Raw genomic sequence first — 144,179 nt, forward strand, 5'->3', positions numbered from 1 at the left:
ACAAAGTGGGATTGACCTGAATAAATATAAATGGCTGTTGGTACAAAACACTGTATTTCCAAATATTACTTTTCTGACAAAAAATTGAAATGTTACAGAAAAAGGTTTTCATGTCAGAAAAATATTACGCAACACACCTGTATTAGAGGAATATTACAAAGGAAAAATGTTGGGTTTATGTTCTATTGGATTTTATACTGAAAAATCTTTTTATGGTGCACGGTATTGATTTAAAAAAAAAATCCAACAAAAATGTGTTATGAATGTCTTCACGGTAAATAACTATTTTAATTCTACATCAAACATCAAAAGGCTAGATTTATTTATTTGTATTATGTATGTAAATATATGCGTATTTAATTAGACAAGGCCTGATTTGCATAAATAAATGTCAAATTTTTGAAAAAGTTCCAGAACATTAAAAATAAAAATAAAAAACTTGTAAGAATATTAAGTCAACCAGCAGAGAGCAATTGTGATTTTATTTAATGACCTCCTCATTCGCCTCTTGTGTCTAGTCGAGTAAATATTTAATACCAAGGCCAAATTCTGAATCTCTAATAAACAAGTAATATTCTAAACACATGATTTTATTTATTATTTTGTACATGTACTGTTGCTGCTTTACAGATTTGTTAGTCACAAACACTGGTCATGTGTGCTGGCAGAAATAATCATAGCTGACTCCTCAGAGCTCAGACACTCAGAACCAGTGCTGTGTTGCCATAGTTTTTAATCTGGCTCCCCATCTTCCTGTATCTGTCAGCAGAGTAGCCACTCGCAGTTGAGGAGGCTACAAAGCAAGAGGATTTTTCCCATTTGTATTATATCTATGTTCCTATGGCAACAATAATGATGAACCAGTTTCTTTTCCATCTCTAATTCCTCTGGGCTTTATATTACACTAGCTATTATGTTGCTGTATTGTAATTTGCCCTCACTGTTTCTTTTTACTTGCATCGGTATGTATGCAGATCGATATCTTCAAACGGGAAGTAGACTAGGAAGGTAACGGACTGCTGTGACGACTCACAGGGATATATGCTCACTATGGGTTTATTTTTGTTTAGGAACACTGCACTGACACTGGACTCTATTACACAAATGTGTTGGAAGCACAACACAGATCTACAGCATCCAAGTGCTTTGTCAGATTTAGAATTTGTGAATGGGGAGGCCACTGAAGTACACAGAAGTCATTGTCACGTTTAGGTAACCCGTTTGAGATTACTTTGTGACATGGTGTGTTATCATGCTGGAGGAAGCCATTAGAAGATGGGTAAATGGTGGTCATAAAGGGATTAGCAACAATACTCAGAGAGGCTGTAGCATACAAATGATTGGTATTAAGGGGCCCAATGTATGCTGCAAAAATGTTCCTCATGCCATTACACACTTGGGTTCATGGATTAATGCTGTTGATGCCAAATTTACTTTACCATCTACAGTACATGTCACAGCAGATATGAGCAGAAACCAGATGAATTTCTCTTTTTCCTTCTGTTGTAGCACATTCAAATCAGGGTTCTGAGATGAGTTTCTGCAGTATTTCTGTCAGTTTTTCCATTCTTCTCTGACCTGATCTGCTGTTTTCTGGGTGTTTTTTTCTTCTTCATAAAACTCTAGAGAATAGAGTGCAATTCCCTGAAGATCAGCAGTTTCTAAAACAGCCAATCGAGTCCATCTGATACCAACACCCAAGCCACGGTCAAAGTCACTGAGATCACATTTTTTGACCCATTCTGATGTTTTATGTGAACAATACCAGAGGTTCTTGAACTGTATCTGCAAAACTGTGTGGTCTACTGAAAATACTGATAACTAGTTAGCATACTTTCAGCAGGAACTAGTGGATAAGGTGTTAAGCTACTGATCAGAAGGTTGAGTTCAAATCTCAAGTCCACCAAGCTGTCACTTTTGGGCCCCTGAGCAAGGCCCTTAGCCTTCAATTGCTCAGTTGTGTAAAGTGAGATAAAAATGTATGTTTTTCTGAATAATTGCATACACCATAAACGTAAAAAAAATTATATTCTAACTTCCTTGCAGTCCCACAAGTCAATGACACAAAACCACAAATCGTAACTTCGTAATTTAAAATTAGCATTTGCTAAAATGATGAACTGTAACAAACAAAGTAATATCAACAAAGCTTCTATAAATAATGATTTATTTTCACAACACAATTGACCCAACATTAATATTAGTTTCCTTATCTACACTACCTACCTAACAATGTCTAGCTAACATTTATCGCTAGCTAAGAAGATCCACATTGTCTAGCACTCAACATTAGCTAGCATTAGCTAACTGTCCCAAAACACCAACTTAACAGAAATAATCTAAGGAGTGACCGGAATAAAAAATTTTTAATTTACTTTTTAATTGCAACTATTTCATTTCTCTCCCCTCGGCATAATATATTTCACTTTCTTTTGCTATACACCTCTTAATTAGATTAGTTTATTCATATCTTTGAACGTTTATAAGATTTTTTTTATATTAAAGGAATGTACATACAGCACAAGAAGACCATTTCATGCCACTTACATAGAAAATAAAAAAGTCCCTGTGTGTTTGAAAATGTTTTTAGTTCATTAGTTCACAGAGGTCAAACCACACCCAAAAACACATGAAGCGGTTACTTCAAAGAAATTTTGGTCAAATCTCAAATGTGTCAAAAACTCAGCGCTGTCTCCCACCCCCTGCTGGTCAAAACACGAAAATGCAACCTGTCTATATTTATTAGAGATAAAATGCAATAAAATAGGATGCATGTTATACACTATATGAAATAAAATGTAAAATAAAACTCATAATGCCTTCAATATCTGTCAAATATAAACCCAATTTAAATGATCATTCCCACAATAAAAAACATACGAATTTACATACATTCACACAGATTTATTGAGACAAAGGCATAAAGCCGTGAACATCATTTCTCTTTCATGTCAACAGGTCTGAAATAATCATGACTGTCAGATACAACAGTTCTTGAGGTGAACATTTTCTCCATATACTTTATATATTAACGGTAGCATGTGAACTAGGTCCAGATAAAGACATATCTATACAATTATTTACTTGATTCACCTGAGATGCCTTTAACTGATGTGTGCCTGCATGCATATATGTGAACGTATACTTCATTATTTATTTATTTATTTATTTTTTACACAGACTGCTCTGGTTAATAGGTCCTGTGTGCAAAAATGCATGTTTAAAGAAAAACTCCAGCAATGTAACCTAATCACTATCTACCGCATCTGTACACATGTTCCATTGCCATGCACTGTTGAGAATTTCTGCGCTGTGAAAAGAGAAGAATCTGTTTACCTAAAGCCTACTTAGAATCACACAAAAATGTAAAATATGTAATATTTATAATGCATCACACTCTAGCAATAAAGGTTGTGGGATGAGAGATTAAAGGTCTTATTAAAAAAAACTTGTGTAATTTCATCCCACTATTTAACAACAAAATGTAATTTCACTTAAAGCTCCAGAACACAATGTAGATGCTGCTCAACCAGTTAGTGATGAGAGGATGTTTGTGATGACTGGGATGGTGGTATTGGCATTAAGGATGAAGTTTTGGAATCCGATCTCTTGAGATCTGGACAATCTAAAGGAATAAAACACTGCTGTAACACTAGAGATGAAGCAAGAGGTAAATCCTACTGACACCCCCCCCACACACACACACACAAAATTATTCGATTCCAAAATAAATCTTGACCCCACTGAAAATAATGCTAATTATAAAATGTTAATATGCAAGTATTTCAGACTCTATTCATTTTTTGGCCTGTTCTCATGTGTCTGTACTAATCAGTCATACGCTGCAGATCTGGTAGACAGATATTAGGTTAAAACATGCTGGAACATTTCTTTAAGAAACAGAGCATTTTTCTTGTTCAGTTATTCAGTTGGCCGGGTTGGTGTGCTGGGTTGGTTGAGCCCCATAGTTTTACACAACCAGCCTGCAAAGTCGACTTCTTCCACTTCTGAGCGTTTAATGAACGTGTGGTTCTGTGGAGAGACACAAACAGTGTTGGTGTTGCTCTGAAGAGGAAACTCTAAAAAGAGGCACATACTTACATTTAGGTCTCAATTACAGAAGAGGTGGTCAGTGCAAAGAAGTCCATCATACTCACCATTAGCATCTTCAGGTCTGCCCGATCGGCCGGATTTTTGATTAGACTAGAAAAAGACAACAGGCTTTTAAGAAAATACACTTTTCAAGCAGCACAAAGCAGAAATATTATGTTTTACCAAAACTACTATGTAAGCAAAGCTGGATATTCACCATTTGGTCACAAAGTCCTGGAAATCTGCAGTGAAGACTCCATGAGGCAGTTTAGGTGGAGGCTGTGCAGAAATGACAGAAACTTTAAAGAGATATTCACAACTCAGTAGGTGTATTCATGGAGAACCAAAAACACAGGTCAGCTTTTCTCACCTCATTGACGATGTAGTCCAGCAGCTCAAATATTGCCATGACAGGGCCATGTCCTGAATGACATAAAAGTAATTAGATTTTAAAAACTGGAAGCTATTAAGATAAAGATGAAATTTCAGGGAATCTGAAATACTGTGATCAAGATAGTTCAATATGTTTATTATTGTGTATTATACCACTGATGGGCCTTCCGGGAGGTCTGGGACGTGGGGAGGTGCTCTGTGTTTCTCCCTCTGCTACAGGTCGGCCAAAAAGGGCCTCCAGTTCCTTGGCATCAGGGGGAGGGATGGGGTAGCGCCCAATGGAAAGCTCCACCAGAGACAGTCCCATGCTCCACACATCTGACTGCACTGAGTAATGAGTCCCCTGAAGTCTCTCAGGCTTAACCAGAAACACAAACTGAGTTACTGAGGATTTTTAAAGAACATTTGCTCATTTTCATAATTTATTTACAGCAATAATAAAACCAATCCCGTATGAACCGCTTCTGTGTGAAATTCTTAAATAGTAGCGTTTTGTGCATCTTCATGATCATGACTCTTGGGAAAAGAAGGTTACACACTTACAGACATATATGACCTTGTGCCTACAAAAGAGTTGGCCATGGAGTCGATAAGCTGACCGCTGACTCCAAAATCACACAACTTGATCTCCCCTCTTGAGTTCACCAGTATGTTTGATGGCTTGACATCTGTAAAAGAAAAAAACAAAAAACAAAACAGATTTTGTCAAATGAATGCTGAATATAGCCAGCTAACTAAAGGACACAGAAGAATTGTGTTTTTCCAAGGAATACAACAGTAAAGGTTCAGTGAAGACTGGTTCTAAGCAAATAACTAAGATTGCCATATAATGACATACTATTATCATTGTTATTAATATTATGGTTACATAATGACAAGACAATTTTTTTTACCTCTGTGCATGATCTGATGTTTTTCTCGAAGGTAAGCAAGACCTCTTAACACCTAAAACCCCCCAAAATACAGAAAGAAAGCATGTGAGAACTTTATGGCTGAAAGCTGTGTTTCAGTATCTCAATATTACATCACAGATACTTACAGCTATACTGACTTTCCCTAGGATTTCTTCTGGAATTCTCCGAGCCTCTTTCAGTACCTGATCCAAAGAACCTCCATCCTGTAACAAAAAAACATAAAAGTTCACATGAAACGTTTATTCCTCCACCTACCCCCAATTCATATCACTGCTTCCTCCTGCCTCACAATCTCCTATCCCTCCATCCAAATCATTTCCTGATTCACTCGATCCAGCACCATTAACATCCATGTAATAAATATGCAAGGGAAGACTTCAGAGTAGTGCAGAGCGGTTGAGATCCTGTACCCAGAATCATCAGAAAATTACAAAGCATGATGGTTTTCAAACATACTAATAATGCACGATTACAAACACATACTCACCATGTGCTCCATACAGATACTGATCTCTCCATCGCTGTAGAATGCACCATAAAAGCCCACTATATAGGGAGAGTTGCATTCATGCAGGACTTGCAATTCTCTAATGATCTGGTTCCTGATTGCTGGTTTGATCTCAAGATGAATGAGCTAAACGGAACAAAGAAAATAAAATTTGAATCATGAAGCTTGTGCAAACTTGAGAAGAGGCTGTGGGAGGCAGAAAAAAATTGAGGTAAAAAAAAAAGTTAAACAATACTGGGCAAAGGAAAGATATGTCTTAATACAAATGTGTTGTGTGGCTGATTTTTCAGTATTCTTTGCTTGGCATCAAAATAAGGTCAAATATCTTTAGATGTTATTACTGGTCAAGATATATACTAAATACCAAAAAGCCTTAGAGATAGTGTACAAAGACAGCTGTTAAACAGCCTTGATTGTTCCGAATTAAAGCATCATGTAAAGCAACGTGAAGCTTTACAATATTCTTAGGATGTCATGTACATTTCAATCAATTCATAATACTGAAGTTTTGGCTCCAATCTCTGTTCACATAAACTAAAGGTGATTCCTGGAGTTTTGTTTACTCATCTTGCTAATGAGACAAGACCCATCTAGCTAAACTGTATTGCTTCAAATGAATCCCCAGTTAAAGAAAAAAAAATCTGTTTGTCTTCAGCTTTTGAGTTCACATCACCTTTCTTGCCATGATTAGTCGAGAGGGCTTGTGGCAGACTTTATTAACCACACCACCGTTTCCTGCTCCCAGCTCACATATATGCTGGAAGTCATCGTCCTTCAGCTCTCCGACTTTAGCTTTCTGTGTGAGAAAGGCCTCCAAGCGCTTCTTCTGCTGTTCGTCCAAGTCCAACTCCCCTAGTTTCTTCTGTAGGGTCTCAAGATAGGCCCTAATAAAATTGCAAACACAGAGATCAAGTATGGGCTATGAGTAATTGTAATAACAAATATAAAAACGAAGACTATGATAAGCATAAAATGAATAAGAAAGTAATGAAATAGAAGAAAAAGGAGATGAATAAAGAAAAGAGAACATAAGAAAAAGAACAGGAGTTATAATAATAATAATAATAATAATAATTATAATAACAATAACAACAACAACAAATGGGCAAATAAAAGGTAAGATATAAAAAATAAAACGAACTCTCAGAGAAAAAAAGAACAATATATTTTCACAAATTTTTTTTACTAGAAATACTAGGTTTTTTTTTTTTATTATGAAGAATAAATCCAAATGCACTTACTCTGAAGCAGCCCCTAAATTTGAAGCTGTGCTGTGAGCTTCTCCACTGCAGCTTATGATTAAAGGGACTGGTCTTTTTTTAGGAGCCATGTTCAACTTGACAATCTTTTCCAATTCTTACAAGCATCACCACTAGACACGCATGATCCTGTAAGCTCACGTTGCCTCAACTGTAATGACAGACCTGAGAAATGATTTGAAAAGCAGCAGGTCGTGTTAACAGGTGCCCCAGGAAGACGCCTGGTTCACCCGTGTGCTAGCTAGCTAACTGTTTTGCTTACAAGGCTAACGGCTAACTCAGGCAGACATAGGAAGCGTCTGGAGTAAATATTAACACACGATAGAGAGCTAAATCTGCAGCTGTTTCTTAATGTACACCAGAGTAACACGCACACACAACCGCGTTCGTCTCCTTTAACACTTCTGTCAAACTTGCTACAACAGCATTCCCCTCACTTGTACTAGCCATGTAAAGCCCACGTAAATCCGTTAGATTTAAACGAACTAGACTTTAGCAATTGTTTGAAATCAGCCAGCTAACGTTTGCTAACTATGTAGCACATCTCTGAAAACTCAATGAATACCGCGCACTTTTTAAGACTGTTACAGAACAGTTAGCTGTCGTCCTAAAACACATAAACGTTAGCCTTTATGGAAAATAACAATACCTTTAAAGGAAATAAATAATAATTAAATAACGAATCTCCCCGTGGATAAAAAAAAAACCTGTTAGTTACCGACCAAGTACAGTCTCTAAATAAGCTAAGAAAACAGTTTGGTTTTGCTATTTAGCTAACTAGCTAGCTAATTTGCTAGCTCCGTACAGGGCACTACCTGAGGAAACGTCTAGAATCTCGCGATAACTTTTCAATAAACGTTCGTGATTTCATTTACTGCTGCACAAAAAGCTTTACTGGGTTTATCTGGAATAAATGCATTTATTTCTTCAAAGAAAGCATGTGTTATTTAATTAAATAGAGGGAGAGAGTGGAGTATTCGAGTCTTTACATTTAAATGCCAAGTCAGGCTAATAAAAAAACATTGTCCTTGGATGAATGAAAGCATCTTTAATCTCAGGAGAAATTGTCGTAAAGTGGAGCGTTTATGGAAAACCTCTAAACTTGAAGTACACAGATTACATTTTAAGGAGCTGATCACAGCTCTTAATGTTATGATTAAACAGGCCAGATCTGATTATTTCACAAATCTTATTGTTGCAAATAAGAAAAAATCTGAAAGTCCTGTTTGACACCATTAAAAATATTGTTTCGCCCCCAGCTCCACAAGTATCTGTATACTCATCAGCTGACTGTAACAGATTTTTACATTTTTTTGTCAGTAAAATGCAGGACATTAGGGACAGTATTTCTCCTTCCTCGCACACCTATAATAGAGGTTCTTCTCTCCACTTTTGGGACTGTTTTTCCCCTGTCAGTCTACAGGACATTAAGGTTTTATTAAAAAAGATGAAACCTTCTTCTAGCCCTGCTGACATTGTCCCAACGACTCTTCAGTTAAATGCTACTGATACGCTTGCTCCCTGTCTGGTAAATATGATAAACTTGTCTCTTTCTACTGGCACGGTTCCCTCCTTTTTTAAACAAGCCGTAGTGAACCCTACTTTAAAAAAGCCAAACCTGGATCCTGCTGACCCTGTAAACTACCGGCCCATATCTAAATTGCCGTTTATTTCCAAAATTTTAGAAAAAGTGGTAGCTAATCAACTTTCCACTTATCTGCATTACCATCAAATTTTGGATAAGTTTTAATCAGGTTTCCGCAAAGTGCACTCAACTGAGACAGCACTTCTTAAAGTGTCAAGTGACATTTTGATGGCAGCAGATGCGGGCCAGTACACAGTGTTGGTTCTACTGGATCTAACCTCAGCGTTTGATACAGTTGACCCTAAAATTTTGCTAAATTGTTTGCAAATTGTTTTCTTCTTATCTTACTGATAGAACTTTTTCTGTGGTGATAAATCAGATCATGTCTGACACTGTGCCTCTCTCATGTGGAGTACCACAGGGATCAGTATTAGGTCCTTTGCTGTTTTTACTGTATATGACACCTCTTGCTCAGAAAATTCAGTGTTTTAAGCATGTGTCCTATCACTTATATGCTGATGATATTCAGTTATACTGTTCTTTCAGGGAGTCTGAGTTTCACTTGCTGTCTAGCTTGTTAGAGTGTCTGTCCTGTATTAAGGAGTGGTTTGGCAGTAACTACCTTCAACTAAATCCGAAAAAGACGGAAACTTTGATCATTGCCCCAGATAAGAAAATTTCACAGATCAGACAACATCTTGGTTCTTTGGGATCTTCTGTTCAGTCAAGCCTCAGGAACCTTGGTGTTGTATTTGATAAATCCATGTCTTTAGGTCAACATTCAGGAAAGTTGGTTAAAAGCTGTTTTTATCACTTACGGAATGTTTCTAAAATGAGGAAAATGTTGTCCAATGCAGATCTGGAGATGATTATACATGCTTTTATCTCTTCACGTTTGGACTATTGTAATTCACTTTTTTCCTATTCTGGCAAGAAGTCTTCAGATTGTTCAGAATTCAGCAGCGAGGCTTTTAACTGGAACCAGCAGAAGATCTCACATCACACCAGTTTTATACTCTCTTCACTGGTTACCAATCAAATATAGAATTGATTTTAAAATTTTGGTCCTCACTTATAGAGCCCTTCATGGGAATGCTCCTGGGTACATCACTGACCTGTTGACACCTTATGGCTCTTCGAGAGCATTGAGGTCATCAGGTCAAAATCTGCTTGTGGTCCCTAAAACCCATTTTAAAACTCGGGGGGATCTTTCTTTTCAGTCTGTGGCCCCCAGATTGTGGAATGCGTTGCCCCTGTCTCTGCATGTGGCTGATTCCTTTAAAAAAGCAACTGAAGACACTTATTTAGACAAGCTTTTAGCTGATTGGGCTTTTATGGTTTCATCTCTGTTGTAGTGTGTTTTTATTGTTTTATAATTGTAGTTTTATAATCTCTATAAATTTCTCTTTTTACTTTGTAAGATCTCTTTAATGGTAAAGGAAGAAACCTTGAGAGGAACCAGACTCAAAGGGGAACCTCACCCTCATATGGGTGACACCGGAGGGTGTGATTATAAATATACAGTCTGATGTTTTATTGAGAAAATTGTTGTCCTCAAAGACCACATGGAGTTGGCGTCTCCTAATAGCAAAGTCCAAATGGAGCTGGAACATCTCTTGATGTCTCAGGATCCTCAAAGAGTCGGCCTCATCTCAGTGGAGGTCTAAAATCTTACTGGCATGGAAGACAATCGGAGCTGGTATAATTTTGTTAGTAAATGAAGTCCTTAAGTTGAACAAGTCATGAATGATTCTTTAATGATATTTCTTCTTGAAGACACAAACGTCGAATATTTACATATTTATGGTAGTGGAGCGATGTCAACTGAGCCATATATGAATTAGTCAATAAAGTAAAAAAAAATCTCTTGATTTTTTTCTAGGCTATATTTGGCCTTGCATTTAAAAAAAAAAAAAGGAAAGCACAACTATTCTGGCAAGAAGTCAAGTTGACGAAGCTGGGTGTAAAGTAAACAATGAAACAACATTCTATGCACATCAAATAAAAATAGAAAAATATATATTCCTGAAATTTATTTAGTATCACTGACAGAAAAAGGAAAAATAAACAAACAAAAAAACAGATAAAACAATCTTTATTTCCCATGTCTGGCAGCTGGAGTACATAAAAAAGGAAACAAAAAGTACAGTATGAACAGAACATGAACAGTTTAAAATAAATATAATTTAAGAAATACAGAAATGCATAATTTGGCAGGTGTCACCGCTTCACATGCATGTTGCCTTTGGAGAAGCTCACTCTCTCGTTTTTTACGTGTGTCAAAACAATCTCTTCTGCCTGCATGGCACCACCACCATCATCACTGTCAGTTGAGCACTCGGTCAGATCCACGACATCTCGTACCACAAAATCGTTCTCTGTAGAGAAAGTTATTTCAGAGGCTGAGACAAACTTTGAAATATATCTAAGACTTTTCTTCTTATTCCACGTTTAGAATCTTAAAAAAGCAATCTGTAATTTTTACAGCTCTCTGCTATCTGGTGTGTCTGATGGAAAAAAGTACTGAGCTGTAAAAAAAAAAAACCATACAAAGAACATGCCAAAATAATGCAAAAGTGAAATGTTGTGTTTATTACAGGACTAGGAACAGTTTTACACATTACAAACTGCAACTTTAAGATGATGCAGGTCTTACTGTGGCTGAGAGAGGAGAGATCTGTAGTTTTGCTGCACTCTTTTTCCTTCCCCACTGCACTCCAAGATCCATTAGACAGGTACTCAATCTCCTTCACGGCCTCGTGTGCACACTGGAGTATGCCACTCAGCAAACTACACAACAACAACATCCATCTTCATCATCCTCTGCCACCGCCACTAACAATCAACACTGTGGTCAGCAAATTCGACACTTTGACTCACTCTGGTCGTGGTCATGTGCGTGCATGTATGTGTGTGTGTGTGTGTAAGGGAGCGCCATGTGTTTGACATCTCAGTTGTTACTCTGCATAGAAACTGGACCATTAAAAGTCCAACAATAGGAAACCGATATTTATGCATTACACACTCCTTTCTGCAGGTGTATGAAGCAAAAGGCACCTTGAATTGGCTAAAATATCTGTTTTCCTGTTTAAATAGCTGGTGTTGTCAGCCAAAACAAATGCCTCTAGAGTGCTCACCTGAATGGACTGCCACAACAAAAAAGTGTCTGTGGGGAGGACATTACCCATCGATCTGTAGAGTGTCAAAGAGGGCAGGCTTATGGCAGACAGGACAAGTCCACCTAGGCTTCCGCTCGTTCATCTGCAGGTAGAAGGCAGCATCAAAACACTGCAGGTGGGCGCACGTCTGTGCTCGACAAGGGGTTGACATGCGCATTTTTGACAGCTGTTAAGACAGATAGATGCTCTTAAAATCTCTGACAAGTTTCCAGTTTTCTGAAGTCAATATCAATACATCATTAGGAAACAAATGTGTGGTGGTCTGGGAAAAAAAGAACAACAACAACAACAAAAAAAACAGGGATATGTTACTAAAAGATTGCTAGCTAAGTGGGATTTCCTCACAAACTTTGTGCTGTAGCAAAATGGAGTTTATTTGCTGGATTTCCCTGAACTCATGTTGACGTGCAACTCACTTCATAGTCTAAAGGCAGATGTTAAATTCTAAATTCAAAGCTAAAAACACAGCAATGTAACACAAATTGAATTCCATAGCTGATACATTTGAACAGTAGATGTCTCAAAAAAAGACACCCAAGAAGTAAAAACTATTAAACTCTAAACCACTGAGGCAGGTATTCAGTCTTGCTGAAGGTTTTGTGCAATTTCTGGGTGCTCCGGTAGTTTAATTCATAATTGATACCTACTTAAAAATTAATTAATAAAAGCATTCTTTTGCATATATGTTTAATGAAGTCCCAACACCTGCCCATAGACTGTGAAAGTTTTTTAGTAGAACAATACAACAGGTTCATTTCTGTTTATGTTTGCAAATTGGCCATTTGTTTTAGCCTGGAAATAAAAAAGCCATTAACAAAATGTGTAAATCTTTTGAAAACCATATTAAAACAATCCCCCATCACCACTCAAGTTTTGGGAACATTTATAATACTTAGGTGCAAGATTTGCCTTCATTTTGAAGACTTACAGGACAGATAAGTGACACTTGCAGCCCTGTGGTGGTGATCTCATTCTCAGGATTACAGCGCAACTTCTCGCAGACTGCCAAACAGGAGTAAACTCATATTTAGCAAACAAATAATCATAAAAGAAATTTTATCTTGGAGAAATTACAGTGCCAGGAACAGGATGTGCTGATATGCTAAATTAATCAACAAGAGGGTAAATGTGATATGTCTCAATACAAAGCAATTTGTATTATCTTCCAATAGCAGCACATCCTGAAGCATTTTATTCTTTGAGCAATTTGTCAACTTAGGAGAAATTATGATTTTTAATTATGTTTAATGATGCCGAATGTCCAAGACAGCAGTGTAATTGTTCTTTATGCCACCAGCCTTCTATTCTATTCCCCTGCCCTTAAAAATGTCATCTGTCAGAAAACTTAAAGGTTCAGCTTTACCTCGGACTGTTTGGAAGCATTTACACTGTAGACAGCCTTGGAAACTTCACCAAAACATCAGTCAAGTTATTATTAACCTACTTATAGACCTGCGATATACATGTTTAAACTGTTACTATAGAAACTATAATGTGTGTCAAATGAGTGCATTCATGTGAACTGCAGCTGTAACGACGCTCCGAGCCTCTGTTACAGAACATTAAGCATCATTCAGTATTGTGAAGGGAAACTAATTAGACAGATTTTTTCATATGAATTCCGGCCACTCGCCTTTTTGTTTGCAGAGCTCCACACTCGCGACTCCATTTTTCTGGAGCTGTGCCAGCAAATCTGCTGAAGAGAAGACCTTCACCAGATATATAGCAGCAGAGTAAAACTAAAACACACACACACGCACAGAGAAAACGAGTGAGAGTGAGACTCATTTATCCAAGCTTTTAAGAGCAAAATACTTGAGTTATAATTTTTGTGAAAGTAACAGGACTAACATGATGAGAAATAGCAGTGTGTACCTTGCCATAGTTCTCCCAGGAGACAGCAACGTGATTCTCAGTGGCCTGTTTTACAAACGGTGTGAGATTGATTGGACGACAAGGATGAGAAGGCTCCAGTCCTTTTTTATTGGAAGAGTAGTGAGCCTGAACGTTACAAATGTATACATACAGTGTTTAGTATAAAAAGAATTGGTTATTACAAAGCAATTCATTTTTATTTTGTAACATTCTGCTAAAGTTATATACAAAAGCATAACCAGCAATCACTGGGGACCAAGGACAAGAAATCCATAAGGTAAAATGCAGAAAGGATACTAGCCAATGGCAGTCATGTATTTTATGAGGTGAATTTGCCTATATTCAGTCCCAAATGGGTCCCTTGTGCATGACCATTGTATTGTGTCTGAGGTTAGACACAAACAAACAAACAAACAAACAAACATAACCTAACCCTTTGTTTATGTTCCAGTCATTCTAATGCATCATTAATGTGTAGGTTATCATGTCACCTGTACAGGACAGTCATGGCCATTGATCAAAACAGCAATATTTGGTGGATACTGATCATCTTCAACACCAATACTCTCTGTGTAGCAACTTCTGAAAACACAAAACTTTGTGATTATTATGGACATCATTTTGGATCACTTTTTTTTTTTAAATAATAAAATCTAGTATTCTTGTTAATGTTGCTAAAGCACACTACTGACATTTTCAATCAATAGCAGCAGGTAAAATTTAATTCATAAGACGCCAGAATACAAACTCACCTGAGCACCACCTGAACAGATGCCACTCCAGTGTTGGCCCTTCTGAGTGATAAAGGGCCATCAGAAACAATTAGGATATTCATATGTAACTCAAAATATTCTTCACATTTAGCTTATAACAACAACTTTTTGCTATAGTCACTTTCCAACAAATATATGTACTTCCTTCAATGCTGGATGTTATTTTTAATAAATACAAGAATCAATTTCCTGATTTGAAGAGGTGTGAAACTTACTGACAGTTCATGATCTGAGCTGATTGTCTTGTAGTCAAACAAAAAGTTAAGCGGCTGATCTGTTGCTTAATTGCATATGAGGGCACTGGGAAAGAATAAAGTGAGAATCAGAAATAGAGAAATGAATTCATAATTTAGATGCAATTTAAATACTATATTCAAAAAGTATAAATAACGCTAGTTGCTCCAGGAAAACATGCAAGGTTTTTTTTTTTTAATGTTTTTTTTAAATACAACCAACATAAACCAAGTGATCAGGAAGACTGAGGGGTTTAATATGGTCAGATAGGCTGTCTAGCGAAGTTGCAATCTGAATAACTTCTGAGCTGTCATGGAATTTTGCTTCACTTTTAGCTTCCACTCATTTCTACTATTTATTCGGACATCATGACCAATGCGGTTTGTGTTCCAAATGACACACTTGCGCTCCCCGTTTAGCAGGTGTCAATGATCTTCTAGATACCACAATCTACCCCATTACAAACTACCCCAAAAAAGTGTTCTTTGTCATTTAAAATCCTAAATGAATGACATATTATAACTGCATGGCTTAAGGCATCATTTGGAACGATGCATACAATTGCTTGTTATGTGAATACTTTCAAAAACACTATAGAAGTCACTGATGCCATTTAGTGAGACAATTAACACAATTTAAATGTGTGTTACTTGGTAACTGGTCAACACATCAGATTTTTAAAACAATGGCTCAGTGAAGCTGCTGCTGTACCTAATGATACTGGAGCAACAACAGTCTCCAGAGTTTGATAAAATGGAAGCTTAATCATGTGCACTTCAGGTATATGAACAGGGCTTCCACAGGATTTCTTTGGGTAAACGGCCACAACCTCGACAGTAGTTGGCATGGTGATGACCTGGTATCGTCTGCGGTTGGCATTGCTACCGCAGTGACGGCGGTCATAGAGCTCTCGGATAGCAGAGAAAAGCTCCGGACGGAAGTTGTTATGGAGGAGCTCTATGACTCTCTGCACCAGATCCTTTTTCAGCCCTTTCTTGTCCTTTCCCATAGTGGTAAGGAGGGACCGCAGTTCGGCCACCCGCAAGCTCTCCACCATCACCTGCAGAGGTGTTGAGGTTGTCTCGGTTAGTAGTTAGCAAATGCCTTAACTACAAACTTCACAACTGCCATCAAGCGACGTTTTTTAAACAACCTCATAAACATTAGCTTTTCATGAAAATTGTAAAATTGTGTGGAAAATTGTCATTATGATTTCACATAATTCATGTTACATCACGTTTCCCTTGGTTTAACAACATTTAATCAGCTACCAGCTGCTTTTCTCTGAAAAAGGATGAACCAATCAAGATCTACAAGAAGACCAGATTGTTTTTTTAACATAAAGCTATTTTATGGCAACGTTATTAATCCAAGGTTTGGTTGAATGTAGATTGTGCCTTAAATGGCTAAATAAGTATTTTGTGCCATTACTGTGTCACACTTGTTCCCATTGGACAGATCATGCTATGATGTCATTTAGAAGGATATATTTTCTCATCCCCTACCATAACTAAGAATTAAATCATTGCAAATGTAATGATCTACTACTGAACGAAGTACTACAAACTACTTAAGTTTGTTCTTATATTAAAAAACACTATTAAAATTGTTAGCCATGTCAACCTGTGACGTCACCACGGCACACCTGTGCTAACTTCTAACAATACGGAAATCAATTAAAAATAACAAAAACAACATCTTTTCGCAATATTAGCTATTACCTCAGCAATATAAACAGATTTAACACCTGGAATTGACAAAGATCTCAGTGATTCAGCTTCAATGTGGCTGTCTTTTTTTTTTTTTTGGCCTTTATTTATTTATTTAGTTATTTATTTACTAAAAAACAAACAAATATCTGTTTAGACTCTTTTTTAACAACTTAAAGTGGTTTTCCGTCGCTTTTTTTTTTTTTTTTTAGCTTATAACTCTTTTGAGTAACAAATTCGTCACATTCAACAGCCTACAGCCTAAAAAACAGGTAAAAATATCGAAGTAAAAAAGTATAAATCCAAAACACAGATTTGTCGAAACGTACCGTCGCTTCCAACAGCTGGCCGGACATTATTATTAACTTTACTTTCACCAAAATTAGTTTAAATTACAATTAACCGATTATGCGCCAATACGCAGGCTTACACCAGTCATCAATACAACGCCAAGGAAGTCAAGACTGGCCAAATCCCAAAAGGCATTTTATTGGATAAATAGGTCACTACACAAGGTCTATAAGTTCATTATTTCATACTCTGACGCAGTGCACTTATATAGGGAGAAATGCGTATTTGGGATTTACCCAGGACCACATGATCAGAGCTTTCTGAGGTGGATGAGTTGGTTTTATTTAATAATTAAGATATTGTTTGACTTTGTGTCATCTATAAAAGTTTAAAAGTCATTGTTGACAAAGATTGTGATCATTGATCACTTGATCACTTGACGCACGATGTCATATCATATTAAATGAATCACAATTGTTTTTTTTTTCTTTTCTGTTGTGTATTTAATACTTTGTTAGGCAACATCAGGCGCCATGAAGACCCCATGTTTCACCAGCAGGTTGTGCTAAAGTCCTGTAAAACACTTCCAAATGGTGCTTCTAAGGGTCGTTGCCATGACTCCCACTGTCTCCTGGGGCAGCATTGTATCCATGGAGACAGGTCTGTCCGGTGCAGGGTCCAGCGATTGTTGACCTTAGAAAGTGACCCTTGACCCAAGGGTCAGCATAAGAGGTCAGCAGGTCAGCACTGGCCAGAGGGCACTGGGCACTTGGCTGATTGGCTATCTTCTTAACTCGCTGAAGCCTCATCTAAATGATTGGAACATTGACCAATTTGCCAAGCGGCAGAGAATAGGCTGTCTAAAATGGAAAAAAGCAAAAATGAGTAATTATACCACATATTCTTTAAATGCATGCATAAAGATCTAGGTCGAGTTCAGAGCTTTCAGAAGATTTCTCTCTCTACAAGAATATATTTAATAAGAAAAGAAATCATTAATTATTTAGTGTGTTTCTTACACCAAAGGTTGCTTTGACAGAAGACAAAGACAGTCAAACTGCAAACACCTTCCACTATCAAACAGAAAAATAGGAACTAATAAATCTATGCTAGGATGTAGATTGTGAACGCATTCATTCCTAACAGGCATTAAACACGATTCCTTAAGTGTATGTTTGCACACATGGACTTCCTATCATCAAACACACAGTCTGCCTGCCAAGCGCATTTCAAAATGGCACCTACAGTGAGTGGAGTGTCCATCCCTGAGGGGGTGTGTATATCATTATGGATGGTAAAAGTCACGTGACTGAAGCCTTCTTCCTTCCAATAATTTATGCCTGTGGCAGATGGCTTGTCAATATCAATATATTAATTTAAAGGCGGACCGTGCTCTGGAGAGAGCTGTGTGTTAGAGCTCAGAGATGGAGGAGGACGAGGGCAAAGAAAGGAGACGAAGAAATAATGCCATTTACGAGGTCCTATGCTAGAAGATGAAGTTTGAATGTTTTGTGTTTTGCGGTATGATTCAACAGTAAATTAATTATGCCTACGAAAAGGGGGGTCAATAGCCTAACAATTGAAGGGGTGGATTGAAGAATTTCTAGCAGCCTCTCATGACTAAACTGTCGTGTTTATATGCTTAGTAAGCTCAGCACTACACTCCAAGTGCCTGTGAGCTCATTATGGCAATTCATGATTGAATTCTTGATCTTTCTCACATAGTCAGTAAGCCAACATCAATATGGTCCTTGTGTTGCGGATAGGCCTGTACACTTGAGGGGACTCTCACTGTTTTTATGGTGCACTTCTTGAAAACGTGACAGAATTGTGAAATAGTGATTTGACAGTAAAATTTTAGGGCTGTATATCGAACATGTGTGATTTATAGGTAAGTACCCCGTTATTTAAAATAAGGGTTAATACTCCTTGAACCCTCTTGACCCCTGAGTAAAATGCTTCCTTTGAAGCGCTGGTAAACCATTTCCCACTTGTGACAGATCGTAAACATGGCCATCTAGCTCGATAGTGAGCGCTTACGTAATCCTCTTGCTGGACAATTTTACACAAGCGATGTACCTTTGACCACTTTTCTCTTTCAGCCCTGACCTCTGAACCTTGGGTCTGCAGGTCTATTTGAGGAGAGTTGGTGAAAGTGAGAGGGTCATCCTCTTCTCCAGCAAGAGTGATTGAAGTGCATCCTTACTGTTTTACAGAGTCGTGCAGCATCCCAAGTAGAGAATAGTAGGAGAAAGAAGATATTGAAAAAGGAGGGAATGGAGGGAAATCTTGATGGATGGGCAAATGTATAAATGTATGGAAGGACAGATGGATAGATGGATGGATGGATAGATGAACTGCTTAGAGACCTACACTGTAGTTTTGATCATATGTTATCCTCCTGTCAAGAAAGTGATAAATACCGGCAAGGAAGAAAAATGTCTCTTCGTTGTCGCTCCGATTTAATTTCCAGAGACACAGAGTTGCCTTTATGTTTAAAGTCTCATGAGAGGACTTAAAATAAAGTAATAGAAAATAAAATGAAATATGTCAGTCATAAAGGTAAAAAGATAGGCAATGCTTTTGTTTGGGCTACAATGTAAGTGCATCAGAAGGTCAAAGAGATGATCAGAGTGATGTGACTCAAAAGCCCCTGCCTTCTGACCTATGACCTCTGGCATATGGCCAGGACACTCACTATAAATGCAAACTGTAAAATTTGATGTTGGACACCCAAAGCCTACAAATGCTGATTATAAAGTGTTATATAATTTTTTACTGCATTTTTTTTAATCCGGCATGCCCTGTAAGGTTACTGCCTGATGACGCACACATTTATTTACAATCTTATGCGTCTACTCATTTTTCCTGTGTCTGTCTTTTCCTATCTGCCTTACATGTAAAGGAATGGACATCATTTCAAGTTATAGTCTTATACGTATAAAGAGAGAGAGATTATATTCTTTAAGAAGACATGATGGGCATAAAGAGTAGAAGTGATTTCCCATATTTTAATAGATGTTTCCCGAAACCTTACACATGACCTTTTGTCGAGCAGAAGTAATCAATGTGATAAGAAATCCACCTATTAATTAATGGCATATCAGGAGTACAGCTGTCAATATCCAAGTGCAGCTACAAGAATTCTGTAGTAAAGATAGAGAGCTGAAGTACAGCTGAAATCAGTGGACTGACAACATTAAAAATGCACTCCAACTGATTGCAATTTCACCAAAATTGACGACAATATCTTAAGAGCTAGGAAATGTTTTCACTCCTTAAGAAACAAATATAATTGAAGCTTTTGATTCTGTTGTTTACAAAAAAAAGCAGACTGTAAAAGAGAGACTAAAGCTTCCAAACAAGACTCAAGTTCCTATTGATGCTTGTGTCCTAAAGCAACGTGTCTGAATCAGAAAGGAGACGATGTCCCAGATCCGTTGTACATTAAAGCACAGAAAGATTAGGCCGTGCAATTCAAAGTGATCTAGCGGCTGTTTTACATTCAGAAATACGAAATACAAACTTCCATTTCATATTAACAAAAAAAATACTTCAAGGATTTTGACACAGTTTCTGTCTGCATTCGATTACATTTATTATTTGCGCTTTTCCTCACACTGAGAAAATAAGCAATAATTCAGGCAACTGGCAAAACAAAGATGACAGATACAGACAAAACAAGATGTCATGTGTAGTTAAAGGAACATGTACAGAAGAAGCATTATTTTTGATCTGTTGACTTTTCTAAACTGTAAACTGTTTCTTCACCAATAAGAATAAGAATAAGAATCCAACTTATCATCTTCCCAAGCAACTGGAAAGACTTCTATAAACTTACAGCTTTTACCTCTGTTACTTTTGCCTAAATACACTGACACTGGAGACTCCTTCCTAAAAAAAGGTTAAATAAACTTCTCTGTAGAGAACAACCTATCATATCAACTAAATGTATATGGTCCTGACATATTTTTCTGACAGATTATTGGGACCAAAACAGTTTGATTTCCCTGTAGATTTTTCAAAACAATCTATGCAAATTATTTTATTTTTGCTGGAAACGACTTGAATTGGTGAAACAACAAGCTTGGGATTATTCTTTTAAACACTTGCAAGTGAAGACACTTTTGTATTTACTTTCTATGATAGCTTAACTCAAGTTTTACGTACACGAATGAGCGTGTTTTGGCTGAAGGCGTGTCCTGGTGACCTAAATCTTGGCCACAATCTGCGGAAAAGTTTGAAAAATTGCAAGACTACTAGATTTTCAATTAACTTCTGTAATCATGAAATCATGCAGGTCCTAAATATATGTTTTATTTATGAGTTAACACGTATTTATAATTTGTTTCTTAGTAGGCTCTGATAATGTGTATTAAGTCCATGTGTATTGTGATACTATAGATACTACAGAACATTAATATAAACCTTTTGTCCAGAAATATTGTCAAAGCTGCTGTTTTAGAAAATTATGTGATATAAATGTTTATACAAAACGTATTTTTGTAGGAGGATTTTTCAATTTCTTCAGACAAAGATATTGGGAAATAGAATAAAGTAAAGTTGTTCTTTGTAGAGATGGGACTACATTTTGAATAGGGGGAAAATTTTAAAATGTTGTGGTTCTGTGGGAATATGTGATGAGAACTGTTAAGTGACATACTATAATCTCATAATCACTTATGAGTAACAAAAACAATTGTCCTCAGGCTTCCATACATATCTGAGTATTCATTTAATGATGCAATACTTGTGTGGCTTCAATCAAGTCTGGGTAATAAAACACTTTGCTGATTGAGCTGTTTATACATTTAAAAGCAAAATTGTTTACACTCACAGCCATGTTGGATTCTTCTGGCTGAAAAATCCAGCTGAGATCGGAGAGCTGTTGCGTGTGTCTAATCAAGGACAAGAGATCACACACAAAGAAACAAGCCATGCTGGCCTTATAACAGGAGACGTTTTCACACCCAAGTCAAGGATTTAAATCAATAATATTAACCATGCCTTTGCAGTCCTCATGAGGCTTCCTACCATTGTTAAGCAAGCTTCCTCTTGGCATTCTGGCCTCCTCTGGTGAATGAGGGCTCTTCAATCAGTTTAGAAAACCATCATCCACTGCAGATACTGATTACTAACAGTGTTTTGCTCAAGAACTCAGCAATGAGTCTGAGCACTGAGGGCAAAAGTTCATTCGTAGAGACAAACAAACGCCCTTTTGGCAACCCAAAAGGCGAGCTCTTTTTTTGAAATGCTATTTTAAATGGCTGGAGTGTAATGGATCATCATTTTATTGGGTTAAAAAAGACATTATAGGTGATTGATGACTTTGGCTTGCCATATTGAAGCAGTCAGTCTAGCACACGAGTCAGCCTCGCTGCTTTCTTTTTGTGGATGTTGAAAATAACATGTCTTCCTCTGAATGAAGAATTGTATGTGAGGGGTTTGTCGTTTATTTTACACAATACAGAGCACATAAACCCCCATCAGGAAGAGAAAGCTGCGGACTGCAGCCGCGCCATTTCAACGCCATCAGAGTCAACCAGAAGTATGAGTATTTTCCTGCTCCCTCTAATTCCAAAGATTATTTGTCATCTGCAGAGTAAAGGATTTTTAAAAGTCAACCTGCAGCCCACTGCCTCCCTCCCACCACCACCCCCCAATCCCCCTGACACTACCCGGCTTCGATCAATACCATATTGATCAACTCTCTCTATCGCTGGCCAGCCAGACTAATCACCTACACACAAGCTCAACACTCTCACTCTCATACTGTAAGAAAATAACACACACCCCATAAGTGCACACAATCACACAATATTTATGCATACGAACATATTATGAAAACGCAGAGATCAGGTTCTTTGTCTGTCCCTACATACTATTAATTAGCTATGTAATTAACAGCGCTTTAACTGAGTTTATTAGTAGATTCATTTCTGCATCCTTCAAATCCAATTCCACAGAAATTTGCCAATAAAATGAAATATCTGAGAGTAGAAAAAGTTTAATTTGCCATTCTGTGCATTGTGAAGCACCCTTCCTGGATGAAATGGCATGCTTTCCTCACCCAGCATTTCTGTTCCTCTCCATCTTCCTTTGTTCCCCCTCACAAAATCAATATGCCTGTGGAAAAAAAGGCAGCCATATTTCTCTTCCGGTTATAAGTGGAGATTTGAGAAGATACAGATGCTTGGAGGGTTAGAATTAGGCTATCTTTAAAATCTTAGAGGAGGGAATATTTGATTGCTTAATGTATATATTATTGTAGTTTTTAAGCATGTGTTTTTGCAAGCATGCGTGTTTGTTTACCAATACCCTGGATGCTGGTGTGATGTTAATATTACGTGATGATGCATACAGTATGTTCACTGAACGCTTGAAGGGATGCATTTTGTTTACATGGCCGTGAAGAAGGACAAGTGTGCTCAATTCAATTCCCATTGTCTTTGATTACTCCCGCACCAATGTATTTCTAATTGACTCACCACATCCAACAAGATCCCGCCTCCTCCGTGCTGTCCATCTTACCTACCTTTTCTCTAATTGGCCAGCATCATTCATCTTCTGACTCTCAGTTGGTCCGAGGTGCTGAGCAGGCGGGTCCATAATGTTTTATCTGCTGGTATTAGCAGATCTATTAATCCCCATTGTGAATGCCAGCAGTGATGGCCCTGTGTGTCTAATTGCATACGGCTTGTTTCTTTGCGATAAGAAGGAACGTGTGCTCCCTATGCTGACCAGCCAGGCAAAATCAAATAAATCCCTACGACCTCACTGGACATTCTGTGACCTCACCAGGTGCCTATGTCCTAAGGGCACCAGCTTTGAATGTTCACTCATAGAGGTCATTTGTACACACACACACACACACTGGGCACTGATAGCTTTGCTTGAGATGGATGTGAATAAAAAGCAATAAAAAAGGTTAATTATTGCAGGCACTACCCACACTACACCTTTTATCACTCCTACATCTCAAGCTATTGGACTTTGTCTGGCAGAAATTCCCATAAAGTAAATAGGAGGTATAGCCTGATGGCCATGTAGGTCATTAGTTTAACCTGTGAAAATTCAACAGCCAGAATGACGTAGTTGTCTAAATATTTACGAGAGAGCAAAGTGGGACATGTACAGGGGTTCTCCGCTCAGTCTCTGTTTCCATAGAGATTGTGGTTATTTCTGTCCTAATATAAATTTTGTACTCCATCTTTCGCTTCTTTTTCAGCGAAACTCATCCAGCACTGAACCTTCCTTTGAAACAGACATACGCACAGAAAAAGCGAGACAGAGAAACAGAACCAGGGAAAAGACTGAAAGAAGGAGGGTAGGAGTTTGACATTTAGTGTTACTGTAGCCCAGAAATACTATTGTGTGTGAAGAATAGAGATCAGATACAGCAGGCTATGAAAGAATGGAGCTGACTCCCAGTAGAGATCAATACTCATTCTCGATATGCACATGCATAACACCGTGTGAGTGTATGAGTGTCTGTGACTGCATGTGTGTTTGTATATGTGGGAGATGTTTTTATGTCTCATGTAGAAAAAGCAGATCTGTATACATGTAGGTTGAGAATAAAAAAGCATATGTGAATCAAAAAGTCAACAGCAAGTATGATCCTGTATCCTGTATAAACATGGTGGCCTTTAGTCACCACATACATGCAGACGATAAAACTTTCTGGCTCTAATTTATCATAATTTTTTTTATTTCTTATTGCACAACATCCACACGAGAGCATTTTTTTTATAGCAAAAACAGACTCACACAAACACACACAGACACACAAAAATACACAGAAACACACACACACCTCCCTGAAGAATTGATCGACTATTCCTTCTTAATCCATCTCTCCCTCTGTTTCTTAGCAACCAGAGCTCCAGTGAATTTAAAGGGTGGGCTGTTTTATTATTGTTTTTTTTCTTTTTACATTAAGATGCTCCTGCCGGCATGTTTTCTGCCCAATACAGTTTGAACATTAATGCAAATTCCGAAGGAGACATTGGGCAAAGTGCAGAATTCCAAATGCAGTTGGCTTTAAGCCCAAGAGACGACTTACTTACTGTACAATCTAAAGGAAGTCAATTGTGGTTTTTAATGCAATAACTATAATGAACAGGAATAAAACATTGAGTAGGGAGCTACAGCAAAAAGCCTGGAGAATGTCTGTCTATCCATGTGTGTGGAGTGAACTTGGACAACCTCACAACCAAGGAGCTTGAAATGAGTCTAGCCTTATAGGCTAAAGGTAATAACTGTGTTAATGGTTCAATTTCTAAAGACAAGTACATCACACTAGTTCTGAACAAACACGAGAGTCTAATTTTAAAATTGCAACTGAGTTTTGAAAAGATTTTCTTTCAATGATACTTTTCAAAGTATGGATCTGTCTGAGCCGGTAAACCAGTACATTAATTTAAAGTGCCTTGCCTCCATGTTAACATACTCTATAGCTTTTTATACCTTTATGTTGTGATTAAATCTCATCTTTAATTTTTTTATATAAAATATTAATCTTTAATTTTCATTTCAAATTGCAAACTAATTATCAACAAAACGAGGTGCTTTGCCTCCATTAACACTGTCACAAGCTTTATAAAAAGTTTTAAAAAATTTTTTAAACTAAACATCATAAATACAAGTCTGTAAATGTATGTAGTAAAAGCTTACATCACTGCACACTTAATTTTTTCATAAGAAGTTTAGAAGATTTAAAGTAACAAAAGCAAATCTGCGCACACATATATATGTAAACCTTTTGCATGTGCATAGACCTAAATGCATATGTACATCTACCTTATGCATAAGCAAAGAGAATTAGGAAAATAAATCTATTATACACACGCTATTGGAAAGAGAGGCAACAATCTATACATTTCCATGTCGCTGGGGTTTGATTTACAGGGTGCATTTACTTTAGGTATACCATTCCTTTTCCTGTATACCTTTAATTAGCTTTTATATATTATATATTTATTTATATTTTAACGTGAAAGGTACTTAATGGTACGATCCCAACAACAAGGAAAAACCTTTAATACTGAGAGTGTGCTTGTTAATGGTGTCATTTATCATGTACATGGAAAGGTAGCTGGGTTCTAAATGATTTTAACAAGACAAATCACAAATTTAATAATTATTTGGATTGGCACAACTGCGCTGGTATCAAAACACAATTAACATTGCTTTTACTTGCCAAAATTTTACAATGAATTTTTTTTATTAACATTTTAGTGAACACAAAAATGATTGAAAGACATGAATAAAATTCTTGGTAGATGTTTATGGGCTGAGTAAAAAAAAAAAAATAATACGTCATCTGAAGGGGAATAGAAATGACAGCTATACAAGACTGCTTACTTAATATTGACTATATATAATCCTTGATCAAGAGGCCCAATAACCACATGTTTTAATGGGCCCAACATTGGATATAGTGATGGATATTCTATCCGTGTATATCTCGAGCTTTAAGCTTACAAAATCCACATGAAAGTTTCACCAGACCTTTTTTTAAGTGATGTTTCACACATTTGCACACGTTCTTCACTTTTCATGCATGCAGTGCCTGTATTTAGATTTTACACGTGATTTTTATTTTGTTCACATTATTATTTTTTTTTAATTTAGAGTTTTTTTTATTTTACAGCATTTATTTTTATTTTTTCTTCTCGTTTTTTACATCCACATTTGAAGGCACGTGTTTATTTAAACGTGTTAACGTTTGATCACGTGTTGAAATGTATGTGATTTTATTATTAAAGTTCATTAACTTTAGCAATATCTCGGTATGAGTTTAATATGTGTCCCTTTTAAATCAAATGTAATGAACGCTTTTACAACTAAATAAAGCTGACTACTACATGACAAAATATAGTCTTAAATGCTCTGGAAATCCTAAACCGATATTTATCCACTGTCCTGTTGTTAATGGCAGAAAAGCACTTATTTAAAACGCTTATTTCACGCGCACTATTAAGACGCAAGGCTTAGGGTGTCTGCAAAATATCACGCAATCCGTCCAACCCGAGTTCATGACTCCAACCTTTGTCTTTTATTCTAACAGGACCGAGAGATTCAAATCCGCACAACTCCACTGAGTTAAAGGATATTGATTTCCGATCACATCGAAGCAGGAGAGGGAAGAGCGTCTTCATCTTACCACACACACACACACACACACACACACACACACACACACACACACACACACACACACACACACACACACACACACACACACACACACACACCATGGTTTTCCTCTCCATTTCATCACGACACTCTACATAAATTTCTCATTCAACTACTTGCAAATTTCCCTTACAAATAATAAAATAAACAAAACAAAACACACCACAAGTTGTTTCATAAAATGGCTACGTTTTTTTAACAGTCTCTTTTTTCAGGCGTAAAATGATTTGTAAATTAATAAATTCGTAAAGAAATTTAAATACAAAAAAAATCGATGTTAAATTAGACCAATAAATGCCAGATTCATTTGTTTCATTAAATCCAACTGTTTATTCGGCAGGTTTATAAGAAGCACATTTATTATAAAATAGCACTATTAAAAAATAATATCAACATTAAAGCATTAAATGGTGTATATACAACAACGACAACAACAACTAACAACAACAACAACAACACCAATAATAATAATAATAATAATAATAATAATAATAATAATAATAATAATAATAATAATAATAATAATAATAATAATAATCTGCTAAAACTCCACTTTTCACGTAGACATCTCCTCATATACACAGTATCTTAATACGTCCATATAGGAAAAGACATTGCTCACTGAAAAGACAAATTGTAACAATTACAAAAGTTAAAAAATATTGTTTCAATTAATTAATAAGTTACGGATTTCCATAAAAAAAACAACCCAAGAAATAGAGCAATCAGTCTATAAGTAACATGTATGCTGTGAAATTATTAGATGAATAATGCGAAGCCCGTCAGTCTTGGCTTTCTTCTCAGGGCATCAGTTTAGCTGATGATGTTCCTATAGGCTCTAATCAATAGTTCATCAATGCAACAGCTGCTCCACATTTCATCAATTCCTAAAAAGCATGAACAAATAAAAAATTAAGCTAGATTCAAATTTATCGGCCGTGAAAGCGAGCACGGAAAATTATAGAGTGCAAATGCTTTCGGGAATGCCAAGATTCCCTTGATTATATTTATATTAATAAACACTTTTTTCTCGGGCATTGCTAATGTTCTTCAGCTATACAGACTGGGATTAATACATAGTCTAACGAAATCATCCACCAAAATATCAGAAATTTGATTAGATAGCATTTCAAAACACTTGAAGCTTAAAGTTGAATAAACTGTAACTGAAGCTTGTCGTCCTAAAATTCGAAAATGTTTTGATTTATTATTGTCGAAAACAAAATACCAACTATTAATTAATCAGTGAATCTCTTTTACTCATGTAGCAATACAATTTATGCAGTATAATATGCACAAATGCTATCTCAGAATTTTATTATTTTTATCAAACCTACACCGACAAAAAAATTACGGGCAAAATAGACCTGCAATTATGCATATATCATTAACACAATCTGTGATAATGCAATTATATTATTAATGTAAAATTATGTTTCGGAGTTATTACGAAATAAACTTTACATAAACTGTTTGTGATGTGAATTGTACTTCTGTTTGGACTCAAAAAGATCAGACAGTTTGTTCAGGTTTATATAATAATTCAAATGAATGTAATGCAAATGATGCTAAAACGTCGTAAATGAAGCAGATAATTAAAACTATTATTAAAAGATGTATTATGATGCTTAAGAGTAAACTCTTGCACTGTATTCTTGCATATCGGTCATCTATGGAGTTCGTCTATTCTATAAACACTGTGTAAACATGCAGGCAATCTTGGGAAAAGACAAAGATTTTCTAAAGACATGGACAGACTTTAACTGACTTGATTTAGAGCAAATTCGAGTCATAGCCCCAGCAGGAAATTAGATAGCTGGATGTAAAAGAACACTGTTGCGTCTGTCAGTTTGGTGAGGCCTGTTCAATGTAAGGAAGAAAATATTAGCATGATAAATGTGCACCAGTTAATTGTAAAATATAGTTGTGCAAAATAAACCATGGTGTTGAATTAACACCTGCATTGTTTAATCAGATTTAAACTAATACGTTAAGTTCATTTGGACTTACCATAACTGCCAGTTTACTCCTTAGAAAGGAGATCAATAAAATTCTGTAGAGCTATAAACATGAACTTGGACATTTTAGAAAGTTCATCCACAGCCACGGATTAATAGGAGCTTTAAAAAAAGTTTTACTAACTTATTTTTAATGCAACAAAAAACATAAGGGCCTATGCAGTGCACAGACAGTCAAAACGCCCCCTCCACCCACCCGTTTAAATCTGAGAGAGTTTGTGTGTGCATAAGTGCAGGTGAATTAAAGGCGAGCGGGCGCGAACATCCATCACCTTGTGTAGTCAGAGCGCCGATGCCGGAGCTCGCGCTTCGCTGTGCCGTGCGGAGTTAACGGGAACCGTAATTTATTTCCGATAGAAGGCGCTCATCGATAGAGGGACATTAAAGCGAAAAGACACGGCGCTCATTTGTGTGCACCGTTCACTGAGACAGCTCTAAAGTGCGGCTATTACCTCTCCAGGCCGCTTACACCAACTTAGTGCACTTAAGTTCACTGCTAGAGATTATACTGGACAATGATAAATGTTTTGTTTGGCCAAACATTTTTTTTTTTAATATTTAGATTTATACTGTAATAATATTTACCCAAACATCAGCATCTTACATCATTGCTGACACTACAATTAGGCCTGGATGCTGCCTAAAATAGCCTTTGCACCTGCAAATAATTCAATAATTTTCCGGGTAAATCGTGTTGAACTGACACCAATACAGTTGTGTTACATATTCACAAACACTTAACAACATTATAGAACAGTGCCACAGAAATATATGTGGTGTCGGGTTTACCTTGGTTGTCCGCTTTGCCAAATCCTGTCCGTTTTTGCACTGCGCTCTCACTCCTTTCTCTGCTCCCAACTTTCTGACCTACACGATTGCTCCTCACCCCGGGTCAGAAAACATCATTAATCAGTGTCAGTCGATATATTGATCTGAATTATCGATGACCACGGAAAGCGAGAGCGCGTTCCTCGCGCCAAACAGGCCAAGCTTTCACACTCTTGCCGTTTAAGACACATTTCAGCATTTCTCCAAAAAGAAATATCAGGCTACGGAAAAGGATATTTCGTGGCTCCGATTTTAATTGCCAAATAAATGAATGAACGATCCGTTGTTAAATTCAGAATGTCATATTTGGTCTGTATATATGCCCTTTAATGATGTTTATCAAGAACATACGTACAGTACAGTGAAATAATTATTACAGTTTTAATGCATCCAATATTAATGTTCCTCACTGTTGAATTGGCCTGTATGGTATATAACCTACTAGACATAGGTGTAGGAATATGTATAGCCTAAGAGTTAGCTCAAAATTAGTTTGATTCATCAATAACAATTTTGCTGTCTTTCATATTCAGTATTATATGCATTTGGGCAGAATACTCACATTTTCGAAATTTCTGTGGGAAATATACTAAATTCATATATTTATGCACAAACGTGTGATATTTTAGGCAAAATATATTGACCGTGACAATACCTTTAAACAGAAAGTGAGAAGATTCACCAGATGCTGGTGCAGAACGCATATACATACAAATAATGCGATCGTTCACTGGATTGGTGGAAAAGGCGCGACTTCAGGACCACAGACAGCGTGCGCGTGACCGCGAGATTTACCGCGCTCGCGCTCGGACGCGGACACAGCGCCCAGCTCCAGTCTCTCGGTAGAAGCGCTGTTGCACAGTGAATGAGCCGCACGCGTACATCGTCCACTCCACATACACACGCGCGCGCGCGCATACACACAGACGCACAGACACATAGACACACACAGTGACCCTGCTGAAAGAGTGAAGGCGGCGAAGAAGGAGAGCGAGTGTTTACAGCATCATGCTCGACTGACTGATCGTCGACGCTCCGAAATCAATGGATTGGTTTTGAAATCGTTTTCCTGAAAAGAAGAAGTAGTAGAAGAAGAAGAAAACAAAAGAAGAAATCTGCTTCTGTGGGAGGTTTGTGGAGAGAGCGCGCTGTGCGGAGAGCGAGTGACAGAGCAAGAAAGGGAAAGAGAGAGATAGAGAGGGAGGGAGGGAGGCAGAAAGACAGTGTTTCCTCAATATGGAACTTACAATGGAGAACATCGGCAACATGCATGGCGTCTCGCACTCACAAGCGGGAGAATTGATGAACGCGTCGCACGGGAGACCGTCATCATCAGCGTCCCACCGGAACCTGGTGTCGCACGGGCGCTCAGCGATGGTCTCCAGCATGGCTTCTATTCTGGAGGGCACCGCCGGCGAGTACCGGCCAGAACCAGCACTATCGGGCCACCTGCACCCAGCGATGAGCATGTGTGAGTCAGGCATGAGCCTGTCCAACACTTACACGACACTCACTCCGCTCCAGCATCTTCCTCCGATCTCGACCGTGTCAGACAAGTTTCACCACCCGCACCCGCACGCGCACCATCACGCCGCGCACCAGCGTCTCGCCACGGGCAACGTGAGTGGAAGCTTCACGCTCATGCGAGATGACCGCGGCCTGGCCTCCGTCAGCAACCTGTACGGACACTATCCTAAAGACATGTCCGCTATAGCGCCGCCCTTGTCGCCGCTGTCCAACGGGCTCGGATCTCTGCACAACTCTCAGCAGGCTCTGTCCGCGTACGGGCCGAGCGCGCACCTCACCAACGACAAGATGCTCTCCGGTGGCTTCGATTCGCATGCGGCGATGCTTTCGCGTAGCGAGGAACACATAGCCCGCAGCCTGGGGGGCCACGGACACGGCATGATCTCCAACCTGAACGGTATGCACCCCCACGGACACCTGCACTCGCAGGCCAACGGATCCATGTTGAGCGAGCGCGAGAGGCACGCGGCCGCAGGCGGGCACGGCGTTGGCGGGAACGGTGGTGGCTCGGGCCAAGTGGAGGAGATCAACACGAAGGAAGTGGCTCAGCGCATCACGGCCGAGTTGAAGCGCTACAGCATCCCGCAGGCCATTTTCGCGCAGAGGATCTTGTGCCGATCGCAGGGCACCCTGTCGGACCTGCTGCGCAACCCGAAGCCCTGGAGTAAACTGAAATCCGGGCGCGAGACCTTCCGGAGGATGTGGAAGTGGTTACAGGAGCCCGAGTTTCAGAGGATGTCCGCGCTCAGGTTGGCCGGTGAGTGCGCGCTCACGTTTGTAAGTTTTGCAATTGTTTAATGACCACATTGTTAAAACGCCGAATGTGACAGAAATAATGTCACGATAGCATACCACGATAGCATATCTGCAGCGTTGCCAGATTATATCTCCTTCAAATTCTATACATGACATGTCAAATGTAAATTTAGAATTAAAAGGAACAAAAAATAGAATACCTTTTTTTCCCCAATCCAGTAGCTTTTCAGTTTAGCTAAAAAACTCACAAATCTGGCAACACTACATATCTGCTCACCATGTCACCGCTTATCTTATTTACATCCTCCAGTCCAGTGAATTCCGTATGTTATGTTTACACTTTAATCTTCAAGAGAGACAAGTGTTTACAACAAAACACGTTTTTTAAGCTATTAAATTCCAAAGAATTTATTAATTGTGGTAATACAAGTGAGCAAATTATTCAGGGTTTACTATATATACAGTATATATTCCTGTATTGATGTTCTATACTGTATAAGGCCGACAATAGGATATAGTGAGCCTATGTGTGTTTACTTGTTAAAACCTTCACTTGCTAAATGCTGATTAAATAAATTTCAGCACTTTTAAAAATCCCCAAAACAAACAAAAATAATAGGAAAAAGACAAAGACCACACATAAAGTAAAATTCCCAGTGTTGAATGACCACGTAGGTTTTCTGTGTTCACTTCAGCTGGACACACACAATAACGACTATTAGAATTCTATGCAACCGTTTGAGTTAATCTAACACTCAGGCGTTAATTCAGTGCTTAAGATTTTGCTGAGTGTGTAATTAAGCAGTTGCACATGACTGAGGCCTATTCGCGCTTTTTAAAGATTTAACACAGAAAAAGAGAAGCTCTGAATGAGTGCTAAACTGGATGGCCATCAGACATTTAAGAAACGATTTCCTGTCAGCGACTTGATGAGTGTGTACAGACCGCTCTCTCCCACAACAGATGGGGGATACTCTCTCTCTCTCTCTCTCTCTCTCTCTCTCTCTCTCTCTCTCTCTCTCTCTCTCTCTCTCTCTCTCTCTCTCTCTCTCTCTTTCTCTCTCCGAGGCCGTGCACAGTGGGCTTTCCTGCAAAGGTCACTTTTTGTGTTTTCGGCCATGTTAAACCGCATGCACCCCTTTCCAGTCAACCGGAAACGAACCCTCGTGAGGTCCTGTGTACAGTAAACTCCTTCACTTTATTAAGGGCCCTGAGCCACGCGTATCTCTCGATGTGTGCTTTCCTAAAAAGAGAGTGATTTCAAATGTAGCTATTGTTCTATCGTTATTATTAGAATAGTCAATATCTGGTCGTCAGATTATTGCATCTATTTACGTATTTACGTAAGACTATTTATTATAATCTCATTTATTGTCATTTGTTCTTTCTCTGCTCTCTCTGAGCTTTTCTTTTTGGTTATGCTACAAGGCATAGCGCTTATAATGTTAACATGCGTAATTTCTCAAAATGGAATATAATCCCAATATTAAAAGTCAGCTTCTTCTTCTTTATTTCTTCGTTTTTGAAACTATATTATCTATCTATCTATCTATCTATCTATCTATCTATCTATCTATCTATCTATCTATCTATCTATCTATCTATCTATCTATCTATCTATCTATCTATCTATCTATCTATCTATCTGTCTGTCTGTTTGTTTGTTTGTTTATTTATTTGTTTGTTTGTTTATTCAAGGAATAAGCAGTATATGCCTCATTTTGCTAATTCCTCCTTCCTCCTTTGTGATTTTCTTCTTATTAATAAAACACATTTACTTCAGAGTTCTTGAACGACCAGTGATTAGCTGTGTTTAAATGATGCATAAGCGCAGGATATCATGAAGCACCAGCTGACCTCCGATTATTTATTTCTCCCCTTTTACGCATGAAAGTTTTTGTTTTCTAACCCCAAATATTCTGCCAATGTTAGTGCATCCTATAGAGACAAAATAAACATCCCACCTCAGGCCTTTTGAGTGTTCGCCTCACGTTGGGATCCAGCGTGACCTCCAGCCGATCAGAGCCGCGTCCCTTTAAATGGAGCGCACAAATCAATACTCGATTGTGAAGTGGAAGAACAGATATAACCGCACTGCTGCTCTCCGGATCTAATTTAGTTTGCTATGGTTTTAACGCTTTCCTATTAAATCGTGACACGCTCATTTATGTATTTTATGACAAATGCTGGGATTTGGATTTTACTGCGCAGGGGCTGCCATTTTGACTTTTGCCGTACTTCAGTAAATCAAGCTATTATGCTATATATTAATATTAAACTACAATTTAACTAAAAAAAAATGATGTTTGCAGCTAGCCTGTGCCATATGACTCCAGAGACTAATAAGTGGAATTATACAAACTCAGACCTTTCCTTATGGAATCCTCAGGGGTATCTTTCACCTGAACAGGCACCTTTAAAGCTTAGCCCTAAAACGAATTACAGTCAATTTATACATCTAAAATCATTTTTATGGTAACGTAAAAATGGTACAAATGGTAGAAGTATGAAAGATACCCTTTAATCTTGCTGTGAAGATATTTTTCATATAGGCTTGGGAAGCCTAAAAAGTAAAAAGTAAAAAGTAGTGAATACAGGTTAATAAGATAAAGTTATAAACATAGTTTTGTTAAAACTAAATCTCAAAACGAAAAAAGGTTGATAGAGATGCCGTGCCATGAAACCATACGGAAATATTGCTTTCCAATAGGGCTATGGGAAATTCAATGACCGCTTAGATATCTCTACATCCATTTATCGGTCAAACAATGAATTCTGCAACTGCTAGAGAGTTAAAGCAAGCAAAACAATGTAAATGAGAAATATAAGAATTTGAATCAATGTTTGATACAATAAAAGTATACAATAAATTCAAAAAGCACTCCAAATTATGTCTATTTTTACAAGGTCACATTTGTCAGTGCCAGTGTGATTATGAAATAGCATAAGTAGGCAGAAAAGGTATGTAATAGCTTTTAAAATGCATGCCTCCACAGCCAATGTAGCTGAAATCCCATCTGTTTTACATCCCACTATTCCATCCACAGATGCATATTCATCTGACATTCTCTACTGAAATCAACTCGGAGTTATTAATCTACAATGCATGCTGTGGTGAAATACTTCACTCTATAGAGTTAGGGTTATAATATCAAATTTATTATGATCCCAATCGATGCAAGATTGGAATCTCTTTCTCTTAGGCTTGTGGAGGCGGTATGGATTGCCCATTCCTGGACCCTTGAGACAGGGTCTCGTGGTTAGGGAGGGCAGCATTAGTGACCTGCACGTGGACACACGTCCAATCTGGGCGCGTTTGAATGCCTAATGGATAGGGATGATTAATTGCTTCTCAGCACAGTCAAGACACACTCTCTCTTTCTTTCCCTCTCATCCATAATGATTAAATTATTCATTAACAGAAATAACAGATGTTTTAAGACCTAGGGAGAAATAATTGTTAAAGTATAGCAATCAAAGTAAAAAAAAAAAAAATTAGTTACAGTTTTGTGGATCTGATGCACTTTTGTGATGGACGTGATTGGATCTGATCTTATTTCTTGTAATGAAACATGCTACTGAACTATCTTCCAGTTATGGATACAAAGCTACAACCTGTGTAGTACAAATCAAGAGTGCACCAAATCAGACATCTGACTCCCTGCTGAACTTAAGATACTTCTACTAGAATTATACCTGTCTGCATGCTCTCCAGGCCACAAGTCTGAACAGGCTGAAGTGTGATGGTGTGAAATAGTAAAAGCCTGTTTGTGAAGACCCCATGCAGGATCTCAGTGGTTTGATTATAGTGTTTTATCACTCTGTGGCTTCAAGGTCGTGAAGATGACAGAAAATGACAGGGTTCGATCATCTAGGTGAGAACAAGTTAAAAAGTCGCTTGTTGTTAGGATACTTCACTTTCCAATAGTGTCTACACTATTGTTTTAAATTGGTCTAAAGTGGTCTGAATAATATTTAACATTACTTGTCATAGTGTGTAGTTAATCTTGTACAAGGTTTTTAGTGCAACCTCTTTAGTAATACTAAACTATTGCTCGTGTTTACTCACATTAGGTAAACTTTGTCTATCTGATTATGTTTTGTATAAAAGGGCCCACTAAATGAATTCATCAAGCCCTAGTTATTAGGTAAAGCATATTTGAGATCAAACTGTCAATGTGTGAGCAGTACTACAAACCCTTCAGCTTAAGCTCATGTGCTAATAGGCCCCTATTAGCTTTCATTCATTATAAGCAATGTTAGCATTATTGCATGTGTTAGCTATTCTTCTCAGAAGTCAATGTTGAAATTGCAGAAGAAAAAATAAAATGGCTTGGTAGAAAAGTACTTGGGTGAAGTCCAGCATTTCTGCACAATAAGCTATAGCTTAGAGAGATATTAGAGCTCTCCATACTCTCATAACAAGGCCTTCCTGAAGAGAGCCAACATCAAGTTGCGTGTAGGATTTAATTAAGACAGCCTCAGCACTACTTTTTGTCTTACAAGCAATTTCGCTGTAGATCAGAGAATATAATGTGAAACAGGGTTTAGGATTTGAGTCATTTAGACCGAGAACAAGGTGATGTGATAATCAGTAAACGGCCACTCGGAATCAGCAAAGCTTTCTGTATATTAAACAAATCTGGATATAATTAGACATAAGAAGATATACAGGTAAATAAATGCGGCCCTTACTTGCACACAATGTAGGAAGAAAACATTGACCTTTGTCTCAGCGTGCCCTGCATGTGTCAGGGTTTGAATGCGTATATCTGTATGCAGACATATGAATTTCTAATATAATTTCATCCCATAGTGTACTGTCTCGTTATGCAGCCTGGGGATGATTTAAAGTCAATCCAATTTAACATGCAATATCTGTGCCTTTTCTCCATGAATAACAAGCAGCAAGGTAACAGCTTTAGTGAAGCAAATACATCAAATTGCTCGTCTCAGGAAATATCATAATTAAATGTAAGTTGAATCCAAAAGTGAAAGTCAGCAGTTGGTGAGAATCGCTGGCAGTGACAGAATCAAAGACTCCATCGCTCCCGTTCTGCCCGGCCACATAGCGCCATTTAAGCTCATACTGCTCCTGCGGCTTTGTCATTCTCATATGTTTGCCTGGCTTTGCACGTATGAGAGATCAATAACATAGCTTCCCATCCCCCCTTTCTCCTCTCTTGCTTCTCTCTCTGCAGCACATCACAAAAAAATGGCCTGCCATCTATTACGAGTGCCACAGTAGCACTGAATATGATCTGTTGATTGAGTAGTTTTACTAATGCAGAAATATAACAAGAATGACACGACTGATATTGTACGATGCTGATGAAAGGTTTAGCCAGTGACACTGGACAGGCGAAATGTTCAGTAGGGAAAAATCCTGTCGAAAAAAAGAGGGCATTGAAAAGATTTCATGTCCATCCTAATCATGTGTGTATAAATATATATATATGTGTGTGTGCGATAGACAGAGCTATTAACGCAATATTTTTATATGATTCAAAGACATTCTATGATTGATAACCAAGTCTAGCATTTAAGTTTCACTTTTCTCAAAATCTGTCCATGTGATCCACTGCTTGAAAACACAAAACACACACGAAACATATTTTCATGGACATAAATGGATCATCACATATATTGGAGGCTTTGGAAATCTTCAGACATGTAATAGAAGCATTTAAATAACATCTGTGTTACAAGATTATGGAAATAAATCCATGGACATATTTTTTTTATTCTATTAATATTTTTTTTTACGGCAAAATCAAAAGCCCTGTTTCTAAAATTGTTCTTTAAATTATTGCACATTTTAAATATTCTCTCATCTGCACCTAAGCATATTATTTAGTTACTATATATTACAGCAGTTATACTATAAGGAAATGTGTACGTCTTAGTCTGGATCTTCAAGCATTTAAGTACTCATAATAGCCAAGAAACTCATCATCTAAAAGACTTAAATAGAAACAGACACCTTCCATTTGTGTAATGTATATCCAGATGTCTGTGTTTATAAGTAGAAATGCATTAAACACAAAAAGAGCCAGTCCCTGTTGGTCTAGTTTTAAAATAGCCTCATGTCAGGAGCCAGAATAAGATACAAACACACACACACACACACACACACACACACACACACACACACACACACACACACACACACACACACACACACACACACACACACACACACACACACACACACACAGCTTCTTTCAGTTCAAAAGAAAAAAAATCTGTTTGGTATCTCCTCTCATCTCCTCCAAACTGTGGAAATGAATGTAAATATGCTTCAAACTCCCCAAAACGTCGAATCGTACGCGAAGAAATGTGTGCTCGGCGAGATAAAAGCAGACGGCGGGGCACTGCGATTGATTGAGGGTGGGAGAGATTTGACTTTGTGAAAAGCAGCAGATCGAGGCGAGCTGCTGAAATGATCGATTCAGGCGTTAATAATTGATAAGCGTGAGGGGAAGGCGGGGAGGGAGGCGAGGGTTGTGGCTGCTGTAACCAAGTCAGTTCTCGGTAAGCAAAGTGGAACGTGCGGTGAATGTTTAGAGACAACATTAACGTTGCTAGAGATATATGGCAGGACAGGTCAAAATCTGAGAATCTGGGCCAAGCACTCTTGAATCGTAGGAGTATTTAGAGGGTGTGGTTGGGGGTGTGTGTGAGTGCGTGTGGAGGATGTGAATAGCCTCAGAGAGAGCATTCTCTCATTTACATGCTACACTCATTATCATTTTGTGTTCGTCAGCAAATACAGTACAGTGCCATCCAAGGTTGTAATCATTTGGTATTTGAAGGTTGGGGAGAGGCATGTATTGTGTTCAGGGTCATAGGGTGTGTGCGTTTGCATATCGAATGCATATGGATGCTCGTGTGTGATGTGCACACGGGTTTACTGTATGTCCTGAGATGTACTGTATGTCTGAGAGCAAGACAGGAGCACTCATGGGAGGCATTGTGTGTGCATGAGTGAATGTGTGTGTCTAAGTGTGTTGCTATGTTGTATTTTGAAAGTGCGTGTGTGGGCATGTGAACGCTACGTGTGTGTGTTTATGAGTGTGTATGTGATTGGGTTATAGAGTGTGCCTGTGCTATATATTGTTAAGGCTTATCTGACTTGAATCTCTGACTCTGAATCTGTATTGATTTCCTTTCCCCTGCTCTCTCTCTCCCTCCATCTCTGGGGCTCCCACCAGCAGCAGCTAGCCAAGCAGAGACACACACATACACACACGCACATACACACACACATACACACACACATACACACATAAGGAACAGCCAGCAGCAGCAACCAGTCAAGCAGGGGTCTTTGCTTACAATACTTTCCCACCAACAGATTTTTGGTTTCTACACACACACACACACACACACACACACACACACACACACACACACACACACACACACACACACACACACACACACACACACACACACACACACACACACAGAGACAGACAAAAGAGAAGATTCTATTTGAAAGATGGCAGAAAACATTCCCTCAGTTGAATACATTCAGCCACAGACATAGTGGTAAATATAATAAGGGCTTCCATTAATCATTGAACAGTCAAGTATAAATGTGTTTGCTAAGACATAAACAATATGAAATACACTTACACTCACTGAGCCTTTATTATATGTGTAGTGCTTTATTTTCCTCAATACAGAGTTTCTGTGTGATCTCAGGCATCACATCATGTAATTATTATATAATACAACTAACACGTTAACTATACAACAAGAGTTTTAAGAACAAAAATTGTTGTTCTATCTGCGTTTATTCTATAAAATAATGGGAGAATATGAATATGGAAAACCAAACTCAGTAACAACTAATAGAGGGACAAGAAGGACTGTAAGGACCAAGGACTCTTCACTTTCATAACAACTCACAGTAGTTACTGAATAATTCTTAGTTTGTTCATGAATAATATGTTAATAAGTAGTCAGTGGCCAAATGTGTACAGTAAACAGACTTTTATTCAAAACGTCTTGTTTCTCTGGAAATTTTGTGTATAATGCTCATCTACTTTTCACATTACATTATATTTAAACACCGGAGGTATTATATAATACTTCACATCAAGCTTGTGCCTGGTTCAACTTACACATTAGCACACAAGCATTAATTACTGTCTCACACGCTTCAGGATTGTGGCGTACTGGACTCAAATATACATCACTGGAATGGTACGTCTTACTTTCTTTCTATTCGTTTGTTTTTAGGATTCCTATTATCGCACTTCATCACTTAAGTGTACACTTGAGAGCAAAAACATATAGTAGACTTTGATTAATGATGTATCAATACTTCAAGAGTAAATGTGAAATTACCAAAATATATGAGTTAAACAAAAATGGCTTGATAAATTAAATACCTTACCTTGATTTTAATGAATAGACATAAACTCATTGATTTATTGACTTAGGTGTAATAACCTAGTAATAACAGAGCAAATAGGCTTCAATGACACACAGCAATTGACACACAGCAACAAAGCAAATGCTATGTAAAGTATAGGGAATATACACATATTCGCACCTAAGTCTCAGAAAGAATTTAAAGATATCATCACAGTCTGTTCAACAGAGGTGGTGGTAAAGGGCTCTAACAGTATAATGTGGGATTAATATAAGATCTGTTATAGATCTTTCACTTCTCGGCTTCCAGATCAATCCATCTGTCTATGAATGGCATTTAATTGAGCTGCTCGCGATAGATCTGGCTCGTCAGATGTTTGTCCACTGAGCAATTGATTTTGGTGAGCAGTTAGGAAACGGTGTGCACACAGAGGAACTGCCCCTGACCTGAAATATAGGAATGCTTGGTTTCTATTACACCGCTCTCTAAAGGCCAAACTTACTGTGTAATGTTCCCACACTGTCTCTTATCCAATTAGTGTGGAGATGTTAAGAAGAGGCCTTTCTCCTTAGATACGCCGAATAGGTGCCAGGCCTTACATCTCAGTTGCATCGAACTGAGCATTGAGGAAATGTGGAAGTTGATCATATTACAGAAAAGGAGAACTGTAGTGTATTCGCTTATAGTCAGAGAGTTTTAACTAGAAAAGCATGAATCAAATGGTTAAATCACTGCAAATGTATTGGGTTTATACATTGAAGTTTCCATCGGATGGACCTCATCATTACCAAATTCACTTTAGCATTAGGGTTAATGAATTTAAGTCTTCAAATGTAACTATTTTGCAGTTCATTGCTTTCTGTTTTGGTCATAATTTTAACCGCACCCATAAATTAAAAGGTGTCAGAAATCACTATCATTTACTAAGGCCTGAATTTTTTTAAGCAATCCAAACCTGCATTAACGGTTAATAAAGCGTTACATCATCTGCTATATGAGTTGTGTTGTTATGCACAGTGTAAGAAGCAACAACCTAGATATAATGGTTTGTTCATTACGGTTTTGTAAGTAAATTCATTTAAGTTATTTCATAGTTTGGCACTTTACAAGGCATTTTCAATGCTGTGTGTGTGTGTGAGTGTGTGTGTGTCTGTGTAAAATGTATGTATTTCTAGCAAAATAAGTTATTATTAGTATTACACCTTTATTTTCCAGCGGTCTGAGTGTTTTCATGGTGCTGTGTTTACCTAAATACTTTAAACTCACAGAAGACGAGTCAATCACAGCCCATATTAACTATAATAAAATATGCCTAACAAATATTAGCCACAGCTTCAAAATGTAATTTTATATATATATATATACACACACACACACACACAAACACACAAACATTTGTTTGCTTGTTTGTTTACTTATTTATTAGAAAATAAGTAATCTTAAGAAATCATACAATATTTAAATTACCTTATATATAATAATAAAATATAAGATATAGATATAGATTTATCCCTACATAAAGAATAATATGTTCGTATTTTATTTTATACAATTGACTATTACAAAACAAATTAAAGGTTTGAAAATATAATTGTTGTTATTGTTTTTCAATCTTTTGTTTTCACCAATAATAGTTGTAATAATGGCTTGTATATGAACAGTAATGTTATTAAACTATTGTATTCTGCTGTCATTTAAAACATACACACGTTTTTAATACTTCCTGTTTTGTGAAATCATCAGTTTCCCTTGTTTTATTCCACCGCTCTTATTTTGTCCAGTGTGCGGGTTATGAAGGATGACACGGTGCAAAATTCATCTTTTGATGGAAATGTGAGAATCGAATGGAAATAGCTTTTATTCCTGCTTGGTGTTGTATCTGAGAGGATCTGATCAATGTATTGACGAGCAAAATTGACTTAACGCTTAAATCACCCATAAAGTGGATGCAGTGCTTGGCCATGGAGACTTTCTCTAGCGTCTATCATCATTGCTGCACTTTTGGTGGAATTAAAAATTAACACATGTTCAGTAGTATTTTTACACAAATGAAACACATAACTGTGAATCATTCACAAGAACAGTGTAAAATTGCACCTTTGTAAAGTAAAGCCTTTGCTCTATTTCCCAACAAACTTTGTGTAACCTACTATTACTACTGCTCTGCAATTTAGCCAAATTTTACATTTATTATTGAAGTTACAGTGCAGTTAACTCTCTGGATAGCTTCTTTTCACCGCACCCCAAAAAACAAAAGATCGGTCCTGTGTATCGATTCTGAGCCGAGCGCTTATAGCTGCATGCTGCGGTTAGTTATTGATCGCGGCCTCGGTTCTCTCTCTCAAACCAACACTCAGAATGTGTCCCAAACTGAGAACTACACAGGCTACTACTCACTTATCTGCAAACACAACCTATAAACTGCTGTTCGGGGTTGGTTTACTTGGTACAGCATTCAAACCACATCAACACTGTCAATAAATAGAGTAAAAGACCACTCAAACTGTACTTATGCTTATAGATGGGGTCTCTGTACCTTTAATATGCAGTATTTCACATGGAAATTTTATATATGGTACATTAATGGACTGCAATGCCATTTTAGAGTAAATATTTAATGGTGAAATACACTATATAATGAATCAATCAATCCCAGAGTAAAAACTATGAAAAACACAAAATAGATATGGTTATTACAGAATAATATGATTTGTTTGTATTTTAGTTTTTTAAAAAAGAAAGTAAAACTTTAAAAGGTACGATATATGCACTTTTTAAGGTTAAAGATTCTATACATAATAAAAGGAGATACGATATACCATTCCATATTGTACAGTTTTTCTGAGATTATACCTCTAACCCTCTAAAGATTTCGGTTTTCCTTGTTTTACATCTACTCAAGTATCTTTTTAAATAAATAATAATAATAATAATAATAATAATAATAATAATAATAATAATAATAATAATAATAATAATAATAATAATAATAATAAAACACTTAACACCCTTATTTATTTTCTCAGTTTTTTTTCTCATGGTTTCTATATAGGCGAAACCATATGCGACCGGATATGCAGAATATAGTAGGCGTGTGGCTTCGGGGTGCATTAAATACACTACAAAGTAATTACTCTAGAGAACGATTGGTGTACTATTTTAAAAAAAAAAAAGTAAAAAAAAAAAAAGCGTCCTGACCTCGCATTTAAATACCTACACATTTGAAGTATGATGGAAAACGAGGATGAATTTCGTTCTATTTCACAGCCCTACACTAAACTGGTGAAAAAGAAAGCTGGTGACCCAAAAATATTTGTACACAAATATTTGTACAAATAAAGCTATGAAAATGGTTAAGAATTTGTAAGTGGGTGACTTAAAACGCACAGACTAGAAAGACATTGATTAGATTATTATAACCAACTCTAACTAACTAACTAACTAACTAACTAACTAACTAAATAAATAAATAAATAAATAAATAAATAAAAGGAAATTAAAAAAAATTCTAAACTTTATACTGCCCAATAATTCACTCTTTTATAGCATTTATTTATTTGTATTTAATAAATTAAATAATGTAACCTGTTTAATAATTTAAAATAATGTAACCTGTAACATCAAGGAAATTAGAATGATAGGAAATTAGAGAAATGTAAGCTTGTGCTAATATCTTAGCACAGTGCATTGTCCAAGACTCACAGCTGCCAGGTTCTCAGAATACTACTCATAAACAATATTGAGTTGGTCTAAGCCCTGTTCAGAGCACATCATCTGAGCTGTTGGCAGGGAAAGCAGCTATCTCTGTTTACCTTATAAAGTTCAATACACGAAAAATGCTATTACAGCAATCAAATAGCCTAAAAGTACAGCACAGTATTCAAGGGAACAGAATAAAATATTGCTTTCGGCTACAACCATAGAGAACTCCATCCATCTTAGTGATAACATACCAATAAGTGTGATTACCACTGGATTACGAAACTAAACAGTTTCGGGCAATTAAAATGTAGTTTGCAAACAGGCAAGAACAAAGTAGGCTTTCATTTGTGAATGTCTCCGGAAAGCATTCTGGGCTTCACACCCACACCCACACACACACACACACACACACACACACACACACACACACACACACACACACACACACACACACACACACACACACACACACACACACACACACACACACACACACACACACGGCGAGATGCCAACAGATTTATATTATTATATCCCCTTCTCAAGTGAATTCACTTTTCATATGAATATCATTTCATATTATAGAAATGTAATTCCTGCACGTTTATAAATCTTTTTATGTGCTTGATTTGTCAGATTTTTCATCAGAATCGTAACAAAATTATTTATTATATAATTATTATATATATTATTATTATTTATTCTCGGGCAAAGATGTAGTAAATAAATGGACTAAATAAATGTCATTTTTATTTCATTATAAAATGTAGTCACATTTACAATCTTTGTATAAAACAACAATAAGGCCATTGCTATAATAATAATAGTAATAATAATAATAATAATAATAATAATAATAACAATAATAATACATTATTATTGTTGTTGTTATTATTGTTATTATTATTAATATTATTATTATTAATTGTTATATTGCTATGCTGTGATTTTGAATTTTCTCTGCCAGAGCAAGTAGTCTCCTTAAAACACACACACACACACACACACACACACACACACACACACACACACACACACACACACACACACACACACACACACACACACACACACACACACACACGAAATTATTTATATATTCATTTATCTGTTTGTTTGTTTTGAATATCCTGCGTGAACTTATAGACTTTAGTAAACGCCCATATATTTAGAGAAAAATGGACATAAGGGAAGACAAATAAGCACATTTGTTCGTACTGTGGAAAACGCCTGAAAGTAAATGACTGGTTAAGGAAAACAGACATTATGTATTAAATTATCAGTATATTAGTGCCAACACTCGCTCATTACATTATAGAGTATTGAGTCAGTAGAGTCGGAGCCAGAGAAAGCTTGGCATGGCCTCGGGTGGGTGAAGACTGAATTAAAGAAATGCCCCATGAAATGGTCTTAAAGCGCAGCTCAATCGATATTAACGGACTATCGCTTCGTAAGAAAACTCGAACCGTCGACCGGAACGGATTTGCGCGTGGGCCACATATCCATACCTACCACTGCATAGAAATCCAGAACATTCTTACACTCTCTGTTGCATAAGAATAGCTATAGATATTGAATCTAATAGATATTGAATCTAATGCTTGGTTCACGCCTGGAGCAGTAAACAAACTTTCATTTTGAGCCCCACCTCCTTATTGATTACCAATCATTTGATTCTGATTGTTTATTTCTTTCTTATTATTTAGCTCCACTTGGATTAAATCCATTACTTTGCTGCCAGCTTTGATAAAAAAAAAAACGTTTTGCCGTTTTATTATTACTGAAAACGTAGTAAAGTTGATCCGTTTCACCTCTGAAATCCCACAATGCATTGTAGCGTATAGCGTGCATTGTGCGTCCAAATGACGTACCTGAGCAACCATAATGCAGTTTGCTGCTGCTGTTGTTGTTGTTGTTGTTGTTGTTGTTGTTGTTGTTGTTGTTGTTGTTGTTTAGGACGCCACTCTGACAGAAGTGAACAAGAGAACCTGAGTTTCATCAGTTGCATCTGGCTATTGCTTTTTCAATAGATGAAACATAATAACGAATAAACAAACAAATGTATATTAGATTATACATATACATTCTAAGAGGGCTGTGCATATTTTTTAGGCCTTCTCTATAACTGAGGAAGCTCGTTTTGTACAGATAGCAGACACCTAGGATATTTTGCATTGTTTCTTTATTTGAATGCAATCTGACAAAAAGAAAACACATTCTAAGGAACTTTAGGAGTGTTTATAGAGAGAGAATGACGTCATGCAGCTTGGACTGCATTGTTAAACGTCTGCATGCATCTCTAGAGAAATTCTTTATCACAGAATTGTAAAACAAATTACTGCTAATGTTTCTAGGACTTAACGTTTAAAAAGCTTTTAAAAAATAATTATTTTCCAAATACAAGCTACATTTCTTCGGCTCCTAGCCATTAACACAACTAGGCTGTAATATATTATGGCCTGTGTGATTTCCAGTGTTTATTTACAAATAAGAGGAAACCAATGAGAGCTTATAAATGTGGCTGATATCAAAATCAGGCTACAACATTTAGGCCTAGAAGGTTGAAGAAAAAGAAAGGGTTGGAACACTGATATTTAATGACTAATGTATTATTAATAATGACTTTAAATTTAATAGTAATCTGTAAATAACAAATTATGATGTACAGTAGCAACACGTTGTTTGTATTTATTTTATCACGTTGCTGGAGACTGAGTTTGTATGAAGCAACTGGACGGGTTATAATTTTTTTTTTTTTAATAAATAACTGCATGGTGTTGAATTAACGCGTGCTGTGTTAAATCTACAACAGTAGTGATCATCTGTGTCCATTTAAACAGGAGCACCACAGGTGTGCAGTCAATATGAGACAGTCAGTCCACTTTACACGTCCATTTATTAAGACAGTATGCGGTAGTTTTGAATGCACTGTATAGCACTGCAGAGCTTTTGCGGTAATTATGCATTGTGTAAATTAAGCAGGCAACTGCAACGCACCCGTTGAAAGCTGTGTGACTCTGGAGAATAGACTAGGTTATGCGTGAAATTGGACTATGGGGAGAATTTTATTGACAGGTACGCCTGTTATTTTGCATCAGTCTGCACATCATAGCCTACATCCATATTGGTCTTTATTCTACACTTAGCCATGAAACGGCCTCGTGGTGATCTTTTTTGTAAAAGAAAAATGGAAAAAAGGAAAAATAAAATGAAAGGCTATATGAAATGAAAGCCTGCACATCTGGATGTGGACTCGAGTTGCCGATTACGGCAGTATGTGTCCTCGGTGTTTTGAACACGTTGGATGGATTTTTTTTTCCTTTATGGAATTCACGACTATAGCTTCAGTTCTAATGTGTGAGGCAGAAATGCGCGTCTTTGCTTCTTTCAGTCTGCGCGCGGCTGTGGCCCTAAAAGCTGCAATGATCGATTTTCCCCCGTTTTCTCCTGCGCACGTGGTCCAGCAATCAGGGCCCCCTTCCCGCGCGATCGACCCGTATTGATCCCCCCGAGCCCAGCGCGCGCCCGCTCACGGTGAGGCGCGAGAACCGCACCGGAACGACTGACATCAAGAGGCAGAACGTGGGAACGAGCGAGAAGGTGCTAGTCTCGCGCTCAATAGCAAAAAGAACAGACAGAAAAATAGGTCGTACTTTTGATAGATTATGCATTTTGGGTAGAATTTGTAGGTGTGTAAGTTTGCAAAAATGAAAACATGAAATGCTTATTAAATATGTATGTGCATGCTAAGCTGTTAATTGCGTTAAAATTGAATAAACGTAGCTGAGCAAGCCTATGAATGTGTGGATGCAAATAAATGCTGTTTGTAATTTGATGTGCCTTTGAAGTGCATGCTGCAGAATTATACATCCTACAAACAAGAAGACAAATGCTATGTAGATGCACGAACCAAGTGTCTTGGAGTTTAGTAAATGAATGCTTGATGTACTGTTTTAATAACCGATGCATTTTTTCTGTCTGTAGTGCAGGTGGTTTAAGTATGCATTCCTGTGTGTACATGTGTTCCTGTGTGCGCGCGCGCGTGTGTGAAAGTGATGTGCAGTGGTATATGAAAATGATGGATGAGTGTGCTGTTGCTTTAGATGGCAGCAGTAAACTGATTTGACTGTGTAGGAGAGATCGATCGGCTCATGGCTCTCTGTAATTAGACATACAGCGCTAGGGCCTGGCTTTTCCACTCTCAGCACAATCTCACTGGGGGAACCCTCGCCGCAACACACACACACACACACACACACACACACACACACACACACACACACACACACACACACACACACACACACACACACACACACACACACACACACACACACACACACACACACACACACACACACACACACACACAGAATAAGAGGAAGCAAGAGACAGACAGACAGACAGACAGAAGGAAGAGAGCGTGCACGGGTAAGGGTGATGGATGCTTTCGAGAAAGAGATGAAAGTATACACCGAGCAAACTCGACGATCCTGTCAATACCATGCATGCACATTTTTAAATAATAATGCATGCAAAGCCACGCGCCGAGTTAGGAAAAAAAACCTAGCACATAAAACACAAATAAATAGCAAGTGCATTAAATGTTGCATTTGTACCTTTAATTGGCACTATACAAAACATGTATAAAATAATTTGGCTGTGTAGACAAATAACAGCGCCGTTAAAAAGCAAATGATCACAGTTTATTGCCATCTTCCACACATTACTCCTGGTTAATAAAGAGTCCTGTTGCCATATTGTCGGTCTCATCTGTAGAGTTAGAGAGGCTAAAAGGAAGCACTAGCTTACATATGAATGTAATTCCTCTGAATGAGTCCAAACAGCTTGCAGTAGGATAGTGGATTTTGCTCGAGGGTTCTCTGATATAAGTCCCCGAGGATGACAGCTTCCTATTAAACCTGTTCGCACACACACAGATACACATTTACATTTTACTCTCCATGCTTCAGGCAATCACCTCCGACGGAAAAAATCGAACATTAAAGGACTACTGAACTCAAAAACGGGATTTTAAAATGTGGATGGCTGTCTATATATAAAGAAAACAAAGAGAATAAAATATTTTCAGTTTTTTCCTTAAAAAAAATAGAAAGCGTAAAGGAGTGAGCTCAGGTTGTGATGTCACAAAGATGATGATGATGATGATGATGATGATGAGGATGATGTGGGATATGATGTGAAATACCAGTCCTAGATAATATTAGCAATAAACAACATATTTGTGATTATTACAGTGTATTTTTACAGATGTTAGCAGAATTGTCTTTACTCTTTACTATAGAGTATGGTGCTACTTGAAAATGGATTTTTAAATGAAGAATTCTATGAAATATTTTACTTCAAAGAAGGTTCACAAATGATATAACTAGGCCAAACCCACCAGGTCCTATAAAAAAATGTGCAGAAAAATGCATATCCCCCCTCCCCAACAAACAAACAAACAAACAAACAAACAAATAAATAATTAAATCACCAAAATATTTTAAATACTTAAAAACCCAAAGACATTTCCAACCAGCAATCAAATATTACTGTAATATTAAATCAACCCCAAACCTATACTTTTCTTAGAAATACAGGTACCCAACTGTACATTTCTTGGTTTTACTCTTTTGTATGTAACTTTTACCTGAAAAAAATGCATGTGGTGTATCTATAAAGACATATCAGTGTTTCTTAAGGTCCTGGAATAAAGATACAATATAAAGGTTCAAGAGTGTGCATATAGATTTGCTTTAAATGTTTTAAGGGCTACTTTGTCAAATTAACCTCTGATTCCACCTGCCTTCACTGCAGCATGGTTTCTATTTCATTTCTCGTTCCTCATCAGCTCTATGCACATGACCACACAGCAATCTATATTTTGATTTGTGGCTTTATTGGTATTTCTATTCAGTGTGTCTGTGACTCTCTTGTTCTTTGTGTTAGCCTGCAAAAGGAAGGAGCAGGAGCAGCACAAAGACCGCAACCTGGCGCCCAAAAAACAGCGGCTGGTCTTCACCGACCTGCAGCGCCGCACGCTCATTGCCATCTTCAAGGAGAACAAGCGGCCCAGCAAAGAGATGCAGCTCACCATTTCGCAACAGCTCGGACTGGAGCTCTCAACCGTGAGCAACTTCTTCATGAATGCCCGCCGTCGCTGCGTCGACCGCTGGCACGAAGAACCCAGCACCAGCCCTGGGCAGCCCGGCACCTCAGCCACCACCTTCTCCAAGGCTTGAACGTCCATCTAAACTCATACACTGAAACCTGCTTGGCTGGGCATGGCTGATACTGGATGCCCTGGTTGTTGGACACCAGACGCCCGTGATTGGTGATAGGAGTGTCTGCGGGCTCTGTCTTTTAGCCTGTGTGTTTTTATTTTAGAATCTAAAATTCACTTTAGGATGCAATGAATGGAAGTTATTTTCAATGACATTTCTCATTTTCATGTCATTTGTCCAAGAAGGCCAAAGGCCTGGTCTGAGGGGAGGCTTGATATTTAAGCCTCAAGCCTTCAGTTCTTTTCGCCCTTAATTTTTTTAGAGTTGCACCAGGTGAACCAGGATTTGTTTTTGTCTCTTAACTAGGTAGTAACAAATAAGGGAGAGATGGCAATAAGTGTCCTGGTGCGTGCCCCTATAGTTGTGATCAATCAGTAGTTCTGCTCAAAATCTTTAATCATATTCATTTTTTGTACAAATCTGATCTTTGATTATCAGAGTCGTGGGGACTGGCTGTGAGAATTTACACGAAAATGGAGTTTTGCGCGTTACAATCATGCCTCAGACGCGCCACTCGTCTAAATTCTCTTGCCACGTTTCCTGTCCCGATTTTCTCGATCGCGTCTCGGTTTTGTTCACTGCCAGCGTGGCGCCGTGCTCTTGCTTCAGCACAACGACAAAAGGGGATGGGGAAAGAATCAATCAGTCCTCTGAGCCGGCGCCTACAGAATCATTTTTTTTCACGCCAAGGGGCCGGGCAGAGCGGTCCACATGCACAGAGCAACGGCGCCATCTCCTGGACAACAGCCAACATCCACCTCCGAGTTTTCTTTTCCAACTCCTGCAGTCTGATAGTCTCACCTGTGTTATGGGGGCCAACCAAAGTTTCACAACGCCCAAATGCCAAATAATCTCCTTTTTTTTCGCATGAGTTTTGATATTTGTATCCAAGGGATTTTTTTTCCTCTTTGATTTACCAAAGATAAAAAAAGAAGAAACAATCATGAATCAGAGGGAGTAGGGTAGAGTTCAGCTGCTGCTTGCTTTTTTCTCTGCATGGAGGAAGGCAGTGTCTAGTGGCCAAACGTGAAGGTAAAATGTCACTGTATGATTGAGTGCCAATGACAGATGCCTTAATGATAATCACGGAAGATGGTGTGGCTCCGAGCCACTCTGTCTCCTCCCAAAAAAACCCCTCTCTTCCCTCCCTCCAGTCTCTAAAGTAACAGAGGAACCGACAAATCATGCAAGGCCGCTCATTCTCAACATGAAAATGTGTTGAATTAACGTCACAAGGTTAAAACCATACCAAAAATATGAAATGTAAATATCTTCTCTTCTTTCTTTCTGTCTTTCTTCCTTCCTTCCTTTTCCCCATCCCACTCTCCAACCTCCTTTACACCCTACATGTCTTCTTCTTTCTCTCCTTTCCTCTATAATAATGATGCGGGTATTTAGTACCATAGACACAAAGTTTCTATTAAATGTAACTCTTTGTGCTCTGTTGTGCATAAACTACAAGTGAAGAAGCACCTTGTTAATGAAGTTGCGGAACAAACAAACTCTGAGAAAGACAAACTGCCGATATCAGAGACAGAAAAAAGGGTTGTTGTGTATACCGGAACAGGACAATGTTTGTGAAAAAATGGACTCCTGAAACTGGAGCGACCTCTGAACTTCAACCTCTCTGAGATCAGATCTGTAACAGTGTCATGGCTACAGAAGGATAACTGCACGCCATCGGGCTGGATGCTGGATTACATTGAGTTCACAAGTGGCTGTCATCAACATACCTGAAATTTTCATTTTTAAAATTAGAGTGTGAATGTATTGTACGAAAAGGCCAAAGTTATATTTGTAGCATCAAACAGGAAAAGTTCACACACAAAAATCAAGATCAGTGACCAAGTCTAGAGCCAGCTAGAGCCAGAGAGGTTCAGAGGTTTTCTTTTCTTCTTCTTCTTCTTCTTCTTTCTTTTTTTCTTTTCTTTTCTTTCTTTCTTTTTCTTTTCTTTTTCTTCTTCTTCTTCTTTTTTTTCTTTTTCTTTTTAAAAAAAGCAAGGTTCTTAAACAATGTTGTTTCAAAGTCAAAATGTGAAAAAAAATCTGAACATACACACATCGTTTGTAGTGAGAACCAGTGCGGCTACCTCACAGAATAATAGTGGCACATGGGACACAGCCACTGATACCAAAGATATTTCAGCCTGCCAGTTCTACCAAACCACACTCATTATTGCTGTACTCCATTTCTCCATGTCATCACACACACACACACACACACACACACACACACACACACACACACACACACACACACACACACACACACACACACACACACACACACACAATATTAATGTAGCGACAAACAATATTTCGTTGTTATTACAATAGCACACAAACAGAATTTCTCTCATACACACACACACACACACACACACACACACACACACACACACACACACACACACACACACAATTGCATCATATTAATGTAGCGACAAACAATTTTTCTTTTTTATTACAATATAGCACACAAACAGAATCTCTCTCTCACACACACTTACACACAGAGCAGTCAGACTGCATTATGCCACGGTGAAGGAGGTGGCTCCTATGCAGTATACGTTGAGTGCCTTTTTCCTTCAACCACGGGTGGGATTGCTCTGGACACACACACACACACACACACACACACACACACACACACACACACACACACAGCATAATTCTTGTGTCCTATTAGGCCTATTAGAGGCCCCACTTTCCATTCTGATAAAGAAGCACTTTGTTTTAGTAGAAAATGTTAAACTGTATTGTTTGCTGTATTTATTTCATAATTGATTTATTTATTGACATATGTATGTGTATGTATGTATGTATTTATTTAAATGGGTGCTTTTTCTTACCATCCAAAAAGTGTTTGGATCACAGAGGAGCGATTTGCTAAGTGTGCAGTGTGATTTTGCTTCTAAGACACCAACCGAGCACACACACACACACACTCCCAATAGAGCTATTTTTGTGTGTCTTACAGTATTCCGGGAGTGTGTATATGTGTGCTGGTGGTGTTGTGATCAACTTAATCATATGCCTTTTTTTCCTAAAAAAAAAAAAAATCACAATCATAAGCATCTGGCCAAATCCCATCCGATTACTGATTAACTCTACGCCAATCACGTGTCCTTCGGCTGGTGGTACAACCTGGCAGGCATGTGTTGACAATGAAAATTCTGATATACCTCAAAAGCTTTAATGTAAAGGCTATGTAATGAAACAATAACAAGGATAGTACTGATAACTAAAGATGATGAATATTGCTAAATAATAGTTTTGGAAATATTGTGACTTGAAGCTTTATACTGTTCTGTAATCTCGTTTTTGCTTTGCCATTTATGATTTGGGTTTTATACCAGTAGCATGCTCCCTAAACTTCCACCTATTATTATTTTTTCCTTAATTTTTGTTAAAGGCAAGACTTCCTGAATGTTAGACCTGTAAATGTGTTGCAGAGTTACCTTTTCATGTCAGATAGAGCCTGGACAAAATGAATACATTTAAATGATACCAAAATAAAAAAAAAAGGTTTAGGTTTTAGGGTACAGGGAAGAAGGGAGCGTAGGTTGAAAGCAGAATCAAGCGCGGAAATGTGAAATGTTTCATGGAGAAAACCATCACTGAAAAATGTTATAAGCAAATCTGATTAAGTTTTTAGAATTTTTGGGTTGTACTTTGTTTTTGAATTCATATACGCAATTGCATTTCTGTTTAGATAATGTTACTTGTGTGTTGTTCCAGTGATTCTTATATTTAAAAAAAAAAAAAAAAAAAAAAAAAAGGAAGAAAGAAAAAAAAAGAGAAATCCAGAAACAGCAGCTCTGTTGTTAGGGAGATGCAGACCATTCTTTTATGCATGGATATTAAACTAAGTGTGTAGAAAAACTGCAGGATTATTTGTTCGTCTTGGCCAAGGAGAGGGGGAGGAATGAAGTCACATCAAACGGGGTGGGATAGATGTCCGTCAAAATGGATTCAAAGGCCATCTGAGGTTTATTTCTTGTGCATTTTTTTTAGTTGTTGCTTTGTTGATTTTTTTTTCTCTTGTTGAAACGCATGCGTTGTATTCTCTCCTCTCTTCTTCTCCGCCTCTCCTTCCTTACGTTGCATTTAAACTGTATATATGAATTGAAACGCTAAAGGTAATGGAGGGTCTCGGTCGCCCAGCTCTCTGTACCACGTTGCGCTGTGTTTTTTGTTTGTTTGTTTGTTTTTTTCCTTTCTTCACACTGCATTCCTGCATTTATGATTTCCTCTTTTGTCTATTGACCCCATAGTCTGTGTGCCAGGCGGCCGGCCCCCTCCTACCTGCCGTTGTCATCTTCTTGAGTCGGAGTGGAGCGTTGGAGGGCGTTTTTTCGAAGCCCCCAGTGGCCATGTTTCTCTCCCTCCTCTGGTCCCCGAAAATCAATCAGAAAACAAGTGTCTTTGTGATGGTAGAAGACAATCAATTTCCAATGAGGAGGAGAGAGAAAGACAGGAACCAAAATGAAAGAAATTAGAAGAAAGAAAGCTCGGAAAAGAAAAGGTAAAAGTCGCTGTCAAGCGGCTGAGATTTAAAGACCGGGAGAGAGAGATCCTCAGAGAGATGACAGAGTTCTCCTCTAAACACTGACCTTTAAATCCAATAAAAATCACAACATTCGGTTTTTAGGGACTGCTCTGAATCACCTCTGTAGCCTCTGATTCACACATAATGGGTCTGTCCACATTACCCTGTTTATTAAAGGTTTCAACGTAAGTGCTGATCTTCTTTTATTTCTCTGAGTGTGATTCCACTGATCAGCAATCTTAGTCTGAGACCTTGAATAAATACGAGTCATTAACACACCGCTCTCGCCATGACATTTCCCTTCACACTGATCTTTATAAAGACCTCCCACTTTACAATCCAACAGGACTATACTCACATCTGAGAAATGTAATGTTCCGTTCATATCGATCTGAATTACACAAACATCTTCGGTAGATACAATGTGAATAACATGACCAAATTTAACCCTTTAACCTTTTAATGCACTGAATAAATGTAATCATATCCTCAGAGGTAGAAGAGTAAAACATTAGAGTAGGTGCTTTGTAAATTTTGGCTACACACAACACAACATCATTCTTTTACATGATGATTTTTTAAATTTTTTGTACACAATTCCTTACATCAATATCTCTTATGTGTGATTTTTACACGACTCATTCATTTTCTCCTGATTTCTAGACAAATAGTTTATTTCCACATGTGGTTTTTAAACATTTTATTGATTCTTTTTTTTTTTTAAAACATGTATGATTTTTAAAATTCATTTTTCCAATACAATTTTTACACCTTAATTACTTTCTATAGATGATGTTCACATAATTGTACACAACCAATTTAGTTTTACGTTGGATTTTTTTTAAAAGTATAAATCCTCACACCCAGTCCATTTATTTTAATATTCAACCATCACATTTTTCACCTATGGTTTCATATGTTTCACCTTTCTAAACCTACAAAAACGTACATTGCAGCTTCCCAGCCTAGTGACACCCAAAATTTACAGTTCAGTGTCATTTTTCACAAGTTGTGCTATAAAGTGTGTGTTGCCTGGAGAAGAGAAAGAGGAGTGAAAAATCATTTTTGCACAGAGAGCTATGCAAACACCCCCCACCCCCTTTCTCTCTCTCTGTCATTCTCACACCCTACATCTGTCCATCGCCATTCCTTGACATCATCTTTCACTCAGGGTATTGGGATTAAATGCCTGGAGGAACAATCACAGCACAGTGTATTATCACGGGAACTCGCTCATAGCCGTCATGCTCTTTCCATATAGGACAGAAGATCAGCTTTATTTTCCAAAGAAGTGCCTATGCTACATGCACCAATGCTCATCCACACTATCAGGTTTCTCTCTGTTTCTCACACTAGGCGGCACCGTAGGCAAGGAATTACAGTATGACTTGCTGGGGCTGAGGCCCCACACACACACACACACACACACACACACACACACACACACACACACACACACACACACACACACACACACACAAATGAATGTGATTCAAACATAGATTTAGAGTCCTGTTACAGCATTGTAATTGGCATTATAATTTCAGAATTAAGCAAAAAAAAAGGCGAGAGAGAAAGAGAGAGAGAGAAAGTTAGAAAGAAGGAGAAATAAGGAGAGAGAAAGAGAGAGAGAGAGAGAGAGAGAGACTGGTAGATAGAATGATGAGACAATGTAAGATGGTCAGACACATGATCTTTGCACACATGATGATTTCTGCACTACGAGAGTGCCTGTGGGAACCAAAGATTGTAGGACTGACAATCTAAACTGACCTAACTCTCCATCTCTTCATTCATGCATATGACCCAGTGATGAATCTCTCACATACACAAGACACAGAGCATTGTCATTTCCTCGGATCTGTTCTCTCGGTTTTGATCTCATCGGTACAGAGGGCCTGTACAGTTCCTTATGTTCATGTGTCGTGTCCTTTAAAGAAGGCAAAAACTGAGTAATAACTGTTACAGAACATAAACGAACTAAAACGACTAGTATTGATACATAAATCGATTGTGTGTTTTTGGTTAATTAAATAAAGAAGCAATTGGAAAACAAAAGCCGGTGTCTCTGACTTTCACTTTCTCAGCACAGTGGCTCTGCAACATTGAAGCTCCAGTCGTTTAGGTGCTTCTAGTCCTACAATCAGACACGGGATTCAATTGTGCTTGACATCAATGTAACCTAATACATTATTGGGAATGGACATATAATATGTTGTATTTAATATGTATGTTTTTATAGATAGGGCATCTGGTTGAAACTAGAGATGTGCATCAGGAATGGGATCCAGATCATCCAAAAGATATCCAACAGGTATAAAGCTGACAGGACAAAGATACAGCTTATTAACAAAAATGTGCTTCAATGCATGATGAACATCAAACTTTCATTCATTCATCCTTAGTAAATGCCTGGTCAGCCTGGCACTGGTCAATGGTTTAAATGAGGCAACTACTTTGTTTAAGAAAAGAACCAAGACGTCAGTGTGTTATAAAATATAGCAGGAAGTTGCAAACAAAAAATAACTGTACAAACAGGAGTAAAAAATGCAGTTCTGTACACATCTCTAGTTGAGACAATTATGAACAGGAGTAATGCAGCTGAGGATGAGGAACTGTCAGAGGCAGAATTCACACATCATGCTGACAGTGCTGACATTTCTATTTTGAGTTTTTTTCTGGTGTGGCTTAGACAGGAAGGAATAATGAAAAAGAAAGAAAGACCCCGTTGGTTTAGGCCATGGGTTTAAATCTGAATACATACATAAATATAACTCTTTATATATAAACTGATGATGTCATTAATGCCTTAAGACAACTGTAATCCACAGATTCGCCATACAATTATGTCTCACTACTTTTCTCATTTTAGAATTCTGCTTTCCATTTTTACATCACTAAAATGAGTTTTTCCCAAAATACAGGTGGCTTTGCACCTTGCTCCTGAAAAGGAAGTCAAACAGGGCAGATGGCTTCGGCTGGTGAAATAGAAAAAAGGCTAGAACAATAACTTGTCGTCCACAACAATGTGTGAACTTGAATTAGGTGCATTAATATACAGTATGTGTATATATGTGCATGTCAGACTGAAGGGGTCATGAGAGCACACATTCACACAAACACACAGGACAAAATACAACAAAGAGACTGTCCACGGTGTACAACATGCTTTTATGAATGTAATGTGCTTTTTTTTTTTTAAAACAGTAGAAAACACACATATATGTTTAAAAAACCTGTTAACCAAGACTGGAACAAGCTGCCGTGGGGTTGGATGAAGTAGTTGTACAGATAAAACCATGATCTGTCCAAAATCTCTCTCTCTCTCTCTCTCTCTCTCTCTCTCTCTCTCTCTCTCTCACACACACACACACACACAAACACACACACACACACACACACACACACACACACACACACACACACAAACACACACAAAGTGCGTGCCATCTACATATTAACAGGTGACTATGTCTGTCTTAAGTAAATAAAATAAAATCTATTAAAAAAAATTGAAAATTAAAACAATCTAAACACAGGATACGTTATCTGACACACCTTTAATGTTTGAAGCTTCTTGTCTATATGTCAGCTGTGGCACTGTGGATTATGGATTTTTTTTCTTTATAAGCAGGCAGAGTGAAAAAAAAGATCAGAGACCAGAACAAAAGATATTATAAATTTTTGTGACATATTCTGTACAAAAAAAAAAAAGAAAAAGAAAACTCCAGTCATCACTGGATTTGTGCGTCAGAATTAAGACAGTATTAAGGCTTAAAAAAAAATAAAAAAACACTGTAATAAATAAATAAATAAATAAATAAACAAACAAATAAATTAATTAAATATCAGCAAACACATTAGTGCCTTGGAAGAGAAAAAAACTTTTGTAAATAATAGACCTAGTTTTGAAAATCACTTTTTTTTAATTAAAGCACATCACACCAGCAGGTAACCGTGCACACATATTTATGGCTCTTATTCATAAGGATTTAAATCCTGGATAATGTTTTTTGTTTTGTTTTGTTTTTTTTTAATCCAACCCCGCAGTATGCTTTAAAGACATGAAAAGAGATTTACACAAGAACAAATGTGTTTGGCAAGTTTTTAAGGAGAGGCATGCATAGATCACACAGATCTGCTAGTTCACAAGAAAGAAGTTTTTTCAACTGTATAATCCCTAATCTCTTAATAAGATTTATTGGTCATAAATACAAATAATTAACAAGAAATGTGTCACCAAAAAGCATGGCACTTTGAATATAGATCGTATGGCCTATCCAAATTCCAGTTGTCTTTAACAGTTTGAACAGATTTTTGTATTCTTTGAAAATAAAAAAAAATTGTTTCTATATTTAATCTTTTGTTACTTTCCTAAAATTGATTCCGAATGAGTTAAACCCTCTACTAAACGATTTTTTTAATACATCAGTGTTATTGTTATTTGAATTTTTCTTAATTTTTCTTAATCTAACAGTCACAATTTGCTCTATGTAAAATAATCTAGAGCATATGGCAGGTAATAAGCTTTATGTAAATTAATACAGTATAAGGGGAAAATATTCATGCGATTACATATAGTCGCCTGCAGATGGCGGCAGAGTCTCAGTTTTAATATCATGTTACAAATTTTTATATTAAACTAGTCTCAACAGTATTGTAGTTGTCACAGCTTGTATTTTGAAATTTAATTCATTCATCAACAAAATATAAATGTTTTTATACACTTTAAAGTAAAATGAGTCTCTTCAAAAACTAAAGACATCCACCACCCAGACACATATTGTGATAATCTGGCAGTAAAATTAGTATTGCCTGATTAAAAAATAGGTTCATTTTAGTGAATGATTTAATTGAATTAAAGGCCTACATATGGCTTCATGATGTTCTTATCCTTCATCGTGGTATTGTGACGTCACTACGTTAGTTAAACTCAAATCTCCCTTTGCATGGGCAAAATAAGTGACATGAAGCAGTGAGTATATAAAACCGTGGGGTCTTCTGTTTGTTGCCTGTGTATGTAACAGTTCAGACAAGAGCAGACTGGTGAGGGGGCGTGGGAGCATTAGACCTACTTTCTAAAGCTCAAAGAAGAAGAAGAAAAAAGAAACATTCTGTTCATAATATGTCTATTGCAAATTCATGAAAGATGAAATGATACTTCGCACAATTAACTAGTGCTACTTTATCTGGTTTAATAATATTCTGTGACCTTTAATGGGTCAAAGTTGGGCATTTCTGTGTGTAAGCTTTTGCAGGAAATTATTAAAATGCACAACTAAACAGTATCATATCAGGATATGCTTAAGTACTCTTACTATTTGTATAATATGAGAAAATATTTTAGTTTAATAGCTACTTCTCTTAGGCAATATTCCTTAGATTTACATTTTTTTTTTTTTACGTTATTGCTCCAAAGTGTGTGTCTGGGAGGCAGGTGTCAGAGCTCCAGTCCTCAGAGGCAGAGAGAAAAAGAGACAGAAAGAAAAATGAGTGTATCTGTCTGTCTATCATCCATACAGCTGATACACTCATCAGGGGGGCAGAACAGAGGCAGTGACAGAAGTGGAGCAGCTCCACTGAATGTATTTGATGAGATCTGAAAACTGTCAAACACTGGCAGGAAGATACTATTCCATCAGAAATGTCACGCTTTTCTCCTGCCCTTAGAATCTACATTTTTAAAAAGACCAAGCAGCTTTGTAGTTAAGTTTGTAGCTACTGAACAAATTCAAACCTGGCCACACGATAATAGAGCTTAAATGAATAAGATTATAGTACGTGGTATTTAAACATCACTTCAGAAGAGTGACTTAAGCATGCTAAAAATATTTCACCTTTTCTTCAATGCTGTTCCATTTACTAATAAACACTTTAGAATTTGACAGATCCCACTCACGCCCAGTCTGTCTGCATTTCACACTCTGTTCCTTAATCAGAAGTGTAAAACAGTAAATCAATGTTTTCATGACAGATGTAGAGTGTTCCAGCTGCTACGTGTGTCTGTGGATGCCGCTGGTCTTGTAAAGAGGAAAACTGGGTGGGGATATATGAGGTCACACGACGCCGGGAAAGCTTGGAGTCATATCCCCGGCTGAGCCTCCTTTCTCACCGTCCACCACCACACCACACCTAAACACAGTGACTGACTGCACGGCTAGTAGCTAACGCTAACAAAAAGCTAATAAACAAATCTGGTTGTACAACCGAACGAACGAACAACATCGAAACAGGTTACAGGCCAAAAGGACAACATCGACTGTACTGATGATGTACACACTTCATCCTACTGCATTGCTGCTGATGATGGTGAGGTCTGAGAACATTAAGCTACGTTACAGATTAGCAAAATATGGTAGAGAAATGAGGCGGAAAAAGAGTGATAAGTTTACCTAGAAGAAGCATTCTACTCATGGCTCTGGTTTGTTAATCTGTTCTCAACACCACATTTTAGGTAGACTGTCATTAATTTCAGTGTCACAGCTGAAATGACTTTTGGCAGAAGAGCCTGAGGCCAATGGAAGACTTTCATTCGTTTAGTCATTCATTTATTCATTTGTTTGTTTAATACTTTTCAGTAATTGATTTATCTTTTTCAGGGTGGTGGTGGAGCCTGAATAACACTGGGTATTAAGCAGGAATAAACCCTGAAGGGAGAACACACACCACCAGAGACAATGTAGCATAGCCAATCCACCTACCGGCTCCTGTTTATGGGAGTCGGGGCGAAAGCTGAGAAACTGGAGTGACATATAGAGCATGCGAATCTACACAGACAATAACCCAAACTCAAGATTTAACTAAGGGACCCTGGAGCTTGATTTTTATATTTTACCCTCTTACCTCACCAAAGCTACAAACAAAACATAGTAGTATTGAGAACAGATCATCCTTCAGATCATTAACATGAACATCTGTACAATAACCAGTAATTAAAAACAAAGCATTAAAAATGAAAAGAATAAAAAGTAAAAAAACACATACAAACTGAAGACATAAAGGAAGAAATACCTTCTACAGTCAAATACACATGGGTTAGATGGGTGTCATGATATTCATTTACATCCATGGTCTCCAGCCAGGGACCCCTCTCTCATTGAGACCCAGTCGGGGTTCGGGAACAGGGATTAATGGGGGGATGACGACTGGGTAGGAGAAGCAGAGACTTTTGCACACTGGCCGCCAAAGAAACAAGTCAGAAAAAGAGGGATTATGGTGATATGTGATGATTATAGCATCACTAATCACCCTTTCTTCTATATGTATGTGTATGTGTTTAATGTGTTCCTATTGTCATGATGGTATATACAATAATCTGAAATTGCTTATGTAGGGATCTGATTTCTTATTTTGAGTTTTTCAATGTGCCAACTTTAAAAAGTACTGTTTCGTTATAACAGTAAAAAGAGTCATGCCTATGTTACATTATTTATCCTATACAAAGTCTAAAAAGCAAATGACAGTAAGCCAGAATTTCTTTGTTATTGCACTATGCTATTACTGCTAGTGCCTGCAAAACAAAACCCAACAGTAATTAGCATAATTAAATTGAAAGTGCATGGTAAAGCTAAGGCAATAACCATGAACACAACATTCTTCTCAATTAACATATTCACTAATGAATGACATTTACCTAAAACAAAGGTCTATACAGTAGCTTAATAGAAAAATAAATCAAGCTCTGCTCATATTATTTTACCATTCCCTGAAATGCAAACACAAGAAAACTCAAGTGTGCTGATGAAAGTTTGTATATGTCTTGCTTCTCCCCTGCATAGTACTATGTGTTGTAAACAAATAAAGCTATAACTGTATTGTGCAGGTGTCGCTCGGTAATGGCTTAAAAGTGTACATTTGTTGATATGTACTTACAGCAAGTGTCTGACATCAAACGGACCCGATGCCCGCAGCCTCCCCCCATGAAGGCTTATGGGTCATCGGTTTGTGCCTAGGCCAGGCGGTGGAGAGTATATGAGAAAAAATCCCAATATCATCCCTCCACCAGCCTGGTATAGGCATCATATATCCACTAACAGTGCAGCCAGTACCCAAGGTTTGGCTTCCTAACCAGACCCTGAGGTCCTGGCTGCATGTTAGCTTACATCCACTATAGTACAATGCTGCTAAGTGAATACCTGTATGGCGGTAGCAGCAGTGCACTCACAGTGTTGCGGCCAGTGTGCTTGTCCCAACTTACACAGCACCTAATCGCAGACATGACAGAAAGCCAGGCTTGTAGTTCAGAACCTCATGATTCAAATGCCTTTAGTCATTTTGTTTGGCCAGTAGCATGACTGGTGTTTAATTTAAAAACATAACAATTGCTCTTTGTGCATTCAGTATTTTTTAAATTTGCATTTCAATTTGCATGGAATTTCCTTAGAACCACTATAATGTATATTAACTTCATTGATGGATTTTAACTGTAACATTGGTTGGTGGTCATATAGCTCTAAGGTGCTGCTTAGATTTTGCATAACAATAACATTAGCAGTAGCAATGCTATGTTAAAACATTGGCAACCAACCATCCAAACAAGCAAGGTAAAAGAAACTTATTAACGTATCAAATCAGGGTGACTTAATTGAAGCATTAAAATCTTTTCAAAGGGCAGTGAGATCAAGGTAAATTTATTCAGATTAGTCCCTTAAATGTCTTCTGATATTACTGCGAGTCAGAGCTGTGTGTTTATGTTGGGTGTTTATGCCTCCCCCAGGGTGCCCCTGGCTGCGTTGTTTCATATCATTTTCATGTTGAACTTGCGGGTCCCTCCAGAGGTGGAACTGGTAGTGGGCCCCTCTGTCTTCCTGAATGAGTACTCTACTGTGAAGTTGTTCTTGCGTTGGCCCCTTCCGCGGCTCCACACGAACAACAGCAGGAAACAGAAGAGTACTACACCCAGGAAGGTGATGCAGCCCATGGCTGTAGACACCAGGATTGTGGTGAGGTCAAGTGTGAACTTAAGGAAGACACGTGTGCTGTTCAGACCAGTGTCATTAAAGTCCACCGCATACAAAGAACGGTTGGCGAACAGAGCAGGGTCCACTGGTAGTCCTTTCACTGTCAGAGTGGCAAAGTATGTATCATTGCCACCTGCATTACTGGCGATGCAAATGTATGTGCCACTGTCAGTCACCTGTGCATATCGAATCTCCAAGGTCCCACTTGGTAAGACAGTGATTCTGCTGTTGCTTTTTGAGGTGATCTTTCTCCGTTGGGGTGAGATCCAGATGATGGCAGGTGCCGGTTCCCCATCAGCACGGCACAGGAAGGATACCAACTGACCCTCTCGCACTGTCACTTGTTGAAGCTTCCGGTTGCGAATCTTTGGCTTCTGACAAGTGAAGTAGTCAAATAATGCAGAATCTGGAAAACTACTCAGAATATTACCCTGTACCTCAGGTGGAGCAGCACATATTGGCATTTTCCCATCAAAGTTCAGAGTTCGTCTGCGTTGTAGAATCCAGAGAAGCCGGCAGTCGCAAGAAAGTGGATTTCCATCTACCCGTAAAGTTTCAAGGCTGTTGACAGAATGAAAGGAGCTCTCCTCTAGTGTGACCAGATCATTGTTGGAGAGGTTCAACACCCGAATTTGTCTCAACCCACCCAGAGCATGAGGCTCCACAGTTTGCAGATTAGTGCTGACCATGTACAGTTCTTTCAGCCTTATAAGATCCTTGAATGCCCAGGGTTCCAGCACAGATATGGGGTTGTAGGAGAGGTTAAGGGATGTCAGGTAAACAAGGTTGCGAAAAGAAGCAGAAGGGACTGTGGTAATATTGGAGTTAGTAATGTACAGCCAGGTCAAGTTGAGACCCTGGAAACTAAGGGGGGATATGTATTCCAGGTATGGCCAATTATCTATCTCTAGACCACGCAAAGCATACATCTTGCGGAAATTTTGGTCCTCGATGGTAGAAATGCTGAGGTGGCGTAATTGAAGGGTGACCAGGTTGCGCAGGTAGGATAGGGTTTGACCAGAGATTGAAGTCAGGTTGCATCTTTCGATGGTTAAGTCTTCAAGACCTACCAATCCGGAGAAAGCTTTATGAGATATATAGACCAAGTCATTGTCACCAACCTGGAAAGTGGGAAAAAAAGATAAAAAATAATTAAATATCAGATTAGGTTTTTAGGTGTTTAAACTCAAAATATCATGAAGAATTCATCCGTCCTTCTAACCTCAAGGTGTTTTAGACTGTGCAGGTCCTGAAAAGTATAATCCAACAGGATGACAATCTTGTTTTCACTCAGGTCCAGGGTGGTGAGGTTCGACAGGCGAGCAAAGGCACCCATAGGCACCAGCTTCAACTGGTTTCCACGAAGATGCAGTGTTCGCAACACCTGCAGACTGGCAAAGGCATTGGGCTCCAGCGTGGAGATAAGGTTCTCACTGAGATCCACTTCTTCCAGCCTTGGATATGGAGACAGATCTCCTGGTGACACCCAGCGTAGCCGGTTCCGGCTGAGGTCCAGCAGCCGGGTTTCTGTTGGGATGCCCTCAGGCACACCCGACAGACGCTTACGTTGGCAGGACACGGAGCGGAGCTGAGCCACACAGTCACAGCGTGGCGGGCAGCTCTGGCACACTGGGGCGAGGGCCAACAGGGTGAGGCTCACACCCAGCCAGCCCAGGCCCCATAGGGCAGCCATGAGCACCCCACCACCTCAGTCTTGATGAATCAGTCTACCACACACCTATGGAAATCAGAGAAAAATGAGACATGAGATAACAGAGAGAGGAAAAATTGTGGGAGGTGTGCAATTACATCATACATGCAACCTGAAATATATGTGAAATTAGCATATAAATAGACACTGCGACAAAAAAATAATAATGTTATACTATGAAATGTCTAGGTCTAAATGTTCTCAATTAAACTAGGAATAACCTTAAGGTCTGGTTGATTTTGCATAAGAAAACACAAGTTATCAAACCTACTGAGTAATTCAAGCAGACAAGCAAATGCCTCAACACATTTCTGAAACACCTGCACAAAGCCTGCATAATGTGTGTGTGTGTGTGTGTGTGTGTGCTTAATGCCTGCCTGCCTGCTAAGACCATCATTTCACTTTGAATAAATTAAAACTGAATAGATAATGTGTGACCTTCTGATTATGTAAAAGGAGGATATATTTGTTGCACCAGCTGAACAGCAGATAACGCTGAATTGGGGGTAAAACGGGCGCAAAAAGAGCTATTGTTCTACACTAAATACACTGTTTATATTGTATCTCACATCTCTAGGTGTGTGTAAGCAGATGGAACCAGACTATTGACAAATTGCACACATCTTCTCAACACCTTATGCAGCAATTACGTAAGAATATAAGATCATCACAAGACTCATCTCAGAAATCAGAGCCCTGTTCAATGGCATTTATATCCATCCAAGCCTTTTGTTAAAAAAAATCAAACCTTTGTCAAACGTAGAAATAAATCTTAGATAGATTTCCATGAAAAATCAGGAATTACTGTGACCTGTAAAGCGATGAGAGTTCATTTTAATTTAATCCTTTATGCTCTTGAAGATACTCACTGACTGCAAATCAGTGGAAGACATATTACTCTGCTATCATATAAACTTTCTAAGAGTTAATTTATGCCCAGTGGCTTTACTGTCATCTGATTTATTTGGGACCAAATTACACTGGAAAGGTACATAAAATTATTTTTAGTAACACCAATATTGCAATTTAATTGTAGACAAGGAACCAAATCCTATAACTAAAGACCTCAATATTGCACAAAGGACATTATGCTCACACCTTGTAAAACATTTAACAAGGTTTTCACATGCATTAAAAGTGTAAAGTAGACTCATTAGGAACAAAGGAGAACAAAAGTTGTATAGATGTGTATAGATTAAAGAACATCAAATCAAGTTATTTGTATTCAGTAGGATTGAGAGCCAATGAATGTTAAAGCTGCTGTTTGTGGGCTTTGGCACACACTTAAAAGTTGAGTCACTCGGCATGGTTCCACCCTGCTCTGAATCTTGTAGGGAATTCAGCCAGGCGACTGCTCCGTGTAATTGCCAAATTCAACACTCGCTACAGCCCTCACAGCCTCTCAAAGGGCTTCAGAGTCACAGCAAGTCATGTCAGTGCATTAAACCCACAGTAAGTTCACTTTTTGGGGCCATGGAACTGGAAAGGTCTCAAAATGTCACTTGAAATTTATAACTACAAAGTTATAACAACCCACAACATATGTTCAACATTGTATGAAGGGCCTAATAATTAGCTGAGAGTGATAATTCAATGTGTCTCATTGAAGCTAGAAAACACTCTGAGAACGTCTGTGGTCTTCTGTGTCTGAGAAGTGTTTTTCATTAAAATGCTTGGGGAAGAACAGAATCAAACAGTAAGGTGTAATTACTGTGTGCATATTTATGTATGTTTCACAGCTGATTATAACAATTTGCAGGTCTCTTGGTGTCTGGTTGGAAAAAAAACTAAATTTGTACAGAAGTTCATCTTCTTTGATATTATATTGTTTCCATCATCGCTGATGTTGCGGAAGATCAGTTTGGATTTTATCTTTATTATTAGCTGTAAGGTTTGCCACCCTTGCATGGGCTCCCGTGATTGTGGTTTCTTAATCACAACATTAACATGCCATCCATGGCTGGAAATAAAAGAAACAAAATTGGCCATGCTTTCTGAGTGGGAGAAATCATAGAGTCAGTCATAGTGACACTAGCCAATCATGGATGTCTGTGAGATGCATTCGGAATTCTAGCCCTTTCCGCAGGGTGAGTTACGCTACCTTGTGATGCAGCATGAGATGCAATTTGGCTGACTTTGTTTGTTGGCTTTCTTGAAGGAAGCACGTGTTAGCCTTCACCCTTTCTAGTTCATAGCCGTTATGTGTTAGAGGAGAGCAGACTAAGGGATGGGAATTGGCAGATGACCAGATTTGTACAAGACAATGTGAGGGAAAAATGCATAAGCTCTGGTTTATTCTAGAGACTCAAACTCGCAACACGTTGCTATGAACCGACATTTTAATATCCAATGGAAAATCAAGAAAACATGCTAACACAAAGCCTGAAATGAAAATGAATAAAACCTTCATAGAGCTCAAGGACTTATCAAGGTATATCAACTATTAAACAGACTAAGCCATCTTTCAAAAAGAAAAAAAACATTTAAAGTCAAGAACTAACTGCCACAGAAATTCACAAAAAATCCAATCAATCAGCTTGAGATCTGAAAGACTTTGGTGGCCAGTGGAATAAGAGTAAACATTTCTATCACATTCGGAACTAGCATATTGCTTGTTTCCCTATGAAATATATTAACATACGAGTTTGACTGTGAAAATTCAAGAACATCGATAAAAACTGACACATTCAGTGTCTTAACTGTTGAGACATATTCACTCTCCTTCAAGCTTCTGCACTAAACTGATGTACTGGTGCAGCAGATCTGTGTGTCAAATAACGCCTGAGATGCAGTTTGTTGTTTTCGCACAGTACTTTTTGTCATTTCAAACTAACACGAACACATTAGCTAACTCCATGACAGGAAAAAAAAAACAAGTCAGTGTCTTACACGCCTTCAGCTCACAAGTACGTCATTGTCACTTACTCCCCCAGCACTCCAGGGGACTGTGAGAAACCTAGTATTTATGGTGAGGAAAGGAATGCCTGTCAGAGACCAATACCTTTTTAAAGCATCTATGACTCATGTTAATATTCTGTAGGGCATTAAATCTACACATCCATTTGTCCTATGTTCCTCATTTCTACTTTCTGCATTTAGCTGCACTCTCATTACGATAGCATTACCGCTATCTGTCATCATGGACTCTGCATGGTCACACGCAGTCTTTGCTCTCACAGACTTATAGATAATTAATAGCAAGTAAGAATACAGTGGCTTAGAAGACATCCAGAGATGAAGCTATAGCTTTAACGCACTGATTAATGAATTGCCGTAATTAAAAATCCTGCCTGAAACTGAATTTAATTAATTGCCGAGGGGAAACTGGAACAGGAAACTGTACACCAAGTGCAGGAATGTCTTCCTTTTTTACCTTTTGAAATGTATACACATTTTGTCACTGGACACAGAAATAATTTGCATAGATCATAACATTTCACAACAACTAAGAAAGTATAAAACGTCAAGGTAGCCGTTAATACCACGCTGTTAAAATGACAAAGCACACACATTTACAGCACTCGGCAGACAGCCTTATCCAGAGCGACGTACAAAATTGCTTAAGTCTCTGTCATTGGATAAATTAACTCTGGTTCACTAGGTTACATCATCTATTTATTTATTTATCTGTCTGTCTGTCTGTCTGTCTGTCTGTCTGTCTGTCTGTCTGTCTATCTATCTATCTATCTATCTATCTATCTATCTATCTATCTATCTATCTATCTATTTATTTAATTAATTTTTTATTATACATACATGCAACAAACAGGGAAGGAAGTGCTAGTTGAAGTGTTCTTCACTTATATATAAAATCTATATATACACTTATATATATATATATTCGTTCATTCATTCATTCATTCATTTTTTACCGCTTATATATATATAATAAAACATTCAGTGCTTCCATACTGATTAATGTAATTTGCCTAAAGACAACCAACTGAGTGCAGACATCTACAAATTAACTGAGTCTGAGAATGCCAGACAGGCCATGTATTCTAGACACTCATTATTCAAGATCCATTATTTAACATGACAGACAGACAGACCGACAGACAGACTGAGAAAAAGGAACTCTTCTTTTGAAGGCTTAGAATACAGACTCCCAGTGAAGTCGGCCTTTACTTTGTCACCGCTGCAGCAGACAGTTATAAATACACATTGATTTTTTGGTCAGATAGTCTGGATTGTCAGACACACAGGCAGTGTGGTGTTCAGATACTCCTGGCTACCTCCATCCCATAATGTAATCTCAAAAACAGACAGGATACTGTGGAACACACACACACACACACACACACACACACACACACACACACACACACACACACACACACACACACACACACACACACACACTCCTGAAGGCCAAAAGTCTGATTTGTGAAGAATGTAAATGCAAAGGAGATGTTTTTATAAATAGAAACACAGGGATGAGTGCAATATAATAATCCCCCCATGTCAACAAGTCTTTTGTGCAAAGGATTCAAAACAATATGTTCCATTTGTCCCATGAGTCACATTTACCCTAAAATTATTCAGCTACAAAAATACTTTGTGAACATGCATGGTCTGAGATGTCTTGAGATTTGGGAGGAGGAATTTGTTAACGTTATTTTAAAATCCTTCTGAAATCTGTTCCCATACTAAAAATAGGATTGTGCACAAGAGTGTGTTTTGTTTGTGTGTGGTGTGTATACCATTTAAAGAGTGAGAAATTTCACAAACTATACGCTGCTTTCACATCAAAGGTACAATAAAACCCATTACAAAACCTATGCGCAAGCTTTGTGGGAGTATTGTGTCACATCAAACACATGAACAAAACCCAAGCACTGGCTTAGACATTTCTTGTGGCAGAATGAGGACACAGACGGTGTCTCAGCATCCAGCATGTGACTGTTTCGATGGCAGTTGGGGAGAAAGAAGGACAGGTGTAGTACTGTTGGTGCAAGAGCTCTTGCAGTCTCTACAGTAATATACTTCAATGCATTATACATTTCAGCAGTTACTTACAGTGACACAGCCTGACTGGTTGAAAGGTGTTCGGGTTTTTTCTGCTCAGTACAACTCCAAATAGTATTTGGATAATGCTATTGTATTATTGTATAATGCTGACATAGAGTACTGAGCAGAAAAAAACCGAGCACCTTTCAGCCAGTCAGGCTGTGTCTCTTTCAATGCCAATTTTGTGTCTGTCTGAGATTGTGACAGATGAAAAACCACACAAACTTGAACAGCTAAAAGCGGACCCTGCTGCTAAGCTATACACTAATCCAAATTCAAATAAAGTCTTATTGAGTCACACTTTTTGTTTGGAACATTTCTTTCCACTTTGTTATAAGGATGTTGCATAGCAACAAGCTACTTGTGGTTGAACTGCTTTCTTGGGAATTTATTTTTCAGGAGCTTAATATGTGGATGCTGTGGTGACCCCGAACAGGAAGCAGCAGGAGGTCCCTGGAACCCCAGTGGCAGGATCCCACCCTCTCAGAACAAGAACAGCAATTTTATCATGAGCTTGCAAAACACTTTTCTTTACTTTTGAATAACAATTCTACAAAATTTTTAAATCCAGTTGTAGACACATCCATTAAGTTTACTATCACTTCTACAGCATATAAACTGTACAGCGGCCTGCAAAAAAAATAACAGATAAAAAAAATAATGGAAAAAAAAACGGTCAGAGTAAAACTCGACATGATGATTTCACCACCATGCTTCACTGTGGTACAGATTTTCTCAGGATGATGTGCAGCATTGGGTTTCTTTTTAAATGTAATATTTGTGCTAAAGGCAAAAAAGCTCTTTGTGTGTTGTCAGACCAGAAATTTAATGAATCCACTTAATGCCCTTAGGCAAACTCCATAGATTCCATATGGCTTAGCACATTTTCTTAAATCCTAGCCAAAACCATATAGTGTTTAGTTTATGGTTGTCCTGAGAACAGATTCACCCCTATAAGCTGGATATCACCAGCATCTTCAGAGTTACACTTGGCCTCCTGCTGGCTTCACTGACTAATAATTTCAGTTCCATGTTGTAACACAACAAATTGTGGTAAAGGTCTACAACGTGTGTAATCCCTTGTTTCAAGACTATTTAGAAACATGCTATTAAAACCAGGTCAGTTTTATGCATCCGGCTTGTATATGCCCTTGTTTCTTTCTGATGACCATGAAGGATAAAGGTCCTGCAGGCACTGATGTGCTCATGCATAATGAAAGTGCACAGACCTGGGATCAGTTCCCTGCACTGTGATTTATACTGTGAGTGTGGAAACATCACACGGGCCAACACACAGCCCTCACCTTACATACCACTATGCCCACTCTGCCCTCAACGCACAAGGATGAGAAAGCGTGACCTGGGAACCACCTCATCACTCACAGCACAAATAGAGCAAGGAACCCATGACGCCAAAGAAAGGAGTGGAATGAAGGTGTGAAACTGAAAGGAGTGTGTACTTTGGATGAACACTGAACAAACCATGCCACAGTTGGATACATGTAGATAAACCACAGGAAAAACCTGAGGGAATTAATTAAAACAATACATAACTTTCTGCTATATAAACTGAAGAGACAAATGAAATCAGTCAGCATTATAGATTCCTGCCTGCAATGAGATTTTTCCCTAAAGAGTTCCCCTAAACTCAAAACTTTCTTCATTCTGATAAATCATCAACATGGTACTAATTTCACATTTTTTCATACAAAAGCACCATTTTAGATATTTTAAAACTATGCTAAATATAATATTTTTGGTTAAAAGGGAATTAGGGGAGAAAAAATAAACCTTGATGTTCCTGAGCCATTATGTGTTGCCCTGTAATGGTAACTTATATTAATTCACATTTGGTAAAGACTCATCCCCAAATTTCTGGTACAACTTCATGCTGGGCCTCAGCCACCAGATCAAAAAACAGATTTTCTTCTTTTATTTGTCTTTGAGGTAAATAATTGGCCTCTAAGCCTTATGCAGCTTAATCATTTTGCCCTTCAACTAAACCATGTTTTTAGCCAACACATTAGCATTAGCCAGCTACTCAAAAACACAAGAGCATTATCTAAAATAATGCATAAAACAGTACAGTAGATGCTAACAAGCTAAATGTGTAACATTAGCTTTAAAGTCATGTTGTGCTCTTTCACCTCTTTCTCTACTCTTAAATAAGCTGAGGAGAATATAATTTTAGACTGAAAACCCAGCAATGACTGCACCCTGTGACAAATATGAGCTATTAAATGTTAGCTAGCTGGTTAGCTATTTTGGGGAGCTCTTTTAATGAGAGTGAAAATGTTCCTGTGCCATAAAAGTTTCTTGGGCATTAACCTAGACTACTTATTTTTTTATGTTACACTGGATATTTCTGTTGGTGTATAATCAGGGAAAGTTTTTTTAAAATTAAACTCCACTGTGCAGGTAAGGTTTCGTCCTTTGTAAGGTAATTGCTGCCATTGCAATGAGTTGTGTAACTCAAGGGGGAAATGTGCATTTGCTATGACTAATTTCTGTCCTCATACAAACTCACACTGATTATAAACACCCACTAAGCAGCAAATAATGAAAAAAGAGAGAGAGAGAGAGACACAGAGAGAGCGAGCGATGGGATAAAAGCCCCCTGCCTCAGACACATGCCGTGTGCGTACACTGCTGTTTCAGTCACACAAGCAAAATTGTTCGTTTCTCTGATTATATCGTCTGAGGTGTTTTCACATCACACGATTAATAAAGAAAGCTGCAAGGAATGAGGAGCACAGAGATCCGAAACTTTTTTTTACATTCACCTCTTTTCATGGTTCATAAATGAGAAAAATTACAAATGGATTCAAGTATAAGGCTGCTGCTGCAAGGTAAATACACAACAATGTACAGTGCGCTGTTTTTCCATTTTGTGCAATTCGGAACCGATGACAATGATCATGAATAAAAATACACAGAACGGTAAATACTGGCTGGGGCTGATTTCTTTCTCAGACTAGCTTATTCCTGACAGATGTTGTTGTCCTTTAGCTAATCCTTGTTAGGGGTCACCACAGCTAATCACCTGATCCACATGATGCAAACCCTCCCATGTTATACAGGCTTAGGAATGACACTGAGAGTTAACCCCTCAGTGACTGGGTTGGTTCTTGCCTGGGAGTCGAACCCGATCTACAGAGTTATGAGCTTATTATTGACAGTAACATCAATCAATTTCACAGAGTGTAGCACATACTAAGTGGTGATCAAATGCTTGTTGTCACATATATAACAAATCCTTTCTATAACTCTGTAAAAATTATTTAGGTAGTGTTACGTATCGCTTGTTGCAATAACTTGTAGTGTAAAGTATAACAGTTGTGATAACCAGAAAATCTTAGCTACCGAACTTGTCATTTTCATACACAAGGCTACTGCATGTGATATGTTGGTTATTCATAACATGTTAACAGTAGAGACTGATTCTAAAAATTCTAACTAAACAAACAAATCATACAGTACATTGTAAATTCTAATCAAAGTGAAATTTAAGGATTTAAAGAACTAGTTAAAGCTCTGAGATGCCCAAAATGCTTATTCATAAGCAACTAAAATCTGAAGGTGTTATCTTCAAACACTAAAATTCTGTGAAAGTTTATCCCAACACAGGAAAAACACACGTCTCACACTAAAAGCCAACAGAGTCCTGAGTAATTTTTTTAACAGACTTATAGTGAGCGAAATAATATTTCATTTGTTTATACTGATTGAATGTATTATTTATACTTATACAAAAAGACAAACAGCAGAAGCCTCAGGTTTAAAAAAAAGAGAGGTAAAACAAGCACAGCTTTTCTGCTTCCCATGCTTGCTATTCATTGGAGACAAGGCATGATTACAGACTTGAAACACTTGACTTAAAGAAGGAATGAAAAGCTTCGTCTATTTCTCATTCAGTAAGCTTGCTCCTGTGTGTATTCAGAATATTTTTATGTTCGTATGGGACCCCTGTGCCTGTGCTATCAGGTTCAACCAGATTTGTTTTATAATATTAACAATAAGTAGGATTTCTTTACTGTAGGTCTCTCTTTCAATATCCCGACCAACCATCACTGTGAATGGAATAAATAACCATGATTTTAATGATGAGCAAAATTATTATAATTGCTCTTATTATACAAAGATAAAAAATGTTCCAAAAAAAAACATACAGGTCTTTGATAAAGAAAGACCTAGTGAGTATTTCCCCAAGTGTGACAGCTATGACAGTGGGATTATAGAGCTGTCTTGTCTTAAAGGAACATGGGCTCATTTATACCTACATTTATAATTGTTTTTAGAGTGACTAAAATGTTCTCAGAAACAGCCTTAGAGTTTGAGAGGAGCTAAACTGACCATACTGTTACTGTCATAGCTGGTTAGGAAGGGTGAAGAGGTGGAAGTGAGGATAGTTTTCACTTCCACTCGACCGGCTTTCCTTAGCACAAGATTGCAAGCGCTTTTGCATCACCTCAGGATGCTCGAATGCACCGGTATAGAAATAGATTCAAAGAATACATTCAGCTTCACATATACATGCAGATTAAATTAGGTATATTGGTTAAAGTTTAAGATACATACACAGGGTTACATACCAAGTTCTTATAGACAGAGGCGATGTGATGTCCTTCTTGTGTGTGTGTGTGTGTGTGTGTGTGTGTGTGTGTGTGTGTGTGTGTGTGGGTGAGTGTGTTGGTTACAGTAACCCATGCATGTCTTCAAAGCATGGACATAAAGCTGCCCAAAGTCATTGTGAAGCACTGACACCACTGATGTGCTTTAATCTGACATTCTGTGATAAATATACTACATATGTGTGGATGCATACAGTATGTACTGTTATGTGTGTATATTGTTTGACCTGTCAGTAATATTTAAGTGAGGAGCAGAGGCGTGAGCAGAAAGTGAGAGCCCGAGCAGGCAGATGCAGAGAAAAGGGGCTGAGCAGCTGTCTGAAAACCCAGCATAATGCCACAGCTTGTTTATTCTCAGCCTCTAAGGGATTTAGGGCATGTATGTGTGAGAAGATGTGAATAATTGCACATTTCAGTTTCGTTCTTTCGTACCAAATAGAGACTGTGCAGACGATTTAATAGCTACTTTAAATTAATTAGTATATGTATGAGATTGGGACCTTTTGTCCATTAAAATGATTCTGAAAATGTGCTTGTGTGCGTGTGTGTGTGTGCGTGCAATAGCAAACATCGTTCTTGCTGAATTTGCATCAATGTTTTCTCACAAACTTTTATAAAGGCTGTGGCACTTTTCGCTAACAACCAACAACATTCACAGATTTTGTTTTTACAGAGAAAGTCTATTGTAGATGTGATGCTGTGAAGCTTTTTTTCAACTCAGCACCACTTTTGCATCGTTTTGCAACAGGACCGTGCAACAGAATATTTACCCTTGTCTGTATACATGATCTCACAGATGACCACAATTGGCTTGTGTCACTGTGATTGACAAAATGACAAGAATACGCCATAAAGGGCTTAAGGATTTGTATTTTTTTAAATATTTTTTTGTATTTGTCTCTAGGGACAATACATTTATAGAAAAGCAAACCCCCCCCCCCCCCCCCAAAAGGCTCTTTTTTCCCATTCAATTGTTTCTATCTTTAAAGTATATGTTGATATCAAACCCAAGTTACTATAAATAATCTTTAGGGTTCCACCAACTCTGCTTCCTGTTGGGCCACATCTTATCACCATGTCCTGGATTATTGTGCTATAACAGCATGCTCCATTGTGATTTACTACACAAACAAAAAACAGCCAAAACAAATGGCAACAGTTGGCTGTTTGAAGGAAACTGTCAATGCAGGCTGACTCAGGACTAATGTGAAGCAATCCGATATCAGACAGGCTGCAGCGAGACCTATGGCATGATTAACCGAGCCTCTAGGAGTTATTAATGTGATGGGGTAGAGGGCTAACAGCATGTTGCTATAGGGAATTGAATTGGTACGTGGCCCGAATGCTTACCTGCTGCTTTTGTGAGCGGGGTAAATACTGCAAGTGTGCAGCAGAGAGGAGCATGATGAATTCACAGAACAAATGCTCAGATGTACAATAGAACTGTACTCACTGGAGGCTTTTAGTTATTTTAATGGTTTAGTTACTTGAGGGATCTTCATTGCTCAAAAGGATTTATAATTAAAATAGTAGCTGTGTTCCAAATCACGTACTCAACACTGATACATTAGGCAGTAGACTACATCATTGTTGTTGTTTTTTTTACTAACCGGAATTATAAGGCGTTTCCCAGCCGACTGCAAGTGATGTCAAACACACAGAAGTTGATGAAGTGTCGTCAGACATCTTGAAATTTTTTTCGCACCCAGTGTCATCGCCTGGTAGCCGTAACTTTCCCACTTTCTAAGCAAAGCTGTGAGTGTTGAGTGCATAAAGTGTCCAACATTCCACACTTTGTTTTTTCGTTTAAATAAGTGCATCATCCAGGTGCCTGAAGTGCACTTCTCTTGTTGGAATTTTCAGTATGAACACACGACTCACACCATTTATCCACATATAATGGTGCATAAGTATGTGATCTGTGATGCACCTATTGTTCTGTAAATAAGCATTGTTAACAATCCTCTAACCACCTGCATGCTGAGCATCCTATTTATTGCAGAGAGCTCTGGTATATCAGTGTCCTCTCTGTGCATAAGGGTTCAGCATGTCTGTAACTTTTGAACTCTTTTAAGCAAGGTGTGTGCAGTGACACTGAGAGTTAGTGCACTGCAGAGGAAACAGGGCCTGGTTTCATTAGTCATTATTTGACATGCTCTCATTGACGTGCCCTTCCTAATTTCCCTGAGGGGAATCTGCTGCGCCATCTTGAAGGCCATTACAAAACTCCATTAGCTTGTGTGAAGTTCGTTAGTCATGTCCTTCAAGAGGGCATTTGATGTTTCAAAGGGTGTAAAGGGGCCAAATTTAACCTTAATTTAACCTCTATATGATTAGATTTGCTAAAAATATCAACAGAAGAATATGCAATCTATCATTTATCTGACTTATGACCTATTTACAGTCACTATTAACATGCAAAACGCCAATGAAACCATTTAAACACTTTAGGAGGAGATTATCTCATTACTTTCAATCAGCATTTCACTTGTAACCCTTGTATTTCATATGATTTACATTCATGAATAATAAGAAGAAGAAACGATTGTCATGAGCCTGTCAATCAATGCTAAACAGAATCCGATGTTAAATTGTTACAGGTGGTAAGTTTGCACCTTGGTGAAGAGCTTAAATGGTACATTCTTAAAATTCCTGAAATAGTTAATTAAAATAATACACCATGACTAGCAGCATGTCCAAATATACAGCTCATTCAAAGTGAATGGTCCACTGAGAATATAAAATATGAACCACTTTCAAGGGCATCCTGATTTTCAGAAGCATGCCAAAGTCTTGGAACACCTCATAAGTTTTAAGTGTGTATAAAAGAAGAAGTCTTTGTTTGTGCCACACCTTACATTACATCACAGTGGAATTTGGAGGCTTTGGAAGTCAGAGCACAGATTTGGGCAAGGACATTGCTCAGGCACCCACAGTAGCAGTTTGGTGGTGCTGGGGCCTGAACTTATGTTATGATTTGTATGTGGAACTTCCATAGCAAAACCAGGCTGAAGATGATCACACACCCACACCCACACCCACCCACCCACACACACACACACACACACACACACACACACACACACACACACACACACACACACACACACACACACACACACATACACACACACACCCTTAGCAGCTCAAATCAATGCTAGTTAATTAGCTAATGTAATGCAGGATTTTCACCTGTAATTTACGTTACTTCAGCTCAATACTCCAATGTTTTATGAATCATTTTAAATGTCAGGATGTACTCTAGTAAACACCAAAGCACTTTCTGACATGCTTTATGTTCAGCGCTAATATCAGCTTAAAGTAGCTAACTGCTAATTTCCATCAGGAGAATGGCAAGCTAATTTCAGAGTTACTTCTAAAATTATATATAAAAAAGATAAAAAAATACAAAAACCCATGAGTATTTCTGAAATTTATGCTAATTCTCTTCATTGTGAACCCATTTTATGTGATACGTTAGACACACCACTACCTAATAAGCTAGCACATAGACGCAGATGTGACTAATTTGGCTTATGCAGATAGAGTCAACCTCTAGTCTTTAGGCAGAGGCAACAAACCCTGTGAAAATCCTTCAAACCCAAACCACAGAAGTCTGAGATGTTGTTTATTTCTGCTGCCTCAATAACCGGTATTTATTTACGGAAATACTTAACAATTCAAATGAATTGTGTAGTGTGTTTAAGAATAAGGAAGATCATAAAACTTTATAGAAATCAGATGTGTGGGTAGATTTAGATTCTTGGCCTGAAATAGAAAAGAAATATTCCCTGAGTCAAGAAACCAGGCTTACAAGGGAACTCAACCTCTTCTGAGTGACACAGATGAGTGGGATTTTAACGTTAAAACAATTAAAGAGTATGCTCAAGCATCAAAATGTTTTAAGATCATTTTATATGTATATATTATGAATGCAAGTCTTCAGGTGAGCAGAGGGCAGTGTTTAAGATTAGAGAAGTATTTAAGTCCAAATCTACAGTCCACTGGTGAGATTTTATACTGAGGCAAGGGTATTTTTGTGCAACAATGATTTTGGGAAATAAAATTTGAGGGGAATCCAGCTGAATGTGTCACGGGTGCAGAAGCTCCAAGCAGAAATAGAGCATTAGGATGAATTAGGCAGGTCCAGAGAGTAAGAAATCATTACATAAGGCTGCTCAATAGCAAATACAGCTAATAATGAATGATAGCCATCACATAAACCAATTGTGTTAGTGAACTGAGATTTCCCTCATGGCAGCCAATTCTGCATATTTAGCAAAAAGGTAATCTTTAGGTTCTAGAGTGAGTGAATTGAAAAGAAAGAACTCAAAGAAATTGCAGCTATTCTGGATTTCACAACTGCAAAACCCATTCCTGTAGCTTATCTTTTGTGGTTGTGCTGCATAATTTCTAAAATTCTGATGAGCTTGAATTAATACTCCATCAAGTTCCACACAGAAGGCTGAGTGGATAATGAAACAGAAGAGCAGAGCTGATAAGGCTCACATTGTTACTGAGTAGAAAAGGAAGACTGTCATTGCACTGAGACGGAGTCAGAACACGTCCCTTTCTTTGTCAATGTAGCTCCTGGCACAAAGTCTAATAATGCCAAAGTGAAAAGGAGATAATTGGGTTCTGTGAGCTAGTAAAGAAGTAATAGAGGCTTAGCAAGATAAAGTGCCACCTAGATCTGACTCAGTCTTACTTTCATGTGCATACATCCCCAAAAAGTCCTTACGTATGTGATTGCAAAATACCACCAGCACAGACAAGGGTAGCGTTGGTTCCTCCTTTAAGATCAGAGTTTGACAGATGGCCGGCTCAGCTCCATCCAATTATAACAGCATTGCTGGAATTGGCCACTTTTCAATCTCTTTTCTCAACTGATGGCCAGACTCTGGTCTGACAGCATCTAAAATGCTATTTCAGGACGGTGGCAGTGGCTGTCAGCGGGATTTTTGACACATGATGGTTCCATGATGGCTCCTAAGTGAAGCTTGCTCACATAAGAAGATCACAAGATCTGCAGTGTCAGGGGTTAGCTCTTGCATAGCTCTACTTTTCCAAATGCAAATGTTGTTAGTGTTTAAATATAGCCTGGATTAGTAAAGTGCATTACTTAATTATCAGTCACCACATGGAGGGAACTGAACTGCAATGGCTACAACAGAAGGCAAAGAAATCTGTCCTGCGGTGAAGGTCAACAGATGGACATATGTGTGAGCAGTAATCTGCATCCAGACAAACTTTTTAGTCTCATCATTTTCTTAGTACAGCACTGTATCTGTATCTTAAAGAAACTCGAAATTCACTAAAGTTCCAAAATCAGTACGTCTCGGTGACAAATTAAAGGAAAACCGACTTGCATTCAGTTCGCCTTGGCATGCAGTAGATTTGCAAGTCTTCGGCACTGTCCTGGAGTGACGAACATTTTTTCTTCCAAAATATATTCCCTCTGAAGATGGTGGTGGTGCTGGAGAGAGTCTAAAACATTACTCTTGAATCTGTAATGTTTAATTTAGTTGAAATCTGGTGGTGACTGAGAAGCTCATATCATATGCTTTGCTGCATGTCGATTGTCACCAAACCATTCAGCTAACCATCCAATGCTCTGCAGATGGGACGTGGCTATCCTGAATAAAACCAATCCTATCAGAAACTTTACACCAACCCACTGATATTAATACGAAACCAACTTTGCCCAATATTAATAAACTTGTCCTTTTATGTCCTCAAAACAAAACCTCAGCACATCCACAAATTTAATACCTAGCCTTTGGTGATATTAATTTGTTTACACAATCACCATTCCCAAGGTGACTTCCAGCCTTGAAAATCCACAATACATGAAGAAAAGTCATCTATTTTCATCCACACCATTCTGTATTTTGCATTTTTAGGTACAATGCTCAACACTGAATAATCCTCATGTCTAATATGCTAAACATGTTTGTTATTGTTCTCATTTGACAGACAGAGTCCCTTGTAGACTAAGTGGCTAAATTAGCTTGTACATTATTTGACAGACGTTATAATGTTTACACACAAATTCCATACTGTACAAACCATTTAATTAGTACACATTAGATAGATCAGTGGTTTTGTTAAAAGGAGTATGCAATGTGCAATGCTACGACAATGGAATATTCAGAGATCAAAGCTTTCAGGTAAGCCTTAGTGTTGCATATAAATCTGTTCATGCTTGACATATTATATTACCTTCAGCTGTATTTGAGGGATAGGAATTTTGGTTTTTGGGGTTGGGGGATAGGGTTATTGTTAGTGTTGGGGTAAAGATAAATGGTTAGGTTAAGAGATGGGTTTGGGGTTAGGGTTATAGTTGGGGTTGGTCTTAGGGTTAGAGTTGTTGAGCTACTGGTAAAGATTGGGGTTAAGATTAGAATTGAAGTTGGGGTTAGGGTTAGGATTGAAGTTAGGGTTGGGGTTTAGGGTTATGACTATGGTCTAGTATTAGGGTTAGAGTTTGTACCTTTTCTATATACTCAGCATCATGTTTTTAGCTTTTCCACATCTGTCATAAGTGAAATTAAATCATTATCCCACTTATTTAGTGTCTCATTCTCATTTCTATAGTTACAGCATATACGGGGACTTGTGGAGATGATCCACAGAATATAAAACTGTGCTCAGTTGTTCTATGAGGAGATTTCTATTTAGCATTTTTGAAAGGAGTCTCCTGTGTCAGTGCTTTATAACAATCAGATGAAAAGCAGCTTCTTTAACTTTTCTAAAAAAAATTTCAGGATGGAGGGCTTTGTGGATTTGGTAACCAAATAAGCAAGGATCAATGTTTTATATGGTTTATATTAGATAATAACTGGAAATAACTGTTTTAAGATTTATACACAACATTAAATGCAAATAGCAACAGTAAACAATGTGCTATTGGAAAATTGCTATTAGGAGAGTAAAACAATTTGAATTGTGGCTTGTAAATGTCATGTAAACGAATGAGGTAATAACAGCCTTCTGAATCACACATTGTTGTATTTTTCTATAACTGCATCCCCAATGTCTTTTATTCCTTCATAACTAATTACCTAATTAATTTCGATGTAGCCAATGCTAACTCATTTCTGCAATTCTAAAAGTTCTCGTCAAGAGTGAAAGCTGTATTCGAAAACATCAGTCTGGGTTTCACTTCAAATAAAGTTTGATGTGGATTTTTCATGCCATGTTTGAAAGCATTCTTTTAGTCAGACTGGGTGTCGAAAACCTTGCTCGGTCTCTTACGTTTCAGCAGAGACAGACTAGGTTGTCCTCATAAGCAATCTCAAAGTAAACAAAGTAAAGACAATGTTTGTATAGACTGATTTATTTCTGTAAACAAGTGAGCAGCATCAGGAAAAAAAAAAGGTTTCTGACAAAAGCTTGACGAATGCCTGATTAAATAAAAACAGTAAGCAGACATCCTACTACAGTTTATTTTATTAATTCTGTTCTCTGTTGTGATGCCTTGTACAGTTCCCTGACGTTCAACAATGCTGTGATTATGTGTGTATCCATGACAGTTTGGAGGTTTCCTAAGCGCTTTACGAGAGAGGTCACGTAACAGCACCGAAGCTCTTTGAATCCAAGCCAATCAAAGACGATATGTATGTTCCAGGATGCAGATGAGCCAATTATGATTCATCTCTGATGTTAGATCTCGAATGAAACAGGGCTCACTCCAGGCTGACTTTTTTTTTTGCTCTGTAAATCCTTAGAGATTGTATAAAATACAATTACTATAAATGTGCAGCGACAGGTCAAAAGAGCATGGACTCGAGCCTCCCCTCGGGTCTTTCTGTCTACATACTAATGATTAACATTATAAAGCCGGCTCAACCTTAAGACATCCGCTGATCCAAATCCACCATTCCAGCAGATTGTGTGCTTATAGAAAGAGATCACTGTCTGTGCTGTCTGAGGAAATCCAGAGACATTCAGTGAACTGTTGAGTGGACCACATCCAGCTGACTATAGCTGCAGCTGGGATAGCGTTCTAGCATATAAAGATGTCTAGTTTAGAAACTCTAGGCTACATTATACACATTATGCTAATCCATTCACACTGGTATTGTGAAGCTTGTGCAAGAACATAAATAATTAGTGTAAGTGGCGTAACATTTTGTCAAATGAAAAGCTGCTGCCGCTTTATGACAGTACACGTTAATTATGGTGTAGGACACAAAGACTATTATGTTCAGTGAACTTGTGCCCGTTGATCTGTTTTTATTATTCTTTTTAAACGATGACAGATCATTAGGAGTTTTCAAAGACTGGCTTTTCATCAAAGTTTGCAGTATTTTACTGTGTAAGGTTATGTGCTTTGATGTCTGGTTTGATGTATTACTAATTAATAGCAAAATAATGAGTAAGCCAGCCACCCATGCATTCACATCATCTGTTCCTGAAAAATTATTCTTTGCTGGGTTTAATCATTTTAAGTAACACTGATAAACAGAGATGGACACCTTCATTTATGAACCAACCTTTTTGTAAATCAAGGTCATTTTGTTTACGACTTATTTCATCTGAAATGCAGCCAGTGCGTTTTCGTAAATCTGTTCGTTTTTGATGCATCATTTATTTTAGATGGCATTAAAAACACCAGCGATTTATTTGGTTAGTCTTCGTCCAGCATTTTTCTCGGATTAATTGGTTTTCTTGGGGTTTTTTTTCAGTGAGAGTTTGAGATTTAAGGCAATAGGAGGCGATGTCTGGGCTGGTTGCATCAGGTGAAGGAAAAAGTGATGCAGAGTTTTATTTTATGCAAATGTGAAGCATCGTTATAGGATGCTTTTCGTAGACAATCCCACAACGTGAAGTGGGTAAATGATACAAAAAAAGAAGCCCAATCTAATAAAGTAATTTAGCTTGCAAGAAAAAGGAAAAAACAAAAGATTTTTTTGAACAACACTGGCTTCCTCAACACACGCTTGATTCCCCAAAGCACAATTTCGAGATATAGTACTGTACAAGCTGTTTACTTGCATGAGTCAATCCAGAGAAATGTTCTATGCTTGTGAGCTGGACTGCAGCTGCAGAGACAATCTCTAAACATATCAATCATGAAAACAGGAAATGACTTACCCCTGTGCATTGTTTACTTTTTGTTTATTCCGTTTCTCTTTTCCTCCTAAAGATTTTGTCTATCACAGGGTTTATATATGAAGTGTATTATAATTAGTGTACTTTTACCGTTGCTATATTGTGTGTCTCTGTGTTTTGCGTCTCACCTGTTCCATGCTTCTGAACAGTACAGTAAATGTCTTTTTTTAAATGAGTCCACTAGGGGCGACGTTTTGGGGTAGGATCGTACCTAATACACCTAGTATAATGTTTGCCTTCTGTTATACTGCTGTTGTATTTGTTAGCATGGTTTTGAACGAATAAAAATAACTATGACAAATATATATATATATAATAGTGATTATAATATTTTAGCATCCCTTGTTATTTTTTAACATTTTCTTATCAAATATATCGGATGTCTTCTTCTTCTTTTTATGTATCATTTCTGCATGCATGATGTTTTATCTTATGTGTATTTATCTCTTTCTGTTAAATGTTTTATTGACTACAATCCATTTACCAGACCCTACAGTTTTCACATCCTACAAGTCTTTGACCATTTTTGCATCAAGATTTCTTTCAGATGCTCCCAAGCCACTTGGAAGGCTCTTCTGGAAGGCTTTACTAGGTAAATCTAGTCAACATCTTATGCAACAAATTTAACTCAACTCCAAGTGGTGGTCGGTTTACCACTCTGCCCTTGACTTTAACCAAATGTCCAGAAAATATAGCCTAAAGTCTAATGGTTCTTTTGGCCTGAGGTTCTCTGGTAACAAGTTCACTGATGTTCAACATTGTATTCAGAAATAGTGTTTGTTACTGACAATCCATGCACACGAGTGAGTCTATTAACATTTCACCACTTGGCTGCACATCTAGAAGCCCAGTCCTCTCAGTCATGCCCCTTAAGCCTACGTATACATAACTGCATTTTTTTTTTTTGTATTAAAATTACAATAGAACGAAATCTTATGTTCGACTGAAACTTACATCTATATACCAAAGGGCTCAATTTCCTCAGTGCTTAACTCATCTATGAACTTCTTCATATGAAGAATCAGACATAATCTGATCTGAATCTGCAAAATTAAACATTTTTGAAATAAAGCATCACTTTACTCTTCATTTAGATTTCGGTTAATATGAGAAGATCCTGACATTTTGTATTAGATAGCTTTGATATATTAGTATTAATATATTCTTAATTCTTATTCTTTACTGAACTTACTAACCTCTTATTAAATATTGCAAATATGAACACTTTTTTATTACACATTGAGAAACTATTACATCATCATCATTATTATTATTATTATTATTATTATTATTATTATTATTATTATTATTATTATTATTATTATTATGGAATGCTATGAGCAAACTTTTACAGCTCAGCTTGCCATTCGCACAACACTAAATAACTAAGAGGAAGCTTCTCATTCCAGCATTTCCTCTGAAATAAATTCAAATTTAAAAAGCATATTTGTGAAGTATAAAACCCAGTACATCTCAAATATGAACATGAACAGAATGTCCAATCAAGTAAATTAGTGCAGATGCACTAGACAACAAAAGAAAACCTTCTTGACCAGTTTTCTATCGTGACTGAAGGAGGCCAGTATCCAACAATTCAGTAAATAATTACAGCTGCTTCATGAAAAGAATTGGCATGCCTGCTGTAGTTTGGAGGAGATACGAGGACACGCTAACTAGCAGGCTGTTGCTCGGTGAGAGGAGGGAGGAGGGGGGTGGGGTGCATGCTACACAAGAGATATAGTGAGAAATAATAAAAGGAGGTAGGATGGAAGGACGGTATCTCTCTCTGCCAGGTGAACAAATGAAGAGAGGGACGCCAAGTGTCCTTGGGTTGTAAAAAGATAAAGCGACGACAGAGCTCCTTCTCTCCCGAACTCTCTCTGGCTCTGAATGAGGCTCTCAAAGACGAGGAGAAGATGATGGTAGAAATGACCAATAAATCCAGAAGGTGTGAGGGAAATAAAAAGACGGAACGATGGTGAGGCAGACGTGGGGGTGAGGAAGGGGAGATAAGAAGCTTAGACTGATAGAGTGGAAAAGCGAGTTAGAGTGAAAAAATGGTGAAGGGGAAGAAATTCCCGACTTGATCTTCCTACTAAGCATGTGTATATATATATATATACACACAGTATAACTCAATATCTCTCTCTCTCTCTCTCTCTCTCTCTCTCTCTCTCTCTCTCTCTCTCTCTCTCTCTCTCTCTCTCTCTCTGTATGTGTCTATCTGAGTCAGTGTGTGTTAGTGGGCAGTTTACTGGATGGAAAATTATTACACCCAGAATCTAAAGGAGCCAATCAGAGGTGACACAGTCTGCCTTCATGCTGAATCTAAAACAGGGGAGACAGGGGGCATGGAGAGAATGGATGATGTCAAGGTTTCAAAAGCTCACAGTGATGCGTGAAACAAAATAGCAGAATTAAAAGCAGAAATTTGGCAGGTTCCTAGTTTATAGGGGATGAAATGCACAAGAGAGAGAGAGAGAGATTTCATCTTCTCTTCTAGCTGCGGGACTCTTGCTCTCTCCACAGGAGGTCTGCAGGGTTTGAAAGCACTTAGAGGGGAAGAGAATGGTTCAGAGAAAAAGAAAGACAACCCCACGTGTCTCAGCACAATGCAACCTCAGCCACAGCCTCCACAGCAGAATAACAGCATAAACCTCACGGTTCAGGGAGGAATGACAGGATGTAAAGGAGACACAGATGCAGATGTGAGGTTACCTGAGGGTCAGTTGTGACCTGCTGCACACAGAAAATAAAAATGGAAAAAAATGGAAAAAGAACTCCACAGCTACAGGAAAGCGTTCGAACATAATTGAAACGCTGTTGGTGAATGTGTGCTTTGCATCCATTCTTGTCTTCATACATCACTGTTCGTATCACACTGTGTGTTAGTGGAGAGCACAGTGAACACGATTATACACACGACAGGCTGCAGATGAGATCCGCGATAGGAGACGAGGTCGAGCATGTGATAGATTACGGAAATCTGTTCTACAGAGTTAACGTTGGGTATTAAAAGAAAAATTGATTTGGATTTTGTACCGCTAAACAGTTTTTTGTTACGTTGTTCTAACACCAGCACTCCAGTTATCACACAAATCTATCAGTAGACAAGTAAAAAAAAAGGCTCATGTCTATCATTGTACGAAAGAAGCTCTATGCTCTAGACATCAGAACAAGTTACTGTAACCTTGAAAAAGGTTCGGTATAAAACTTGCATGTCTAACTGTACATATCAGGGTTATAAAAAATAAATTCACATACCTCCTAAGATTGGTCAGGATTATCCCATCATGAGTCACTTTCACATAACATTCAATTAAGAAACGCTCTCTCAACACAGAGTTGTGTTTAGGCTCAGAACTATTCTGTGAGATTTCATGGAAACACCATCATCTCCCTTTATAAGATATTGCTTCTGTGTTTAGGGCATGCGTGTGGAAATGCTTTGCACCTCTACTTTATGAAATCTAATCAAGCAGAAATCACAGAGACTCCTGAAGCCTTTCCTTTGTAGAGCGTTCGTGAATAATTTAGTGCAGTGAGACGTTAAATAAAGTAGGACGTTCGGTAAATAAAGTGTTCTACTCTCGCTTTCGGAAAACAGAAGTCTTAAATCTGAGACGGGGGAAAAAACTATTAAAGAAACCGTAATGCTGTTGATATTCACACACACCACACACACACACACACACACACACACACACACACACACACACACACACACACACACACACACACACACACACACACACACACACACATTTCCATTCAAAAATACTGAAAACATCAATCAGAATATGTAGATGCTCGTGATATAACAAAAAAAAAGAACAGGATGGAGTCTTACATGACACAAGGGTGGGTTGGACTGGGCTGTACATGATCTCAGATGTTTTATTCATTCATGAGCTTAACTCTGAATAAAATCCCTTCTTCTTTGCCAAGTTTATGGAAAACTGGCCTCATTTTTTTAATACAAAAAGCTCTCTCTCTCTCTCTTTCTCTGTCTCTCTCTGTCTCTCTCTCTCTCTCTCTCTCTCTCTCTCTCTCTCTCTCTCTCTCTCTCTCTCTGTACTGAACAAAATTATAAATGCAACAGTTTATAGCTGAACTCAAAGATCTAAGACTTTTTCTATGTACACAAAAGGCCTATTTCTCTCAAATATTTTTCACAAATCAGTCTAAATATTCTCCTTTGTAGAGATAATCCATCCACCTGACAGGTGTGGCATACTGTATAAAGATGCTGATTAGACCGCATGGTTATTGTACAGGCATGCCTTAGGCTGGCCACAATAAAAGGCACACTCTAAAATGTGTAGTTTTACTGTATCGGGGGCTCCGAAAACCAGTCAGTATCTGGTGTGACCACCATTTGCCTTATGCAGTGCAACACATCTCCTTCACATAGAGTTGATCGAGTTGGTGATTGTGGCCTGTGGAATGTTGGTCCACTCCTCTTCATGTGGCTGCGCAAAGTTATTGGATATTAGCAGGAACTGGAACACGCCGTCGTATTCGCCGATCCAGAGCATCCCAAACATGCTCAGTGGGTGACATGTCTGTTGAGTACGCTGACAATGCAAGAACTGGAATGTTTTCAGCTTCCAGGAATTGTAAACAGGTTCTTGCAACAACTGGGCTGTGCATTATCATGCTGCAACATGAGGTGAAGGTCGTGGACGAACGGCACAACAATAGGCCCAAGGATATCGTCACGGGTATCTCTGTGCGTTCAAAATGCCATCAATAAAATGCACCTTTGTTCATTGTCCATAACATACGCCTGCCCATTCCATAACCCCACCGCCACCATGGGCCACTCGATTCACAACGTTGACATCATGCTGCCAGCCACGCTCCCCATACAGTGAAAACCGGGATTCATCCGTGAAGAGAACACCTCTCCAAAGTGCCAGATGCCATCGAATGTGAGCATTTTCCCACTCAAGTCTGGTACGCCGATGAACGGAAGTCAGGCAAAGACCCCGATGAGGACGATGAGCATGCAGATGAGCTTCCCTGTGACGGTTTCTGGCAGTTTGTGCAGAAATTCTTTGCTAATGCAAACCGATTGTTGCAGCAGCTGTCCGGGTGGCTGGTCCCAGATGATCTTGGAGGTGAAGATGCTGTATGTGGAGGTCCAGGGCTGGTATGGTTACACGTGGTCTGCGGTTGTGACGCTAGTTGGATATACTGCCAAACTCTCTGAATCACCTTTAGAGATGGCTTTTTGTATAGAAATGAACATTCAATTCATGGGCAACAGCTCTGGTGGACATTCCTGCAGTCAGCATTCCAATTGCATGCTCCCTCAAACCTTGCGACATCTGTGGCATTGCGCTGTGTGATAAAAACTACACATTTTAGAGTGGACTTTTATTGTGGCCAGCCTAAGACACACCTGTGCAATAATCATACTGTCTAATCAGCATCTTGATATGCCACACCTGTGAGGTGGATGGATTATCTCTGCAAAGGAGAAGAGCTCACTAACACATATTTAGACAGATTTGTGAACAATATTTGAGAGAAATAGTCCTTCTGTGTACATAGAAATAGTCTTAGATCTTTGAGTTTAGCTCATGAAAAATGGGGACAAAAACAATAGTATTGCATTTATAATTTTGTTCATTATATTGATTGGTTGATTTTGCTTTATAAACTTTTACATACATAAGGTAGTATATCCTCCTGTTGCTGGGCAGGGAGCAAACCCAGGGACTGAAGTCTCAGTGCTGGTCCCAAGCCCGGATAAAATGGGAGGGTTGCGTCAGGAAGTAAATCCGGCAAAACCCCCCCCAAAAAAACCTGTGCCAAATTAAATATGCGGACCAGATGATCCTCTCTGTGGCGACCCTGAACAGGGAGCAGCCGAATGAACAACAACAACAACATGCATAAGGTAGTAAAGTGGCCAAAACATTTGCGTCATATCCTGTAGTCTAGATTACATGTTTTTACACTAGCTGAACAAATAACCAAGATGGCTGCTGTATGTATCCTGTGGTCTTTTAATGTCACTTCACTTCCACACATGTACATGAGGTACACAGGTCTACAATGCCACTCACATTATCACTGCTTTAGCAGGTCTAAACAATGCCATGCACCACCAAGAGAAAATAAACATGAAATCGAATTCAGACACATTTTGGATCTATCCTAGCCAGGTTGCACTGTAACCACTAGCTATTAGCATGCAAGATAGTTTGCTATCATAGGCTATCATGTTCACTGCGATTTAAAATATGAGCTATATAGCTGCCATTTGCTAGCTGATTTCCATGCTGCAAGAAAATAAATTAATAATCTGAGTCCCTTACACTTTTCTTATGCATATATGTTTTTGCGATTTCTCCTTTTCAGAATGCTTCCGTACTCCCGTTTGAGAAATCGAAGCTGAACCTTCACTTCTAGCTGAGTATTTTTAGAAGAGCGTTTGCAGTTTAATGCATTCATGACAACTAGAAACTCTACACTTTCTATCTCGTAACTTCCTACTTCCCACATCAGCACATTAACTGTGTCCTATTTTTTTAAAGATCTGGAAAAAAATCGACACTGACAGTAAACAAGAAAAAAATTCAAATAAATGAATAAAAATTCAGCTCAGAAGAGACAAAGCTCCCGAATTCCCAAGTATAAATGATGATGTAAAGAAAATGATGATAGAAAAAAATTCACAGTTAAAACTCATGCAGATAATAAATTGGCTCTACAGTGGATCGGACAAATGTTTTGAACTATTACATTCCATAGAACGATATTGAGACCTCTTTAATATTAAATTTTAAATGAGTATTAAATATAAATTACAGTACAACATCCTAAGCAATATTATATCTGGATTGCTGTGTTTAAGAGACGAAGAATATGTAAAAAACAATGCAGCAATGTACAGTATCAGTCACTCAGTATATAGTTTGTGTATCCTCCGTGGTTATTACAGAGGTGACATTTATTTGTCCTTATCCAGTCCCTTCTGTCCTTTCTTTCTGTTCTTTATTTTACTGTTTTTCACACTCATAATCATGGAATTTGTGTGTGTGCAAATGTGTGTCACATAATGTTCATCTCCAGAAAGCGTACATCTCTGTCACGTCCTCTGTCTTTTTCGGCTTTGTTTTTGTTCTCCGAATCCCCCTGTCCTATCTCCCTCCTCTCTGTTGCACCCCTCTCTCCCTCTGTCATCAATTTCACAGGGTCAGAAATCCAGCTTTGATTCCCTGTCTCGTACATACCAGCAGTCTTCTATGAATAATTCAGCACTTTCCGCACTAAAACTATGATCATGACATTCATGCTTGACGCAATTTGTGCTGTTTTAAAAGTGGAGCTGTCTTTTCTCACTTCTTGCTCGCTGCTCATGATCCTCTGTCCTCGCTCTGACTCAGAGTTTCTCAGGCTCAGCACAGAGACGGCGTTGACGTTAACAGCGATATGAGAGTGTAGTTTAAAAAAAGAGAGAGCTGTGAAGGAATGTCCCGATCTCATCCTTTTGTTTGAGATGTTACACCAATATAAGAAGTCTTTCAGTAAGAGCTTTATCCTCCTCGGGGTCAAAGACTAGGAATCCTAATATCAGTCCTGTAATAATATTCCACCCATTATTGAGCTGATACTGACTCTTACACTTAAATGTCAGTAATAGTTACTTAATCTCAGTCAGTTGGTTTTATTAACCCGAACACAATATTCACAATGCCGTAGAAATATGTACCAAATACACCATTGTTCATGATGCACCTGTAACTCAAAAGCGGCTTGTCTAGCACAAGCACTCTTCATGAGTTGTTTATGTTGCCACAACGACTCTACAATGAGAAAATAGTTGTTTTTTTTTGTAGCTTTTAATTATAATTAAGTCTAGAAATTCGGTTCTTGATGCTAATGTTATTATGTCCGATCTGTCTTAACATCACATTAATTACATATTCTCAAATTATGTAACCAGTATGAATTACATAATTATATTATTTATTGTTTAATTGAGATTACTGCTGCACAAGTTTTCCTGTTACTCTTTTAATCATGATAAATGCTATCTATCTATCTATCTATCTATCTATCTATCTATCTATCTATCTATCTATCTATCTATCTATCTATCTATCTATCTATCTATCAATCTATCTATCTATCTATCTATCAATCTATCTATCTATCTATCTATTACGTACTTAATTAAACTGAGGCACAGTGTAAGGAAATGATAAGCTGTAAGTACATTTTTTTTTTTTAAAGATTTTTTGTTAATTCAATAAGTGTGACAGAAAACCCCATGTTCAGTCTATTCATTCTAAAAAGATGCAATTTAACCATTTTACATTTCTAATCAAATGGTGTTAATATTAAACAAATATAGTCATGGTTTTCTTTTTTTGCCATTATTTTGTCACATGAATTCACAACCTAGATAAATCTAACTGAAAAGGATTTAGGAAAAAAGACTTTAGCATTTTTTTTACATAATGCATTAGCATATTTTGATTGGAATTTCTCCACACTTAGTCATAGCTAATTCCCAACGTCTCTCCCCTATCAAACAGCACCGAAGCAGATCTGTAAGGGTGACTGAGTTCAAACACACTTTGTGTGAGAGTGTGAGGTTTTTTTTTTTTTTTTTTGGCAGAATTGCTTGGCTATTGAAGTATGTGTGAATGTAAGAGGCTGTTGGTTCTTATTTGAGAGGTGGAGGATAAGAGAGAGAGAGAGAGAGAGAGAGAGAGAGAGAGAGAGAGAGAGAGAGAGAGAGAGAGAGAGAGAGAGAGAGAGTGCGTGCGTGCGTGCGTGTGTGTGTGTGTGTGTATGTTTAGACTCAAGGTCTTGTGTATTTGTGTGTGTGAGACAGAGACACTGACACAATGATGTAGAACTAACACTTGAGAATCCACTGCCTCAAAACAAAATACACCAGGTTCAGCAATCTCTCTCTCTCTCTCTCTCTGGCTCTCTCTTGCTCTCTCTCTCAAATTCCACTTTTTGTGGTTCACTGAGTCAGAGGTGATGTCCTTACATCACTATAAACACACTAAAAGCTCCTCCATGGTAGAGGACAGAGTGACGGGAGTCTGTTGCTGCTGAAGGATGTACTGTAGCAGAACAATTGTCTGTGTAGTATACCAGCTTGGCCTTCATGATTAACTTCTCACACACACACACACACACACACACACACACACACACACACACACACACACACACACACACACACACACACACACACACACACACACACACAACCCTGTCAAAATGCCTTGTGTGCAGAATAAATTGTGTGGGGGAAGAAAAAAAAAACAAGAACAGAACAGAAAATGAACAGAACGATGGGCTACCATATGTGACAAAAAAAGAGGGTAGGAGAACAGAATTTGGGGAAATAAGGACAGCAAAGAAGGTAAAGAGTGTAAGGGAATAAGTGACAGGGGACAGAATGAAGAGGACAGAGGACAGAAACAGTATGGCTCTGTCACTACTCATGCTTCAGTGGTGTTTAGCAAGTCATAGCTATGCCTTAGACTCAGACATCCACACACCCTCACACAGAAACTCAAAACCTGTGTCTTTCATTATTTATAAACGTAGGAACCAAGTTATATAAGAAAGGAAGTAATATCCCATATTTCTTGGATGCACTGAACACACTTAAACACTAACATTACCACACAATAATAATTCCATGTACTAGTAATTCATATTTCAGATATGTATTCTGTATTTATTTTCAACAAAAACTCTAAAACTCTACAAGACTTCTATGTATTAGCATAACTATATATTAGCATGAAAACCACTGCTGCAAAATGTTTTTGCAAATATACCCCTTAAATGCCTTTCAAATATTGCAAATTAATCTAAGAACTGTTTATTAATCCATCTCTTTGACTGTTATGCTGAGTAGCTAGTGAACTACTTTTGCTAGCTAAGTATTAGACTCTACGTAGAACATTAGCTAGCTATGTTAATGTTACCTCAGCTTCTTGTTTTGATTAGTTTTAGTACATGTTTCCAGTCGTTAGCAGTAAAAGCACCTGTTTTTAATGGTTTCTGTTATAATCTGTATTTATAATCTATATTTAAGTAGCTACTGTCAGATTATCTCTTTAAACAAAGTGGCTGTAGCTAATCAAAAGTGTCAGGTATCTTTACATCCAGTTTAAACCCGTTTTACAATTGTGAAATTATGCTGTTTTAGCATGATGAAAAATGAAGGTCATTTGCTGCTTCTGTGTTTTTTTTTAAATGCTAATTAATTATTAGTCATAATGCTGTCATAGAAGCTAAACAGGATCATTTGATCTGCTAGTACGGTAAATATTTCCAAAGAATATCAAGCATATCTTCCATAATGGACCAAATTTTGCTAAGGTTATTTAAACCCTGGGAGCACTTACTAGCCGCTGTATTAAAATTTTTTTATTATATTTTTCCTTAAATAGTGTGAGTTACATGTCCTGTCCCCTTCGTCTGTGCTCGTTTCTGATAAAAGTACAGCTCTTAGCTTGGTGTTGAACCAAGCAGTGACACTGATACATTTATATTCCATATTTAAATATCTAGGAGCCTATATGCTACATCATCATGCACTTAAAGCATAATAATAACTGCCATCTTATGCATACACGAGCTGACAGACAATTATGATTGGTAAGTATCGCTTTGATTGACAGACGATAGAGTAAAAGCACTGCTTCTGTTCAGAGAGCATACTGGAGCCTGAAGTTTAAAGGTTTGCTAATCCTTCTTTCTAAGGTTTTGATAGAAACAAAAATGGAGTATATGCACAGTGTTCCTGCATTTCACAATGACATGTGTTGAACAGTAAGATGTGAGTTCGGGTGCATGGAATAATTGAGGAATATGGCAAGAATAAATAGAACACAACCTACTAAAGCTACTCATATTAAACCCAGCACTTCTACACTGCCCTCTCTGATTGCTGCCATTCAGTTTCAAAGCCAGGGCTCACAGTGCTGGGGTTCAGGCTGGCGGTGCTATTTTTGAGAGGGCATTAAAAATTGAATCAATTGAATAAATCTTGCAAGCATAAAGCGCCGAATCCAACTCTCATTATGTCCACGGGGGGTGTGATTTCCCTCGAGCTCCTTCTACTGGACACCTGCCCCTTTGATAGGTTAATGATTAATCAAATGCATTTCTGATCAAGGCTACATGAGAGTGAATCATTGAATCTTGTGAATCATTTTTGACCCAGGTGCGAAGCTTGATTTTTTTCCCCCCTGTATCTAAAAATATCAGCTATCGGGTAAAAGCCAGCCATTAAAAAATAATGCTGAATCCAAAACTATAGTAAAAACAGCAGCACACAGGATGCACTGTTATTTAGTTTACATCATTTTATCTATTCAGTAATTTTTTTCAGTGCAATTATGCCATTTAACGTTTGATAATTTGTTTGAAAACCAGCTGACTTTAAACCGTAGTGAGAAATGTGTTTGGCACGTTGCTTTGAATTGGGAAAAGGGGGGTAATGGAGTAAACTCCATGGAAACGGTAGTCTCTTGCTGCCCTTGCTGTTCAAAACAAAGGAAAGATAAAGCCTTGACCTTGAAGCATGTCATTCCCACATGCTCTGCTGCCTCAGACATTAAAGCAAGAATTAGACAATTAGAGCAGATTTTCAGGGCATGTGCTCACACATTTGCGAGATTTGCTTGATATGTTGTGCCCTTGAAAGGCTGGGTGTGAAAATGATTAACAAAATGATGCTAATAAGAGAGATGGCTCTGTTTTTTTCATTGCTCCAAATGGTGCTTTTAAATGCAAGTGGATTAAGGAGCTTAATGAAATAAGACAGCTGCGGTTAGTTATTAGAGAGATGGGTCAAAACATCATAACAAATGTTCATAAGCCTAAATATAGACTGAAAAGGCAATTTAAGCGCATGCAGATCCGAGTCTGGTGTGGTAAGCATGAGTAAAAGTCCTAATTTAGTAGTCCTTTCTACTGCCTAAGCCTGGGACCATTCCAGAAACTTCTTAGCTGGGAAAGTTGGTTTGGATTCTTCACAAAAATACTGCTCATGTAGTTCCAAAATGCCATGTGACACATCAGTAGAAATGTTAGAAGTGTTAGCAAACCACATAGCCACCGCCTATAACCTTAGCCACCATCTTAGAAGCTTAGAGGACAGAGAAAACGAGACTAAAATGTCACTTGGTGCAGCTTTAGAAAATGACCAGTTTTTAATGTAAGACTGAGAAAACATACTTTTGTTAACTAGATCACTAGAGTTTGTGATCAGCCGACTGACCAGCCAAGTGACCAGCTACCAGAACTTTTCAGGACCAAACAGGCCACGGTCCCACCCTTGTTTTCTATTAGCTCACAAGACAGAGGATCATGATGTGAGGAATCACAGGTCAGATTTTACCTATAGAAAGATAAGTGAATGTTACAGTTACCAAGTGTTAGTTTTATATCCTGCGTCCTTTCGCCTTTCAGTGAATTTTCTTTGTTTTGCCACTGAAATAGTTTTCAGGTGGCTCATGTATCACCATAGCAAGAGGTCAGAATTTCTAAACACTATAATTCTAACAATGCTGTTATACATTGTCTGAGTATACAGAGTATCTACACAGTACACATACTGTACTTACGAACTTAATAAACAGCAACAAAGCTTCTTTTTCACTTGTTTGGGCTAGAAATCCAGCACCAAAGCAATACTTCAATACTTCTTTCTGTTGGTTAACAACTTATACTTTTATTGTTGAGTTATTCACCTAAAGCATATTATTCAGTAGCTACAGTTCATCTCATAAACGTGTCCAGTTTTATGAGTGTGTTAGGAGAATCTTGGGCATTGTAAGGGTTAATTGTTTATCTGCTGCAATTCCACTGCCTTAATTTCAATTAGCTTCCTGGCCAAATGTTAAAAACACTCAACTGCTGTCCACATAATTGATTTCTCTGTTACTAAGCAGCTTTCCATGTTTCCATCACTCTCTGATTCACCCACTCATTTTCTTTTATTTATTTATTTTTAAGAGATGACATCCTCTGTAAAAAATAATAGAATTACTCATATACTATACTATATATACTGTGTGTGTATATATATATATAAAAAAGAGAGAGAGAGAGAGAGAGAGAGAAAGAGAGAGAGAGAGAGAGAGAGAGAGAGAGAGAGAGAGAGAGAGAGAGAGAGAGAGAGAGAAAGCAATTGTGAAATAATGAATAATAATGAATTGAATAATAGCAGCCAGAAGATTTTCTCATACACACTGCCTTCAGGCGAGTCACTCACACCCACATCCTCCTAAAGAGCACAAGTCGATAACACGGACTGAACAGAAACCCACGCAGCCAGCGTTAATAACGCCAGCAAGAGAGTTACTGCATGGCACATGTAGGAGGTCTGTCACTGTCTGATTTTATGCAAATCCAGAAAACGATTTTAAAAGCCCCACTGGAACAGACAAACGGGTATGTATGCCCAGACTCGGGATGATGGCGTTCTCATTAGGCATAGGGCCAGAAGGACAAGGTGTGCCTTGCCACATGCTCCACATGCCATTATGGAACCCAGACACAGGAAATGGACTAGTGCAAGACAGGATATGGCACGATATCTAGAAATCACACACATGCTCTTCCTTCCTAGTTTTACATGCCAACACTCAGGAACAATTAGGGTACAAACCCCGTCCACAGGAAGTGGATTCACAGTTTGTTCAATCTGGTTAATCAGAACAATAAACAATGTAGTATAGTCATTGTAATTAGTTGATTTTGTACAGAACAGTCAGTGGTGGCAAAAGGACCAGCGTTTTGGACAGCCGCCATAATGAGTCTGTTATTAAGGCAACAATTAATAAATCCACAGCTATAATACGCAATGCTCTAACAAATTAGACTTTGATTAGAAAAACTCCTTATCTCCTAAAGGACAAATCTCTTAGTTATGTGAGTATTAGTCAGGCTTATTCTGTTTTTGCTTTATAGATCTTACGTTTCCAAGGTTAATGTTTTTTCTTTATTTTAATTCACTGCTCGTATCAAAGGGGCAATAAGCATTTAGTGTGTAAATGAACTCATTTTAATGCAAGCTACATCTGGAATTTCTGTATGGATCCATGATGTGTCTACAGCTCATGGCCTTCTGTTTGCTTATCCATCCACTGCGATCGATTAAATATAGAAGGCACAATCTGGATCAAATTATTATAATACATGTAGGACTTGTGTGTAATTGTTGCTAGGATGAAGCATCTGTGAGATGTTTATTTAGCATTTTTGGAAGGAGTCTCCAGCTTCAGTGTTTTTGTGACAGTCAATTGTGACATGAAGGTTTTGTCAAGAGAGTGAAAAATGAAAGGCTGGTGAGGGGAACGACTCGATAATACAAGTGATACCAGGAACTTGTCTTGTGGATGGTTAACAACATTAACAGTTCAGAAGATCATCAGAAGATTATGATCTTGATTAATATATGATTCATTTCATAACATGCAAATGTTTTCAAACTGACAGATATGACATGCGACGTCATTTATTCCTCAAAACCAGCCAGTCTGTACAATACTGGTGAAGGGGGAAAAAACACGATTGGGGAATGTCACAGCATACTGTAGATGTTGAAATAATCAGAAATAGTAAACTTGTCTCTGAACACAGCATTAGAGTTGAAGACAAGGAAGTGGATGCTGATGCATTCAGGACTCTCTTACTGTCTCACCCTGTTGAGCTGTGTGTGATGTTCCTGTCACCATTTGAAGCTATTCCTGTTCCCTGTTTAAAGGTCCTTATTGCCCAGGGCAACACATTAAAGGACCTGTCAGACACACTACTGCTGATAATGGCATGGGTGAGTGAGCTGGGGGGGGGAGCAAGAACGTGCAACACACACACGCACACACACAAACACACAAACACATATATGCAGGCAGACATACAGCCAATAAGAAGAGTCTGTATGCTTACATATCTTTGCATGAGATGGTCACACAATATTGCTGTAATACAGATGCAGGTTTGTGTGTGTCTACTTGCAAACACACACACACCCACACACACACACTGTGAGCATGCATCTCAATGTCGCACATTACAGTGCCATAATTACAGACGAGAGGGACCGAGAGTGTGAATTATGTTGGCGCATGATCTCAGTTCATCATTCCACAAACACAAATCTATTTAGATTTCTGATATTTGAAGATATCCCTTGCATCTCATTTAATAACAACAAAAATAAAATAACTAAAATCATGTTAAGTATAATAGAAGTATAAAGACAATGTTAAAAGCATCCCATTGATTAGGCTACATAAAATTGAGTAGAACTTTGGACTAGTGCTGTGTAGAGGAGCAAAGTGATTACAAAACGATCAAAGTGGGTAAGTCCTTACAGGCACCCCGATCAATCCAGAACAACTCTGTGAACTTTTTGATCTGTAGTGGATTCCGTTATTATGAGACTGTATTCGGTATTATGAGGAACGTAGACAAATAATAAAAAAAATACTAAAATAAACATTTGAGATGTACTATGATGAGGATTATTTACAACAGAGCAGCAAAACAAGAGCAACACATTTATAAAGCTGAAAAATGCCTCACTGATTTATTTAACCCTTTAAAAGTCCAGTCTGCTTGTACATTGTCCCACTTGATTTTACTGACTAACTGATGCTGGTTAACGAATTATATGTTTTAAGATTAACAACAGAATAAAATCTGGCTGTAAGAGGAGATAACATTTAAAAGAATAATTCTTTTGATATTGAAAATGGAGAAATGTATCTGTTAGTAGTGTTAGTGTTGCAATGCAGCTTTACAGGAACCTAAAGATTCAAAATATTAATTTTGGGATATTTTTTAAATACTTTGCTCTCATATTCAGCCATAATGAGCAAGACAGACAAAACTGAAAACATCTTCATTTGGATGAGACACCGGATGATACCCATGATGTCAGGAAAAAAAACACCTTGTGACACTGATATCATGTTGTCATTTCAAACCAACAACCTCAAGCTGGAACATAAATAAGGATCTGACTATAATCTGATATCCTGGTGTGTTTAGTAACTTAAACAAATGGACCTCTCAAGTCATTCCATCGAACTATAATAGTACCTGTTCTTCTGTATCTGACCTTCTCATCCAGCTGTTGCACAACTGGTCAAATGATCAAGTGATCAATAACCTGCTTTACGCATGTGTTTCGGAGTGAAAAGAGAAGGAGATAAAAATGTAAAACTTTACTTACCAACAGCTGCAGCGTGCTTCCTGCTTCCACCACATCTGTCTGTCGGTGTGAGTGTGTGTATGTATCTGTGTATGTGTGTGTGTGCTGTCGTGCGCTCTCGGTCACCTCTATGCCTGTTTCCATAAGTCAGGAGACGGCGTCCGTGTTTCTCTTCAGCTCCAGGTGTGTGTAGGTGAGTGTGTGTTGTCCCCACATGCCAATCACACTCTCCTCTCCTCCTCCAACAGTGTGTGTATTTGTGTATGTGTTTTGTGCGTCTGTGTGTGTGCGTGATAGAGAGATGTAGCAACTAGTCTTAGAAGATGACAAGAAAAATGGGAATAGGAAATGTGTCTATGTGTCTGTTCCTCTCTTTTCTCAGCCTCCCACAAAATGACACTCTCTCTCTCTCTCTCTCTCTCTCTCTCTCTCTCTCTCTCTCTCTCTCTCTGTTTTTACCGCTCGCTCGACCGACTCGTATAAAAGGGAGCGTCTCACAAGTACAATCGCGAATTTAAAGCGTAAAATGGTTTACGTCTTGTGGATAAAAAGCAAGAAACGTGAATTTTTGAGGTGATGCTACACCTACACATGTAAAACGGATCAATATTTTATCAGACTGTTTTAACACGTTTAGGTGTAAACAGATAACGCCAGCGCAAAATATTGTTCGGTTGAATATAACCCAGCTATTAACCCAGGGAAGGGCTGATATTACACCTTCTCTATGTTGGGTTATTTTTAAATGATGAACCGGGTGTTTGTCTACTCATCCTATTGGATAAAAAAGACTCAACTATTGAGCTAGCTTTCAAACTACATGCATGATCCCCGTAACTTATTCCTGTTTCTCTCCATTGTGCTGTCATGTAATAAACGCGATTAAGCAAACTAAGGGATCATTAAAATGTGCAGAAAAAAATGTGACATTGAATTTTTGTATATAAGATATACAGTACAATCAGGACCGTCGGCGGGGGGTGGGGGGTGGATGGGGTGGGTTTTTTTGGAAGGATTTGGGGGCCAATTGACTCGACGTGCCACCCCAAATGAATCAGCACACACCCCTGAACACATTTCACTTAACCTTGTGGTAGATGCTCTTTTAACTACTATTCTAAGAGATTGAATATAACTCAAAAATTCAAAGTGCATCCTTGACGTTTTAACACCAGTAGTTAGCTCACAGGAACAGTTATCTTTACAATGGTAACACTTATCCAGAAATACATAAAACATTATCTTCAGAAATATGAATCAGCAAATTCATATTCAATTATTACACAAAACGTAACTAAACATTATTATATTTAAATTACTTATGCAAACCTTGCATAGACCCACCTCATTGATTATTCAAATACAACAGCCGATGGCAAGTCTCCTGTCTCCTGCAGCAGATCTTTCTATATTTATATTTTTGTGTTAGAAGTACCGGTAGTTCTATTTATTAAAATTACAATATAGAGTTTGTGTGTAGCATATGTATAGATATAAATAATATAGTATATATAGTATACAGTATTGTTTATAATTTATTCCTTTGCGCACCGGCTACACATTGCGTGCGATCACAAAATCAAATATTGGTGGTTTCGTACACCAAGGCCATGGATATAAGAAAGTGGTTTAAAGATTCAATAATGTCAAAGACTACTTCGACCAACAACAACAAGCGTGGAGACAAATCTTCAATGTGGTCTATTTTAATTGTAATAACTACGGGTGTATGTCTGTTTCTCATGTCATAAAAAAGTGTGACCCCCTATGAAAATTAAATATGCCCCCATTCTGTATGTACTGGTGACAGCCCTGTATATAATGTATAATCAGCTGTCCTATGTGTGTTTTCTTAACCGGAAATGCTATTTATTTTTTTCTGAGAGAAAAAGCTGCCGAAAAGCCAGACTTACTTTTAAAAGATTCAACTGCACAAAGACATTTAAAGTCCATCCTTCAATGTGACAAATTGAGGTCACATCTGAAGTGGCCGCCTTCGAGAATAACATTACAAAATAAATCCTCTTTGTTGTTTAGAGAAATTGAAGTCTGGCAGTGCAATCTGTTTAGTCTTTCCTCTTCTTTTGTTATCTCACACATTTTTACAGTTTATACCTCTTTATTCACGCTTAAAAAAAGACAAAAGGACATACTGGATCATGCACTAAAATGGGTCACAGACAACAACAACAACAAGTATATAATCAAATAGGCTTATGTAATCTCTATAATATGATATGTATAAGTAAGCAAACTTACATGTTTGATAGCATAATATCTTGCTAGCTAACTTAAACTAGCATATCTGATAACACTCTACAGGATTTACTCATGAGCATTTAGAAAATGTGCATGTAAACAAATACACTTGCTAGTAAAAGCCACACTATTATATACCCTCACTTCTGTAAGTATGAGCTGGTGTAGGATGAAGATTCTGTGTTAGTGTTATGCAAGCAAGCTATAATCAAGCTAAAAACATTATACACATTCTATACATTTTCACAAATCACTTGTCAAAGTTTGACACTGTAGTGTGCATGTGTTTAGAGATTACCAGGAACCAACCGTCCCTTGTGGATCAGAATCATTATTAAACTGCAGTTCCCAGAATGCACCGCTTTTCCAACATGCCTGCTCCAACTCACCTAATTATTGATTATCATTGATTACTGGTTGTACCTGGACACACACACACACACACACACACACACACACACACACACACACACACACACACACACACACACACACACACACACACACACACACACACACAGATCTTACTGTCTCTGTGGCACACTGTAAATTCCCAATTCTAGGAAAATGAATATTATATCTTGATGGCGATTACCAGTGACTAACAGAGAAGTTATTAGTAAAATTATAATGAACTCTTAAAGTTGATCATCATTGGGCAAGATATAGCCAGCAGCATTGGAGTTGATTTATAATCTAACTTTATGCAACGTCATGAATGTATTCATTTATGAATATTAAAGAATATTAATGCCATGAAAACATGTAACAACATGGAAGACATATCGCTAACTTTAGTTTTATGGAAAGCAACAGGTTTGATATCAACTCAGCAATTTCTTTCTGACAAAAGCTGGACTGTATAGATACTTAAACAGAACAAAACAGAGCAACGATGGACTGACCAACAAAAGCAACAACTGTGCCAGTGTGGGGTAAGGGCCTTGATCAAGGGCCCAGTGCTGGACACTCTATGGACCTGGGACTTAAACTCATAAACAGTTGTCCCACATCTTAACCACTTAGCTACCACATCCCCCTAAATTAAGCCAATAATCAAACAAATAACTACAAGAAAATCCAATCCAATCCAATCCAAGCTGGGTTAAAAGAATTACCTTGTTTTTTTCATGTCAAAATGTAGAATAACAAAATAAAGAATGAATAATATTAAAATAAATTATATAATTCTATCCTAAATAATTAATAAAATTGTTGTTAATCTGCTATTCAGGCAACTGCAAACCGAGGTTCACTGAATAAATCAGTGATAACTTTATATTTACTTGGTTTAGTTATTGAGTTTGTAATAGTCAGTGTAAAACAATTTTCAGACTTATTAACTCTAAATAAATTTGCCCCAATTACATTAAGCACGTATCTCCTAAAAACCCATAAATAACCTAATAAACACTTCAGCTGAAAGATTGATTCAAGAACAAGTCTGTGAATAAAATTTACCTCTCACAATTAAACTGCATTCTCTTGATTTAGAAATACATTTGAAAACTCTTAGCATTAGTTACACGTCTTGAAGTTAGCATCCCAAACTTATGCTAATCAACCAGTTTGTTTACGTACTTACCTGTTGATTTATAATCACAGCACGCCTGAGGTAGTGCTAGATTGGGAAAAGTCACAGCGATATCTGAGGTTATAATGAATTGCGTGACAAAGTGAGCAATATTAATATCTCTGTTTTTCACCCAGATTTATACACGCACATTCAGATATATTACTTCATTTGCCCAGGCACTGACCAGTCTTTAGTGATACATAAGGCAATTACCTACTTGTGTTTGCTTGCAGCCCTGGACAAATAGCATTCCTTCGCTCAAAATCTATATGGCAGTGTTGCATGGAACAATAGATCAGGCCTGACAGCTTCATTAGGTTGAGCATTAACCAGGAAGAGAGAGAAAAAAGAGAAAAAAGCAAGAAGGAAGAGAGTATGAATACCATCTCTAACATACTTGCCCTTATCATCAGAGAGAGAGAGGATGTGCGTGGACATTATCAGGAAAAAGGTAGTTCTAGTGACAGAAAGGCAGGAAATATAAGCTAGGAAAGATGACTAACCTGCATGTCATGCTGCTTAAATCAAAGATGATAAACATATCTGGTAATAAATAACGATATGTAAAGGTAAGACACCAGGTGAATAGCGTAATGGACTGGGAAACATTTTGCCAATAGACAAACATAATTTGAGTTTCATTTTTGAGTTTATACAAAATAACAATATCTAAAATGTATCATGACAATTGGAGTTAAAAAGAAATACAATGAAATAATTTACTGTCAGTACTGACAGGGTATCATGTTGTATAGTATTGCTGTTTTTTTTTAACCATACATGTCTGTGCCAGTTTTATTTATCACAAGATTTTGGAATACCTTTACTGATGCAAATGAGGTTTTTTTCCAAGAGACCAAAAAATGGGAGAGCATTTTATATTGCGGCAGTCTGAGGAAGACCCACACAGTGGTGTAGTCTAGTTTTTTGTAGTGAGTATACTGTGATCCCCCCATCCTAGAGCGACACCCCATAGGCACCACCACACTCACTAATGCATAAAATATGCATCTACATGTAATTTAGAGCATTATTAAAGACTACTTATGTGTTATCAATATTCCAAATTATTATAAGCAACAAAAGACAGTCAGCTGATAAAACCTGTGCTCCAGGTCCCATATTCATATAACATTTAAGGCTAAATGTAACTCTTAAAGATATAGTTCACCCAAAAATGAAAATTGTGTTTTTCCTCACCCTCAGTTTGTTCCAAAACTGTATGAGTTTCTTAGTTCTGTTTAACACAAAAGATGATATTTTGAAAAATAACACAATTTTCATTTTTGGGTGAACTTTACCTTTAAGAACTACATTTAGCCTTAAATGTTATATGAATATGGGACCTGGAGCACAGGTTTTATCAGCTGTCAGTTTTCAATGTACATTTAAGAGTGAACAATAAACATTTGTTCAGTTTTATCACCAACACTCTTTCATTGCAGAATATTATGAACTGAATGAACTGGTAGTTTACAAAGCTTTCCAAATACATTTGTACTCGGGCTGTGGGTGAAATGTCACCCGAAGCTGCTGTAGCTTTAGGCGCAGGCTTCCGAAAACACTCAGAGTATATTTTGAGTCTGCTTTCGTTTCATATCTTCTTTTACATTAGTTAGTTAATTTCAAATTTGCGCCAAAAAACACCACCAAGCAACTCATTTTCCTCCTTGGTAGGTGACGTCAGATCAGGTCACAGGCCACGGAAGCCCCAATGGTCCAAAAACGTTAGTGATTCGCAATTGCAACCACAGTCTGTGGTCGCAACACAGACGGGGTGAAATTATGAATGAAAGTTCTGTCACAAAACGATATTGTTACGTATCCTCACACTTTTTAAGTGGGTATACGGAAATCCTTGGCCTTTCCGAGTGGGTATATGGAGTATACCTGCGTATCACGTAGACTACACCACTAGACCCACATATACGTGTGAGGGTCAGGTATCCATCAGGATTCAAGCTTTTCTGGGATATATGACATTACAGTATGTGATTGTGGCAACTGGGTTGAGCTTAAACCTTGCTATGTTTCAAACAATACCTCGGGTCACGGGGAGCCTGTGCCTATCTCAGGCGTCATCGGGCATCAAGGCAGGATACACCCTGGACGGAGTGCCAACCCATCGCAGGGCATACACACACTCTCATTCACTCACACACACTCTCATTCACTCACACACTACGGGCAATTTTCCAGAGATGCCAATCAACCTACCTTGCATGTCTTTGGACCGGGGGAGGAAACCGGAGTACCCGGAGGAAACCCCCGAGGCACGGAGAGAACATGCAAACTCCACACACACAAGGCGGAGGCGGGAATCGAACCCCCAACCCTGGAGGTGTGAGGCGAACGTACTAACCACTAAGCCACCGTGCCCCCTTCAAACAATACATTGGTAAATAAATATTTTTGGTCATTTTTTGTTTCTAATATTTGACCTTACTGCTCAAGTCAGTTGTGCTCTGGGTGAGAAAGTGCAGTCAATCAGAAGACATGAATACATTCCACACAATGCATCAAAAACTTGGGATAAAGTGGGATCCAGTACACACTTGCTGGGACACAACAAAGGACCACAATAAGTGATGTGATATTTACATCCATGGTGATAAAATCCAGGCCACTTCCACATTTTCTTTTTCGATTATCATGAAGTAAATGTTCGAAACTTTCTGTTACATTTTTTCAACCCTTTCAAAAAACACATTACATACATATTCATCCTGACTTTGTAAAAGAAGTCTTAAAGAATTTACGGAAAGACAAAATGTCCTTTCTGATATTTGAAATGTATAGAAAATTCAGCATAGAAAATAAAACCTAAAGACTCGTTTAAAGCAGTAAATTATACATAGATTTTGGAACCTGATCAAAGAATTTGGATGAACTTACTTATATTATCTAACGAAGCTCCAGTTCATCAATAAATAAACCATCAGACACAAAGTATGTCTTGCCTGATTGGCTATATTTAGCAAAGTTGGAATTTTCCATGCCTCTATTCCCATATTCTCACATACTGCTGCTTTATACTTCAGCACAGCACCTGATGTGAAGCACGTGTGTGTACGTGTCAGCCTGATCTCTCCCCCAAGGTTAATCACTCAACCCTCCTGCCGGCTTTAGAACCGTACAGGTTGAATATAAGGGACCGTGCTGAGCTCTTTCCGATTAATACACTTTGCCTTATAATACCCAAAGCCATTGGAATCCTTTCATGTGTGAGACGTTAAAAAATTAGAGACTAAAAATAGAAAAGATTTGCTAAAAGCCCTCATTCATTATTTCCTAATGGGGACTTTTGGAACTAATTATTGATGGAGCAATACAATACGAACACGCCAAAGAGTACGATGAAAAATTGTTCCAATGTGGAAAAGAATCTGTATCCCATCTATAGTGAAGGTGACAAGCGTGAAATGCCTGATTGGCTCCTCAAAAGCTCCATGCCTTGGCACTGAAGAGAGAGAAAGATGAACTCTTTTTTTCTCTTCAAATGTCAGACTCCTTACTGTCCTCTCTCTCTTTTTTTCTGTGTGTGTGTGTGTGTGTGTGTGTGTGTGTGTGTGTGTGTGTGTGTGTGTGTGTGTGTGTGTGTGTTGGAAGTCTCCGGAGACGACGTGCTCTGCTGCAGCGGCTTTGTCGCTGAGCCTCTGCAGCCATGAGATGCATGTAAATGTACCACTGCGTCTACATTACTGCACATCTGCGGACATTTTTCTTCTCTGATGCAGACGTCTGCTAATACGAACCTACAGCTCGTATATGTGACTAAATTTCAATTACAGTTTCACTCAAAAATAGTGGCGTAAATATAGAATCCAAAAGACACAAATATAGGAGCCAAAGACAAAACTTCTGGAATATTCTGACCCAGGTTAACCCAAGCATATCAAAATCAAAGCTGTAGATGAATGCCTTGTGGATATATGCAAAGTCCAAACAACTTCTGAAACTATGGAGAGGTTTGATGAAGTCTAAGTGTGTTTAAGGGCAGCACAGATTATCTCTTGTTTGCCTTTATACCCTGATTAGGCAAGTACATAATTAAATATTCACGTATGTTCACGTCTCCATTCTACTGCTCTCCTTACATTGCTCTATTCTTTGCAACCCTCAAAGTGTGAAGAACCTGTGCGCTTGTCTACCACCAAACATTTATTATACACTACGCATAGCATGCTATGATCCATGTGTAAAGAAAATTTTTAATACAGATCTCAGCAAACACAATTGAGAAGCAGTTCAAATCTGGGTCAATAAGCAGGCAAGGCTCAGAATCTCAGTCGATAGTACAAACAAGGACATAGGATAATCCAAAGAGTAAACCAACAAACACAGCAAGGATCTAGCACATGATAAAGCAATCAGGAATGATCAAGGCTCGGAATGGCAAGACTTCGTGATGAGCTAATATGCATGCATTAAATTGTTTAGTTAACCTATAGACTTAAAATGTATAAATATATAACTGTGTTTTTTCAAAGCTGATGTCAGGCTGGTCGTACTCTGTGTAAAGCACCCGGCTCAGTCCAAAAAACAGTAACCAAAATTATGTCATTTATAGAATGAGTTTCAGTGGCAGGGGATGAAAATTAACAGCAAAGAGTTTAGATTTAATGTCTGAGAGAGAGAGAGAGAGAGAGAGAGAGAGAGAGAGAGAGAGAGAGAGAGAGAGAGAGAGAGAGATAAAAAGAGACAACCAAGACAGAGAGACAGAAAAATGTGAGAGAGAGAGAGAGAGAGACAGAGAGAGACAGAGAGAGAGAGAGAGAGACAGAGAGAGAAGGAGAAAGAGCGAGAGTTGCTACACACACTTCCATCAAACATTCTGACACTAATGCATCTACATGTTAACCATATTGAAAGAAGGTGGTGTGTGAAGGTCATCACGTTTTATCTCTGCACAAGTTTATTCAGCATCACTCTTCATGTTTTCAAAAACTCTAGCAAGTTTACTCCTTTCCTGGTAAAATGTTGAAATGGTTCCCTTAAGCAAGTTCACTTCGTTCTCAATAACCCACTGAAATGAGTCCCTCAGGTAACAGATCAATAGACCTCTGGCCTCCATTTTCAGAGAGCGAGAGCGAGCGAGAGAGAGAGAGAGATAGAGAGAGAGAGAGAGAGAGAGAGAGAGAGAGAGAGAGAGAGAGAGAGAGAGGTAGAGGTAGAGAAAGAGATCGAGACAGAAAGAGATGCACTTTAGATGTGGGATTGGAGATGCTGCTGCCCTGAGGCTGCCCTCCTTCTCTTGTTTTTTTTTTCTCAGACTAGCATGTGTGGGTGAGTAACAACACTTAGAAGCTACATAAATATTGGGTGAGTGTGAGAGACAAACAGGGAGAGAAAGTCAGAGACGCATCTGCATTTACAACATTTAAATAAATACAATTATAAATTACTGTATAAATGTGTATAGACAGTGCAAAATGCCTTCTTCTTATATCATCATGCAACCTGTACTGTCCATGAACAGCTAAAATATGACTCAGAAGACCAGTGGCAAAGCAGACAGTATGTGTACAGTACATCGATTCCATCCACACGGTATTTATTCATCTGCTATTGAATGAATGCTTCCACATCTCCTAAAGATATCCAATGATAAATTAACTAATAAATTAAAACTCACCCTGAACTTGCCGCGAAACATTATGAAGCTTTTTTAATGACATTACATTGGATTTCATTCATTTATTTAAAGCTTGAAATTTCTGAAAGGCTGAAAAAGCCATTGGAAATATTGAGATGAATGAAATGAAATGAATAGGCCAGAGTTATTGCATCATTAAATATAAGAACCAATCAAACTTCAGTATAAAAATCTTAAGTATAGATTTTGTTGTTTTATTTTTTTTTTTGTGAAACTACAGAAACAAACAATTTATTATATAAACGTATACTTTTTTTTGTCTAGGTATTTTAGCTTAAAAGTGCACACTTTACGCTTGTATTCCGTTCTGCTGGCCAAATGGTAAAAAAACAGACATTTTAACAATACAATAAATAAATGATTTTATTACTACAAGGTCTGATGTAAAATGAATCAGGAATCTGTTGGCTTTCAGTGTGAGACGTGTTTTTCCTCTGTTGATACTGTAGGTTTATACAGAATTTTATTGGTTGAATATAGCACCTTTAAATTTTAGATGCGTATGGATAAGCACTTGGGGCATCACAGAGAATAGGAATGGGTTCGTTATCAACATCTACTTTGGAGAAAGAAACATTTGTGTGGAACATTTCTGTGAAAATATTGCCACAATTAGGCTAGGTAAAACATACTTGAGGAAAACTACAAACTCTTTAAAGCCCTGAGTGTTTACTTTCATATGAGCCATTAACCACCATCGTGGAGTGTGACATGACAAAAATATTCAACAAAACAGGCCAAATTCCAGGCGAATAGAATTAAAATAAGAATTATTGCAACCCAAACTCTGGCCTCCAGTCTCACTTCTAAGAGATCGGTTTCTTCTGTATAATTTATACATCTGTAATGAGTCCCACACAAAATAGATCATGCTAATTAAAATGTTGTTGTAAAGTAAAATATATTTTGGCCAATTCATAATTAGTGTTGTTACCCAGAAGCTAGAAAGATGCTTTGCAAATGCATTTATAATTCTTAAGCAAGTGGAAAAAGACAACAGGTCTACTGTTAACCCCATATGATCTGGGTGGTTGACCTTTTTTCAGCCCAGTTGCAACTCTGATATAGTGTCTTGCTAGCATGACTGTTTCAGCCATCACAGTGTGGGATGAGAAACAGTCCACCGAATAAAAATAATAATCCAGCCAAGAAAAGAAAAAAAAAATCCAGTGACAGTGTCAGAAACTGGACAATCATCTGCATAAACTGCATGCAGTCATTAAAAGACATAATGTCTAGAGAGATAATATAAGATGAACAAATAATATCTCCACAACCTAATAGTAAAGCATATGTTTACTGAGTAAATGCAGCTTGGGTTCCTGAGGTTATCAGGTTGTAGTGCCTGCTCGCAACAAGAGCCACAAGTATTTGTTTCAGCCCTGAACAATGCCATCTGTTCTCACTAATGAGCTTTCATACTGAACAACAATGGCCAAGTAATTAGTGCACTCAAATGTGAGGCTATATATTTGAAAGAAAGCACCCTGGAGTGTATCATAGTGCCCATTCTGGATGTCACTGCCATAGAACTGATGTAACATGGAGGGATCTAAACCTGTAACCTTCTGATTATGAATTTAAAGCCACAGGGGTGCTGTGATAAGGACAGTTTTCTACTCAGGTCAATGATGATTTTGTAGAAAACAATAAAGTATGACTACTTGTTGATTGTCCAACATCTAGAGAGAAATCCTCTGTGGATAAAATCTGTCTCTAGAGCTAATGAAGGTATAGCATGCATATCTTTAGCCTTAACAATTCTCAGCATGAGAAACTGAGCAAGCAAAGGCAAACTAGCACATGAACTGCCAAACTGGTACATCGGTAAGACTAAACAACCCTCTGCTTGTTCTGTAACTGAGTGGCTTAATATTCTGGACGTTTCTTATAGGTCATATCCAGCTTATTGCAATATGTTCTGTACAATCTTACAGTACGGCCTCTATATCAATTGCTTTCCCATATCAACAACAATACGAGGCTCACGTGGGCTCGTTCTTGGACTTGATCAGATAGTTGCATGGTTTTCATGATGTTTATTTAGATATGTGATAAGCAAACTGTGTGCTTCTGAGAATCTGTATAAATATTTTTATGTGTTTACTTTCTAAAACTGTGAACTGTATGGGCAAGTGCATAGATTTAACAAATGAATGTCTCTATGTTTATTTTATAAAAAGAAATACTTCTTATTTAATATAGTGATATTTAATTGATATAGTCACGACTGTGTGTGTAGCCATGACATTATTTGTTCATTTAAGGTCTGAGGAGAGCTACTTGATTTTCCGAGAAGGAATTATGGGTCGATTGAGTATCTTTTGGGGTTTATTATTTTAGTCTTAAATTAATTATGGCATATTTTGTGTAGATTCATTCCATATATTGTCAATAAAGTTAATTTCAGTTCCAAGTTATAACACTACAGTACAAAATGTGGAAAGGATCAAGGAGGATAATACTTACACCTATAAACACCTATAAGCTTTTATAAGTAAAAAAAAACTAAAATAAAAATAAATACTATGTATGAATGTGGAAAGATAAATAATGGCAGTTAGCATTCAATATATAATAAAGTAAAGTGGGAAGAATCTACCTGTGGAAAAAGTCATTTTTATTTGATCATAGCCTTCAGGCCCTAAAAAACAGAATAATGCAAGGCTGGTGAAATCTGGGTGCATTTGCCATTCCATTTTTATTTTCTGGATAGATTGTGTCTGTGGAATAGCAGCTCAGATAAATCTTATAGCAGGAAGGTTTCTAATGATCTCTTGTAGATGATTCACCATTTCATCAAGAAGAGTTATAGTACTAACTCAATGCCTGAGCAGACTCTTTTACTTAAAGGGCAAGCCAAGTGGAACGCCTGGACTTTTTTACTTTGAACCGTATCCCCAAACATTGTACCGGTATGTCCTCAGAGACTTGCTGTAGTGGTCTCGAGACGGAGCATGGCTCTGAAAGTGTGCCAAAGCAGCCTGCTCAACCATATGCAGTAACACCTGGAGTCTACCACATACACCCCCAACTCTCAAAAGGAATCGAATCCTATGGTCTGTCTGGCAGAAAAATGCAATCGCACATATTTTGATTCACAGTCAGGTGAAGATAACTGTGAGAATGCAAACATCTTCCGAAAATATCTGGGCTAGAGCCAGACGGTACCACATAGACGCAGTGGGATGATGGTAGGAGCTCAGGCGAGGAGTCAGAATGCAAATGAGTTATCGAGAAGTTTCCTTTCTAATCTCCATTAGCATTGAGATTCTGCAGTGTGGGATTGGAGATGATGTTGCCCCGTGGCTGCCTTCATTCCCTCTGAAGCTAAAAATGTGTGTGTGTGTGTGTGTGTGTGTGTGTGTGTGTGTGTGTGTGTGTGTGTGTGTGTGTGTGTGTGTGTGTGTGTGTGTGTGTGTGTGTGTGAATGTAGGTGAGGTGAGCAGCAATATTTATCACCATAAACAGTGTGTGAAAGTGACAGAAACTGAGAGAAAAAGAGAGAGAGAGAGAGAGAGAGAGAGAGAGAGAGAGAGAGAGAGAGAGAGAGAGAGAGAGAGAGAGAGAGAGAGAGAGAATAGAACCAGTTTCACCACACAAGATTGAACCATTAACACCTATACTTTGTCCCACATGACACTATCCTACTGAGCGCATTGTTGAGATTTGGTCATGTGGTGCAAGTGTGTTGAATAAAAAAAACACGTTAACAGAGTAAAATTTTCATTTTCATTTCCCCTGCTGGGAACTAGACTGTACGATTACTGACAGCTAACAAGATTTATTCTGATTAGTATTAAATCACTTTTTCCATGTAACTTGAACTGTTGCTAATTTTTTCTAACTGCATTAAACAAAAAAAATACAATATACAAGATGAAATATGTTCTGTTTTCATTCATCTTTTCTTTCTACATCCACTGTTATAGTTATTGTTGTTGTTGTTCTTTCTCTCTCTCATTATGGGTCGCCACAGTGGATCATCTGATCTGAATATTTGATTTGGCACAAATTTTAGACCAGATGCCCTTCCTGACGAAACCCTCCCATGTTTATCTGGGCTTAAGACCGGCACTGAGAGTTCACTAGATTGTGCATCCCCCAGTGGTTGATTCAGTTCTCTGCCCAGAAATCAAACCTGAGCCACAGAGGTGAGAGAGCAGAAATCTGTCACTAGACTGCCAATTAACCTGCACTTAATTGATTTCTTGGGGTTTATTTCAGCTAAGATCCTTCATCAACTGCTCATCATGTGCATTTCATTTGAGATTTACGTGAATTTTTTGCACGTATTGTGTCTAATTTGTACCCAATCAGCTAATTTTGATACGTCGCAGCACTTTGACAGAATGTCTGTTCAAATGTACTGATACAGTATGTGCTTCTGACAGTTTCATTTAAAAGATTGAATGTTGACATTTTCTTTTGTACCCCTGGGAATATTACAGCACAAATAAAATAATAATCATTTTCTTGATAGATTTTAAAGTTAGACAAAACATGCACAGTAAAAAACATTGTGATCCAAAGTTGTCAGTGACACTATGAAATGCTGTAAATATGAAATTATAATTGAGTCAGAGCTCCATCAGGAGGAAAGTGAACCAACATTGCAGGGTTCAATAGTGGGTTGTGCTGTAGAGCTACAGATAAAATCAGTGTATTTTTAAGACACCGTTTTGGATTCATTACACGAAAAGCTTGAATGGATGCAAAAGCATCTATATCTCGTTATCACCATCGTTTTATCTTGATCTCATTGTCTTACAAATCCAGCTTTACAAATCTATATCTCTGTGTTTGTGGATCAATGAGTTCTGCATCGAGTTGGTTCAAGAAAACCTGAGTAAGATATGACATATATTTGTTTGTATAGAAGTTTATGTATATATTTTCACTATTATTTTAACAGGAAAATAACTAGTGGAAGATTTCAAATTTGGATTGGAAAATTACAAATTCCAAACATTTTTTTGACCAAAACATTTTCACATTCTTCATCAGTTTGCGGCTTTCCCATAAAGTAAATATAATATGTTCTGTAAATATGTTTTACATGTTAATACTGTTGATACAAAAGTGTGAGTGATGTATGGAATAAAATGTGACAGGGAGTGGGCTGATTGGAAAATAACAACATTTTCCATGTGTGTGTATTCGTGAAAGATATCTATCCTTTTGATCACAGCAGAACAAGTAATTTGTGGTCTTCGGTGAGTAATGTATGTGGAAGAGGGCAGAGTGCACAGTGTTCTGCTGCTCTTTAACGCAGAATATACAAAATGGGAGCCACAGCAAATAAATTGACCCACAACAGCTGACAAACATAGCTCATGATCTCAAGACGTGACAAAACTCGAATTGTACATCTGTATAATAATGTATATGTTGTATTTATTTTTCTGCCCATATCAGTCTTACACATGTAGACACAAGGGAAGCAGGATAGAATAAGAGAAGTACAATATGCGTTGAAAACGCATCTTTATAGAGGAAGAGATATTCAGCAGCCTGTCAGTCAAATTTACAGATGCTTCCTACCTGTACCTTTACTGTCAGGAAGCACTGCTAAAAAAGAAAACTTCTCAATCTCTTTTCAAGGACGACCCTTAAACCTGCTGTCGTTTAAGAAAGTGTTTGCAAACAAAGCAAGAAGATTTTAGCTTGAATTTGACAAGATTGTGTTCTCCAAAACTGATGGACATAAACTGCTGTATTTTTTTCGAATTTGTATAAACATTCATATAACAACTGAGAAATTCCATTAAAAAGCTGGATGATGTTGGGTTGAATCTTTCTAACTGCCAAATAAACCACAGCAACAATATTAGTAAAAAGTGGAACAGAGCTAACTTCAATAATGCACCACTGTGCACAAATCTACTACTGTATGAATGTATTTTCTTTTTAAGCATGACAGCATTCAGCATAAATATGATGAAAGCCATCCGTGACCAGACAAATACTAGTAAATGAAATGGACTGAAAATGTTGAGTCATATTAGAAAAAATGAACTCACACAAAAACAGACATAAAGCTGGTCTGCAGTGAGAGATTTCAGATATATTCAATTCAATACAATTGAAATTCATTTGTATAGCACTTTTAACAGTGGTCATTGATGGACAAAGATTAATATAATACAAAAATTCAAGATTAATATTAGTCTTATAATTAATTGTGTTTGTATTTATCCCAAGCCTGAGTTGACTGAGGCGACTGTGGCAAGATAAAACTCCCTTAGATGGAAAGGGAAGAATCCTTGAGAGGAACGTCATCCTCGTTTGGATGACAGTAGAGTGTGTGATTATAAATATACAGTCTGACAATTGTGTATTAATTAGGAGGTTGTTGTCCTCAAAGACCACATGTAATTGGCATCTCCTCTTAGAATGTCTGAATACTTCATGAAGCAAAATCCAACTGGAGCTGTTACATTTCAGGGTTTTTACAGAGTCAGGTAGGCCAGAGCAGAGGATCAATAATATATTAAGAAGGTTACCTTCCAGTTCATCGATGTACGTATACAGAGTACAAATAGTTAGCTAGCAGCAACTGTACTGATAGCTATAACTACAGTAGTTAGCAGCAGCTGTACTGTATGCGATAGACAGATATCCTCACTGGTCATTGGGATACTTGTCATGTATTATTATCTACCTATTGATTTTACTTGATGTTGCTATTTCATTGCAGACTGACAAAGTGCAAACATAATCTGCAACAATGCCCTGGCAAAAATCAGGGCTACCAACTACTGAAAACAGAAGGAAAGGAACAGTGAAAGGTTAGGTCAGAAAGGTTGAGGATGACTCACAAAGCCTTAATGCTTTTTTCCCCCTTGTTCCCCTCTCACACTTAATTGCAAAACTCATAAAGTCTGAGCAGATTCTGGTTCTCAGTTCTGCGCTCTCCCACACACACACACAATTAGGAAATCATTCACAGTGTTCTGGTGTAAGTCGATGACAGTAATGATGACAGCAGATGATTTTTTTGTCTTGTTAATTTAATGAAGACATACTTTTCCGTTCCCGGCCTCAATAATGAAAGCACAGCAATACGATCAGGAAAACCACAAATATTACAAAGAATGAATGAAAAACGATGGCAGGAAATTTTGAAGGGTGTATTTCAGAAAAGGAAACAGTTAGAATATGTAATGCATATGACAACATCAGCAAGTGATGAAGACGAGTGACTGAGAGAGAACTGCCAGTCTTACTTTCAGGGGAAAAATATTTGTCATCAGTTCAACACCTGAACAAAGCGCTGGAGTTGCCAGATCCAATGACGGAATCAATATAAAAAGTGATACACGTAGACTCCAAACTTGTACTCACATTTTCATACACCAATGTTTTCTTTATTCCCTTGTCATTGACATTTCAGCTAAATCCTTACAAAGCTATACATCAGTATATACATCACTGTAATGCTAGCTATAAGAGTTGTAGCTGGTGCACTATAGGAGGCAGGTCATTTATAGATCTTTCACAGCACAGCTTGTGTTTTTCCATAATCTTCACCATTTCCAACAGCAAGTCAGTCATGCAGTTCTTAAGCACTCGTCCATGTGGTTTGGGCATATGGGTGGAGCTAAGTATGGCTTCAAAAACTGTGCAGACTATAGATTTGTCAAACCTAGTTGCATTTATTTCTAAATAATGTTTCATACTGTAAGTCATTTCTTCTTCTGGATTTTAGACATTATTTGACCAACAGTTTGTGGACACTTGACCATTACACCCATTTGTTGGTTTAGCACCAAACTGTTGTTAGCACAAATTGTAGAAGAAAACATAGACAAAAAAGACTTTACTTGTTATAGAATTAAGATTTCCCTTCAATTGGAAATAAGTGGCCCAAACCTTTTCCAGCATGACAATGCCCCTGTACACATTGTGAGGTCCAGGAAGACAAGGTTTGGTTGGATGAAAATGAACACCAGGCCTTCTTGTACAACATCAATTGATGCTCTTATGGCTAACTAGCGAAATCTCAGATCTAGAGAATAGCCTTCCCAGAATAGTGGAGGTTGTATGTCCACAAACTAACTTTCAGCTATATAGTGTATTTACGTTTATTTAATACAGCTGTTTTTCTTATTAGGAACTCCTGTATTCCTGCATATTCACTGAATTATCCAATCAAGCAATCATGTGGCAACAGCACAGTGCATGCAGTCATGCAGAAACTGGTCAAGAGTTTCTGCATCACATCAAACATTCAGAATGGAGAAAAATGTGATCTTAGTGCTGCTTACTGCTTAGTGCCCAGTTTAAGTATTTCAAAAACAGCTGATTTTCTGGGATTGTCTGACACAAGAGAATCTAGTATTTAGACAAAAAAATGTGAAAAAGCATTGTTCATGAAAGATTTCGGATGATGATGTGCAGTAGCATAAATATCCACTTTTTCACAAAGTGGTGACCATAAAAGCATCTCAGAATACACAACTTTGAGGAGAAATGTGTGAAGGGCTACAACAGATGAAGACCACTTTGGGTTCCAGTTTGAGATTAAAGTTTGCACAGATTCACTAAAAGACGGTATATCAGCTGACAGTTTTCTAATCTGTCCGGTTTTGGTGAGTGTCCAAAAGTGTTTAAATTCTATTGATCAAGCAGAAAAGAAAAAGTTTCCACAGAATGTTGATCAGCCACAGCCAGAAAAGACAGATGAGCACTTTCCTTCAATATTACTATCATAAAAATGGAATCTTTACTGTGATAAATGACAACACTGGAAAATTTTAATAAAAAGGAGGAAGATAGTCAGAAAGAGAGCTACAACACATACAATGGTGAATCTTCACATAAGATATCTGGCTTTGAAATGTTTATTGTGACTGGTTTGATATTTGAACTAAAAGCATTAGCAAAACAAACAAAAGTCATGTACAGAGATACATGGGGTAGTAAAATGGTTTGAAATGCTAGCAAATGTCTTCATTAGAAAGCTATATAAAATATTTTTAATAGTAATACAAGTGTTAAACAGCTCCTTTCCTGTAATTTATATACTAATACCATTATTACCATTATATACTAATAATAGTAATCAGTTACATGACACTTTATAACAACTTGTAAGCAAATTTTACCTCAGCACTGCCCCGCTTTATAGCAAACTACCTCCTCTTACTTCCACTAGTACCGGCTTATGGTCATATATACCTCATTTATGAGAAAATTGTTCACATTTTTCAGACTAATTTGAGTCAACATTTTCTTATAGCTCTGAACTGTACATACATGAACTGTAACACATTTTCAGTGTTTCTTTGCAAGCCCATGTACATTTGATTACCAATGCTACGTGTAATCGCGAGGTAAACGCAAACATATAAAGTCATCTCCTAATAATATACAAACACATCTGAGGTAAAAATGAATCAGTTTAGTGTTTTTACTGCTGGCATGTAGCCTATGTAGCATAGCACAAACCATTAGCTTAAATTAACATAACATTGTTATTGCTCATTGCTCATTAATGCTGAGAAAATTGAAAAAATAAAATTCACACTGATAAAAGAAGATGTATAAGGTGACGAAAGTCATTTTTAATGAATAGATCTTATATATTATCGATTAAATTGACATGAAGGAAATTCCATGGGTCAAGGCTTAACTTTTTTCTGGCCAACAATCCGCTTTCTGTTTTTGAATTAGTAATGTGGATTGCACTTCCTTTGAGCTTTCCCAGTTGAGGTTCTAAAACTTTGATGCCTTTAAATCACAAAGCTGCTATTCACCCTGACAGAAGCTTATAATACTAGCAACATGTATTGTTTATATCCCTCCAGGTTCTAGCACTTATTACAGTCCGCAACCTTAGCTCTCACACTCTGTGTGTGTGTATGTGTGTGTGTGTGTGTGTGTGTGTGTGGGAATGTTGTCTCCGTCCATACCTATGGGCTTTTAACGGATTCAGCTGTTCTATGGAGGACAGAAATGGCTCTCAGCTCTCACTGGGACTTCAGTGACATTTATTAACATATGACTCTTCATTACTTCTTTCTCCATGAGATTTTGTCTGACTGATTCTCTGACTATACAGAAATGCTTTCATTCCTTCTACTCTCTTGCTGAGTGCTGCTGGAGTCATTGCAGCATGCTACTCAGAGCTGACAGCAGCATTTTGTCGCGAACACGTGATTAGCAGTTAGCATGCTCCAACATGACCGTGACCTACATTTGCAGTCAGGCCTTCGGGGCTTCTGAGAGACGGAGCAGAGTAACGACACGATGACCGCTGCCATCTGCTCAGCCACAGGCATCACCTATTCAACTTCACAGACCTGTGTACACTTACACACACCACACACACGTACACACACCACACACGTACACACACCACACTCACAAACACGAGCTAGCAGACACGTGCACACGCTCACATGAGCGGAAGGAGAACAATCTGTGCTGAATGTAAAGCATAGGAATGACCTTCATCATCTCTCTCTGTGCAATATGCACAGACAAGCACACAGCTATATATGATTACATCCAACCAGAGACAAACGCACAAACCTTTACATACTATATGCATAGGCTTTACATATGCACAACTACTGCATTATACACTCAAATTTTCAGCTTATGAATAAACGTTAAAAACGAATCCTGAAAAATCAGTTTGGAATAAAAAATTAATTCAAGATGACCATTAATGAGCTGTGAAACAATTTCCTTGTTTCTTACTGTAGCAAAGCCCAGGTACGTTAAAGCTAATGTAATAACAAGGCAAAACTGTTCTGTTTGTGTTAGTTAGTGTTCTGTTTTCCCCTTTGATTTGTTACGGTATTTAAACCCTCTAAGGTAATATTTCTATATTTGTTCAATAATCATATTATGTTTTTGTTTTTTGTTGCATTATTTTATATTTGCTATGGTTTGTTTTTTCTCAGTGCAAAATTTAATATATAGTGTTTAAATTTACTAGTATTTCCTGTTAAAAATAATTACATTATTTTATTTATTAGTGGATTTTAATATAGGATTATTTCTAAACTCCAAGATTTCAATTTCTACCATAGGCAGATTCTTCTAATTTTAACCTGTTCAGGACCTCGCCCCCTTTTTGCAGGTTTTTCGCCTACATGACCTACCCAACAAAAAGTGGTACAGCTCCCACATACTTTGACACACAGGGGTGAGCCTGGTCTCATTGGAAAGAAGAGATTCTCTAGTTTCTACAAGTGTCAGATTGATTCTAGGCCTTACTGGCACAAAGTTACAGAGGCTAGAATGGAAGGTTTTGATTTCCGCCTGAGTTGTTTACCTGATAAACTGATTAATCTTATTTCTCTGGAACATGTTAGGGACCAAATAACAACTGAGAGTCATAGCCACATGTCTTGGCCTTCACCAAAAAAATATCGAGTCAAAAGACGCAAAAATGGCTTCAATAAAAATATTTTTCTAGGGACATGTCCGTCCTGTCATGTGTTCTTGTTTACTTGTTTACTGTATAACTTTGAAGACTGCATGCTCAGTTTAAAAGGCCTAAAACAAACAGAGCCTCTCTGTCTTCTGCTGTGAAAAAAGGCCTGTAACCTGACACCTTGAGCTGTGAGAGTGTGAAAAAGTCGAGGATTGCGCAATAAATCCGTTGCGCAACTTTTTTGCACAGACTGAGGCTTCGGAGACGTGGCCTGTTGCATATCGTTGGAATCGTCTCCTTATTGGCTAAAGAGCTGTAGAGGTCCCGGCCCATTTCATTGCTATTGGAAGGAGTAATTGTCAGTCAATGGAGGGTTCCCAAAAATTATGTCATGACATCATTGGCTTCTCAGCCGTCTATCTCTGCAATACAAGCGCCGATTGGCTCAAGTGAGGGCTTGTTTGATTCGTTAGGCCCTGGGCTATAATATATGACGCATCAGTGTAATTTTTGAAACCCCCAATGAGAAGTTAGAGCCGAAAAACAAGATGGTGGCGCACTACTGTTTCCAGTTTTCGGAACACAAACGGAATATTTGCGAGCGACCAAGACAGATTCCAGTTCCTTGAACCTTGGATTTTTGTGAAATATTTGTTTTGGAAAATATTACCCCAGTGAAGAAAGGGAATCGTCTAAAGGTAAGGGAAAAACTGGTATAGCGCCACCTAGGTCAGTTTACTACAAAATTTGTTTCAAATAGTATGCCGGCTATGAATCATATTATGCTTTGTGTGTGGGCTTAAAAAAAATCTTGAGAGTATAAACTTTACTAGAAAAATAAGTTTTTTCGTGTATTTAGAGGATTTAATGCTTTAAAGCTGCAATGAAGCTTGTTTCTGGCTCATCCCGTAGTGGTCATTTTGACTTCCGTGCCGTGGACGGCTCGGCGACCATAAACTGCATTTATTCTTATGAAATTATTACTTTCTAGAAAGAAAGAAATTTTTTTTAGAAATTTAACAGAATTAGAAATTGTTTAATAGCATCTATTGAATATTATATTAGATGTTTTCATATACAACATAGTCTCAATTGTGTAGAAAAAAATTCTCTGTATTATTGTTTGGCTTTATAAGATATCTTGCACGTTTGGAGGCAAATGTATGGTTTTAATAAAACATGCTTAATACATAGCAAAAGCACAAATCCATGGAGTCAGATATGCAAAAAAGGTCAGGTGATGAGCAAGATAAAAAAAAAAAAAATCCAATAAATATAAAATCTAAGGAGCCGGAGCATGCAGGCAGTAAATATTATACTATATGTATAACTTTTTTTGCATGCTAATTTAAAATGCATTAAATATGCATTAAAGGGTTTGTCATGGCCAATATACTTGAGTGAATATTTAAAGGCTCGGTCCCTGAAGGTACCTGCCGCTTTCGGAATAAGGCTTTCCAACCCAATTACCATCCCACTTCCGAAATATGACACACATTTTATTAAGCACGATGGATCCTATTTAGAGTCGAGTTAATAAAGAAAATGAACATCTCTGTGATAGTTGGATCTCCTGTGGAACCAAAGATGAATTTCATTTCATTTGCACAAGCAGGGCACAGGTTCGACATATAGACAGAGGTGTGGCTCAAACACGCATGATTCTGTCCTTAAATACTGATTAGAGCGAGGAACAGTGTTGAGTTCACTTCTCAACCTCGATATTTCACCACAATATTCCACTGTAAAATAAATACACGACGAATTCAAGGATTCAATGTTCAAGGACAAAATTCAATAGGAATTTTTGAAATACTATAAATGGTGTTAGGCCACATGTACAGAGGCCAAAGAGAGATTTTATTTCATACACAGAGAAGAGGACACTCAAAGGCTGATTTTATATATATATATATATATATATTATATATATATATATATATATATATATATATATATATATATATATATATATATATATAATTATTATTATTATTATTATTATTAATATTATTATTATTTTTTGGATGGCATGTCGATTCTTCAGAACAGAAAATGTTTTTCTCTGAAACTGATACCCACAGGACAGAACTTCCCTAAAAAACTAGAACTGCTATCGTTAAAAAGAGTCACTACTTCAGAGATAAAAAACATGACACAAATATGATGCATCATTTCTTCATAACTTAATTCATAAGTAAGGTGACATGTTATTTTGAATTGCCTCAACTGGAAACTGCTCATTTGCAAAGACGGGAGACTGGAGGCAACAGGATGTGGGTGTGTCATGTGATGCTGAGAAAAGTGTAACTTTATACAAATATGCAGCATCCATCCATCCATCCATCCATCCATCCATCCATCTTCTACCGCTTATCCAGGGCCGGGTCTCAGGGGCAGCAGTCTAAGCAAGAGACTCCCAGACTTCCCTCTCCCCAGACACTTCCTCCAGATCTTCTGTTTCGTTTAAAGACTTCCAATGGGACAGAAGACAGGAGAGTGCACACACGGCTTCATTTGGAGCGCTAGTTGGAGAAACTTGATTTGGAACGCTAGTTGCACCACCCACTGATAAACATTATTACCATGGCAACCAGTAGAAGGAACGCCTACTGGCAACTTCATAGTTTACAGACTGGAGACTTGCCGCGATCAAATCAGTGTATGACTGAACAAGCATAAACCTGATATCCATCTAGCTGTCAACATTACTAGCTAAGAAAAAACAATAAGTTAAAATATAAGTGAAAGGAATTAACCCAGACTGAATTATACAAATTGGTGTATATAATAAGTGATGATGGCCTTAGGATAGCAATTACTTTCTGATATTAAGTTCATGTTACTACAATAAAGCTCTAAATTATAGTGTATATATAAGTAAATATACAGACACGAGTATAAGTAAATGTCCTTTTTTTTTTTTTTTTTTTGGCCATTCATTCAAATAATTTGAGTTATTACAACACTGGCAACCCAACCCCAGCTTAGCAGTAATTACATAATTTCTGGATGTCAATCTACACGGTGTCACAATACACAGGTGAAATAAACACAAGCTACCAAAATGTCATCACAATATTTCCTACTCATTTAATATTATAGATTTCTTGCAGAAAAAAGAAATCTAATGCTTGCAATGATCATGCACACGGGTTCATTACGAGTGGGAGAGATGATCCCGTTTGTGTTTAGAAAGAAATTGTTATAAAATAAAGTTATATTTTATAACTTTTAGAAATAGTTATATTTTATTTATTGTAGTTTATTTTCCCTCAGGTCTAGGTAAACATACAAACATTGGACTCTACTAACTACAATACACCTGGACCTTTGTGTTTCAGTAACCAGACTGCTGATCTCACACACACACACACACACACACACACACACACACACACACACACACACACACACACACACACACAGTGCACCGTTCTAACCCACTTTTAGTTACTTCTACTGTTTGTTTACTCAGGGTGTGACCCTGCTTTTGCCCCCTGTTTTTGCCTCTGCCAGCTTTTTGATATCCTGTTTGTTGCTCGTCACCATGTTTGAGATTGACTTTTACTTTGGAATCATGCCAACTTGCACCAGTATCCATCTCAGCATTTCTTTACTGACAAGTGATAAGAAACCACAGATAATTTACAGAACAGACCAAACCTACCCTCAACTGAAAGGCTTCGCATGGAAGATCATTTACCTAGACAGAAACCCTGATGAAACTCCGAAGAAAAAAATGACTTTAATTTTGAGGTGTGATTTTTCTAATTTCCTGTGTGAGAGAATGAATATTCGGGAGTGAGAAATATCTGGAGCATGAGCAAGCGTGTGCCACTCGACTGTTAATTGGACATGCTGTGAGATTGATTAGCATCGGTCATGTTAAGTTTCGGTTGAGTCACCATGTGTGTTTAATGACGTGACCTCTCAAGTCGCACAAACTTTTCAGCAGCCGTGACTGAGAGGGAGTCTTTTTTATGTCAGGCTGTTTTTGAAAGAGGAAGTAGATTAAAAGATGAAAACAGGCACAGGCACAAAGAGACTATCATATGTGTTCCAAGAGGAGCTTCAATCACATACATACACACACACACCACACACACACACACACACACACCCCACAGCTGCAGACTGAACTGGGATCCAATTACAGCATTAACGAAACGCAAAGCCGAGTTCCCACCAGCACACAGCTGCCCACCTTTTACATCTCCTGCCCACAGGAACACACTCCTGACCACAACGGCCTGCCTTTCATCACACACACACACACACACACACACACACACACACACACACACACACACACACTTTTGTCACATTCTCCATTTCTAGCATTTCTGGCATGCATACTATTAAAGTTATAGTGCCATACAAAGTTAAGCAAGTAAATACCAACAAACTCACACACACTCACAAACACACACACACAACATCTGTGCTGAGAACCTCGTTTGGCTCCCATATAACACCTTAGTGCCAATTAAGAATATGTAGACTCCTTCAGAGGCACAGATCACGACATACTTTACAAAGCAAAGGTATAAGGATATGGCTGCATTGTTTACGCTGTAATGCATGCTGAATATGATTCTGGCAGATGTTAAGAAGAAAGGTTTGAAGCTAATGTCCAAGTTCTGCTTGGTGGCGCACCATATGTTTTGTTCACTCATATCCGAGATGTATTTATTCAGTCATTTAGTTTGTTAGCCTTTGTACAATGACCATGAACGTAGAAAGTTTCTACATACATGGAACATATTACTATCATATTAGTATAATTATTTCAGATGTAAACTTTGATCTCTAGGATTTATCACATATAATGATGATGTAATGCTACAGCACGAGCGTGGTGATTTGCAACTTGCAGAGAGTTGGTGATTGGCTGTTATTTAAACTGGCAAGCACATGATACTTCTTTCAAAATCCTACCAGTGAAGACACTTTCTGTTATAACTCTACTCATGCTTGATGCACAGGAATCAAGCTCCTCCTATTATTAGGGATTTTGCTTGGTTTTGTATTTATTTCTGCAATTGGGGTATGATATATTCTGGAGGAACTGCTCAGTGAAAGATGGAAGGATGTGATTTCAAATCCCAGGACTGCCAAGCTGGTGGCTATGTTCACCTTTCTACTTTCCTAGCTAGACTGAAAGGCTCATACACAGCCTCATGATGGCTAACAGAAGCATGAACTGTGTGCCCTGACCCAGTACTGTCTTATTGGAGGATAATGGTGCCAATCAGTCACCCATGATGTATCTTGATGCCCTGATAATGCCATTTGTTTGCACACAAGGAAGAGAGAGAGAGAGAATTCATCTTCCTGTTACTGGCTAAAATGGCCTTTCTCTGTTTCCGTCATCTGCTCTGTCTTTGAGGGGAAAAAGGCATTATGGCCGACATCCTCACTGGTGACAGATGGCATTGAGGTTGTGCCAAGGACGAGCCGCAAAGTGGTGCCACAATTTCTGCGGCCAGCGTCATTGCAGGCATTGAACGTTGAGAAATGTTCAGAAATGGATCGTAGAAAATTATATGACAAATGACAAAAAACACAAATCTGAGTTATGATGCCTTCTAAGGCTTTTTTCTTTTGAAACCCCTAAGGCTTTGAGGTCTAATGAACCTGCGTAATGAAGTGATTAAACCTCGTTATTGAGTCACAGAGATTAATTTGTGCAGGCTATATTGACTCGGTCATTACTGTTTGGTTGATATTTCTGACCACCTAATAGAAGCCATCAGTCATCATTCTGAATCCTGCCAACGGTTTTCAACGATCCTCACTGTCAGTCACTCAGTCTGCTACAATCCACGTGCAATGACTTTTTCCCCTGAGTTCCTTTTGGCTACACAGATACTCTGTAATGTCAGTGTGTAATAGCCCTGAGGGACAGAATGAGGTTTTTTATTTGGGTAATTGGCATCAGATGATTTGATCTTATTTGGGCTGAAGCCTGGAGAAGTAATGCTGTTCGTCAGCTACTTACTGTGGCATGTAAAGTCAGCCTCTGGACTCTTCATAAACAGGCATCCTGAGTGTATTTACTCACACATTCACACACCTGTGCTTTTGTCTCATTGTTATCTGCATGGCAGCACTGCAAAGAAATAAGATGAGTGTGTGTTCCTGTGCAAATAGACAACGATCTGCTTGTGCAGGAAAAATGTGATGATAAGAGACACAATTATTTGAAGCTCGATGATAAAAGATAAAGCTTCACATGGTTTGTGTTAACAATATTATATTAAATATTGCTAGTAAATAACAATAATACAATATTTTGTCACAGTGCTATTAAATATAATGAAAGTAATGACCTGGGACAATTGGACTTCTATCAGTTAGTGGCAAACAGAAAAATTGTTTTAGGAGCATGTCATTGTTTGTTTTAAAAAGAACAATCTGAGCCTGTAAAATGCTATTTATTATTATTAGTAGTAGTAGTAGTAGTAGTATTTATTTATTTATTTATTTTTTCTAACAGAATTATTATATCATTATCATTTTATTTATTTATTATTTTATTTTTTCTAACAGAATTAGGGTTTTGGCTACTCTACCGCACTCAGTATTATTGTCACTAGCAGCACAGTCGCAGCTCTTCTATCTGTGGATTTAAAGAGCTACAATTATAGACTGCCAAATATTTTGAACTCCAAAATCCAGACAGACACAGCTTTTCTCTTTAGTGTTTGTTCCAAGACACATGCCACATTCTTTTTTTTTAATCCTTTTGCACCTTTTCAGATTGACAGGCAAGTAGAGGCGCCTCTTTATCCAGATTGATTCGGATGATGTCGGAAAAAACAAACATTGCTTTCTTCTACTATTTACAAAGCCTAGGCTGCTAAGAAAAACAGATTTCTTTGTGAGTAGATCACTTACTGATGTCTGCTGAGAAGTAAAGAGAAAGTTTTCTGAGACTTTAAGCAACTTTTGCAGGACTGTTTATTTCCTAGCCACAGTTCTATAACTCCCCACTGCCTAGTGTCCATCACTTTTCTAGTTGGTTTCCTTGCCTCATCTCCCCTGCATGATATTTTTTCTTTTTATATAACACATTTGTGGTACATTGTTGACTTGCTTAATGAAGCCAGAGTTATAATGGGAAACATATAGATGTGCCTTAGGTTGTAGCAAGAATGCTACGGCAGCTCAAACTGGACTTCAGAGAGCCACAGTCTCTACAGTTTATGTATGTTTTCACTGATGGCTGGCTTTCATGGCCTGGACTTTGGATGCAGAATTGGAGGCATGGCAGCATTAATACGGATCAATGGTCACTGCTGCATCAATAGCTGTTTGAGAACTTCAGGCCTGTGGTTTCGGTCCACTGAGCATCCTAATGACTGTTTACTTACCGAGCAGAAGGCTCTGTGTGCGCGCACACACACTCACATACACACTCACATACACACTCACACACACATCATTCAGATGTCATGTGAGCATAAACTCAAAACAGAGCTTCCACTGTACATCTGTGAGCTCTTTTTGGTCTTAAGTCAAGGTGCCCTTCTGCACTGATTCATTATAAGACCTTCTATGTCCTGCCATATCTTTCTTTTTCCACTCACTTCTCCTTTTATGCTCCCAGCTGAAAAGAAAAGGAGAGCAAGTCAGAGAGAAAATCCCTGCATAGCCCCAGGTAATACCACACTGGGTTTTTCCAAAGGAAATGAATCCCTCTTTTCTTCTGCTTTCTCCCTCATCCTTTCTGCCATGTGTGAAGCAGGAACTAGAGAGAGAGAGAGAGAGAGAGAGAGAGAGAGAGAGAGAGAGAGAGAGAGAGCATCTTCCACTATACTATGTGTGACATGTAGTGTGTAATCAGGACATCATTCTTCCTCACAGTGCACACATATGCATCAGCATATCATTTCACCATCATGCCTTTGGACTGTGAATGCTAGCCTCTTCACTATACTTCACGATTCACTGTTCCATATGTAATCATTTGTGAAATGTACATTTAAAACTGCCAATAATTCAATACAATAGAATATATTACAAAATAATCATTTTAAAGGGCATAATGAAATCATAGGATTCTTTTACTGGGGCACAGAGATCACACCTCTTTCACTGAGATTGATAGGTAATTAAGCCACACCTCCTTTACTGAAGATTTCAGACACAGAGACCACAGTACCTGAAACCTAATGAAACTGACATGCAAAGAGGCTATGAGACTGAAATGTGCACAATACCTTCAATATGACTTAAGGGCCAAGAGTCTATGCCTACTAAATTTACAGGTTTTGCCTTTGCTTACACACTTTTTGCAGAATTTGGCTCATTATGTCGAAACTCTACACACAAGCCAATCAGACATAGCATATGGAGATTAACAACTCACATCTATGCCAAAATGAAACACTGCATTCAAAACTTAACACTCCTTTCTAAAAAATTAAATTCTTGTAACAAAACCATACACACAAGCACCATTTGAATGACTCTTTCATATCACCAGCAACACATTGATGCGCTTTCTATAAAACACTGCAGTCTTTGTGTTTTTATTTATAATTGTAATTTTCTTAGACTCCGTCTTTTGTAAAACTAAAAAGTAGATTTATTTAAAGATTGATTTGTTTAAATGTATTCAGTAATCAAACGAGTTTTTACAGAAAAAACATTCTTAATAAAATAAAGAAAAATAGAATCACAAGTCATGACAATTAGCAACAAAACAAAAGTAAAAAACAAAACAAATACTGGATACACTGCTATTGTGGGAAAAAACACAGTTGTTTTGTGTGTGTGCACGTGTATATGCGTGGTGGGGGCGGGGGAGGGGGGGGTGTCTTATGGATCCCGCCTTCTGTTTGGATCTGGCCACAAGACCTCGTCGACATCACAGGCGATGTCCTCGTGGGCTAGGCATCGGGGAAAATATCGTCTTGTGTGCCTAATCCACCCTTGGATGGATCCCACCTCAATGTCTCCACATGCCTCTTCCATTGCTTGCAGAAGAGGCATGCGGGTGTTTGGTTGCCAATCATAGAATTTCCACCGCCATGCTGAAAATAATTCCTCGATTGCATTTAGAAAGGGGCTGTAAGGGGGCAGGTATAAAGGTGTGAAATTGTTATGGTTGGTGAGCCAATCTTGGACCAGAGCAGCCCGGTGGAAATTAACATTATCCCAGATGACAACAAACCTGGGCTGCTGTGGTTTGTCCTGTACAACTGCATGTAGTGCATCTAGAAATACAATGATCTGTCCTGTATTGTAGGGACCTAGAGTGGCATGATGATGCCTTGGACACTAATTGCAGCACACAAGGTGATATTTCCCCCACGTTGCCCAGGAACATTTACAACAGCCCTTTGTCCAACTATGTTAGTTCCTCGACGCCTGGTTTTGGCCAGATTAAAGCCTGCCTCATCCACATAGATGAACTCATGTGGCTGTTCGGCGGCATCAAAATCCAAAACTGTCTGTAACAGAAAATATTATTGAAAACACATACAGTAACTACAATGTCTACATTTTTACACAAGTAGGGGCTGGCTTGGGTTAGTATAGACAAAAACTAGACAGAGCAGGTGGCAGCATAAACCCTCATTCCCACATCACAATATATAGTATGTAATGTAAAGTGACACATACCTGCACATAATCATGGTGCAGATCCTTGACCCTGACACTGTTCCTCTCAAATGGCACCCTGTACAGCTGCTTCATTCTGAAGTTATGTTTCTGTAGGATGCGACTTATTGTAGAAATGCTGACCCTGTTGATATTGTTGAATACCATTCTATCTGCAATTATGCGCTGTTGCAACTCACGAAGTCGGATTGCGTTATTTTCTTGCACCATTTGAACGATGGCAAGCTCTTGTTCTTGAGTAAAGAGACGTTCCCTTCCACCTCGAGGAGGTAGCCCAACCATTCTGTAAAAAATGCCACCACAAGATGTCATTGGTTATGTTCTTTTTCAAATACTGTACTTTCAAACTGTACACAGTACTGTAACATCACAATGATACTCCTTTACATATACTTCACAGCACTACTCATTTTTGAATAGTACTTTACAGTAATACTGTAATATGATACAGAATCATGTGACACATACAGTAGGTACAGTCTGGAGCAGAAACTTGAAGATATACCTGTTCTCCAGTCGGAATGTTCTTATTATCGATGCTACTGTGTAGCGACTGAGGTTAGGGTGGACTCTTTGCCCAGCCTCCCTCATGGATAAGCCATGATTTTATGACATGGTCCACCAGAGTAGCCCTGATGTCATCCGATACACGTCTCCGCACTGGTCCTCGTCTTTGTCCTCTTCCACGTCCAAATCCAAGTCCAACTCCTCTCTCTCTTTGTCCTCCTCTTACTCTTACTCGCATTGCCTCCATGCTTGCAAAGTTCTCAGAATGTCTTACCTGAGGCCTATTTGTAGTGCTAAGGCTCAGACCGATTGGTGTTCTGTTTTCTGTACAAGTGTTTTCAGGTGTGTATGTAAGTGCCTATAATTGCCAGATGAGTTTTGCATTTTGAACAGAGTGTTTTCCCAATGATAACAGGTGATTTTCTTTTTTGAAAAATGTGTCTAATGTAAGAAAACGTGCGTAGTGTTTCGCAATAAGTGTGCTACAGAATTGCAAACAAAGTGAAAAGTTGACAATGTGTCTCAGCTATGGTTACACTGTGTTAAGCATATGCTACAAGAAATTTAGGTATTGAGGCTTTGGTCTAAGCATTCGGATTTAGTGTGCAAGCAATGGGCAAAAACTGTAATCTGACAGTAACAGAAACCATGCCGCCATTACTGAGACTGAAAGTGAATGGCTACATACATAAGGTCACACCTCCTTCAGGGAGACTGACAGTCATAGAGGCCACACCTCTTTCTGGGATACTGACAGGCACAGAGGCCACACCTCCTTCAGGGAGACTGATAGGCACAAACCACACCTCCTTCAGGGATACTGACAGTTGTAGAGGCCACACCTCTTTCAGGGAGACTGACAGGCACAGAGGCCACACCTCCTTCAGGGATACTGAAAGTCATAGAGGCCACACCTCTTTCTGGGATACTGACAGGCACAGAGGCCACACCTCCTTCAGGGAGACTGATAGGCACAGACCACACCTCCTTCAGGGATACTGAAAGTCATAGAGGCCACACCTCTTTCTGGGATACTGACAGGCACAGAGGCCACACCTCCTTCAGGGAGACTGATAGGCACAGACCACACCTCCTTCAGGGATACTGACAGGCACAGAGGCCACACCTCTTTCAGGGATACTGACAGGCACAGAGGCCACACCTCCTTCAGGGATACTGACAGTCGTAGAGGCCACACCTCTTTCAGGGATACTGACAGGCACAGAGGCCACACCTCCTTCAGGGATACTGACAGGCACAGAGGCCACACCTCCTTCAGGGATACTGACAGGCGTAGAGGCCACACCTCTGGAACCACACTTGGAAATAGAGCTCTAAAGACGGCTAAAATGCCCGCCTTCCACTGTCTCTTTCAGATTTGTGTCATTTGAGAGGTAATTTATAGAGCATGCTCTTTTAACACTAATTTATAATTTAGTAACTCTTCCAATGTGGTCTTTTAAAAACAGATTGTATAGCATGTGTCAGTTATGGTAAACTCTTGGGCCCAGTGTGTGCTCATTATGTTTTAACTCTATGGGTTGTGGCATCTGAGACCTCTGGTGTTCATATATCCAAACAATGCTAATGCATTGTTCCATTGTTCCAACTTTTGCATGGTACATGTCTACTAGTAATAATAAAGACCTTCATGCATGTTCACTGTACTCTACCAGTGTGCTATTTTGACCTCCATTAACAAGTACACAAATTCCTTAAGCACACAAACACTCTCTCTCTGTTCCCTTCCTCCACAAACTCCTCATCTTCCTACAGAGTAAAGCAGACAAGCGGGATGCCCAAGCACATCGGCTCCATCCTTTAATCGGGCCGTCATGGTCTCAGGCGCGATTAATAAGCTCGGCACCTCCAAATGGTTCGTCTGAAATGACATTTGCTCCAAATGAGATTCTAGCAAACAGCATGAGGAGGAAAGGGGGAAAAAAAATCCAATATGGAGACGGTGTATGAAGGAGCAAGCCCCCTCACCGTGTCAGAATAGATTACTGCTCTTTTTCCATTACAGCTACGGATAAGGTCGGGGGAGATTATTTCCCCAGCTAGCCTAGTGATGTTGGCTCGGACTGCTGTGGCCAACTTGGAGAGATGCGTGCAAGGATCCTAGTGGAGTGACAGCAGTCATGCTTAGAAGCTAAATATTTTTATAGTGCTGTAAAAATAGAGGTGAATAAATTCTCCAGCATCTATTAACCTTTAATCCTCTTATTTCTTTTGCACACACACACACACACATGCACTCAATATATAAAGGGCCCTTTTATCTGTACTTCAACAAGAGTGTGACATTCAAGATCTTCTAGCACAGTCATGTCCTTCAACTTACTTTGTTCCTTTCAAGTTACTGCCTTCAGACCCCATTGTGATGTCATCATGCGTGCAGTTCCCCAATCAGCCAATCATGTGGCAATAGCACAATGGATAACATCATGTATATACAGGTCACAAGCTTCAGTTAGAGACTGCTGTGTGTGAAAATCCCAGGAGATTCTGAAATACTCAAATCCATCTGACACCAAGAGTCACTGAAATCATATTTTTTCTCCATTTCGATTCAAACGTTCACTGAAGTCCTGGAGTGAGATCTGCATGATTTTATGCATTGTGCTGCTCCTAGCTGATTAGCTGATTGGACATTTGCATAAATGAGCAGGTGCTCAGGTACAAGTGCTTGGTGAGTATAAGTAATGGCACCACAGTATATACACACTCCTAATACCTTAAATGTTATACATCAGAAGATCAAAGAATATTTATTTGAATTTATTTCATAGTTATTATACCGGATGTCAGATTTTAAAAGTAGAACTGATAAAAAGTTAGAAAATCAAATTAAACACGAGACTTGCCGAATATATTTTCATTATGCTGAGATGAGGAATTACAACCGCTATGAGCGAATTTTCACGAAAACGTACAAGAAGACAAAGACACATTTGTTTTACGTCAGTGTGAAATCAATATGAAAAATCTGATAGTATGTTAACGTGACTGCTGAAATGCCACTGTGCAGAGGTGCCAGTGCACTCTCGCTTCTAACAGAGATGAAGAGGAATTGATTTGCTTAGATATTGCAGCAGCATGACAAACCAGTTTGAGTGATAATAAATGAATGATAATTCATGTCTTTTTTATACTTATGCCACACTTCAGTAGGTTGCATCCAGCACTGATGGACAGAAATATATCTTGAAAATGTCTGCCACATCTGTTAGAGCTTTGTCTTAAATATATTTCCTGACTCTTAAATCGTGTACACACACCCGCACACACAGACGAGAGATTAAATAGGATCAAAGACCTCAGCATGATGTGGTCCAAATTAGTCCAGCTCTTTCAAAGCTGAGTACAACACAAACATTATCTCTAACAAAAAGTAGCGTGTGTTCAAAACAACCCGTGTGTGTGTGTGTGTGTGTGTGTGTGTGTGTGTGTGTGTGTGTGTGTGTGTGTGTGTAAAACAAAGCCCAGATATAAATGATTGCATGAAAGCATCTAGAAACATCTTCCTAACACTGATTACTCTATATGCATCAGAGAAAACACAGCCATATAAACAATATAAATATATTACTTGTGTACATATAAAACATCAAATGCATATTTCAAGAAGTTCTGAGAACTGTTTATATGTGAACACACACACGCGCACACATGCACATGCACACACACACAGACACACTCACACACACACACATTCTGGCTCTTAAACACGTCTGTGAGAGAGAGATAAAGATGTGGGTGACTGGATATTTGTCAGAGTATGTGTGACTGCCAATTGCCTATTAATCATTCTCCTGCTCCTGAGATGACTGATCTGATTCATGGTGGAGTTAGAAGAGAGAGGGAGAGAGAGAGAGGATGAGAGAAAAAGAGAGAGAGAGAAGATGAGATGGAAGCAGTGTATACAGATTATTACACTGGAATTATACTCGATTTTAGATGCAGTACATTTTTAGTTTGTTTGTTTGCTGTTACAAATGATATAGTTAATATTACTGAGTCAGTTATAAACACATGGTGGCTGTAGCTAAAATAACACACCATAGAATAGAGGAAAATCTTTCAGATATATGACCTTGTTGTAACCATGAACCTGTCCAAAACCTAATCAGTTCATTCTGTCCTAATCTGTCAATCTGACAGTTGCAATAATAATTCAATATACAGTCATGTAAAAAAAAAAAAAAAACACCCCATGAAAGCCTGTGTTATTTTTTTAAATATTTAAATATCTGGCCATTCAATCTTCATTTTAACAATATAGAAAGATTGAAGTAATATAACTAATCAAATAACACCAAAGAAATGTCTTTTTAAAATGATTAGATTTTTTTAAATGAAACTTAAAAATTCAGCAGAGCAGACTGCAAGATGCTTAAAGAAGTCTCCAAAAACCCTAAAATATAATCACGGGACCTAAAGCAAGCTCTTGCTACAGTTGATGTCAATGTGAATGAGACATGATGTCAAAAGAGACTGAACAACTTTAATTATCATGGGAGATGTGCAAGAAGGAAAACTTTACTGTCTAAGGAAAAAACATAAAGGCAAGACTGAAGTTTGTGAAAGAACACAGAGACAAAGGACATGACTTGTGGAATAATGTGCTTTGGACAGATGAGTCTAAAATGTAATTATCTGGAGACCATGACAGAGGGCATGTTTGGTGTAAACCAAATACAGCATTGCAGCAAAAGAACCTCATACGAACTGTGAAACATGGAGGTGGAAGTGTTATGGTTTGGGGATGCTTTGCTGCAGCAGGACGTGGCCAGCTCATCATCATATGAATTCTACATTGTATCAGAAGGTGCTGGAGGAACATGTGAGACCATCTGTCAAAAAACATACCAGTAAATCCACTAAGGACTGGCTGAACCGTAAAAAATGAAGAATTCTGGAAAGTCAAAGCCCAGATCTAAATCCTATTGAGATCCCGTGTGGTGATTTGAAACAGACTGTATGAAAGACATGCAAGAAACCCCTCAATCATTTATTTATTAGGACACAAAGTGTCCTAACATTTTCCTCAGTTGAAATACTCATTTTGTTGATTTCTTTTGTTAATATGTGAAGAGTTAAAATTAAAACAATATCAGAAATGGATACGTTGGCATTTCTTAATAAAGTGTGTATGTTACAAAATACAGGCTTATTATACTTCTGCTTTTTCTGTTTATTACGAACATACTGTGTTAATGGGACTTTCAGGTCAGGTCATGTGTGCTTTTTTCAGCCTATAACATGCTTTGATATGTCAGTTTGAAAAACACACACACACACACACACACACCGAAACACTGTACACTGTAAATAAAACACAGAAATGCTTTATTATCTTTATTAACTTGATTTGGCTTGCTTCCTTCATTGATCAAGTCAGAGAAGTTTACCAGTCAGGATGTTTAATGGTGACTAAAACCTTTCTAGCTAAGTGTGATTTCTTAACGCTGTGAAAGCCGTGCAGTCGTAGGACAGCTAACTGCCAAAACAGCAAACCGGATCAGCTTGTAATCAGCTGTCAAAATGTCCACAATGCTCCGGCACCACAGTCAGAATGAAATCTTTAACTCAGTATTCTTTCTTTTCTCATTTGGGAGTGAATTTACAACACTGTGACTCTACATCTGGTTGAGACGCATAACAAGGGAAGCTCATTGTCTGTAGTTATAAGAACTATACTGTAGAAGAATATGTCGAAACTTTATAATAACGAGGTTAAAATTCTTAATAGGAAACTTTAGAGGTGATATAGCTAGACAGACATGTACACAGGAATAGAAAATAACTTTTTCGCTCGATTTTCCCTTTTTTTTATCTTCACAATTGTTTGCGTTTCTCATCTAGACAACTCAATGTTGTCTTCATGGGTGAACTAAGAGACTGTACCCCTACACAGGGGTAAGAGTTAACGAAAATGGATCAATAGATGGGAAAAACAACAGTCTCCTGCTAAAAATTTACACACAAGTGACAAATACTTTAGTCAGCAGCAGCAATATCTGATACAGTGGTGACAGAAGAGCTTCCTCGGTCCAATTTATCAGGTATCTTCTGTTCTGGAAGCTTTAAAGGAAACAGCATGATAATGATCTGCTAATTATGTAAAACAAATCCCATATAGATGCTGGCATTTCACAGCTCAACTCAATTTCACTGCTCCAACCATTGCAGCAACCATTGTTTCATGTTTCAGCTTTGTATTAAACTTAAGATGTCATGCAGTAGTGATCGATAGTTTTGTAATATACAGGTAACATTTAGGATAATGTGTAAGGGGCTAGGTGGGGCACGGTGGCTTAGTGGTTAGCACGTTCGCCTCACACCTCCAGGGTTGGGGGTTCGATTCCCGCCTCCGCCTTTTATGTGCGGAGTTTGCATGTTCTCCCCGTGCCTCGGGGGTTTCCTCCGGGTACTCCGGTTTCCTCCCCCAGTCCAAAGACATGCATGGTAGGTTGATTGGCATCTCTGGAAAAATTGTCCGTAGTGTGTGTGTGTGTGTGTGTGTGTGAGTGAATGAGTGTGTGTGTGCCCTGTGATGGGTTGGCACTCCGTCCAGGGTGTATCCTACCTTGATGCACGATGACGCCCGAGGCTCCCCGTTCGGATAAGCGGTAGGAAATGAGAGTGAGTGAGTGTAAGGGGCTTATTTGTTAGATTAAATATGTACCTAGACAAGTGTAGGAATTAACACAAGCTAGCTAATGAGCAAGATATTTGTTAGCTTGCTAACATTACCTTTCTTTATGCTGTTGACAACTCACTTAACTAGAAAATGAAACATTTCCAGATTGTCAACTGCAGACATATAACAAGTGAATTATTAGTACAGTAGCACTATTTCTACTTAACTAAGTACGTTCATTCCACTACTACACAACAAACAAAGCGTAATAATGCAGAAGAAATGGTTAGCCGAGACACTGCATTAAATATCTCATCATGTTTAGATAATTAGGTAACATTAGGTAATGTTTAGGTAACCTATACCATATAGGTTGTGGGGGGAAAACTGTTAGGTTATTCTTTTATGTTGTTGAGATGGTCCCTAGTACATGGGTAAGGGCTTCAAAATCACACAGCAAATGATGTCAATCAGAGCTGCTGCCCACTCGCTGTTTACGTTCACTTAGAATTCACCACCCACGTGCCAGCACATTTTCAGCTCTGAAGTCGTGTGTGTATGTTTGTGTGTAGGCCAGAGGGGTGATTGTAGGAGCTGTCAATCCAGTGTGTGGGTTCTCTCTCTCTCTCACACACACACACACACACACACACACACACACACACGCACAAACACACAGACTCAGACACTCAGATCGTTCAGATATTGTGTTTTTCTCTGAGAGGATCTGCCCTGGTGCAGAGGTCAGACTCTGGTCATTGAAAAAACACTAGGTTATTACTAGGTCACAGCCACAGTGAGAGAAGATAAAAGATTTCTCACTGGCAGATCTCACACTAATTACAAGAACATGTTAAACAGAACAGAGCTGAAGGCTTTAGAATATATTTCTGGTTTAAAATGAAAAAAAAAAGTAGAATGTATGCATTAGGAACTGCATCAGGAGGTGAGAAAGTTCTACAATCCATATAAAAAAAAGTCAGTGTTGTATGCACCAAGGTTTCATGAGGCATTTTATAAATATGAAATCTTATAGAAAGTAAAAGTTTGGCTTTAATGCCACAAAGGTACTTGAGACTAAATTATTTTCTAACACCTTTGACATGCCATGAGCAAAAACAAATACCCAGCTGTTATTTGCACTTGCAGCTAATCCAATTCACACCATCCAAAGCACAACTACAAAAAATCTTTCAGGAAGAATGCACTTATCGCAGATGAGAATTGTAGCCTGTCATATGGATGTGCAATTTAAAAAAAAAAAGAAAGAAAGGAAAGAAAGAAAGAAAAAAAAACAAGGTAGCATTGTGAAAGCGCCTTTCCGTGACCGGTCACGTTAGGCGTGTGGGCTGACTGCTCAGCAAGCAGAGAATTCTGAAAAGCTGCCATCAAATCGGTGTAATTATCCTCAATCAACAGTCAGGAGCCAACTAGCTGAAAAGAGCACTCAGACTCAGGAAGGCTGCTTGTGGGTAGGTGGCTGGCTGGCTGGTTCGTTGGTTGTTGTGAGGGAAAAGACAAGCGATGTTGGAGGGGGAAAGACAAAAGAAATAGAAAAAAATATCAAAAGAAAAAAGGGAGTGTGAAAATAATGGCCAAGAGGCACGCTAAAGAGAAAGTAAGACAAAACAGCAAGAACATATACACAGGAGATATTGTAATAAGCCGATAAAGTGGTGAAGCAAGGATCTGAATATTAAGGCAGATGTCGGTAATTCATCTGTGATGATCTGATACATTTCCCATCTCTATCATTATCACCCAGAGCCCTAATGCAAATACCTCCAGCTTTACTGCTTGTTATTGGTACATCATAAAGCAAACAGAAGACAGGAGCATTGTCTGGCTTTCAGAGTTAGAATAGCCTGTTAGTCTGGAAATGCAGGACAAATGACTCTTCTCTAAGTGCACCAAAGAGAGAAAATGTTAGGAAGCCTTTTGATTTGCATCCTCAACCTCGGAGGTCCAGTTGAAATCAGTCCGGCTCCACCACCAGTTTTTTATCCTGCCATCACGGTGAACTTGACAACCCTGTGAGGATCCTGAGGCATTTAAAGATGTACCGGCTCCAGTTGGATTCCACTTCTTCATGAAGAATTTGGACATTCTAAGATAAGATGGCAACTACATGTGGTCTTTGAGGACAATTGCCGTACCGTACATTTAAAATCACGCCTTCCAGTGTCACCCAAATGAGGATGAGGTTCCCTTTTAAGTCTGGTTCCTCTTCCATCTAAGTGAGTTTTTTCTAATATTAATCTTGATTTTCTTTTGTGTTATAATGATCTTTTTATAATATGATATTGAATTGATTTGAATGTAAAGCAACCAATCACAGTGTGTTTTGTTCAGAATCGATGTCCCTATGAAAACAGACCGGCATGCAACCATAGATCATTCATTTAAGAAGGTTGTGCAGATGAATGAGTCAGTACCTTGAACTTAACATCATTCCAGTCATGGTCATAAACACACTGGCTTCCTTCTTCCATGTTGGAAGGTGAATTTTTTCAGGTGAACCGTTAAAAACATGATATGCGTTTCTCTGAAATCCTCAAGAAACCAAGCAAGGAGATGACAAATTCGTAACTGAAGTGTCAAATCTTTTGTGCCATATGCATCAGACTTTCAGCCAGTGGTTTGTTGGCATGATGTTGGCATAAGGCATAAAGAGACGAACATTATATGCATGGTAGCAAGTGACATGTTTGCTGCTTGCATTCAGATCACGATCACTGCTACTATTTAGTCTGTATTTGGAGAGAAAGAACTGACTAAGCTCATCAGGAAATATTGCAGGCAGGTGCAAACAATAAGACCTGCAGGATCAGATGAGATTGATCAAACTTGGTGGGATTACTCTGAACCCTCAAGTGGGATTGGTCGAGAGTGTGAGATTGGTCGGGAAACTTCTAGTTCAGTCCAACACTGTATGGTTTGTAAAATGGCACCAAGCCCTAGATAGCCCCTACTGACTAGGCCAAGGACTGTCCCTGTGGAAACATCTTTTTTTGCTTGCCTTTCAACTGCCTCAATTTCTCTCTCTCTCTCTCTCTCTCTCTCTGTCTCTCTCCCTCCTTGTGAAAGATAATGTCAGTTTTAATGGCCTTTGGACATCGTCTGTGGCACACCTGACATTTCAAAGCCATTCTCTCACTCACAACCCTGTACCGCTAAACGCTCTGTTAGTCGAGCAGCAAACAGTCTGTGTGTGTGTGTGTGTGTGTGTGTGTGTGTGTGTGTGTGTGTGTGTGTGTGTGTGTGTGTGTGTGTGTGTGTGTGTGTGTGTGTGTGTGTGGAGTGGCAGATGGAGCAAGGATCAGCCATCTCACTGTCCTCCTGTTAGGTATTGAAGGATTGTGGTGTCAGAAGAGACGCAAAATCCTATCACTATCTTGGCATCAGATACTCCACCTGATTGAGTGATGCTTAGTACACACACTCACACACACGCACACACACACACACACACACACACACACACACACACACACACACACACTTTAGATTGTCCATCTTTCTCTTAAACATCATAAACTTCTTTTAATTCTCTCGTTATGATAGAAAATCTTTGACAGTAGCTGCACGTACAATGATATGTGCATGATATATATTCCATCAACACTGCACACACAATCTCATATACACGTACAAAGCCCTCCAGTCCTGTGCTGTCAATCACATCGGTAGGGAAAATGGTGTGAATAGGTTGAAAAGAAATCAGAATAGCAAAGCAAGCGTGGTGCATATGAAAGTGAGGAACATTTAGGACCACATGATATCAAACCTTCTTCAAGGACAAGAGATGGTGGGTTCAGTAAAAATGGCATCTTTTAAGCAAATGTTACTATCTTTAATCTAGACAAATGTACCTACTATTTCCATTTCTAAGTGCATAGATACCAGATATGAGACAATGAAGCCTTAAATTCATTCATTCATTCATTTTCTACCGCTTTTATCCGAACTACCTCGGGTCACGGGGAGCCTGTGGCGCCTGTGGCATCTCGGGCATCATCAGGCAGGATACACCCTGGACAGAGTGCCAACCCATCGCAGGGCACACACACACTCTCATTCACTCACACACTACAGACAATTTCCTAGAGATGCCAATCAACTTACCATGCATGTCTTTGGAGGAAACCGGAGTACCCGGAGGAAACCCCCGAGGCACGCGGAGGAGATGCAAACTCCACACACACACACAAGGTGTAGGTGGGAATCGAACCCTGACCCGAGACGTGTGAGGCGAACGTGCTAACCACTAAGCCACCGTGCCCCCCGGCATTATATTGTATGCATAAATTGCATGCACTAGAAAATGTACAGCTTAAAAATAGTAAAATATGCCCCAAAATAGGCTTAATAACCCTATACAGTAATAGGAATAGAGGATCTTTACTATATTTAAGGTATTTTTAATTTCTACACTATCATAATTTCTAAGTGATGCCATTATACACAATTATAGCTACTATTATAACAGGAATCTAAATACATTTTTAAGGGAATCTTAAGGGATGAATTCTGTCTGCAAGCTGTTTACTCTTACTACTGCATGCTGAGTAAGACGATTGATTAATCTTGTCTCATTACTTCCTGTTTCAGGTTTTGCAGAGAAAATGTTATTACGTTCGAAGTAGAGACAATGATTTATCGATATATGGAGTGAAAAAGGCCTTCAAAAGCAAATGGCACCACTTGTATAAGTCTCATGCTGGCCTCCATGGCTAAAAGCTTCTTATATACAAGAACGGCTCCCGGTTCGCAGGTATTCCTTCATGGCTTGAGTGCTGGTACCGGAGGAAACCGATAACAAAACAATAAGCAGAGCAACTGAGTGCTTGGAAATGTAAAAAAAAATCAACCGGTCAAGAGTGAATCTATATGAAAGCAAAGCAATATACAGTATATGAATCTGTCAGTTTCACTTCATGTGGTTTGTGATGAACAAATTGTTACTGTCCAGGTTCAATGTTTTTCTGATATTATATATTATACTGTCTGTTTACACTAGCTGGACTGTCTAGTACTCACTTGTATGATCTGTGATCTCATTTAAACTGGTACATACCAGTGACTGCTGGGAAACCAAAAGTGACCATTCATCTACACATCCAGCTCAAGGCTATAGAGTTACGTTAAGCAGAACTTAGATTTATTTCTATAAATCTGTCCATGAGAGTTGTTATTATTATTATTATTATTATTATTATTATTATTATTATTATTATTATTATTATTATTATTATTATTATTAAATAGAGGAAACTATTTCATTGCACTGAAGCTGAATGTAAATATATTTATTTTAAGCAATGATAAAGAGTTCGCTTTCAAGTAAGAGGAAACCAGACAAATATCTGATAATATCAGGACCCAATATTTATCAGAACAAACAATTTAATAAATAGGGTCAGGGAGTAATCAGTCATTTTGATAACTCATAAGCTGGCTTAGTGTCAAATGAAACTGTAATATGTCATGCAATTTAATTCATCATATTTTATTTGTATAGTACTTTTAACAATGTTTTAACAATGGACATAATAAGGAAGAGTTTAAGAGAGAACAGAGATGGGGTAAAACATATTAGTAGGTAATTCTTTTGGGATTTTGTCAAAAGTTTATGGTATTTAAATTTTTTAAGCAATACTATATTCGATTTTAGGCCGTGGTTAAATTATACAGTCTCGTTTTTGGAGACCTAGCAACTTCTCCCTCCTGGAATCTATGCAAATGAGGAGACAACTGAGTGAGATTCAGTAAGTGCTTCGCATCTAAA

The 144,179-nt window shown here is 38.1% G+C and overlaps 4 protein-coding genes across 9 annotated transcripts; 1 reads left to right on the forward strand and 3 right to left on the reverse strand.

Annotated features, from left to right (window-relative positions):
• Positions 1 to 2,889: 2,889 nt before the first annotated feature.
• On the reverse strand, positions 2,890 to 8,013 carry map2k2b (mitogen-activated protein kinase kinase 2b). Of its 2 annotated transcripts, XM_027150817.2 has the most exons (12): positions 7,816 to 8,013; positions 7,149 to 7,331; positions 6,581 to 6,791; positions 5,887 to 6,033; positions 5,525 to 5,602; positions 5,379 to 5,430; positions 5,029 to 5,153; positions 4,639 to 4,843; positions 4,463 to 4,515; positions 4,310 to 4,371; positions 4,158 to 4,203; positions 2,890 to 4,032 (listed from the first exon to the last, which is right to left on the reverse strand). In XM_027150817.2, the coding sequence occupies exons 2-12, from the start codon at positions 7,235 to 7,237 to the stop codon at positions 3,922 to 3,924; spliced, it is 1,179 nt and encodes a 392-aa protein (XP_027006618.1). In that variant the 5' UTR covers positions 7,238 to 7,331; positions 7,816 to 8,013; the 3' UTR covers positions 2,890 to 3,921. The 2 variants fall into 2 exon arrangements, with proteins under 2 accessions (XP_027006618.1, XP_027006617.1); XM_027150816.2 differs by having other exon boundaries at positions 7,149 to 8,013.
• Positions 8,014 to 10,829: 2,816 nt separating this feature from the next.
• Positions 10,830 to 17,010, reverse strand: pias4b (protein inhibitor of activated STAT, 4b). 4 transcript variants are annotated; one of them, XM_027150466.2, is made up of 11 exons: positions 16,851 to 17,010; positions 15,524 to 15,872; positions 14,794 to 14,878; positions 14,558 to 14,596; positions 14,297 to 14,384; positions 13,806 to 13,931; positions 13,564 to 13,669; positions 12,859 to 12,932; positions 11,936 to 12,096; positions 11,408 to 11,541; positions 10,830 to 11,129 (listed from the first exon to the last, which is right to left on the reverse strand). In XM_027150466.2, the coding sequence occupies exons 1-11, from the start codon at positions 16,875 to 16,877 to the stop codon at positions 10,972 to 10,974; spliced, it is 1,347 nt and encodes a 448-aa protein (XP_027006267.1). In that variant the 5' UTR covers positions 16,878 to 17,010; the 3' UTR covers positions 10,830 to 10,971. The 4 variants fall into 4 exon arrangements, with proteins under 4 accessions (XP_027006267.1, XP_027006265.1, XP_027006266.1 ...); XM_027150464.2 differs by having other exon boundaries at positions 14,297 to 14,387; positions 16,851 to 17,009; XM_027150465.2 differs by having other exon boundaries at positions 14,558 to 14,599; positions 16,851 to 17,009.
• A 13,705-nt stretch (positions 17,011 to 30,715) lies between these two features.
• Positions 30,716 to 52,939, forward strand: onecut3b (one cut homeobox 3b). Its single transcript, XM_027150823.2, has 2 exons — positions 30,716 to 32,142; positions 50,182 to 52,939. The coding sequence occupies exons 1-2, from the start codon at positions 31,095 to 31,097 to the stop codon at positions 50,472 to 50,474; spliced, it is 1,341 nt and encodes a 446-aa protein (XP_027006624.1). The 5' UTR covers positions 30,716 to 31,094; the 3' UTR covers positions 50,475 to 52,939.
• An 8,504-nt stretch (positions 52,940 to 61,443) lies between these two features.
• LOC113645347 (leucine-rich repeat and immunoglobulin-like domain-containing nogo receptor-interacting protein 3) lies at positions 61,444 to 101,145 on the reverse strand. 2 transcript variants are annotated; one of them, XM_027150885.2, is made up of 3 exons: positions 100,741 to 101,145; positions 65,251 to 65,766; positions 61,444 to 65,149 (listed from the first exon to the last, which is right to left on the reverse strand). In XM_027150885.2, the coding sequence occupies exons 2-3, from the start codon at positions 65,719 to 65,721 to the stop codon at positions 63,806 to 63,808; spliced, it is 1,815 nt and encodes a 604-aa protein (XP_027006686.2). In that variant the 5' UTR covers positions 65,722 to 65,766; positions 100,741 to 101,145; the 3' UTR covers positions 61,444 to 63,805. The 2 variants fall into 2 exon arrangements, with proteins under 2 accessions (XP_027006686.2, XP_047662596.1); XM_047806640.1 differs by having other exon boundaries at positions 100,846 to 101,144.
• Between the last annotated feature and the right edge of the window lie 43,034 nt (positions 101,146 to 144,179).

Source organism: Tachysurus fulvidraco, chromosome 22 (genome assembly GCF_022655615.1).
Source record: "Tachysurus fulvidraco isolate hzauxx_2018 chromosome 22, HZAU_PFXX_2.0, whole genome shotgun sequence".
NCBI lineage: Eukaryota > Metazoa > Chordata > Actinopteri > Siluriformes > Bagridae > Tachysurus > Tachysurus fulvidraco.

Coding starts and splice junctions, on each gene's coding strand:
- LOC113645347 (XM_027150885.2), bottom strand. CDS start 65,721: ATGGCTGCCCTATGGGGCCTGGGCTGGCTGGGTGTGAGCCTCACCCTG. Junction 65,150..65,250: donor ACAGTCTAAAACACCTTGAG/GTTAGAAGGACG, acceptor CCCACTTTCCAG/GTTGGTGACAATGACTTGGT.
- pias4b (XM_027150463.2), bottom strand. CDS start 16,877: ATGTCCGGCCAGCTGTTGGAAGCGACG. Junction 14,879..15,523: donor TGTTGCTCCAGTATCATTAG/GTACAGCAGCAG, acceptor ATTCTTTCCCAG/TGCCCTCATATGCAATTAAG. Junction 12,097..12,858: donor AAGTGTCACTTATCTGTCCT/GTAAGTCTTCAA, acceptor CTGTCTTAACAG/CTGTCAAAAATGCGCATGTC.
- map2k2b (XM_027150817.2), bottom strand. CDS start 7,237: ATGGCTCCTAAAAAAAGACCAGTCCCTTTAATCATAAGCTGCAGTGGA. Junction 6,792..7,148: donor AATTTAGGGGCTGCTTCAGA/GTAAGTGCATTT, acceptor CAATTTTATTAG/GGCCTATCTTGAGACCCTAC. Junction 4,844..5,028: donor GCACAAGGTCATATATGTCT/GTAAGTGTGTAA, acceptor TTTCTGGTTAAG/CCTGAGAGACTTCAGGGGAC.
- onecut3b (XM_027150823.2), top strand. CDS start 31,095: ATGGAACTTACAATGGAGAACATCGGCAACATGCATGGCGTCTCGCAC. Junction 32,143..50,181: donor GTCCGCGCTCAGGTTGGCCG/GTGAGTGCGCGC, acceptor TCTTTGTGTTAG/CCTGCAAAAGGAAGGAGCAG.